At 56.2% G+C, this 119,443-nt stretch overlaps 10 protein-coding genes and 4 long non-coding RNA genes across 31 annotated transcripts; 6 read left to right on the forward strand and 8 right to left on the reverse strand.

Annotated features, from left to right (window-relative positions):
* Positions 1–7,814: 7,814 nt before the first annotated feature.
* Positions 7,815–13,374, reverse strand: TSEN34 (tRNA splicing endonuclease subunit 34). 4 transcript variants are annotated; one of them, XM_006940883.4, is made up of 5 exons: positions 13,221–13,374; positions 12,244–12,490; positions 11,732–11,993; positions 11,324–11,581; positions 7,815–8,311 (listed from the first exon to the last, which is right to left on the reverse strand). In XM_006940883.4, exons 2-5 carry the CDS (start codon positions 12,484–12,486, stop codon positions 8,124–8,126), a joined length of 951 nt encoding a protein of 316 aa, XP_006940945.2. In that variant the 5' UTR covers positions 12,487–12,490; positions 13,221–13,374; the 3' UTR covers positions 7,815–8,123. The 4 variants fall into 4 exon arrangements, with proteins under 4 accessions (XP_006940945.2, XP_044901828.1, XP_003997493.2 ...); XM_045045893.1 differs by having other exon boundaries at positions 13,337–13,358; XM_003997444.6 differs by having other exon boundaries at positions 13,161–13,299.
* A 394-nt stretch (positions 13,375–13,768) lies between these two features.
* Positions 13,769–26,600, forward strand: MBOAT7 (membrane bound O-acyltransferase domain containing 7). 2 transcript variants are annotated; one of them, XM_023245727.2, is made up of 8 exons: positions 13,769–14,126; positions 14,858–14,936; positions 15,039–15,168; positions 15,730–15,856; positions 17,716–17,875; positions 19,896–20,256; positions 21,929–22,105; positions 25,591–26,600. In XM_023245727.2, exons 2-8 carry the CDS (start codon positions 14,861–14,863, stop codon positions 25,976–25,978), a joined length of 1,419 nt encoding a protein of 472 aa, XP_023101495.1. In that variant the 5' UTR covers positions 13,769–14,126; positions 14,858–14,860; the 3' UTR covers positions 25,979–26,600. The 2 variants fall into 2 exon arrangements, with proteins under 2 accessions (XP_023101495.1, XP_011287922.1); XM_011289620.4 differs by lacking the exons at positions 13,769–14,126; positions 14,858–14,936; positions 15,730–15,856 and having other exon boundaries at positions 15,055–15,168.
* On the reverse strand, positions 26,056–27,491 carry LOC123382224. Its single transcript, XR_006590269.1, has 2 exons — positions 26,791–27,491; positions 26,056–26,611 (listed from the first exon to the last, which is right to left on the reverse strand). It is a non-coding gene; the product is annotated as an uncharacterized LOC123382224 (long non-coding RNA).
* Positions 26,805–37,803, forward strand: TMC4 (transmembrane channel like 4). Its single transcript, XM_011289615.4, has 15 exons — positions 26,805–26,926; positions 27,489–27,702; positions 28,917–29,062; positions 29,729–29,961; positions 30,058–30,179; positions 34,007–34,154; positions 34,652–34,819; positions 35,036–35,199; positions 35,467–35,593; positions 35,850–35,947; positions 36,193–36,376; positions 36,664–36,794; positions 36,897–37,052; positions 37,336–37,414; positions 37,511–37,803. The coding sequence occupies exons 1-15, from the start codon at positions 26,848–26,850 to the stop codon at positions 37,577–37,579; spliced, it is 2,118 nt and encodes a 705-aa protein (XP_011287917.3). The 5' UTR covers positions 26,805–26,847; the 3' UTR covers positions 37,580–37,803.
* LOC123382226 lies at positions 32,936–35,038 on the reverse strand. Its single transcript, XR_006590271.1, has 2 exons — positions 34,866–35,038; positions 32,936–34,278 (listed from the first exon to the last, which is right to left on the reverse strand). It is a non-coding gene; the product is annotated as an uncharacterized LOC123382226 (long non-coding RNA).
* Positions 36,244–41,103, forward strand: LENG1 (leukocyte receptor cluster member 1). 4 transcript variants are annotated; one of them, XM_011289618.4, is made up of 6 exons: positions 37,036–37,052; positions 37,336–37,414; positions 38,112–38,290; positions 39,113–39,292; positions 39,965–40,224; positions 40,814–41,103. In XM_011289618.4, exons 3-6 carry the CDS (start codon positions 38,159–38,161, stop codon positions 41,082–41,084), a joined length of 843 nt encoding a protein of 280 aa, XP_011287920.3. In that variant the 5' UTR covers positions 37,036–37,052; positions 37,336–37,414; positions 38,112–38,158; the 3' UTR covers positions 41,085–41,103. The 4 variants fall into 4 exon arrangements, with proteins under 4 accessions (XP_003997587.3, XP_011287918.3, XP_011287920.3 ...); XM_003997538.6 differs by lacking the exons at positions 37,036–37,052; positions 37,336–37,414 and adding an exon at positions 36,244–36,376; XM_011289616.4 differs by lacking the exon at positions 37,336–37,414 and having other exon boundaries at positions 36,915–37,052.
* Positions 41,061–55,360, reverse strand: CNOT3 (CCR4-NOT transcription complex subunit 3). 4 transcript variants are annotated; one of them, XM_019819147.3, is made up of 18 exons: positions 55,202–55,358; positions 51,176–51,250; positions 50,995–51,062; positions 50,688–50,762; positions 50,475–50,564; positions 50,221–50,349; positions 50,026–50,121; positions 48,837–49,059; positions 48,609–48,742; positions 48,243–48,299; positions 46,805–47,171; positions 46,601–46,724; positions 45,743–45,941; positions 44,136–44,235; positions 43,853–44,051; positions 43,457–43,589; positions 42,754–42,879; positions 41,061–41,408 (listed from the first exon to the last, which is right to left on the reverse strand). In XM_019819147.3, exons 2-18 carry the CDS (start codon positions 51,198–51,200, stop codon positions 41,310–41,312), a joined length of 2,244 nt encoding a protein of 747 aa, XP_019674706.1. In that variant the 5' UTR covers positions 51,201–51,250; positions 55,202–55,358; the 3' UTR covers positions 41,061–41,309. The 4 variants fall into 4 exon arrangements, 3 of the variants coding, with proteins under 3 accessions (XP_019674706.1, XP_006940944.1, XP_003997490.1); XM_006940882.5 differs by having other exon boundaries at positions 51,176–51,253; XM_003997441.6 differs by having other exon boundaries at positions 48,837–49,056; positions 51,176–51,253; positions 55,202–55,357.
* A 3,256-nt stretch (positions 55,361–58,616) lies between these two features.
* Positions 58,617–74,361, reverse strand: PRPF31 (pre-mRNA processing factor 31). The gene is made up of 14 exons (XM_003997437.6): positions 74,229–74,361; positions 72,845–73,029; positions 72,682–72,742; positions 69,745–69,828; positions 69,052–69,149; positions 68,036–68,142; positions 66,070–66,239; positions 64,075–64,232; positions 62,494–62,583; positions 61,030–61,157; positions 60,877–60,949; positions 60,285–60,413; positions 60,091–60,189; positions 58,617–59,008 (listed from the first exon to the last, which is right to left on the reverse strand). Exons 2-14 carry the CDS (start codon positions 73,019–73,021, stop codon positions 58,883–58,885), a joined length of 1,500 nt encoding a protein of 499 aa, XP_003997486.1. The 5' UTR covers positions 73,022–73,029; positions 74,229–74,361; the 3' UTR covers positions 58,617–58,882.
* A 22-nt stretch (positions 74,362–74,383) lies between these two features.
* TFPT (TCF3 fusion partner) lies at positions 74,384–81,881 on the forward strand. 3 transcript variants are annotated; one of them, XM_011289614.3, is made up of 6 exons: positions 74,384–74,798; positions 75,205–75,463; positions 77,993–78,063; positions 80,907–80,976; positions 81,056–81,274; positions 81,720–81,881. In XM_011289614.3, the coding sequence occupies exons 1-6, from the start codon at positions 74,776–74,778 to the stop codon at positions 81,837–81,839; spliced, it is 762 nt and encodes a 253-aa protein (XP_011287916.1). In that variant the 5' UTR covers positions 74,384–74,775; the 3' UTR covers positions 81,840–81,881. The 3 variants fall into 3 exon arrangements, with proteins under 3 accessions (XP_011287916.1, XP_019674721.1, XP_044901832.1); XM_019819162.3 differs by lacking the exon at positions 74,384–74,798 and adding an exon at positions 74,851–75,086; XM_045045897.1 differs by lacking the exons at positions 74,384–74,798; positions 75,205–75,463 and adding an exon at positions 77,401–77,634.
* Positions 81,882–81,931: 50 nt separating this feature from the next.
* On the reverse strand, positions 81,932–84,306 carry NDUFA3 (NADH:ubiquinone oxidoreductase subunit A3). 2 transcript variants are annotated; one of them, XM_003997445.3, is made up of 4 exons: positions 84,189–84,306; positions 83,892–83,966; positions 82,529–82,606; positions 81,932–82,083 (listed from the first exon to the last, which is right to left on the reverse strand). In XM_003997445.3, exons 1-4 carry the CDS (start codon positions 84,289–84,291, stop codon positions 81,992–81,994), a joined length of 348 nt encoding a protein of 115 aa, XP_003997494.2. In that variant the 5' UTR covers positions 84,292–84,306; the 3' UTR covers positions 81,932–81,991. The 2 variants fall into 2 exon arrangements, with proteins under 2 accessions (XP_003997494.2, XP_011287915.1); XM_011289613.2 differs by having other exon boundaries at positions 83,892–83,993.
* Positions 84,307–84,907: 601 nt separating this feature from the next.
* OSCAR (osteoclast associated Ig-like receptor) lies at positions 84,908–93,045 on the forward strand. Of its 4 annotated transcripts, none has more exons than XM_023245731.2 (5): positions 84,908–85,314; positions 86,019–86,051; positions 89,895–90,303; positions 91,279–91,560; positions 92,468–93,045. In XM_023245731.2, the coding sequence occupies exons 2-5, from the start codon at positions 86,031–86,033 to the stop codon at positions 92,602–92,604; spliced, it is 849 nt and encodes a 282-aa protein (XP_023101499.2). In that variant the 5' UTR covers positions 84,908–85,314; positions 86,019–86,030; the 3' UTR covers positions 92,605–93,045. The 4 variants fall into 4 exon arrangements, with proteins under 4 accessions (XP_023101499.2, XP_023101502.2, XP_023101500.2 ...); XM_023245734.2 differs by having other exon boundaries at positions 84,915–85,314; positions 90,004–90,303; XM_023245732.2 differs by having other exon boundaries at positions 85,291–85,428.
* Positions 90,067–92,484, reverse strand: LOC123382225. The gene is made up of 2 exons (XR_006590270.1): positions 92,347–92,484; positions 90,067–90,311 (listed from the first exon to the last, which is right to left on the reverse strand). It is a non-coding gene; the product is annotated as an uncharacterized LOC123382225 (long non-coding RNA).
* A 1,926-nt stretch (positions 93,046–94,971) lies between the features above and the next one.
* Positions 94,972–111,306, reverse strand: LOC123382317. 2 transcript variants are annotated; one of them, XR_006590528.1, is made up of 4 exons: positions 110,707–111,306; positions 105,270–105,399; positions 100,199–100,324; positions 94,972–95,641 (listed from the first exon to the last, which is right to left on the reverse strand). It is a non-coding gene; the product is annotated as an uncharacterized LOC123382317 (long non-coding RNA). The 2 variants fall into 2 exon arrangements; XR_006590529.1 differs by lacking the exon at positions 100,199–100,324.
* On the forward strand, positions 100,551–105,370 carry LOC101083635 (T-cell-interacting, activating receptor on myeloid cells protein 1-like). The gene is made up of 3 exons (XM_019818860.3): positions 100,551–100,729; positions 104,213–104,674; positions 104,934–105,370. Exons 1-3 carry the CDS (start codon positions 100,696–100,698, stop codon positions 105,368–105,370), a joined length of 933 nt encoding a protein of 310 aa, XP_019674419.3. The 5' UTR covers positions 100,551–100,695.
* Positions 111,307–119,443: the final 8,137 nt, after the last annotated feature.

Genomic DNA, 119,443 nt, shown 5'->3' on the forward strand with positions numbered 1-119,443 from the left:
TTCTTCCGAAATGGGAGTCCATTCTTTCAAATCCCGCTGCTTTACTAAGTTTGCGTGAGGTTCTAAATCCTTTGTTGTCATTTCTACAGTATTCACAGCGTCTTCTCCAGGAGTCAGTTCCATCTGAGGAAACCGCTTTCTTTGCTCATCCTTCAGGAGTGAGTCCTCATTCATTAAAGTTTTGTCATGAGAGCAGAGCAATGTAATCTCTTCTTCAGGCGCCACTTCTAATTGAGCTTCTCTTGCTGTTTCCACCACATCTGCAGTTATGTCCTCCACCGAAGTCTTGAACCCCTCAATGTCACCCGTGAGGGTCGTAATCAACTTCTTCCAAACTCCTGTTGATGTGGATATGTTGACCTCTTCCCATGAATCACGAATGTCCCTCGTGGCATCTAGCATGCTGAGTCTTTTCCAGAAGGTTTTCAACTGACTTCGCCCAGATCCATCAGACGAATCACTGTCTATGGCAGCTATATGCTTACGAAATGTATGTCTTTATTGCTAAGACTTGAAAGTTGAAATTCCTCCTTGATCCACGGGCGGCAGGATGCGTGCTGTGTCTGCAGGCATGAAAACAGCATTCCTCTCATTGTGCATCCCCATCAGAGCTCTTGGGTGACCGGGTACACTGTCAGGGAACAGTCATATTTTAAAGGATTTTTTTTCCCTGAGTGGTAGGTCTCCACAGTGGGCTTAAAATATTCAGTAACCCCGTGGTAAAGAGATGTGCTGTCATCCAGTCTTTGCTGCTCTGTTTATGGAGCAACATTCTTAAGGGCCCTGGGATTTTCAGAGTGGTCACTGAGCTCTGACTTCCACTTAAAGTCAGCAGCTGCGTTAGCCCCTAACAGGAGTTGGGCTGTCCTCTGAAGCTTTGAAGCCAGGCCTTGACTTGCCCTGTCTGGCGATGAGAGTCCTATGTGGCATCTTCTTCCAGTAGGAGGCTGTTTCGTCTACACTGGAAATCTGTTGTTTGGTGTAACCACCTTCACAAGTGATCTCAGCGAGCTCTGGAGAACCTGTTGCAGCTTCTCCATCAGCACTTGCTGCCTCACCTTGCACCTGATGTTATGGAGATTCCTTCTTTCCTTCAGCCTCCTGAAGCACTTCTGCCAGCTTCAGACTGGTCTTCTGCCGCCTCCCCGCCTCTCTCAGCATTCACAGCATTGAAGGGAGTCAGGGCCTTGCTCTGGAGTAGCACTTCCAACATCCTTCACGAATTTCTCCTTTACATTTACAGCGGGGCTGTCTGGCACCACAGGCCTAGCTTCTGGCCGTCTTGGCCTTCGACCTGCCTTCCCCATTGAGCTTAAGCACTTCTCGTTTCTTCTGATTTAAAGGGAGAGACGTATGACTCTTCCTCTCACTTGAACACTTGGAGCCACTGTAGGGGTATTAAGGGGCCCAATCTCACCACTGTTGTGTCTTTGGGAACAGGGAGGCCCATGGAGAGGGAGAGAGATGGGGACCGGCTGGCCAGTGGAGCAGTTGGAACACACACAACATTTATTAAGTTTTCCCTCTTATGAGGGTGTGGTTCATGGCACCCCAAAACAATGACAATGGGAACATCAAAGATCACTGCTCACCCATCACCATCACAAATATAATAATCATGATAAAGCTTGAAATACTGGGATAATTACCAAAATGTGACCCAGAGACATGAAGTGAGCAAATGCTGTTGGGAAAATGGCACCAGTATATTTGCTTGACGCAGGGTTGCCCAAACCTTCAGTCTGTAGAAAACTCAGAGCGCCATGTGTGGAGCGCCATGAAGGGAGAGTGCCTGTCTTTCCTCCAGCCCCTTCCCGTCTGGAGAAACGCCATTCACGCCAGTGGTGCACTGATCACCATTAGAAGTATGCATGCATTGACGTACTTAGTCTCCACATGCGTTGACGTACTTGGTCCCCACATGCGTTGACGTATTTAGTCCCCACATACATTCACGTACTTAGTCCCCACAAGTGTTCACGTACTTAGTCTCCAGCACTGCTTCAGGAGCTCCTCCAGGAAAGCTGCCCTCCCTCATGACAAGGAGTCACTAATACAGTCATTAGACCTGTTGTGCAGAGGCAGATCTGAGGCACCAAGCTTGCCCAAGATTACACGATGTGGAAACCAGCAAAGACCGGGCAAAGGAGAAGAAACAACGGCCACTGTGGCCAAAACACAAAGGCAGGAGGAGGAGTGGGAAATCTCAAAGTGCAGACCGAGGAAAGCAGGTGCCCCCTGCCCGGAGCCTGTGGGCCCAGGGGAGCTGAGGCAGGCTCACTGCAAGTCGCTGTCTTACCTTAGTGGTTACGGGAGCATATTTGCCTGTCTCTTGTTGGTCCAAAATTAGAGTCAGGGACACAGATTAGGGGAGCTGGTGGTCACTCCTCAGGCCCTGGCCATTTTGGAGCGATTGTTACAGGGTTATCGTCTGGCTTCCTGCATGGCTACTAGAGCTTGCAGGCAGGCCTTCTGGGCAGGTGGCCACAGGCTGTGGGTCAGAATTCTATCTCGTGTATGGTCTGGCCATCCGTTTGCCGTGTAGTCTCTCAACAAAGGAGGTCAGGCCAAGGCTGGAGCTGAGACGGTCCGGCCCTATGCTCCCAGCGGGCAGTGCCCCCTCCTCTGACAGGCGGCTCCACTCTAGCCAGACCCGTGGACAAAAGTCCTGCAACCCCTTGCTCGCTAAAATCCCCTGGACAAGTTTTGCAACCGTTCCCTGCCTCAGCTTCCTCCCCTGTGAAATGGGGGTGTTGGCGGGGCCTACCTCATGGGGTCGCGGTGAGGACTGATGAGACAGTCCACACAGAGTGCTGAGGGCAATGGCCGCGCAAGGAAAGCACTGTCAGCATCATTGTTGTTACCCTCACCATGTATTGCTGTCTTTCAGGCTCCCTTGTTCATTTTTACTTTCTTGTTTAAAGAGTAGGTCCCAGACGAAAAAGCTGTAGGAGGGCAGAGGCCTCATCTTTCCTAGTGATCAGTGTCTTAGGAGAGGCTCAACTATAGTTAATAGTCACTAAATTATTAAATGTATGAATAGCAGGGGTGCCTGGGTGGTTCAGTCGGTCCAGTGTCTGACTCTTGGCTCAGATCATGACCTTGTGGTTCGTGGGATCGGGCCGCACATTGGGCTTCCCACTGGCATTGAGAAGCCGGCTTGGGGTTTGAGATTCTCCCTCTCCCTCTCTCTCTGCCCGTCCCCTACTTGCATGTGCGCTCTCTCTCTCTCTCTCTCAAAATAAATAAAATAAAGTTAAATAAATAATTTTAAAACGTTAACTTAAAAAAAGTTAAATATATGAATAACTCTATGTATGTGTCATCAATGATTGACGTTTCTCACAACCCCCTCCTCCAGTTCATTAATTTGCTAGAGCGGCTCACAGAACTCAGAGGAACATGTTACTTACCCGATCACTGTTTCATTACAGAAGAATGCAATGTAATGGAGACGCGTCGGCCAGGTATGGGGACAGGACGTGGGGCCTCCGTGCACCCTCTAGGTACGCCGCTCTCCCGGAACCTCTCCGATCCCATCCTTTGGCATTTTTATAGTGGCTTCATTACATGGGCACGATTAATTAAATTGCTGGCAATTTGTGAGCAACCCAACTTTCAGCCACTCTCTCTTCCCTGGAGGCCACTTCATCAATATAAACCCAGGTGTGGTTGAAAGGGCTGTGTTAGAAATATCAAGACACCTTTATTGCTCTTAAGAAACTGCAAGGGTTTTAGGGGGACTGTGCCAGGAATGGGGCTGAAGACCAAATGTGTATTTCTCATTATAAATCACACCAGTGATCATGGTGAGGCAAATAAATCAAGAAAGAAGGGGCATACAGGAGGGGTGTTCAATTTTTGGGTCAGGTTACCATGGAAGGCCTGAGAAGGTGATATGGAAGGAAAGGCCAGTGGGCAGTGGGGGACAAGACCATGTGGCTACCAGAGGAAGAGCATCCCCAGTAGAGTCATGGGAGCCCGCGTGGACGGAGCAGCATAAGCAAGGAGCGGGGCACGGATGGGGACGGAAAACGTGCACCGTAGGGCCTTTGCTTTGACTTTGCGATGGAAATTACTGGAGAGTTCTAAAGGGGAGGGACACGTCAGACCCACCTATTGACCCAATTACACCAGCCGCCAGCCATGCTGTTGAAAACCGATGACAGGGGCGCCTGGGCGGCTCATTCGGTTGAGTGTCCGACTTCAGCTCAGGTCACGATCTCGCGGTCCGTGAGTTCGAGCCCCACATCGGGCTCTGGGCTGACGGCTCAGAGCCTGGAGCCTGCTTCCGATTCTGTGTCTCCCTGTCTCTCTGCCCCTCCCCCGTTCATGCTCTGTCTCTCTCTGTCTCAAAAATAAATAAATGTTAAAAAAAAAAAAAAAAGAAAACCCATGACAGAGGGGCAAGGGTGGAGTCCAGGGAGAGGAGTCAGGAAGCCACTACAGTCATCCACGTGCGTAATGTCGTTGCCTTTGCCAACGTGTTGGCCGTGAAGGTGAAGTGGTCAGATCAGGTCTACAGCGTTTGGAAGGTAGCACCTATAGAGGTTTTTCTTAGACCAGTTTTAGGTTCGAAGCAAAGGTACAGAGGAGTGTGCCCCCTGCCCCCACTCATGCACAGCCTGCCTCTCCCATCCTCAACATCCCCTGACAGAGGGTACATTTGTTACCACCGATGAGCCCACACAACACGTCATTAGCACCGAGGCCGTAAACATCAGGGGTCACTCGTGGTGCTGTGCCTTCTGCGGGTTTGGACAGATAATGATATATATCCAACATTTTGGTCTCACAGAGTAGTTTCACGGGCCTAAAACTTCTCTTTGCTTCCCCTGTTCATCCCTCCTCCCCAACCCATCAGCCACTCATCTTTTCAGTCTCCAGTTTTGTCTTCTCCACAAAGTCATACAGTTGGAATCGTATGGCATGCAGCCTTTTCAGGCTGGCTTCTCTTACTTAGGAGTGTGCATTTAAGGGTCCTCCATGGGAGCGCCTTGGGGGGCTCAGTCACTTAAGCCTCCGACTCTTGATTTCAGCTCAGGTTGTGATCTCACAGTTTGTGAGCTCGCTGAGAGCACAGAGCCTGCTTTGGGTCTCTTTCCGTTTCTCTCTCCCTCTCCCAAAATAAATAAACTTAAAAAAAAAAAAAAAGGATCCTCTATGTATTTTTGTGGCTTGACATTTCGGCTCTCTTTAGCACTGAGTAGCATTCCATCATCTGGAGGGACCACAGTGTATTTTTCATTCATCTACAAAGGACCTTGGTTGCGCCCGAGTGTCGGCAATTGTGAATAACGCTGTACTAAAAACATGCACGTGCAGGTTTTGTGGGGTCATAAATGTCGGACTCCTCTAGGTAAATCCAAGGAGCATCACTGCTGGGGACAGTGGCACCCACTGCGGATGGTGAGGGTACACTCAAGTTTTGTGAAAACTCTCCACACCATCCTCCCAAGTGGCTGTGCCACCCTGTTCCCTACCAGCCAGCCGTGAACCAGAGGTCCTGGCGCTCCATGCCTCGTCAGCACTCGGTGGTGTCGCTGTTCTGGATTTCCGCCCTTCACGCAGGCATGTAGCGGTATCTCACTGTTGCTTGACTCTGCACGGCTCTGATGGCACAGGGCGTGGGGCACCTTCTCACGCGCTTGCTTGCCAGCTGCGGGACGCCTTCAGCGAGGTGTCCGTTAGGGCCTCCGATCGATTTGTTTTTTGGGCAGATTGTTTCTCATTGTTGACTTGTAAGAGCTACAAAATATTTTGGACGACAGTCCTTTATCAGCTGTCTTGGACAGGACTTTCTCCGTTTTTCATTGTAATGAAGTCCAGCTTACCAATTCTTTCATCGGGCACACCTTTGGTGTTGTGTCTGGAATATCACTGCCACACCCACGGTCATCTACGTTTTCTCATTACCTCCCACAAGTGGTCTAGCTCTGCATTTTATATTGAGGTCTATGATCTATTTTGAGTTAATGTCTGTAAAGGGTATGAGGTCCATATCTGGATTTTTTGTTTGGTTTTTGCATGTGGATGTCCTTACAAATTTTGTTTAAGCAAGCTCTAGGCCCAACATGGGGCTCAAACTCACGACCCTGAGATCAAGAGTCTACTGAATGGGCCAGCCAGGCATCCACATGTTTTTTAGTGAGGAATTTTTGAGAGAAGACATAGGTACTGAGTACTGAGTCAACTAAGTACTTTGTTGGAGAGAAGAGAGAGCCTGGAGAAGATATTTACAAGCCAGTTACCAAAGAGGCACAAAGAACAAAGCATTAACCAGGCTGGGGTTAGTGTCCTGTTTTAAATTAATCTAAGATTACTGGCAGTTGTGGTTCTAGCAAATGTGTTTACTGTGAAGGGTAGGAGAGAAAGAAGAAACTGGGGGCACAGACTGAGAAACTAGAGAAACAGACTTTCAGCCCCAGAATCATTAACCATGTGACTAGACTTCAGTAACGAAATCTATTTGACAAACCTATACATTTAAAATATACCTAGGGGCACCTGGGGTGGCTCAGTTGGCTGAGTGACCGACTTCGACTCAGGTCATGATCTCACGGTCTGTGAGTTCAAGCCCCATGTCAGGCTCTGTGCTGACAGCTCAGAGCCTGGAGCCTGCTTCAAATTCTGTGCCTCCCTCTCCCTCTGCCCCAACCCACTTACATTCTGTCTCTGTCTCTCTCAAAAATGAAGATTAAAAACAAAATTTTTTTTAATAAAAAAAATAAAAAAGAATTTGGGAGCACCTGGGTGGCTTAGTCAGTTGGGCATCTGACTCTTGAATTTGGCTCAACTCATGGTCCCAGGGTCATGGAGTCAAGCCCCATGTCAGGCTCTGCGCCGAGTGTGGAGCCTGCTTAGGATTCTCTGTCTCTCTCTGCTTCTCCTCCCCCAACAATTGCACACACACTCTCTCTAAAATTAGAAGAAAACAGGCACCTGGGTGGCTCAGTTGGTTAAGTGTCCAGCTTCGACTCAGGTCACGATCTCGCGGTTTGTGAGTTCAAGCCCCATGTCCGGCTCTGTGCTGACAACTCGGAGCCTGCTTCAGATTCTACGTCTCCCCTTCTCTCTGTCCCTCCCATGCTCATGCTCTGTCTCTGTTTCTCAATAATAAATAAACGTTAAAATTAGGGGAAAAAAAGAGGGGGGAGTCCCTGAGTGGCTCAGTGGGTTAAGCATCCGACTTCAGCTCAGACCATGATCTCATGGCTTCTGGGTTTGAACCCCACCTTGGGCTCTGTACTGACAGCTCAGAACCTGGAGCTGTTTCAGATTCTGTGTCTCCCTCTCTCTCTGCCCCTCCCTGGCTCGCGATCTGTTTGTCTCTCTTAAAAATAAGTATTTAAAAATTTTTTTTTTTAAATTAAAAAAAAAAGTATAGGTGTAGGGTAAAAATAATTCTAAAAATAATTCTATACACCTGAATAAACACCACCCAGGTCAAGAAAAAGACCACCTCCAGCATTCCCCAAGCCTCAAGTGCCCTTCTGGACACTCCCCTTCCCTCCCCTAACTCCTGTCATGAAATTGCAAACTCACGTCCTTCTTTTCTGCAGGTGTATAGGCATTATTTCATTTATGCCTTTGTATGCATCTGAAATGTTCCGTGACAATCTTTTCAAAAGGAGGTTCAGTGCGGTGGACAGAGTTCAGACTCTGCAATCAGCAAGACCAAGTTTTAAATGTCAGCCTGCTGGATACCTCCTAGATGTGTGACCTCCTTCAGGCCTTTCCCTCGCCGGCTTAAACAAATGCAAAGGCCCACGCTTCCCAGGATTGCCGTCGGGATTGAAATCACAGACTCCATGTTTATTCAACAAGTTTACTGGGACCTGTTGGGACCTGTGCCCGGTAGAAAACAGACATGAATCAAACCCAGTCTTCACCCTCAAGAAGCTCACAGTTTGGAAACAGGTAACTACAAAAACATTGCAGCCAATAAGTGCTTTGAAACAGGGAGGGAAGTAAGAAGGTGTAGTGTTTATAAATCCGGACTCAAAACTTAACCGCAGAGAGAGGGAGGAGGGTGTTGAGGCCTCCCGCGCAGATGTGAGCATGGGACCATCTAGAAAGGCTCTTTCCACAGATGCAGCCACGTCCCCCTAGGTCTCTGGAGTTCACTGCAGGCTGGCCCACTGCAGGGAGGTGTAGACCACCTTACCGTCAGGCTGAGGAGAACACAGGAGCAGCGTCTTTTTGACGCTGGTTCCCAGGCGGCCGGCAGAAACCAGGTCCTGGAGTGGAATGGGGTCCCCAGGAGCCCAGCACTGAGCAATGTAATGGGCGTGGAAACGAAGTGGGTCACCTGGGCAAGAGAGAGAGACATGTGGCAATTTCCAGGGGCAGAGGGCCGGAAGACGCTGGAATGTCCATAGGTAGGACATGGGAACCATCTTCGTAATCGCTATGAATATTTAAAAATAGCTATTCTTGGACCCAGCAATTCCACTCGTGGAATTTTTTTCTTACAAGGATAGCACCCCTAAAATGCAGAATAAAGCTCTTCACCCTGTTATCATTTACAACCGCTAAGAAACAGAAATAACCAAGCCACAGACTTGTTAAATTCAGGGTCTCTCAGTAACACTGGATAGCATACAGCCTTTAAAATCGAAACGGTGTACCAACTTGGAAAAGCCAATGATACAGTGGGACAGGGGCAGGAAGCTGCCACACACCAACAGCATAATCGTCCTTAAACGACAAACCGAACAAGTAACTGAATATGTCACTGTCGTGACGTAAGAACCAGGATCACAAAGTCAGGGAAAGCCGTGAGGAACACATAGGACATCACGTCAATGTCCAGGAAGAAGTGACTCCAAGAGACTAAAAGAAAAAAAGAATTTACAACGGGACGGAGTAATGAATAGATGGGATAACGGAGTTAATACAGCAAAGGGCCACACAGTAAATATTGTTTTGTGGGTCATGTTACAGGTACACACCTCGCTCCTGTAGCACAGCAGAAGCCACAGACCATACGTAAATAAATGCATCGGCCTGCGTCCCAGTAACTTTCTCTTTAAAAACTGGTGGGCCGCATTTGATGGGGGCTGCAGTGTGCCCCTGGATTAGATAAATGTGATCGAGCAGAGTAGGAACCAGTGGGGCACGACACAGAAGATTAAGTGGTAGGTAATGGAAGTCTCCAAGAGCAAGGCTACGAGACATCCCATCTGACAGGGGAGTGTCATGGCAACAGGAAAACAAGGCCCAGGCTGGCAGCTGGGCCTCCAGCAAGAACCCGGCCAGGAGCCAGGCATCTCTCTGCCTGGTATGATACCTGCTGAGAAGTAAGCATCAAAGACTTGAGAAGTTACCCCAAAACTGTTCTTAGAGGCTTACTGTCTTTAAAGTTCAGGAGGATTTACTGTTAGAAATATTTAAGGGGCGCCTCGGTGGCTCAGTTGGGCAAACGTCCAACTTTGCCTCAGGTCACGATCTCGCGGTTCGTGGGTTTGAGCCCCACGTCAGGCTCTGTGCTCAGAGCCTGGAGCCTGCTTCAGATTCTGTGTGTCTCTCTCTACCCCTCATCTGCTCGCGCTCTGTCTCTCTCAAGATAAATAAATGTTTAAATATATTTAAGGGATCCAGACCTTGACTATTAATCTTCAGGGGACAAGGATTCCACGTATATTTCATATACTGAGTATGTATCGTTTTAGAAATATTGATCCACTAGAGCTAACAGGCCAGTCTTGTGATTCAGTTTCAAATGTGTGATCGAGTTATTGGTGGGGTCAAACTTTTTTTAACCTGAAATTTTGTAAGTGTATTAACAGCATTAGAACATATAAACTTAAAAAGCACCCCATTTGTAGTTTTTTAGATCTGAGTTAGCGGCAAGTTCTATAACCAGGAAAACCATTTTCCTTAAAAAGGAAAATATATTAAAATTTAAAATGCAGCTTATCACATTGAAAATTACTTAACTCCTTTTGCAAGTGGGATCAAACTTAGACCAAGAGTCCCCTTAAAATCTGCTAGACTGAAAAGATTTATAAATTGAACTGGAAGCTTCAAAAAGAACTGGATATTAGCATTCATATGATTAGTAAACTGACTATTCATTTTCAAAACCAAAATAATCTCTTACATACGGGAGTCTCACACACACACACACACACACACACACACACACACAGCAGCAGCAGCAGCAGCAGCAAAGTAATCAAAGTGTGGTTATCTGCAGAGCACAGGGCAGGCACACTGTCCTGGGTTCCTAAGCCAGTCCCTTAGTTACGTGTTCAGTCTCAGAAGAGACGCAGGCCCTCGCCTCACCTCAGACACCCCAGTTGGTCTCCAGTGAACAGCTAAGACCTGACTACTTATCAGGTGCTCCTATCTTTCTACATTCTCAGGAGGAACAAAGAGGTTGATTTTCCTGCAGACTTATTTTTCTTAACCTTTCAGTTACACAATAAAGGCACTCTTACTACAAATTCAAAAATTAACTGATACAGCAAAAGGCTCGTGTTCCTACACCTGATGCAAATTCCCTCCCAGAGGAAACCACTGTACTTGGGCTGGAGTCCGTGTTTTCACACCTTTTTCCACTTGTTTGATAGGATTCTCTTCATCTACTCACACCGTTTTATCTTAAGTTCTGTCCACATTCTTTCACTGGAGCCGTAATTTTTAATGCTACTTAAATAACATGCATAAGACTGCACGGGAACATAAACTATAGAGTATTTGACCATACACGTTTTTGACAAGTGGTTCTTTTTCTCCCCCTTTGGTCATCTTTTCATAAATGTACATGGACCTACGTTACTCTGACGACTAGCACCAGTGTTTAACTGCTAACCCATTCATAATCATTCTGGGGGCACCTGGGTGGCTCAGTCGGTTATGCGTCCAACTTCAGCTCAGGTCATGATCTCGAGGTTCGTGGGTTCCAGCCCCACGTCGAGCTCTGTATTGACAGCTCAGAGCCTGGAGCCTGCTTCAGACTCCGTGTCTCCCTCTCTGCCCCGCCCCCGCTTGTTCACAGTCTCTCAAAAATGAACATTAAAAACAATTTTTTTTAATTCTGCTTGTTTTCTAATATTTCACTACTTTAAAGGATCCTGTGATGATGATTTCTTGTATGTTCTGTGCACATATCTAAGTGTCTCTAAGTGAAATTTGGGGGTCAAAGTAAGTGCTTAATGAAATTTACTAAACTGCCCTCCAAATGAGCTTGGGTTCCCAAGTGTCTCCTGTCCTTCCACAGGTTTCAGACGCTGAGAAAAGGCAAAAAGGAAACATGCGGACTGTGGAGGGGTTGTGAAAAAAGGGGCCACAACTGGAGGTCCCCACCCAAACTCACCAGGATAGACCAGGAAGTCACCCCCAAACTTGCCAGCAGCACTGAGGAAGAAGCCTCGCTCCCACAGGTCTCTGTAGATGCTGTAGCGAAGTTCATGGAGAGGACGGCCAGCATGGGGCCAGTCTTTGGACTGGACGCGCCAATCCAGGGGTCTAGCCTTGATGGGTCGGGGCCTAGCAGTGGCCAACTGGACCAGCAGGGCAGACCTGGGCAAGGGGGCCACTCCATCTGAAGGCCCTGGCTGGGGAGAAGAGGAACCTGGGGGAGGTGAATCCAAGAGAACTGGGTGAATTCAAGGACGACGTCTTTTCATCCTCCAGGGAGTCCCAGGCCGGGATTCCAGCCAGGATTCCCAAAAGACCTCTCCCTCCCTTCCCCTGGTCCCTGGACTCCAAGTCTCAGCCTCACCTGCTTCCTCGTGCTCTCCAGAAGCCTGGCTGGCACTGGCCTCATTCTCCGCGGGAGCCTGGTTCCCACCGGCCTCCTGGCTCCCACCGGCCTCCTGGCTCCCGCTGCTCCCTGATTCCTGTTCCAGCCTCTGCTTCTTCGCAGCCTGGCCCTCCGCAATCTTCTCTAGGAGCTCCTGACGACGAGTCTCACGGGCCTCGGCTGCCAGGGCGCTTTGCTCCTGGAAGTCTTGCTCTTGCTGGCGTTTGAAGGATGCCAGAGCCTGACAAGTAAATCAGCGAGAATCCCAGGATCCAAGTATATCCCGCTTTAGAAAGCCAGGTATCCTGACCCCCTGACCCCTCCCAACCTCAAAGCCCGAACTCGGGGATGCCAATCTCCTGCACCCACATTCTTCCAGAATCGAGGACGCCCTGACCCCTCCCACCTTACGGACCGAACCCGCGGAGTCCAGGTGTCCTGCCTGTACTTCCGCAGGTCCAGGGCGTTCGCGCCCCTGGCCCGCCCCTTACCAGGCTGTGTTGGCGTGGATCCGGGCGCGGGGCGCTGACCAGGGTCACGGCACCGATCTCGGCCAGGAGCCGCGCCTCCTCGGGCATCAGCAGCAGCGGGAGGCCCAGGCGCGAGTTCTGGCGGGGTCCGCGAGGCAGGGCGCCCACTGTGCGGCCCCCCACTCCCAGACGCTCCCGCAGTGCCTGCACCGCTTCGGCCCCCCATACCAGGGAGCGGCCGTTCGCCACCTCCACCACCAGCATCCTCCTGCGGGAGCCAGGGGAACACAAAGGTCACCGACTTAGCGCTCCCACCGCTTAGGGGTGGGGAGTGAGGGGGCGGGGGTTCAGCGGGGCCCCGCCCCTGAGCCCCGGGGGTGGGGCCTCGTCAAGGCAGCCTTTGCCACCTGCTGAATCTCCAGGCCGAGCCCCGCCCCCTCAGCGATCCCGCCAGGCCCCGGGGCCGCCGAGACAAGACCCCGCCCTCCGCCGAGTCGCTGGGGCCCCCAGGACCCCGCGGTCGGCGTCCCGGCCATCTCGCCTTCTGGCTCCGAGACAAGCCTCCGCTAGTGCAGGGCCACGCCCCCTTCGGGTGGCTCGGAACTCGGGCCCGCCCCCTTCCGAAGCCCCGAGGCGCGGCCTCCGGGCCCCCTCGCACTGGGTCGGACGCCCACGACAGAAGGCCCGCCCCCGCCCGGCGCCAGATTTCGGGCATTCGGACCGCCTCGACGCGGCCGAACTCGCAGCCCCGCCCCCTCCCGAACGCAGCGGTCCCGCGATCGGGCATCCTCGGCTCCCGTCAACCCCGCGGCCAGGCCCCGCCCCCTCCGGCCTCAAGCACTCCCAGTTGGGGAGTACCCGCCCCACTGAGCGAACCCCGCGGCCGGAAGCCCCTCCCCCTGGGCACCACGGTCCGTTCTCCGTCCGGGCGGGCTCACCCCCTCGTGAGCGCTCCCCTCAGAATGCGGCACCGTCCTCTGACAGAACCAGTTAGTCACCTCGTAAACACCAACTCGCAGTCCCGGCGGAGCCACCCCCTACGTAGCGCGCCACGCGCTGCTTCCTCCACCCCTCCGCATCCCGACCCCCTGCGTCAATTTCGTCACACCGCCACCTCAGCGAAGCGGGAAGTCTAGGATCCGCCCCCAGCGGCGCCGTAGCCCCGCCTTCCTCGTAGAGTGGAACACCTTGGCCCCGCCCTCGCGAAGGGAACGTCCCCGCCGCTAGGGTTCCGCCACTAGAGAAAGTGTGGCTTATTAACCTGGCCCCGCCCTATGGTGACGTCATCCCCAGGCCCCCGCCCCCTCCGGCCGGGATGCTGTTCGTTCCGCCCCTTGAAATGTTCCAGATCGCTGCCTCCTTCGTGTTGCCTAAGTCTGTGGCCCCGCCTCCTTCTCAAAGAACGAGACTTCGCCTATCTCCTAACCTGGGTCACTGGTACCCAACTATGCTCGAAGGAAACCAACGATATGACCCCGCCCACATCCGGCCGAGGCTCTTGGCCCCGCCTACATCCGAATGGAGACCTCCGAACGGAGGCCGAAGCTTGTGGCCCCGCCTCCAAACTGCCGCCGATTCTGCCCGAAGGAACCCGAAGCGGAGACCCCGGCTTCTCCCGGCTCCGAAGCGTCCGTCCGAGCCCGAAGCTCCGGGCCCCGCCTCTTTACGTGCACTGGGCTCGGCTGCCGAGGCGTAAAGGTGCAGCCACGGGCTGGAGCTGTCGGGTGCCGGTTGCTGGCCGCTTCCCTGCCCGGCCCGCAGCCTGACGGGGCAGCACATCCGGCCCGGGACCACGACAGAGCAGCGCACGCTGGGCCGGGGAGGCGTGGCCACAGCCGGGGCGCCCGTGGGCCCGGACCGCTTGGCCGCCTCCCGCCCGGCGGGCGGCGTGGAGCCAGGCCCAGGTGGGCGGGGGCACGGGCGACCTGGGGTGAGGCGGGGGCTGCGGACCGGCCGGCGGACGGGGGCGGACTCGGCCCCGGGAGCGCGGCGGAGCAGGGGGTGGTGTAACCGCCTGTGGCTCTGCCGGAGCCGGTCTGACCTGTGCTGGGGGAGTGGGGACGTACGGGGTGGGGGGCGCCCTCCAGGCTTTAGGTGGAAGAAACGTCTGCACCTTGGATGGAGGTGGAGGCTGGAGTCTGGGGTCTCAGAGAGGGAGGGCCCGAGTCCCTGGATCCTTCCAGGAGGAAGGGGCTGGGAGCTCTGGAATCCTGGGCTCTGCAAGGGAAAGGCCTGGGACTAGGGTTGTTGCTGGGTTCTCAGCGAGCGATGACTGAATCCGTGGGTCCCCAATGGGGGTTGGGGGATTAGCTTCGATTTCTGCGATCGCAGGGGGAGGGGCCGGATTCCTGAATCCTCGGAGGAGGGGCTGAGAGGTCTGGATTCCTGGGTTCTCAGAGGAGGACTGGAGGCCTGGGTTCTCCAAAAAGCGGGGCTGGGGGTGTATTGCTTTATCCTTGAAGGAGGAAGGTCCTGGAGGTCCAGATTCCTCTGTTCTCAGAGGAGAGGGGCTGAGGGTAGGGCTCCACGATCCTCCACACTGGGGACTAGAGGGGGTGGGTTCCTGAATCCTGTAAGGGTGAGGGGCTGATGGCCCGGATCCCTGGGTTCTCACAAACCCTCTGCCCCTCCCCAGACCATGTCGCCTGAAGAATGGACTTATCTAGTGGTTCTTCTTATCTCCATCCCCATCGGCTTCCTCTTTAAGAAAGCTGGTGAGTCAGGTTCCCTCCCTAGTGGAAAATTGGGGGGTGGGGGGCACCTGGCAGGGGACTCCCTGGAAGGGTCCAGGCTTATGCTGTCCCTTCTCCCCGCAGGACCTGGGCTGAAGAGATGGGGGGCAGCAGCTGTGGGCCTGGGGCTCACCTTGTTCACCTGTGGCCCCCACACTTTGCATTCTCTGATCACCATCCTTGGGACCTGGGCCCTCATTCAGGCGCAGCCCTGGTGAGGATTTGGGGTGGGGGGGGGCGGTGTGGAGGGAGAACAGAGGGGAGGAAGCAACCTGTTTCCTTTTTGGGTCTATCTCCCTTTCTGCCTTTGTCTCTGGGTGTCTCTTTTTATCTCTGGATTCTCCGTGTGGTTTGGTCTGTGTTTCTTCCTGTCCGGCCTTTTTTTCTGGGTCTTGTCCCTGCGTGTTTGTCCTGGTTCTTAATATCCGTATCATGTATTCGGGAGAACGGGGGACCGGTGGGCCGGCCCTGCCACCATTCATATTTGTATTACGTCTCCCTTTCTTTCTCCGTGTTTCTCGCCTCCCTCGGAAAAAAATGGAGGCCTGAAGGGTTTTCACCCTAAAGCTTATCTTAACCCCTCCTCATTCTCTTCTCCGTTGTGGCGCATTTCTGTGGGGCTGAGCCCCCTCTTGCACTGGTTCAGTCTGGCTCCTCCTGTCCTTCCCCCCCTTATCTGTTGGGGGGGGGTGAGGGAGGGCTTGTAGCTAGAATCTGGGGGAGGCGGAGTCGAGGTCCCTGTACCCAGCTCGCGCGTCCTCCTGCTCTGCCCCAGCTCCTGCCACGCCCTGGCCCTCGCCTGGACCTTCTCCTACCTCCTGTTCTTCCGCGCACTCAGCCTGCTGGGCCTGCCCACTCCCACGCCCTTCACCAATGCCGTCCAGCTGCTGCTGACACTGAAGGTCAGACGCCCCTCCACCCCTCTCTTGGTGTCAGGGAACGGCCCATCTTCTCGTCCTCCTCCACACCCACTCTCGGGGGGCAGTAGGGGAGGTGGGATTTTTATCTCCGGAGCACCCCCAGGGGCAGGACTTCACCTCTCAACTGTTCCCCGGGCGGGGAACAAGTAGTCCCTCCTTTCCCGCGCCAAGTAGGGTGACCGCGGCCAAGTAGTGCAGGTGTCATTTGGTCTTTGCCTGTGCCAAAGGTTGAGCTAAGTGCTTTACGGACCAGTTCTCGAGGAGTGCATCTTGGTAGCAAGCCATTTAGCGAAGGAGGGGGAAACAGCTTTGGAGAGAAGGCACTTCTCTGAGGGCACAAAAACAGGACACCCGTGTCTGGCTCGAAACCACCTGGGGAGATGGGTGAAAGCAGGTTCCCAGGCCCCACCCCAGACCGAAAAGTCCTGAGTTCCTGTGTGCTGGGCTCCAGCGACATGTCACACAGGACACAGGACAGTCACGTGAGGTAGCGAACCAGGTCTCCCGAGCATCTTGTGTTCTCGGTGGCCCGGGATGCAAGGGCAGGCCGGAGTTGGTTGGCTGAGAGTTGGAGGAAGAGCCTTTCGGCATGTAGGAACAGAACGTGGAAGGGAGCAGGCTGAGCCTGGTGACTGGGCGCCAGCCACAGCGAGTGTTCATCGAGAGACGGAAGGGGAAGGGGAGTGGGGCCAAGGTGAGGGGTTTAGGCTTCCCAGGGGGCCCAGGATCCACCGGAAGCGGTTTTGGGGTTTGTCGCCAGAAGAGGTAAGGTGACCACATTGACGTGTTTGGAACTGCGCCCTGGATGCCCACAGAGTTGCCACGGGGAGCGCAAGAAGGGATGAGGGCAGCCTCCTTGACCAGAGTCCCGCTGACGAATAGTGGTGGCCTGACCCAGGCCATCGGTAGGCCAGTCAGAGCCCCAGGAGCAAGTGCCGCGTTGGGGATACTTTGAGGAGTCCTTCTTGACAACAGTGTGGGTGGGCGGGGGGCGGAGGAGCCAGAAGGGACAGTGAGGATCCTGGGCCAGCCACGGGAAGCCGGTACCAACCCTGGGGACGAGAGCGGGGCCGGTAGTCGAACAGAAAGGAGAGTGTTGTGTGGAGTCCTCCCTCTGCCTTGAGAGGATGGACCAAGGGACACGGCCCAGCCCTCACACCTGCCTTCCCCCCTCTGGTCCTGGGGCTCCCTTCTGGCAGAACCCAGGGGGAAGCCGGAAGGCCGGCTGAGGCCTGTGGCTGCCGTGTCAGCCTTGGGCCTGCGAAGAAGGTGGAGAACAGGCCTGCAGGGGCAGGCCCGTCACGTTCAGCCTGGGGGCTGGGCAGCAGAACAGAGGCCAAAAGCTACAGACTCAGAGACCTAGGGTAGATTTGGGGAGTAAGGAAGGTTCCCCGCCTGAGCAGTTAATTGCCTGATGGTGGCATTTGCCGAGGGGAGAGCGCCGCCTCTGGGGAACGGTAACGTGTTCCGCTCTTGAGGCCATGAGTTTGAGGAACGCGGTAGGCTTGTATTACTGACAAGAGGCACTTTGAATGGTTTTGGGGATGGAGGGAGGAGCCCAGACAGGGTACAGCTTGGAGATCATGAGAGCGTGTGTGGTATGAAGCCACGGCCCGCGGGAGAACACAGAAGGGGGAACGAAGAGACAGAAAGGCCCAGGCGGCAGTGCTAGGGAGCACCTGTGGCCAGAAGCCGCCACCCTGCGACTCATGACTCTGGATGCCGAGAGCCGCCCATGGACTAGAACCTCAGCTCCCGGTGGCTTCCCTTGGCTGCAGGAAGGCGAGGGTGAGGAAGGCCCGGGGTCTGATCTGTCCCCCACCCGTGCCCCTTCCTCCCAGCTGGTGAGTCTTGCCAGTGAAGTTCAGGACCTGCACTTGGCCCAGAGGAAGGAAATGGCCACGGGCTTCAGCAAGGGGCCCAGCCTGGGGCTTCTGCCTGATGTCCCCTCTCTGATGGAGACGCTCAGCTACAGCTACTGCTACGTGGGAATCATGACAGGTGAGTGTGGCTGCGTACCCAGCCCTGCCTCCCTGCATCTCGTCACCACTGCCTGTCCCCATTCTCCACCCGGACTTTGGTGCCTGTTCTGTGATCCTGCCTCTGTTCCAACATCTGCTCCTTTTTTTTTTTTTTTTTAAATATTTATTTATTTTTGAGAGAGAGAGACTGAGTGCCAGTGGGAGAGGGGCAGAGAGAGAGGGAGGCACAGAATCTGAAGCAGGCTCCGGGCTCCGAGCTGTCAGCACAGAGCTCGAGGTGGGGCTCAAACTCACGAACTGGGAGATCATGACCTGAGCCAAAGTCAGATGCCATGCAGGTGCCCCAGCATGTGCTCCTCTTGAGGGCGAGCATCTCTGCCTGGGTCTACATCAGACTCTCCCGCTGGCCCTCCAGAGCAGAGACAGACTGTTCTTGGCCTCAGTGGTTCCTTGTGGCTTCTTGGGAGCAATCAGGAGACAAAGGAGCAAGGTCTATGCAACCCTGATGTTTCTATCACCCAAGGAACAAATACATTCACATTATGCTCCCATTTTTAGCGTCCGAAAATATTTTCCATTAATGTTGACGTCCTAGGAGGTTTTCTGTCTTTTTTTCCTAAGATTTTTTTTAAGTTTATTTATTTATTTTGAGAGAAAAAGAGCACAAGCAGAGGAAAGGCAGAGAGAGAGAGAGAAAGAATCCCAAGTAGTCAGCGCAGAGCCTGATGCGGGGCTCAAACTCACAAAGTGAGATTGTGACCTGAGCTGAAATGAAGAGTCGGACGCTCAACCGACTGAGCCACCCGGGTGCCCCTAAGAGGTTTTCTTTTTTATGACAGCTTTATGGAACCGTAACTGATATGTTCACCCACTTAAAGCTACATGCAGCTCAGTAGTTGTTAGCATAGTTACTGACTTGTGCGGCCATCACCACCATGTCATTGTAGACATTGCATCGTCCCAGAAGGAAACTCTGGACCCTGTAGCCATCGTCCCTCAAACCGCATCTGCCCCCAATCCCTGGGAACCACTGACTGACTCTCTGTCTCTATAGATATCCCGGTGCTGGTCATTTATGAATGGAATCCTACTCTCTTCTCTCTGTTCTTTGTGACACGTAAGGCTGTCACTTCCGTTAATCCGCACCTGCTCCCTCCCTGGGCCAGGCCGCCAGTTTATCTCCAGCGCTACCACTGTCTCCTGTTTTCCACCGGTGACCCTCTGCAGCCCCCGCCCTGCTCAGGGGCCAGGGTAAATGGCATCCCAGCACCTCTCTGTTGGAAGAGCCTACAGTGGTTTCCTGGCTCTTAGAACAAAACCCTGAGTCCTCCCTGCCTGCAACCCTCTGACCTTTTCTCAAACCACTCTGTTCCTCTCCAGTTGCACTGCCCTACTTCCTCCTTCATGCAGAGGTCACCCCCCCCCCCCCCGCCACCCCTCGGGTCCCGCCTATCTGCCCCTGTGTTTCTTGGGGACTTGTCTCCATACCCCCCACTCTCCAGCTCTTTGTTCCTCGCTACTTAGCGGTCTGTCCTTTATCTTTTTCTCTGAGCCCTTGAACTCCCCCTCTCTGGTTTCTTTCTTTGCTTTCTTTCTTTCTTTTATTTTTAATGTTTATTTATTTTTGAGAAAGAGAGCGCAAGCGGAGGAGGGGCAGAGGGAAAGGGAGACACAGAATCCAAAGCAGGCTCCAGGCTCTGAGCTGTCAGCACAGAGGGGCTTGAACTCACAAACTGTGGGATCGTGACCTGAGCCGAAGTCGAACACTTTAAGGACTGAACCACCCAGGCGCCCCTACTTTATTTTTAAGTAATCTCTACACCCAAAGCCCCACGTGGGGCTTGAACCGCGACCCCCAAGATCAAGAGTCTAAGACTCGCTGGTTTCTTGTCCCTTTCTCTCAGAGTCTCCCTCCTCTTGTTCCCGGTTACCTAGCCCCACCCGCTCCCCCACTCCTCAGCGCCCAGTCTCAGCCCCCACCCCCCACCCCCCCCACCTCCAGACCAGTCTCTGACGGCTGCCCCTCCCTCCCGCCACAGGCCCGTTCTTCCGCTACCGCACGTACCTGGACTGGCTGGAGCAGCCCTTCCCGGGGGCCGTGCCCAGCCTGCGGCCCCTCCTGCGCCGAGCCTGGCCGGCCCCGCTCTTTGGCCTGCTCTTCCTGCTGTCCTCACACCTCTTCCCGCTGGAGGCCGTGCGTGAGGACGCCTTCTACGCCCGCCCGCTGCCTGCCCGCCTCTTCTACATGATCCCCGTCTTCTTCGCCTTCCGCATGCGCTTCTACGTGGCCTGGATTGCCGCCGAGTGCGGCTGCATTGCTGCCGGCTTCGGGGCCTACCCCGTGGCCGCCAAAGCCCGGGCCGGGGGCGGCCCCACCCTCCAATGCCCACCCCCCAGCAGGTCAGGCGGCGGGAGGGAGGCTTCCCAAGACCCGGCAGGCCCCGTCAGCACAGGCTGGCCCTGCCCCTAGCAGGGAGGAGAGCGGGGGAGCAGGGGGTGCAGCTTCGCCCCCTGCTGTCAGTGGAATGTCGCCCCTTGGCCACCACCGCCCACCTACCCCTGCCCTAGGGAGCAGTACTCTTCATACCTGCCACTGCCCCCTGTTGCTAACGCTTGTCACCTCGTGGGATGGTGAATTGCTCTCTGTTGCTAGGAAAAGGTGGTATCTTAGCAACCATGTGCCTCCCCTCTGTTGCCATGGAAGTGTCACCCCGGTAACCCGGTTGTTCCTGGTTACTTGGGATACCATCTTTGGGCTGTGATGGGGCCCACCCTTTGTCGCTAGGGAGATGGTTACCTAGCAACTGGACTGCCCCTCTTTGTTAGGGGGGCGCTTCCCTAGCAACCAGGACCTGCCCCTTCCTGCTGCAAGACTCGCTTTTCATTGCTATGTAAATGGCGCCCCCTAACCTGCCCTTGGTTACTAGACGCCAGCGCACAGGCCCCCCAACCATGTGATGTCCTCACGTAACAGCCTGCACTTTCTGAGGACATGGCGTCCCTGACCATGCTGTCCTCTGGCAGAGAGGACACCGCTCCCAGCAACCGCGGGTGGCTTTCCTACCACTGCTGAGGAAGTACCCCAGTAACTGTGGACTGACCTTGTTCCTAGTGCCACCCCCCCTCTTCGTTCTTGAATTGCTAGCCTGGAACTAGGGGCTATCTTGTTGCTAAGGAAGTGTTGCTCTCAGGTTGCTAGGGAAATGATGCTTCTAACCACTGGGACTGGACTCCACCTCCCCACCCCACCCCCCACTTCCCCCCTCCCCCATCCCCGGTGCCCAGCGACCATCGGTAGACCTCCGGTTACTAGTGAGGGCGTCCGCCAGAAAATGGCAAGCAGGAATTGAAGGCTTTTGTAATAGATGGCTCCCCTCCCATTCTCAGAAGCCACCTACCCTGGGGTGGGTGAAAGATGTTCGCCGCCACTGGGACTGTTGGCACCAGTGATCCAGGAGCCACTGTAGTGCTGGAGATGACACTTAACTGAATAATCATAAAGACCAGGAGGGGCCCTTTCTGGAAGTGTTTCTAAACATCCTAGGCCTTGTTCCTAAGGAATACCCTTTCCCTAGCAACAGAGACCATCAGGTGTCACGTGGGCCTCAAACATCTCCCTAGCAATCATAGACCACCGCGTTGTTAGGGATGCTACTTCCCTAGCAACCACAGTGTCTTGACAACTTAGGACCACACTGGGCGGCTGCTCTGAATACAGTGAGCTTGTTTGCCCTTCCCTAGCATCTGAGACCCCTGAAGGGTCAGGTTGCTGAGGACTCGTAGCTTAGCAACTGTAGCCCCTCAAGGCTTTTCGTTGCTGTTGTAGCCCTGGGACCAAGAGAAGGAGGACCCCTTGTCAGTGAACTGTTGTGCCCCCGCCCCCAGTCTTCGCCCGGGAAAAGGCTCCCTCTGGGCTACCCTCTCCGGTTGCCCTAGCAAATGTGACAGCCAGAGCTCTGGCCTGGCCGCGATCCCCTCCTTAGCATCCGGGGCTGGGACAGTAGCCAGCGTCGGGAGGGGGCCTGGCTGAGCTGCATGTCTGTCCCCCACCCTCATCCTCCACCCCCCCCAGTCCGGAGAAGGCGGCCTCCCTGGAGTACGACTATGAGACCATCCGCAACATCGACTGCTACGGCACTGACTTCTGCGTGCGGGTGCGGGATGGCATGCGGTACTGGAACATGACGGTGCAGTGGTGGCTGGCGCAGTACGTCTACAAGAGCGCACCTGCTCGCTCCTATGTCCTAAGGTGAGCGCGCCTGCCCTGGGAAAACACGGAACTACACCTCCCAGCAGTGCCTGGGGCTGCTTGCGGGCTCCCGGCCGGGCCTCCGCCCCAGAGGGTCATGGGAGTTGTAGTTTCTTGAGCCGGTTCCCAGCCCCTGATTTGCATTGCTCTGGGGTAAATCGTTCCCTTTCTCTGGGCCTCAGTTTCTACTTGTGTAAACTGAACATCTTCGGACAGAAGCAGTGTACTGAATCCTGTGGACTCTGGCCAGACTTTCTGGGATCCTGGCCCAGCCAGACACAGAGAAACCTTAAGTAGCTAGTTGACCTGTGTTTCCTCAACTCTTAAATGGGGGTGATGCTGTTAACTTACTTCAGAGATTGAGGAGAGGTTTAAGCGATGTGAACATACCTCACGTGAGGCCCGCCAGGTGAGTAGTCACCGTATAGTAGCTTTTATTCATTATTCATCCGATACTTCTTGAGTGGAAACTCGAGTGTGCCAGACATTGTTATGTTTACAACCTTAGGACGTAGAGCTTACTACCCTGGTTTCAAAAACAATTTTTTTAATGTTTATTTGTTTTGAGAGAGAGAGTGTGTGAGTAGGGGAGGGGCAGAGAGAGAGGAAGACACAGAATCCGAAGCAGGCTCCGGGCACCGAGCTGTCCGCACAGAGCCCAATGCAGGGCTCGAACTTGTGAGATGATGACCTGAGCCGGAGTCAGACACTTAACCGACTGAGCCACCCAGGCTCCCTGCCCTCATTTTAAAGATGAGGGAACTGAGGCTCAGAGAGGTTAGGTAACCTGCCGAGTGTCACTCCGCCTTCCCAGAGCCACCAGATGAGGTCAGGACGCAGCTGCAGAGCTAGGAGCTAAACCTACCTGGGTGTCCGGACTGGGCACGGCCTGGATGTGGGGATGAGAACGTGAGGAAGTGAAGCGTGATGCCAGGTGATGGCTGTGAATGACTGACATGGGAAGACTGGGCAGGAGGAAGTTTCCGGAGTGGCTCGGGTGAGGGAGTGAAACTTGGGTGGAGTCCCACGGACTCCCAGGTGACTGTCAGGTTTCGGTTGGGGTTACTGGATAGGCGGTCAGTTACGGGACTCTGGCGCAGAAGGAGGAGACGGTGTGAGAAGCGGGCGCTCAGGTGCCTTCAGGTAGCGGTACCTAACACTCGGGCTGAGCAGCAGGTCAAAGCAGCGGGCGCTCCGGTGTTTCGGTTAGAGGTTCTCGGCTGGGGGCAACTGTGCCACACTCCCCGGGGGCATTCGGCAACGCCTAGGAGCCCTTTGTGCCATAACTGGGAGATGCTACTGGCAGCCAGTGGTTACAGGCCCCAGACGCTCTTCAACACCCTGCGCGGCACGGGACGGCCCCCGCTCCAGCACAGAATGATTTGGCCCCAAATGTCAGTAGTGCTGAGATTGAGAAACCCCGGTGTAGACGAGGGACGAGGAGGAGCCGGCCTAGATGGAGCCGATGAGCTAGGAGGACAGTCAGGAAAGCAGAGAGGGATCATTTGTGTCGGGTGATGTCAGGAGCTTCAGTACAACAAAGGCTCGGGCTTGGTTGCGACGGGAGGGTGCGGGGGGAGTCTCCAGCAACCTTGACGGGAGCAGTTTGGAGAGTGGAAGTGAAAGCCAGCGGGAGTGGGTTCCAGGGAGGACGGAAGCGGGGAAAGGCTGAGGGGGAGCACGGACTGTTCTTGGGAGAGTGTGCAGGTGGGGAGAGCAGGTAGGGACCACAGCTCAGAGTTCAGGTGCCTGTGTGGAGTTCAAGGTGCCTGGTGGGCCGTTTATGTGCGTCCCTTCCACCCTGTTTCTCCCTGTCGGAGAACGTCTCTTGAAATGCTCCCGACCCGGGAATTCTGTTTCCACCATTGGCAGAAAAGAAAGAACACGGTTTTGTTATTAAAGAGCTAGCATTGAGCCAGGCTGTGCACCACGTAACCCGCTAACGGGATTACCAAAACGAAAAGAAAGCTCGCCTTGTCGGAGCCACCTGTCACCAGTCCCCTGCACAGCATGCTCCCGAGAGAAACGATAACCTGTCCTCAAGTAAGAGGAGCCATGACTGTTTGCGGTGATGCACGGTCTCCTGTTCTGCCCAAGTTCAGTTGGCAGTGGGGTAGCCACCTGTGCTGATCGTCTCTACCTGAAGGAGGAATGCAACTAGGTGTCCAGCAGGCGGTAGCGTGATGCCAGGTGCCTAGGATGAACCCCCACAGTGGCGGGGAGACAGGGGCTCCAACTCCCATGACATTTATAGTTCAAAGACTGGGTACCACCACCCTCCAGAAAAACATTCGTGGACTGTGTTTTCTTAAGGCTTATTTCCAAGCCTTTCCGAACGTTTCCATCTATATCTGAAGGACGGAGAAAAGTTTCTGAAGCACTATGTTTTTTTCGTGGAAGTGGCTGAAGAAGAGAGAGAGGGGAAAAGGTCTCCCTTTTGGGCAAGAGTGAAAATTCAGCCTTTTTACGGACTCTGTGCCTCCAAGGATGGGGGGCAGCATTATTGTGTCCTTAGGTTCAAGCACCCTGATGTGCCCCAGGGAAAGGCTGATGCCCACAGACAAGGAAGAACCCACATCTCCATTCCAGGCGGAGTCCTCTGTGGTGATTTCTGTGTCTCTGAGGAAGGAGGGACCGGAGCCTGAATTTATAGCATTTTGGGGTCCAGAGAGAGAGGAGACCATGGCTAGAGATGACTGAGTCTTCATGAATCAGGAATTCCACTCTTAGATCCCCAAGACAAAGTGGCTAGGGGCTCAGGTTCATGGGTCTTGAGGGAAGCTGTGATAAGAGGGCATTAACTGGGTTCCTGAAAAGAGAATAGTGATTCCTGAGTCTGAGGGAGGAGGGGGCTGGGGGCCTGGACTCCTGGGTCTGAGGGAGGAGAGTGGAGTTCAGGACTCCTGGGTCTGAGGGAGGAGAGGCTGGGGGGGTCAGGACTCCTGGTCTGAAGGAGGAGGGGCTGGGGTTCTGGGCTCCTTGCTCTGAGGGAGGAGGGCCTGAGGAGTCAGGACTCCCGGGTCTCAGGGGTCTGTGCTCCTGGGTCTGAGGGAGGAAGGAGATGGGGGCCTGGACTCCTGGGTCTCACGGAGGTGGGGCTGGGGGTCTGGGCTTCTGGGTCTGGGGGAGGAGGGACTGGGGGCCTGGACTCCTGGGTATGAGGGAGGAGGGGGCTGGGGAGGAGGGGGCTGGAGGCTGGGACTCCTGGGTCTGAGGGAGGAGGGGCGGGGGGGGGGGGTCAGGACTCCTGGTCTGAGGGAGGAGGGGCTGGGGTTCAGGACTCCTGGGTCTTAGGGAGGAAAGGCTGGGGTCTGGACTCCTGGATCTGAGGGAGGAGGGCCTGGGGAGTCAGGACTCTTGGGTCTCAGGGGTCTGTGGTCCTGGGTCTGAAGGAGGAAGGAGATGGGGGCCTGGACTCCTGGGTCTCACCGAGGCGGGGCTGGGGGTCTGGGCTCCAGGGTCCTGAATCCGAGCCCCTCCCCCAGGAGCGCCTGGACCATGTTGCTGAGCGCCTACTGGCACGGCCTCCACCCTGGCTACTACCTAAGCTTCCTGACCATCCCGCTGTGCCTGGCGGCGGAGGGCCGACTGGAGTCGGCCCTGCGGGGGCGGCTCAGTCCCGGGGGCCAGAAGGCCTGGGATTGGGTGCACTGGTTCCTGAAGATGCGCGCCTACGACTACATGTGTATGGGCTTCGTGCTGCTGTCCCTGGGAGACACCGTCCGGTACTGGGCCTCCGTCTACTTCTGCGTCCACATCCTGGCCTTGGCCGCCCTGCTGCTGGGGCTGGCTTTGGGCGGGGGCGGTCCGGGCCGGAGGAAGACCGCGCCCTCGGCCGCCAGCCTGGCCCCAGAAAAGCTCCGGGAGGAATAGGCTGCCGCGGCACCCTTTGCCAGTCGGCCCGCCCACCAAGCTTCTTGCTTGGGAATCCTGTGACCCCGGCCGCCGTCTCCTTTCCCAGAAAGATTGCTGGAGCGGCCAGGAACCTGGCGAGGATTCCCGTCTCCGCTCCGTACCCTGCGTCCGACGGAGCCGGGCTGCAGCTCTCGCTGCTTCCCCGCCCTCTGCCCTCTGCCCCGAGGGCTCAGGACAACCCTCGACCACCCAGGTGTCCCTGCCCCAGCTTCCGGAGAGAGCCGCACTCCCCGACCCTGCCAGCAGGGGCCGCCAGGCCCACGGCTTCTTGGGCACACGTCCTTTTCCTGGCACAGGGTGTGGGGTAGGAGCTCCGGGGCAGGTTCTGGGAGTGGGGAACGTCCTCCCTGGGGCTTTCGTCCCACTTGTACCAGGATTTCAGACCCGGAAGGGAACATAACCCTCCCGTTTCATAAGGGGGAAACTGAGGCACCGAGGAGCAGGCCTGCGGACATGGTTCTTGCAGCTTCCATCTGAGCCACCTCAGGGTCCCAGCGCACCTGTCACCCTCCTGTCATTCTCTGGCCTGAGACACGGTCAGAATGTGTGAGCCTCCGCCAATAAAGTGTTTCGCAAAGACCGTACGTGTGCCTGTGGGTGATCGACGGGCGTGGGGCTCCTGACGCCGCACTTTCAGGGACCACGCAGGCGTCCGTGGGCTTCTTCCCAGGACGTGTCCCAGCAGCCGCCCTGACACCGAAGTGCTTGCTGTCCTCCCACCACCGCCACCTGGTGGCCAGGTGAGGACCTGCCCGGGGTCCCTTCCTTACCTGGGGCAGTCCCCGCCCAGCCGGCCGCTAGAGACGGAAACAGTCGCACCTGGGGCCATGGAAGCGGGCCCGACGTGGGAAACGGAGGCCTGGGGCTCCTCCGGAGGCTGGCCGGCACCCCGGGGGGCCAGAGCAGGTGGGGGGAGTGGGGGGGGGGCGTCCTGAGGGAGGCAAGGAATGGAGGCCTGGACTCCAGGGTCCAGAGGGCAGAAGGGGGGATGGTTTCGGTTCCTGGCTTTCTGGGTGGGGGAAGGGAACCAGGGCGTGGGACTCCTGCGTCCTGGGGAGGGGTCTGGAGGTCCAGATTCCAGTCTCGGGCGGGGGGGGGGGGGGTGAGGATTGCAAACTCCTGAATAAGAGAAAAGGAAGTTGAAGAATGGGCTCCTCAGCCCTGGGGGCCCACATTTGGGTGCTTGCAGAGGGGCCCTGGGTCCTGCACTCCCAGATCTGAGGGAGGAGAGGCTGGGGGGCCCAGACTCCAAGGCCTGGGGGAGGAGGCCCTGTGGTTCAAGACTCCTGGGTCTGAGGAAGGAGGGGCTGGGGGCCTGGACTCCAGGGTCTGAGGGAGGAGGGCGTGGAGTTCAGGATTCCTGGGTCTGAGGGAGGAGGGCATGGGGTTCAGGGCTCCTGGGTCTGAGGAAGGAGGGGCTGGGGGCTGCGAGTCCTGCACCCTCCCAGCCCCCGCTCCCCTGCCCCAGGCCCCTCGCTCTCCTCTGTGCTGAATGAGCTCCCCAGTGCCGCCACCCTTCGGTACCGAGGACCCGGGGTTCTCCCCTGGGGCGCATCGGGGGAGGAGGAAGAAGATGGAGAGAGCAACATCCAGGCCATGGCCGAAGCCGCCCAAAAGGAGCTGGGAGAACCCATCCCCTCCAGGGAACTCCCCTGGCCCATGCAGGCCCGCCGGACCCACAGGTGAAGCTCACCTCCCGCTTCCTACCCAGCTGTGGGCCGAGTCTAGGCGGTGTCCTCTGTCTCCCCCTGCCTGTGTCCCTGCTTCTCTGACTCCGGGGAGTCCTGCCTCCCCGACCCTGGGACTCCCTTCTCTAGCCTCCGGGCTCACGCTCTCTGTCTCCGCTCTCGCTCTTTCTCTCTGTGTGTTCCTCTCTGCTTGATGTGTGTCTCTGTGTCTGTCTCCTGCCTACTGAGGCGCTGTCCGGAGTACAGCCTTCCCAGGAAACCTTTCCTAAGCCCGCTTGGCGTAAAGCTCAGACCATGTGGCTCTTTCCTCAAAGCAAAGTGGGCGCTGGAACTTTCGGAAGGCGCGAGAGCGTCGTGCATTCCTAGCCCCGAGCTGCACGACGTCAGAAGCAAGTGCCAGGGCCATCTGAGGACGGGCCCCGAGTCCTGAAATTGTTCTCTGAACCCCTTCCTTTCGGGTGTTTATGGAGGTTCCCCTACACGGGCGGGCTTGATTAAATCTTGGGCCAAGGGCCATCGAACCCCGCCTCCAGCCCCGCTGCTCCCCCGGGAGGTCGGGGGTGGGGCTGCAGGTTCCAAGCCCCTCCCCCCTCCACACCTGCGGGTGGTTTCCCTGGCAAGCCCCCCCCCACTCTTACCTGGAGTCCAAAAGTCACCTCGTTTCCGCTGCAGATGACACCAGGATCTCTTCACTTGGTCTCCCAAGGGTTTTTATTGCTCCGCGCCAGGAACAGGGACAAACGCCAAACCAAACCTTCTTTCCTTTTCACTTTTCCTTTATGATACCTGCCTCCAGACAAGTGCAGGAGGCACCCTGCGCAGCCCGGGAGTACTCCCACGGCGAGCGCCCGGGCAGGCTGCACCTGGGGCAGGAGACTCCGCCCTGGGGAGCACCCCCACGTGCCCCTGTCACCCCCCTCTCCCCACACAGGTCCTGTGTGATGATCTCCCAGACCTGTGTGACGATCACTTCCCTGCCTTCCACCCGGGGGCGCATCCCTAAAGAGCACGGTGTGAGCGTGCTTGTTCTGGAACTCCCAGTAGACCCCTGCACCCTCTGATTTCCGCCTGGCTTCTTATGTGTCTGCTCCTATCGCTGGAGAGCATCCCAGCCCGGTCCCACTGGCGGGGTGCTTCGCCGTTTGGGGGTGTCCACTCGGGGCTGCCAGGCCCTTCATTTTCTGTCTCTGAATCTGTTTCTGTACCAGGCAGAGCCATGCCAGGGACAAAGTGGCCCAGGGATCGGGTTCCAGGGTGGCCCAGTGGGCCCTGCGGCTTCGGCGGTCCAAGGAGAAGACCCAGGAACGCCTGCACACCTTGCAACCCTGGGCGTGGACGCTGAAAAGGATCGGGGGTGCGGCAGGGCTGAGGCTGCTGGGGCGGGCCCACTCCTGGGTCTGAGGGAAGAGGGGCTGGGGACCAGACTCCTGGGTCTGAGGGAGGAGGGGGCTGGGGGCTGGACTCCTGGGTCTGAGGGAGGAGGGTGCTGGGGTTCAGGACTCCTGGGTCTGAGGGAGGAGGGGGCTGGGGGTCTGGACTCCTGGGTCTGAGGGAGGAGGGGCCGGGGGTCTGGATTTCTGGGTCTGAGGGGGCATGGGCCGGGGGTCTGGACTCTTGGGTCTGAGGGAGGAGCGGCCGGGAGTCTGGATTTCTGGGTCTGAGGGAGGAGGGGCTGGGGCCTGGACTCCTGGGTCTGAGGGAGGAGGTCTTAGAGGACCATGACTTCTGGGTCTGAGGAAGGAGGGGGCTAAGGGCCTGGACCCCTGGGTGTGGGGCAGGGGCTGGGGGCCAGGACTCCTGGGTCTCAGGGAGGAGGGGCTGGGGGCCAGGACTCCTAGGTCTGAGGAAGGAGGTTCTGGGGGACCATGACTTCTGGGTCTGAGAGAGGAGGGGGCTGGGGGTCAGGACCCCTGGGTCTGAGGGAGGAGGGGCTGGGGAGCAGGACTCCCGGTTCTGAGGGAGGAGGGCCGGGACTCCAGACTCAGAAAGCAGCCCCCCGCCTTTGTGGCGCCCCCTGCAGGCCAGTTTGGCGCCGGCACCGAGTCCTACTTCTCGCTACTCCGCTTCCTGCTGCTTCTCAACGTGCTGGCGTCCGTGCTGAAGGCCTGCATGACACTGCTGCCCACCTGGCTGGAGGGGACGCCCCCGGGTCCCCCTGGCCCTGACACCTCCTCACCCTGCGGCTTCTACAACCCCGACCCCCAAGGCCTGGTCACCTTCCCCACCCACCTCTTCAGCTTGCTCTCAGGAGTGGTGAGTGCCTGGGTCCCTGGGAGAGCCCCCCCCCCCCCCGAGCCTGGGTGCCCCACCCCCCATTGCCTAGCCCCACGGTGACCTTTCCCTCGGCAGGGTTTTCTAGAATGGTCTCCTCTCTTCTATGGGTTCTACCCACCCCGCCGACACCTAGCGGTCGCCTACCTGTGCTCCGTCTTTATCATTGGCCTTCTGCACCTGGTGCTCATCCTCCACCGGTCAGTGACACCTGGGACCCCGGGGAGGGAGTCGTGGTGCTAGCAGACCCCTCCCCAAGAATCCGGAGTCTCCCTCCGTGATCCTTTTCTCTCAGTTGGAGTTGAAATCACACTTAAAAACGTTTCATTCGTGCTAAAGACCAGTGACAAATTGGGAAGCTTCTCCTTCCCATGGCTTCAGAGTCTAGAGCGGGAAGGTAAGATCTTAACCACACAAATTTAACGACATCTTTTCTGGAGGGGAGCATGCTTTGTAGGAAACAAACGGGTGATTCACTCGTTCCGGCAACAGCTGTTTATTAAGCACCTACTACGTGTCGGCCGCTGTGGTTCTAGACACAAACAGAAACCAGACAGAGTCCTGTCCTGGGGGAGCTGACAGTTTACCAGGGGGAGACAGGTGATAAGTAATAAGCCGTAAATGAGTCAACGACACGGTGCATTAGAAGGTGAGGGGGGCTCCGGACACAGATGCAGCAGGTGAGGCGGGCGGTCGGTGAGAATGCACCAGGCTACTGCATTTAGGGGTCCCCCAGGGATGCCTGGATGAGACGAGATGTTTAAATAAAGGCATTGAGGGGGTGAGGGGTCTGGTCAGAGAAATACCCAGGGAATGAGCACTGCAGAGAGCACAGCCAGAGCAAGGCAGGAGCAGGGATGCGTGGCGGAGGGTGCACGGGGGAGGTGGCGAGAGCCACGGGGGATGCGCCCCACTCCGTAAACGATGTGGCTGCTCTCCAAGCGCCAGGGGACTCGTTGCAGGCTCTTGAGCAGATCACCCCGATCTGATTTAGGTTTCAAAAGGCTTCCTCTCTGGCTCTGTGGTGGACGGAGGAGGGAGAAGGGGGGGCAAGAAGGAGAGAAGGGAGGAGAGTCAGGGATGCGCAAGCAGCAGGTGCAACAGTGACGGGGCTGTGGCGATAATCCAGGCAAGAGACCGTGGTGGTTTGCTCCGGGCGGGGGTGGTGGCAGGGGTCAATTTCGGATCTCTTTCTCTCCCTCCCTTCCTCCCTCCCTTCCTTCCATTGAATTTCTAGCCTCCCCCCTCAGCTTTCTTGAGATATCATTGACCTAAATCACACTGCGTAAGTTTAAGGTGTTCAAGGTGCTGATTTGATACATTTATGTGTTGCAACGTGATTCCCACCCTGGCATCAGGTGACGCCTGCACGTCTTTACATTATCATGTCTTTATTTATTTATCTTGAGAGAGAGTGCGCGCGCGCAGGCCGCAGTGGGCCAGAGGCAGAGAGACGGTGGGGGGCGGAGGATCTGAAGGGGGCTCTGAGCTGTCAGCACAGAAAACGTGGGGCTCGAACCCACGGACCGTGAGATCATGACCTGAGCCAAAATCAAGAGTCGGGCGATCAAATGACTGAGCCACCCAGGCACCCCTCTATATTTTTCACTTTAAAAATATCACACATATCCAGAAACATGCAGAAACCAGAGGGTAGGGCTTGGTATGTTCCCATGAATATCAAGAAATGGAACATGGGGTGCCCGGGTGGCTCAGTCGGTTGAGCGTCCGGCTTCGGCTCAGGTCACGATCTCATGGTTCGTGGGTTCGAGCCCCGCGTCGGGTTCGAGCCTGGAGCCTGTTTTGGATTCTGTGTCTCCTTCTCCCTCTGCCCCTCCCCTGCTCACTCTCTCTCTTTCTCTCAAAAATAAACATTAAAAGTTTTTTTAACTTGAAAAAAAAAAAAAGAAATGGAACCTGACCAGCCTCCAGAAGCCCCTCAAGATCTCTTCAAGCTCTCACGTTTCTCCCCCAACCCCCCCCCCACCATGCTTTGTGTCAACACCGTGGACTGCTTTCACCTGTTCAGCATAGAAGAGGGAGGTTCTCCATGCCTGTTGAGCAGGCCCCAGAGGATTCCCAACGACTGGTGGGTTGGGGGGTGGGGGGAGGTGGGAAGTTAGGAATGACTCCAGGTGTTGAGCCTCTGGAAGGGGCAGCGCTGTGGTCGGACGGGGAGAGCTGTGGAAAGGGCAGCACCCGTGGGGGGTGTGGTTTTGGCCGGCTGATTCTGAGATGGCTTTGGACACACGAGGGGAATGATGACTAGGCAGTCACATGTGGGCTCTGGAGTCCGGTCTGCACTGGAGACGCAAACGTGGGACTCGCTGGCATTCAGGCAAGCCTGGGGGTTCTCTCAGTGGAGGAGAAAATAAAGTGGAGTGCCGTCTAAACTCCAGGCACTGTGCCAGGGCCCAGGGATACCAGATGAAGGCCCCCCACCTTTGTGCGGCTCACAGTTCAGGAGGGGAGATAAACTGCGAGATAAATAAAAAGCCAATTTTCTGCTGAAAAGCAAATCAGCTAGGGGCACCTGGGTGGTTCAGTCGGTTAAGCGTCTGACTTTGGCTCAGGTCACGATCTCACGGTTCATGAGTTCAAGCCCCGTGTGTCGGGCTCTGTGCTGACAGCTCAGAGCCTGGAGCCTGCTTCGGCTTCTGTGTCTCCCTCTCTCTCTGCCCCTCTCCTGCTCACACTCTGTCTCTCTCACTTTCAAAAATAAATATTAAAAAATTTTTTAAAAAGCCAATCAGCTATTTCAGTTTGGGAGCCCCATCTAGAAACCAGATGGGATGCTATGATCGAGGTGATAGGACAGGGAGCTGCGATTTTTTCTCGATAAAGGCCAGATAGGAAATATTTTCATCTTTTCCGGCCACACAGTCTCCGTGTGAATTAAACTCCGCTGTTGTCCGGCTAAAGCAGCTGTCGACAGTAAGTAAATGAGTGCACGTGGCCGTGTTCCAATAAAGCTTTATTTACAAAAACTGGCCCCGTAGTTCGCCACCACCCCGTGATAGAGAATGGGCGGGGACCCTCATTAAATGGAGCGGTCAGTTAAGGACTATCTGAGGAGACGACCCGTACAGAGAGCCCAGAAAGATGAGGAGGAACGGGCCAGGTGAGCGGCTAAGACCTGGACATTCCGGGCACTGGAAACTGCAAGGGCAAAGGCCCTGTGGTGAGAAGAGGTTGGGAGTGTTCTGAGACTTGAAAGGCAGGGGTGGGGGGGAGTGGAGGGGGAGGGACAGGATTTGGGCTTCAACAAGTAGGTGGGGGCTGGGTCAGGTGCGCGCTGGCTGGCTGTGCGATGAAGGGGCCTAAACGTCAGAACAAGGAGAGGCTGTGGAATAGGTTTTAAAGGGCAGTAATGTCTCATCTGCATAAAAAGAGGGTTCCACGGGCACAACAACAGAATGGATTCAAAAGGGCACGGGTGGAGGCAGAGGCCAGGTGTCAGTCCTTCCATAGGTGTCCACGGAAGGGGAGCTGGGGGCTCACGCCAGGCCGGTGAATGTGGAGACGGAGCCCCCTGGTCCGCTTTTCTCTGCATGTCTGTCCCCCCTCTGGGTCTTTGCCCCACTTCTCCGAGTCTCTGTCCTCCTTTCTCTGGGTCTTTCTCCCCCAACCCCCTTCTCTGGACATCTGTCCTTCTGAGTCTCTGACTCCTTTCTCTAGATTTCCTCTTCCTTGTTTCACTGTTTGTCCCCCTTCCTCTGAATCTGTCCCCTTTGGGGTCTCATTGTCCCCTCTAAATTTGTCTCTCCCCAGGGTCTTTTTCTGTCTCACTCTGGTTCCTGTCCCCTTCTCTCTGGAGCTCTGTCCCTCTCTACTGGGTTTCTGTCTTTCTCGGTCTCTCCGGTGTCTGTGTTCCCGAGTCTGCCTCTGAATCTCTCTTGGTCTCTGACTCCTTCTCTGCTAGGTAGCAGCTCGCCAGATGCCCGAGGCCCTAGGGTTCGTCTTCCGTTTGTCCCATAGGAGGGGGCTGACCTTCCACATCCTGTCTCCTGGCCCTTCCCTCCCTTAGCTCCGTGTCAGGACTGAAACAGACGTTGTTGGCTGAGTCCGGGGCCCTGACCAGCTACAGCCACCGCGTGTTCAGCGCCTGGGACTTCGGGCTCCGTGGGGATGTCCACGTGCGGCTGCGCCATCGCATCATCCTCTACGAGCTGCAGGTGCGCGTGGGGGTCTACACCCACACAGGGACCGGAGGGGGCGGGGCCTCGCCCAGGGAGGCGGCTCGCAGAGATGCCGGCTGGAGCCTTCTTCTAAGGAGGCGGGCCTTGGGAAAGGAGGGGGCTGGGAAGAGGCCACAATAGAAATGCCTGAGGTCAAAGGGCACAGGGAAAAGCCAGCAGCAGGAAGGCTGCGGGGCCTGCAGCTCCTCGGGGTAAGATCCAGGCCAGCAACCGGGAACTGGGCGCGGGGCGGGGCCTCGGAGGGGCGGGGCGTGGGGGTCTGGGGGCGTGGCCCGTGGTGCTGGGTGGGCCTCTGGAGGGGCGGGGCCGGGAGATCTAAATGGTGACCTAGAGGACCATGGAGGGGCTGGGACAAGGATTACAGCAGTCCTCAGAGGGACGGTGCTGTATCAGTTCAAGTTGAGTAGGGGCTCTGGACCACCGGCCGGGCCTGGGGGGGACTGAGCCCAAATGCCCGTCTTTCTCGGCTTCAGGTGGAGCTGGAGGAGGCCGTGGTACGGCGCCAGGCAGCAGTGCGGACCCTGAGCCAGCAAGCCAAGGTGTGGTCGGTGCGGGTTCTGCTCAATCTGCTGGTGATTGCGCTCCTGGGAGCAGCCTTCTACGGGGTCTACTGGGCTACAGGGGCCACTGTGAAGCTGCAGGTGCGGAGGGTCCTGGGGGAGGGGAGTCCTGCGGGCCTGGGCTCACCTTTCCAAGGTTGCAGGACCTGAAGTCTAGAGTTCCTGCGATCTTGGAGAGGAGGGAGGGGGGTGTATGTTCGGACCTCGGCCTTCGGGGCGCTGAAGGAAGAAGAGGCTGGGGGAGGGCGCTCCTCCAGAACCCCAGAGCCTCTCTGCTTGGTCCACCTTCTCTCGCAGGAGACGCCCCTTGTCCAGCAGATGCCACTGGTGAAGCTTGGGGTGGATTACCTTCCGTCCATCTTCATCTCTGGGGTCAACTTCTTGCTGCCACCTGTGTTCAAGCTCATCGCCCCGCTGGAGGGCTATACCAGGAGCCGCCAGATTGTTTTTATCCTGCTCAGGTTCTAGCCTTTGCAGGGTGGGCGGGGGGATGATGGCAGGGCTGGTCTGAAGGGCGCTGGCTGTAGTTCATAAGGCACGGAAGTCCCCAGGATATGGGGCCCAGTGAGCTCTGTATTCAGATCCTGACTCTTACAGAGCCTCAATTTCTTCATCTGTGAAATGGGGAGAATGGTGAGTGTGTCCCGCACAGGAGGGGCCCAGCACATGGTGAGCACTAGTCAGTGCTGATTCCCCTTCCTCTCCCTTCCCTCCATCGGCTCCGCCAGGACCATGTTTCTCCGCCTGGCCTCCCTGCTGGTGTTGCTCTTCTCTCTTTGGAATCAGATCACTTGCGGGGGCAATGCTGAGGCTGAGGAGTGCAAAACCTGTGGCTACAAGTACAAAGAGCTACCGGTGAGAAGGAAAGAGAGGGGCCCCAAACCCTGGGCCCCCCTGAAGGAGAGGAGGAGCTGGGTGGGTCCAGACTCCAGGTTTAAAGTGCTAGAACACCCCTCCTCTTGAGGACATGGGTAGGGATGTTCGAGAAAACTGAGGATCCCCAGAGAAAGGATTGCAAGGATCTCATAGGCTTGCAATTTGGAGACTTGGATGCTTGGCCCTTAGCTTCCTGGGTCCTGAGGTCTTTCTGACCCGTGACTTCTTTCCTCAGTGCTGGGAGACTCGGCTGGGGCAGGAGATGTACAAACTCCTGATCTTTGATCTGCTGACTGGACTGGCTGTCATGCTGCTCATCCAGTTTCCTCGGAAGTGAGAGCCCCGCCCCTCGCTATAGCTCCGCCCCTTTCACAATCCCGCCCAGACACGCAGACCCCGCCCCCTTGTTACCTAGTTCCTTCTGGCCCCGCCCCTACCCCGCCCTGGGCCCCCCCCCCGCCTCTGGGCACACCCCCTCCGGGACTTTGAAAGCTCCTCCCCTCCTCAGACTTGCTCCCTTCTGATTGGTGGGTGGGGCGGTGGAGGCGCCTCTGACTCGGCCCGGCCCCGCCCCTCAGGCTGCTCTGTGGCCTCTGTCCCGGGCCGCTGGGACGCACGGTGGGAACCCAGGAGTTCCAGGTGCCCGACGAGGTGCTGGGACTCATCTACGCGCAGACGGTGGTCTGGGTAGGGAGTTTTTTCTGCCCTTTACTACCTATGCTCAACACCGTCAAGTTCCTGCTACTTTTCTATTTCAAGAAGGTGAGGAGTGTGATGGACTTCTGAGTCCAGGGGGAGGCGGGTTGCGAGGGTCCCCAACCACTAGATCCTGAGAGAGGAGGGGTCTGGAGGACAGACTTCTGGATGTGGGCGGAGGGGTCTAGGGCGTCTTTTCGGTCCGAGGAAAGAAGGGCGCGGACTTCTGGGTCTGATAGCAGCAAAGGTCTAGGGACTTAAGGGGGCACCAGGGACCCAGACTCCTGGATGGTGAGAAAGGACAGGCTAGGGCTCAGATTCTTGTGTCTCAGATTTCCCCCTTCTCCCCCCAGTTCACCCTTTTCTCCACCTGCTCTCCGGCCTCCCGCACCTTTCGGGCCTCCACAGTGAACTTCTTTTTCCCCTTGGTCCTTCTTCTGGGTCTGACCATCTCTGCTGTTCCCGTCCTTTATAGCATCTTCCTGTAAGTGTGAGAGGCGCCTGCCTCTTCCTCCCTCCATCCCTTCGCTGTCATCCAGGATTCTGAATCTTGGCCATCCTTGAGCACTGTCTCTGACTTCTTCAGGATCCCACCTTCTAAGCTGTGTGGCCCCTTCCGAGGTCAGTCGTCCATCTGGGCCAAGATCCCTGAGTCAATTTCCAGTCTCCCTCGGATCACCCAGAACTTTCTCTTTTTCCTGGGGACCCAGGCTTTTGCTGTGCCTCTTCTGCTAATCTCCAGGTGAGCGGGCCCAGACTCCTAGGTCTGAGTTTGTGTATTCTGGGGCCCCCGCTGCCTGTTTCTAAGAGAGGAAGGGGCTGGGGACCCAAATTCCTGAGTCTCAGGAGGAGAGGATGCGGCGTGGACTGGTGGGTCTGAGGGAGGAGGCGGCGGCTGGGGTCCCGGACTCCTGGGTCTGAGGAAGGAGGAGGCTGGGGGTCCAGGTCTCTGGTTTCTAAGGGGCCGTGCATTGAAGATAGTCTGAGAGCGTTTCGGGTGTGGCTTCCATTGCTGTCTCCTCCAGCATCCTGATGGTGTATACCTTGGTCTTGGCTAACTCATATGGACGTCTCATCTCTGAGCTCAAACGCCAGATAGAGACGGTGAGCCAGATCGGGTTCCTGGGAATGGGTCCTGGATATGGAAAGAAACAGTGGGGAGAGGCGTCTCACCTCTACCTCCCTTCACCCTTTACGTAGGAGGCGCAGAATAAGGTCTTCCTGGCACAGCGCGCTGTGGCACTGAGCTCGGCCAGCGGGGCTCTTTGACCTCCCCTACCCTTGCTCAGGACGATGTCCCACTTTCTGACCCAGACCTGCCCCCCCAGACCCTTTGTAAGCCTCCGGCACGTCATCTGTAAAATGGAGGAAGTGGAGAAAACCCATGCCCTTAACAGCCTTGGGATTCGGGGATTCCCAGGACTCTGAAGCTCCCCCACCCTTGGACTCCAGTGAACGTCTCTCTTTTATCAATAAAGATGGCCCAGCTTGCAGAGAGTGGTTTGTAAATTGCATTCTGCAGCGGGGCGGGGGAGGAGTCGGGCGCAAGTCAATCAAGTGAATTGGCCTCGACAAGGCTTGACAGACGTGCCGGCCAATTAGCGGCCGCGTCCGGTAAGCTTCAGCGCGGGGACACGTGATTGGCTCAGAACCCTGGTAGGAGGCGGTCGCTAGGCTACAGCAACCCAAATTCGGGCATCTCAGTCAGCTCTCCTTACGGACTTGGGGGCGTGGCAATCAGCCCAGGCCCAATCCGTAGCTAAAACAGGAACAACAGGGAGGGGCACTCTCTCGCCAATAGGAAGTGGTTGGAGGCGGGCCTGCCAGTGGGTGACCGGCTACGACGCCATGAATATCTTGCCCAAGAAGAGCTGGCACGTCCGGAACAAAGACAATGTCGCCCGTGTGCGGCGTGACGAGGCTCAGGCCCGGGAGGAGGAGAAAGAGCGTGAGCGGAGAGTGCTGCTCGCTCAGCAGGAGGTAAGCCCCGAGCGCGGCCGGAGGGGAGTCCCGGGCCGATCGCGCAGGCGCTTTGGGATTGGCCGGAAGTGGGGGTGGCGCGCAGGCGTGGTGCATCCCGTGAGGTAGGAGGGGTTGGGCGCCGCTGGAGGCGCGTGTCCACCTGTGCCTGTGTCCGCCGTGCGGGGCCCGCCTAGGCCTCCGCTTTGTCTTGGTGTCCCCCACTTGTGTCTTTCGCGAGGCTGAAGAGTGCCTGGTACAGAGTAGCGGCCTGTGAAAAGTGAACCCCTGAGCAGTTCAAGGAAACTCGGACTAGTTTGCCTGCACAACCTCCCTGTTGAGCGTCTACTGTATGCTCGCCCGGTGCAGAGCATTTGACCTGCAGTCTCTCAAGCTGTGGGGCGAGCCCTCTCCCTGCCCTCCCCGCTCCAGGGGCTTTCCGTGTAACTCCTAACCTCCTGCTTATACGTAGTTTTGTTCTTTAGTGAATCTGATCCTTAAAGCTCACTGCACCTCGAGATGGGCTGGGCTTTTAAAATTAACCTATTGGTAGAGATTGCACGCCGTGGTGGATGGAGCCCTGCCTGTGATCCAGATCGCCTGTTGGCATGCTTTGGGCTGTTTGTCTCCACCCGAGATTGGGAACTCTGCTGGTTGACTGTTGGGGAAGGAGGCAACTTACAAACCAGGTGTCCCGCATTCCCCCACGCCCTCCGCGGGCTGGGACAGGTGCCTCTTCTGGACCCCCAGCACTAAGGACCGCGTTTTCTGTGGTCCAGTGTCACACCTATGTGAATCACATCGAGGTTCTCAATGTTGTGCCTGTGACTGACTCTTCCCCAGGCCCGCACAGAATTCCTACGGAAGAAAGCCAGGCGTCAGAACTCACTACCTGAGCTGGAAGCAGCAGAGGCAGGAGCCCCGACTCCCGGCCCTGTGGACCTATTCCGGGAGCTGCTAGAGGAAGGGAAAGGGGTGACCAGAGGCAACAAAGAGTACGAGGAAGAAAAGCGACAGGAGAAAGTAAGTTGGGCTGCCACCTCATGAGTCATGGGTGGGGCTGGGGGCGTCTGTCCTCCCGTGTGACTAACAGGAGTATGGAGTGAGGGTGGGGATTAAGTGAGCTGATAAAGAGGACCCAGAGGGGTCCCGGAACCTAGCACTCAGAAGTGCTGTTTATTGCCATCCAAGCCTGCAGCCACTTGGGAGTGGCTGCTAGTTGCAGACCCATTGGCCTGGCGTCCAGGCCCTGTTGGGGTTTGGGAAGTGTCCAGGAGCTTTGTCGGCGTAAAGCGCATCCTGTCACTCGCGCCTACTCGGGGATTCCCACCCAACTATGAACTTGCCTCCCTCTGTGCCTTGCTTGCTGCTTTGTCTTCAAATTATATCCTCAAAGATGTCTGCCTTTGAACCCTACAGGAGCACCACCTGTCCTTCCCTTCTGTGCTTTTTGTTACTGAACCTGCACTTGTGCCCAGGGCTGGAGGCTCACCTGTGCTGGTCTTTTGTGTCCCTAGAACATAGCAGAGCTGGCTCGTGACCTCTCTCCAGCACCTGTTGGCTAAGCTGGTTCTGCCTTGCCCGGGAGCCTTGGGCGTCCTGGTATCTCCTGTATCCCCTGGTATCCCCGGCGTGGTGGCCTCCCTGCGGGAGCCATTCTTGACATCCGCACCTCCCTATTTTCTGTCCTTTCAGGAGAGGCAGGAGAAAGCTCTGGGGATCCTCACATACCTGGGCCAGAGTGCTGCGGAAGCCCAGACTCAACCACCTTGGTACCAGCTCCCCCCAGGGCGGGGGGCGCCCCCACCTGGCCCAGGTCCAGATGAAAAGATCAAGCAGCGCCTGGACCCTCTGCGGGAGATGCAGAAGCACTTGAAGAAGAAGAGGCGGCACAGTGGTGATGGTGGTCACAGCAGAAAGGGAAAGGAGGGGCCGGACAAGCAGCGGCCGGAAGCGTAAGGAAGCTGGGCGGGCGGCGTCGGGGGCTGGCTGGGCAGAGAGGTGGCCTGGGCACCGTGTCTGGGGGTCTGCAGAGCAGTGAACTTTCAGTCTTGAGTGTGCAGTGGCTTCCAGACACTGCTGTGGTAAATCGAGGGATGTTGCCTCGTTTTCAAGATTTTGCTCCTTCTATGCTAAATAGTAACAGATAAAACCCACAGGCACACAAAGCTCTCGGGGGTCCTTGAGACCAGTTTGAGAACTACGGGGTCACTAAGAGCAGGTTTGTGTCCCTAGGAGGACAAAGCCGTGAGCAGAACTGGCATACAGTCTCTTGTCTTCTACATAAGGGGAAACTGAGGCCCCAGCTGTGCTCATCGTCACAGCTGATTGCTGCTGGGTGCCCCTCCAGATCGAGAGCGCTGCTCTTAAAGATGGGGGTGGTAGGAGCCCACACAGGGGGAGGCTGAGGTCTTAACGCACTGCATGAAGCCAGCTTCCGGCCCGCAGGCACGGGGTCCAGGTGGCAGCTCCTCCTTGGGGGGGGTGGGGGGGCGGGGCACTCTGGGGCCTATGAGCTTTTTAACCAGACTCCTGTGCCCCCAGACGCCCATCCCTGGACCAGCTTCGAGCTGAACGTCTCCGGCGGGAAGCAACAGAGCGTGCTCGGGCAGAGGCCCTGCTGGCCCGAGTGAGGGGCACGGCCCCCTCGGAGGAACAGCCTGTGGAGATGGACGAACGGCGGGGGCGGTACAACTCCCAGTTCAACCCCCAGTGGGCCCGGCGCCCTGCCAACAAGACCCCAGCGCTTACGGACTCCTGGGGGGATAGGAGAGGCCGCAGCTGCCAGCCGTCATATAAAACTATTTATTCATAAATATTTTCCAAAATGAAAATAGGTTTACCAAAAAATGTCCCTCACTGGGGAGGGGAGGAGGGGGCAGCCCTCGCCCCCGGGCCCCCAGGGTGGGGCTGCTTCCTGGGGATGAGGGCTGCCCCATGGCCTGGGGCCTCCCCCAGTCTCCCAGGGCAAGGCCCTCACCTGGGCAGGGGGATCAGCATGCGGGGGGGAGGGGAGGGTGGAGGGGGGGGGGGGCCGGTGTCACTGGAGGTCCCGGTCCTCCAGGTAGCGGTACTCAAAGGTGAAGCCTTCCTTCTTCCGCTGGCCCCACTTCTCGTAGTCAAAGTAGATGTAGGTGCCCTGGCCAGGGGAGAAGGTGGTCAGTGAGTGGACGCAGAGGTGGCTGGGGACCTGGGCTGGACCGACAGACCTAGGGGACAGATCTCAGGGCCAAGGAGGGGCCAGGCACGGGGCCCAGGGCCCTGCATGCACCAGCTGACTCCCTCCACCCTCACCAACCTCTTCTTGGGCAGGAAAGGTCATCCTGCCCACTTTAGAAGAAATGGAGGCACAGAGAAGACGTGCGCTAGAGGCTCGGCCTCGTTTACAAAGTGAACTAGGACTTCTCACGACGGCTGTAGCTTGAGCACTGAGCTGGTGCTTGGTGCTCGAAGTCTGGCCTAGCCTCTAGTCTTCGCAAAACCCTGCGACCGTTCCCCCGTCCTAGAGAATGGAACAGGCTGAGTCCATATCCAGGCACGCCGTCGGGACAGACGTTTTATTGGTGACAGTGCTGGGGTGGGTATTGCTGAAGGATCGATGCCTTGAAAGGTACTTGGAAGGTTACTTGGGACCAAACCAGGATGGGACAGTAAGTCTGGTCAGTGTCAGAGACGCAGTTGGGGGTGGGGGGGGGGAAGCGGGGGACTGGTTCTGAATGAAGGTCTGAACTGCTCAAAGAACCTGAAAGAACGGGGGGTGGGGGGGGGAGGGAGGGGAACCGAGTTCTGAGGACAAGGACCCTGTCAATACTTGGCATCAGGCAAAGATTTGGAAGAAAGCACTGGAACATGGCCTTTAAGTTATTTGAAACAAAGTACACCAGTGATACTTGCTAGGGAGCAGGCACCATTAGGTACTTACAGGTCATTAACTCATTTAATCCTTGTAACAACTGTGTAACGTGGGTGTGTTAACCCCATTTTTACACGTAAGGAAATGGAGACTGGTTCAAATGACTTGCCCAAAGTCACCTAGCTAGAGCCATGTAGTCTGGCCCCAGTGGTGTGCAAGTGGGGGTTTCCAGTTATCAGAACATAGGAAAGTCGCTAAATAAAATGGTTTCCCCATCCGTGTTTGCTAGTGAGCCCCCGCTCTGCCCCGTGTGGGGGGACAGGAGGGGAAGGAGACCGACCGTCGAGCGCCCTGTGTGAAGCGACCTGTGCTCGGAGGTGGGAGAAGCCACACGTGCCACCGTGCCTGAGCAGGTGCCCGGCAGAGGCATGGACCTTGGGGCTGGGAAAGGCTCCCCTCCGGGCAGACGGTTAGGCTGGGCCCTGAGGGGTGACGAGCCAGTGGCGGGCAGGATGAAGAGGACAGTGGTCCAGGTGGAGGTGAGGGCCCCCGGGACAGAGCTGGCTGCAGGTGAGGGTGTGGGAGGGGGGCCGGCCCGCAGGCAGGGCGGGGCACAGGGAGGGGCCCTCACCTGCTCAAACTCATCAGTGATGGTCTTGGGCTCCTCATGCCTCTGGAACCACATCATGTACTTGGTGTGGAATCGCCAGGACTGCTTCTTCAGGGCCTTGGCTGCCAGGTACTGTGCCTTCGTGCCCTGGGGGAGGAAGGGTGCAGCCGGGGATCAGGGGGCCCCCAAGCCGGTGGGGGCGAGGGGCACAGAGCATCGGGGCTGACCCCGGGCCCCGCCGAAGACCGAAGTTGGGCTGGATGGGGCGGACGGGGATGGGCTGGGGCACGGAACATACCAATGCTGGTCAGGAGGAGGAAATGGCTTTCAGAGAGGCTTTGAGAAGGAAGAGAAACTAATGCGTGAGGAGCTGAGAGGAGGCGGTCTGGAAAGGTCCCCCAGAAGGGATGCAGGGGGGGGTTATGGCAACTCCCTGGGGTCATGCAAAGTGGCCTCCAGGGAGCAGTGTGAGGCCAGGAGACTGAACTGGGGGCCCCCCTGCAGTGGCCCAACCTAGCCCCCCACCCCAAGGCGGACATATCTGTGCTGCAGTGGGAGCGGGGACAGGTTTGCCTCGGGGAGGGACAGGACTGAGGGATGGGGAGGGGGTGCGGTCCCAGGGGCCGCAGAGGGGCACCCACCTCACCCCTCCAGCCCGAGGGGGGACGGCGGCGGTGGCGGCGAAGCCGGGGGGCCCGAGGCTGCCCCGGGGGCCCTGCTGTACCTCCAGATAGTAGAAGATGAAGAAGAGGGTCTCGGTGGACAGGCGCTGGTAGAACTCCACGGTGTCCGAATGTGGGGGTGGCATCTGGTGGTGGTAGGGGGGCGTCGGGCAGGGGTTCCGAGGGAGGTACTGCCTGTGGAGGAGCAGGAAGACTAGTTGCAGTGCCCAGCAGTCCCTGCCGTCTCAGGGGTGGGTGCAAACCCAGACCCCCCCCAACCTCAGGTGAATGGGAGCTTCTTGGGCACCTGGTCACCCCAACAGTGAACTCCTCAGCCCTGCCCCCCACAGTGGACAGCCCCAAGTTGGGTGCCCAGTAGTGAGGAGGACCACCAGCAAGCTTTACTCAACCTCTCAGGACCGGGGAACCTGATCCCCACTATGGCCGCCGCCCCTCACCGGATGCGCTCGGAGTCTGAGGGGTGGGGCATGTGATGCCAGGCGGCCTCCTCCATGGCCTGCTGGTACAGCTGCTCCTTGGTGAGGGGTACGGGCCCCAGTGGACACACCCCCAGTGACAGTGGGATGTTCACTTCCGATAGCTGGAGGGGTGGTTGGGCTGAGGCTGGAGGCGCGGACGTGCTGCTCAAGATGATGTCTGTGGGGAGGGGAGGGCAGGGTGAGGCCGGTGTGGGGCCTGCCCTTCCTCATCACACCCCCCCTACCTCGCCCAGACCCTCACCTCGCTCGGTTAGGTGCAGCGTTGGCACGGGGTCCTCGATGCCGGAGCTGATGGCTGCCCGCTCTGCCATGGACTTGAGAGAGCTCAGAGGCTCGGGAGCCTGGGGAGAGGGGAGAGCTGGTACGCCACTTGCCGACTCTGCAGGAGGCTCGCTCACCGAGCAAAGGCCCCCCGCCGCCCCTAGCCCTGAGGTGGGGATCCACCAACAGAAGTGCCCAGTGAGTGTGGCCTCTGCTGTGCACAGGGACACCCGGCAGCACGCCCTTCTCCAAGTGTGCCCACTCCCAAGTGGCGCTGCTGAGGGGCGGGGTCTGCACCCACCCACCCTGCCTCTGGCCAGTGTAGGACCAGGGTCAGTCTCCTGCCGCCTCTGGAAACTCCACTCCTCACTCGCTGGTTAACAGGCTGGCCCAATGCCACACTGGGGCAGGTTCTGACCCGCAGTCCGCCTGCTCCTCCCCACTGCCCGGTCACCAGGCCTGGGGTGCGGGCCCTGAATGTCCCTGTCCTCTCCCACCCTCTCCCTCCATCCTGTTCTCAGTAGCCCCAGAGGGACCTTCCCAGCCATATCCTTTTTTGTCCCTTCTCTCGTCAGAACCCAGTGTATTTTTTCAACACCCTAAAATCTACTGATCCCTTTTCTCCAAAAAGATGCTCACTCCGTGAATTTCCCAGCCAGAGTACGTCTGAAGCGAGAGTGCTTGCTCTGGGCCAGGGCCACAAGCCATTCCAAGAGCTTCAGTAGGATACCGAGCCTTTCAGAGCCCCCTCGTATTTGGGGGTTTCTCCAGATGAAAGTGCACAAGGCAGTGTGGGACTTGGACTCTTTGTGGAACTGAGATTAATTAAATGCACCAGCCCAGGAAGTCACTTCTGTACCTTGCTCCCATTTCAGACCTAGGGGCTCAGGACCCCACTGCCCTCCCCATGGACACCCTGCCACCACAGCCTTGCAGCCAGCCTCCTTTCCCCACTACTGCGGAGCCTTTGTGCTGATGTCAGCCCCTCCTAGAACTCTGGCACAGGAGAACCCCTCCTTCCTCCATTAACCTTTCCCATTCTGGGTCCCTGGAGATCTGTCCCCTTTAGAGATGTGCCCCCCGAGGCCTTGCTGGGATATCTTCCCCAGATCAAGTCAGAGGCACCTATGTGGGGCCACAGCACCCTCTGCCCCCCCCCCCCCCTTACAGTCACATGAGGCTTCCAGCACAGAAGGTGGGACCTGGGTGCATTCACCCAGCATGAAGCATGGCCCAGAGCGGATGTCAGTAAAGGAGGGTAGTGAGCTAGATGGTGGGGTGTGTGAAGGAGTGAGGACTGGGGACAGAGATGGTGGGGGGGGGGGAACCCAGAGAGCACAAGCGCAAGTACAACCAGGAGCAGAAGAGAGAGTTGGCAGGCCCTGAGGGCAGGATGGTGGAAGAGCCCCGAGAAAAGGGGAAGGTGCAGGGGGCAGGGAAAGACCTGGAGAAAAAGCAAGCAGGCGAAGGGGAAAGAAAGCCAGAGCTACACAGAGTGAGGGACAGGGCAGGGAGACCTGCAGGAAGGGGACAGTGAACACCTACAGGGAAGACAACAGCGTCAGGACACAGAAGCTTGGGGCCCACCTTGATCTCCGGGGCGGTGCTGAACTGTGGGGGTCCATTGAGCAGGGCGCCAGCTGCCTTGGCCTCGCTGAAGCTGGGTGTCGGAGAACTGGGGGGGTTCACAGGAAGCGGCACCAGGAGGCTGGGACCCCCTGTGTTGTTCCCTGAGCCTGGAGCCACACCCCCAGCCCCTGTTGGGGCTGCCGCACTGGGTTCCTTCCTGGGAAGGGGAGAAGGGGAGAGGACTCAGGGGACAGGAGTGACTGATGGTCAGGGGAGGGAGTCAAAAAAAAAAAGGGGGAGGGAGAAAGCCCAGAAGGTGGGGACCCATAAGGGCGTCCAGTCCTGGGGGTCAGTTCCCCTCTAAGAGCCACAGAGCTGGGGAGCCTGGATTCTTGGGGGCCCTAACACAGGCCGTGTGGCTGAGGGTTCACCAGCAAACACACAGTCTTGTGCAGTGGTCCATGGAAGAGGGGGGTGTGGGCAGGGAGCGTTCCACCCACGGAACAGAATGCCCCCCACTTGGGGCTGCCCGTCTAGAGCCTGGCAGTCAAGCAGACCCAGGGAGCAGGTCTTGCCTGTGTCCCTCGAAGATCAGAATCTTTCTGGGGCAATCTTCTGAGACAGGGACCCACAGCAAAGGTTTGGCCTGAGAACTGGAGCCACAGCCCCCTCCGGGGAGTCGGGAAGGCCCGGTGCGGGTCACAGAGAAGGGATTGTGTGGGGACTCCAGGAACAATCCTAAATACCCAAGGCATGCCTGGAACGCTGCATAGGGCACAGCCCGGGGACTGATGTTGGAGGGACGTGGGGACCAGCACCCAAGTAGGTGGAAGAGGTCCCGGCAGGCCAGGGCAAGGATAGAAGCTAGACACTCACGTGGTACTGGGAGGGGGGTTGTGGGGGCCAGACGGGGGGCCCAGGGCCTGGCTGCTGGCACTGTTGCCCCCACTGCTGCCGAGAGCCACCTCGGCCGGGCTGTCTGCCACCACCGAGCTGTAACCTGGGGGAAGGAAGGAAGGAAGGGGGAGTGACAACGGGCCACCCCAGGGCCACCCCACCCCCCACAGCCCCCCTGCTTACTGGTGGCACCGTTCTGCTTGCCGGTGCCTGCCCCTCCGCTGCTGTTGCTGCTGCCTCCGCCGCCCCCTCCCCCACCGGGCTGGACGCTGGGGGGCCGGGGCTGAGTGGTGCTGGACCCACTGGGGGCCGGTGGGGCCACAGCCTGGGCATAGGGGGCGGGGGTGCCTGAATTGTGGCTGGGAGCTGGGCTGGCCTTGGGACCCAGGGCACTTGAGGGCGCTGCTGGCGTGGAGGCCCCGTTGTTGCCAGGGGCGGTGCTCAGGGCGGAGGCGGCGGGCGGGGGGCCAGACGGGTAGCTGGGCGGCACAGCTGGGGACTGAGGGTGCTGGCTGCTGTGGACGGGCTTGGAGCCATTTTTGGCTGGAGACTGTGGGTGGGGGAGAAGAGGATCAGGACCCAGTGGCCCGGCAGGTCCGCCAGGCCTCCCGCACACAGCCCTCCCCCAAGCTGGGCTCCAGGGTCCTCGCTGGGCCCCCAGCTGTCCCCTCCTGTGACCTGACGCTCCAGGCTGCAATCACCACCTTCATGCCGAGAACACTGGCATTCTAGCCCACACCAGCATCCCACACCCCGTGTGGACGCCTCTGCACAACATCCCACAGGGCTGCCACGGCCTGCGCATCAGGGAGACGAACCCGCTGACAGACTAAGTCTGATGACAGGGGAGAAACTAACGAATGCACTCAGTATGAGACCAGCTGGACCCAACTACAAGTCCAAGAGAAGGAGAAAAAACAGCCTAGAACTGGCCAGTAATTCTGAATGTCACCCAAAAGGTCAGAAAAGCAACTTGAGGGGCCACCGCTGACCCCCACCCCAGAAAGTAGAGGAATGAAGTGCCCAGGGCACACCCCGCAGCCAAGCTATTTGCCAGGCAAGTGCTACGGGCCAACCAGCACTCCAGTCCTCAGGTGGGGACCACCCTGGCATCTCGCATGCCACACATCAAGGGGTCTTGAGACCAACTCCCTCCTGGTCCCTCGAGTCCTACACAAGCCTCATCAGTGACAAGCCACCAGGCTCCTGCCTGACCGCCTCCTGATGAGAGCAGTGCTTCCTACAGTGTGTGCTCTGGCCCCGTGCTGGCGGGGTGGGGGGTGGGGGGTGGGGAGGGGCTCACTCGGGGAGGACAGAAATCCCGTCAATAGCACAGCCAAGGCTTGTGACGAGGCCCACGGAAACCTGTTCGATTTCAGACCTATCGCCTCTCCAGCCTGTTGGCTCTACAAGGTGGGGGTCCCTCAGCCTGACCCAGCTGGACCTCCAGCCACCTGCAAGCTTTTGGTGTTGACTCACCCGGGTCACCTGCCCCTTCCTACCCCAGACAAACCTACATCCTCCTCTAACGCACAGGGCGGGTGCCACATGCCATCCCCTCAGTCCACATTCACACTGGCCCTCCTCAGGGCTTGAGAACCAACGACAGAGTCACACCCACCTGGCTGACTTCACTGTCCGTGGAGCGCCCCCTCTTCTTGTCATCCTCAGAGTTTTCCTGAAGGAGGGGAGGCGCCCTTGGAAACCCGTGTCACCTCTAGGCCCCAACCAACCCTCCCCGGGCCGTTCCAGCACCTGTGCCCTTAACCTCACTGGGGAACCCAGGGTCCTAGTCTCCTGGGAGCCTCTTCCAGACCCAGGAGCCCCTCTCCTTAGGGAATCCAGCCCTGGATCCCTGCCCAAGCTGCCCTGCTGCCAGGCCTCCACCGCTGGCCAGGGACCCCACTAACCCTCTATGGCCCTACGGCCTGGATCCAGGACATCTGGACCCCACCCCCTCCCGCACGCCGTGTTCCCGCGTCCTCACTGTGGTGCAGTTGGCCGGGCTGGGTGGGATGGGAGAGCTGGAGGTGGTGGAGGTGGGTGTGCTGCTGGACTGGTTGAAGATCTCATCCTCCATGTGACTGTGGCTGGGGGGGGAGGTGGCGACCAGCGCCTGTGCTGTGGGGGCAGGGGGGGGCGTGCTTAACAAGCTGGGACGCCCCCCCACCCGGCCCTCACTGCCCCGTGCCCACGGGCCGGCCCCGGGCCTCACGAATGTCCTCGAGGTCCAGGTCGTCATAGAGAAACTCGTTCTCCTCGAAGTCGGGGTCCTGGGACGAGTCAACATAGTACTCGACGTCGTCCTTGATCTTGCGGATGGCATCCACGAGGATGGAGTCATTGTCCAGCATGCGCAGGATGGTCTCCAGCATGCGCACGTGGTAGCGATGTTTCTCGATGTGCCGCTTCAGGCCCTCGATCCGGTCCTGCTTCTGCTGGCGAGCCCAGGGCCAGGCTCAGGGGCTGCACGGCTCCTGCCCAGGCCCCTCCTGCCCCCACAGAACCTGTCCTCAGTCCCCGACCCCCGGAGAGACCCAGAGGCTCTGCTCCAGCCCCTCCTGACACAGGCAGTGTGAAGTCCACCCACCCTCTGACGTATGAGAGGCGCAGGGACCCCCAGCTCCCACCCAAACATCCCTGGAAACCTCTAGAAGACCAGGCAGGCCTGTGCTTCCCTACAATGCGGCCCTGACAGCCCAGATCTCTCAAATGCAGCATATCCCACACCCCCCATCTCGCTCTAAGGATAATAACAATGCCCAATTAGGGGGGACTTGCCGAATGCGACCGTGATCACCTTTGTAACGGTCTATTATCACACCTGCCCACCCTATGCATACACCCAAGGGAATCCAGAGTTGGCAGCTCAGTTCCTCCTCAGGCTTCTGGTCTCTATCCTCCAGCACCTCCACAAAGACCTACTGTGTCACCCCTCTAAGCTCCAGCTTCCTAAACAGCTCGGTCTCAGACACCCAAATGTAGTGCACCTCCCACTGCCCCCCACCCCCGGACCCAGCTCTCCGTTCCCTGTACTTCATGTGCCAACAAGTACACATGGTTTGCATCCCCCTGAACCCACACCCCACAATCTGGAGTCTGTGAATATGGGCCCCTAGATCTGGCTTTGTCCTCGACTGCTCTCCTCGGGCCAAAGGAGCGGCTCCCGCGTCCCACCTTGCCTCCGCCTACCATCTCGGCCCTCGGCACCCTGCATGTCCATCCACTCTCTTGCCTGGTCTGCGACCCCAGACCCCAGCGCGTGCTCCCTCAAACCACTCCTCCTTTTCATGGCACCACTGTTTGCGGAGGCGGGACCCCTGAGGCTGCCTCCCCTCCACATGCCACTCTCCCCAATTCGCCAGCCCCTCTCTGCCCTCTGGACGCAGGGTCCCCCCACTCACATCCTTGTCACCCTTCTTTTTGCGTGTCTGCACCGACAGGGACTCCACTTCACTCTCAAACTGGTCCACCTGCATGTTTAGGGTGTCGATGGTATTCTGCATGGGGGGAGGGAGTGGAAAGGCAGGTGGTCAGCCAGAGACCCCACAGTTGCCCGGTGACCAGGGCCCTGCAGCCACTTCTCCACCCGGACTCACCGTGAGCCACTGGCCAACCTCCTCTTTCTCCTTCTGGGCGGGGTCCACCTTCTGTGCCAGGCCCAGGCCCTCCTTGCTGTAGGCTTTGGTCTTGGTCTCTCGCTCCACAACTTTGAACCGTTCCATTTGCTGTGGAGAGCATGGTTGGCAGGGGTTCCAAGAAACCCTCCTCTTCCCAGGACTCCCAGGGACCCAGGAATCCAGCCACCTCCCCCCCCGCCCCCCACCTCAGGTACCCAGCTTTGGGCTCCTACCGTCTCAATGAGTTTGCGGTTGTCTATGAGCTGCCTCTTGTCCTTGATCTCGTTGGACGCTACCCATGTCTTGATCTGGTCCCTCAGCCGCTGCAGGTGGGAAAAATCACGACGGTCACACTGCCTCAGGACGTGGTTACTGAGGCTGCCAGCCCCTCCTCCCTGTTCCCTCTGCCCTTAGGACACAGAAATCCAGGTCCCCAGTCCCCTCACTTGAAGCTTCTTAATCTCCTTCTTTAGGTCAGCCTCATACTTCTCTTTCTGGTTCGCGTTGGCTGCATTGTGGAGCTGAGGAATGAAGAGAACACAGGTGTCAGTGTGGGACTTGCTGTCCTCATGCCCACTCCAGCGGCAAAGCTCCAGTCTCTGAGGGCTGGGGACTGTGGGGACACCCCCTAAGCCATCTCAGAGCTGCTTCTTAGGTCCTCAGCACCTGGACCCACAATCCCTCTCCCTGGCCCATGCCTAGAGATCCAGAACCTTTTCCCGTGCTCTCCTTCCTGGAGACCCAGATTTGTACCTTCTGCCAAATGTCTTCGAACTGCTCCACGCCCTCGGACACCTTCTTGAGGCAGCGATCAATCTCACCTGGCAGGGGAGGAAGGAAGGCTGTTAGCATCCTGCCCGGGCAGCAGGCATCCAAGGAGCTGTGAGGACAGCGAGCACGTGGCCACGCAGGCAGTGGGCAGTCAACCCAGTACCTTGGAGTTTGCGCTTGTCCGCCATCTTCCCTGCCCTACAGACGCACTCTCTTCATACTCTCCTGGAGACGGACGCTGCTGAGAGATAAGGAAGGAACACAGGTATTCTCTGGCTGGTCCATCAGAGAGACACGAAAGACACTGGGAACAGCAGGGCGTGGGGGATGGTAAAGGGAAGACGCGTTTACAGTGTAACGACTGAGACCAGGCCAAGTTCCACTTATGCAGCCTCAACAGCCCAGCATGGGGGGCTGAATGAACGTTCTGGAAGAAACGTTCCACCAGAACACTCTGGAAGTTTGTGGAAACAAGGAAGCAGACATACTTTTTGTGTAACTCTCACCCAGGCAGTGAAAAATTGCTGGAGCACAGAACACCTTCTCCCCAGGTGACACTCCAGAAGATGGTTTAGGGCAGGAAAAAGTCAAGCAGCACATCGCTGAGTGCTGGGGATGAAGGCACGGGGCCTGGAGGCCACCCTCCCACAGCGGGGCAGGGCACACGGGTGACTAGAGTCCTGACACCAGAGAAGCTACCCCTCAGACAGGTCAGAAGAGAGTCTGCAGGAAGAAGAGCCTGATGCCGTCTGTGCATGAACTGTAAGGGATGGAGGGGAAGCACCAGGGGTGGGAAATGCCTGCCATTAGGAAGAACTACTTCCCCCCCCATTAGGAAGAGTTACCCTCCCCACCCCCCCCCCCCCATCGTGACAGGGCTGGGACCAAGCAGAAGAGGGCCTCACGGCACCAAGTTTACTCCAGAGCAGGAGACGATGCTCCTGACCCAACGCCAATGCCGAGACTTAGTCGTATGGGAGCAGAAGACCACAAGAGTGCCCGGAAATGAGTGAGGTCTCACAGAGACAAGGGTGAGGGGCCTCCGCTGTGAGGCAGCGATCTGCGCATGCAAGTACATATTGGATGCGCTGGTAACGCAGACACAGGGAAACACAAACCTCTAGGACGTGTGCCCAGTACCTAGAGATAGGGCTATCTTCACCCTCAAAGTACACGACACGCAGAAGACAGAGCTCCAAGAGGAGTCACCAGGAGCTCTGGCCCAGGGGGAAACCAGAGCTGAGAGCCCAACACCAAGACCAACGGAGATCCAGGGGGTCTCCCGCACTGCCCGAGATCACCCCCTAGAAATGGGGCCTGACTGAAAAGCAAGGCTCCCTGAGATAGGGGGGCTCCCACTCTACAGGCCCAGGGCAGGGGGCCCCAGAGCAGCCTGGACTAAACCCAGGACTGAGCCTCAAACCACGGGGAGGCCATACCAGGAGGGTCCCTGCCCACCGGGAAGGACTGGTCTCAGGAACAGTACTTCCCAGCCAACAGCACTTCCTGCAGTGGATCTGTGCTGCCCATGCCACTGGACACGGAGAACGTGGCTCGTGCACCGAACAAGTGGAATCTTTCATTTGTATTTCAACTGTTTCAATCACACACAGCTGGTAGCTCCCGGTGGGACGGTGTACCAGAGAGCACGCTCTGGAACCAGAGGCCCTGAGCTGGTACCAGCACGGTCCACAGGGGCCCACTGTGGACAGCGGGGGCTGTGACACCTTAGACCTGAGGGAGCACCAGTCTCCTGGAAGGGCCCACCAAGAGAAGAACAACACCCCGGGCCCAGGCCCAGCTACCACACTGAGGTGGGGCCCAGTCCCCACACAGAGAAATGCCAGCTCCAGGGCAAGGCAGCCAGAAAAAGGACGGAGGAGACAGTTGCACAGAGGGGACTCAAAGCCTTTGATCTGGGAGCTCAGGACAGAGCCAGGACTCCCAACACAGAAATGCCTCTTCCCACCTGGGATCAGGGACAGGGACGTTAACACAGGAGTTTGCACCCCTGCCTCCGGTCCAGAGGGAGGGAACCCCTACCTTCTATCCCTACACGAGGCACTCCACACCGAGGGGTTGGGACACCTGGCTCAATGGGGAGGTGATACCCCTAAAAGGGGAACAGCCTGGCAGCAAGAAGTCCTGCAGGAGTCAGAAGCAAGGTGCCAGGGGGACAAGAGCCCCAGCCTGGGGAGGTGAGGTCTCAGATCCTCAAGCGGGGAACAGCTGAGGTCCAGAGAAGACAACACCAGGTCTGGGGGAGGCGCCACGGGCCCAGGGTACCTGCACCCCCTAGACAGGGCGGATACAACGGGGGCAGGAGCCCCTCCCTCTAAAGAGAGACCCCACTTCAAGATACCTTCGGTCCCCCAGCAAAGGACCAGAGAGAAAGAAAGCCTGGGCCCTGAAGCGGAGGTGCCACCATGGAGAAGTTCCATTCTTAAAGGGCTGGGAGCCCCACTGCTCTTGGGGGGACCCAGCAAGACCCCGCAGCAAAAGGTGGCCGAGACAGGGGGCAGCTCAGGTACCGAAGAGCCTGCGTGCTCATGGCGAGGGGTCTTCAACAAGACGGGGGAACCTGGGAACCAGTCTCTGTCCACGAGAGCAGATCCCCTCGAGGAGCAGTGTGCCAGACGCCCAGGGGGGCCAGCAGCCATGTCAATGAGGGACACAACTGATGGAGGAGAGCCCCTGAGACCTGACCTCGGGAAGAGGATGCAGTCACACACAGGCCTGGCAGGGACCACACAGGAGGGGTGGAAGGCCTAGTCCTGGGAGCTGACACCGGGGGATGTGGGGGGGATCCCTAACCCTGGGGGCTGTCATGTGCCCCCAAGCAGAGGCTTCCCACTGAGCCAGGAGCTCGGCCACTGGGAGGTGATGCTGGAGGGCCATCCTCACCGAGCACCTGACACTGTGGAGGAAGGACGTGTTAGGTCCTGGGGTGGAGGTACTTATCTGCCCACTGGGAGGCCCAACACCAAGGATGGGGGGGCCTGGGAACCCCACTGTGGAAAGCTGCCCACAGCGGGGTCTCTCCCCCCACCACACGGAATCACGTCTCAGCCGAGAACAGAAACCTTGGTCCCCCACAGCGAGACCCCATTGACAAGTGCACCAACACCTGAGAGGCAGGAACCTCGACCCTGGGGGGTGGGCGGGGGCAGCGCTGAGAAAGTTTCCTGCCCCTGGAGCCCCTGGAGGACAGAACACAATCCCAGCCAGCACAGCCCACGTGTCACAGCACAGGAACCTCACATCTAGGAAGCTATTCCTCCGAGTGTGGGAGCGGGGAGGGCGAACCCCGGATCCCATCAAGTTCACACACTCGCGGCCAGGGGACCCAACACAAGCACCAAGGGGGGCGGGACCCCAGCCTTCTGGAAGGACTTATGTGAACGGGGGACAGAAGACTCAGACGTAGCAGCAGCAGCAAAGGGACACGCTGGGGGCAGTCCCCAAAGAGCGGGGGCGTCAATGCTGGGGGAGGGGACAGCCCTGTTCGGAGAAGCTGGCACTGCTTAGAATCAGGGGTGCTTGCACTGCCAGGGGCAGGACACCGTCTGCAACCCGGCGAAGGCAGGAGCTTTGGAAGGTGTCACCAAGCCGCGAGGAGGCTAAGTGGGAGTGACACCACAGGCCGGGGGCTCGGGGCCACAGCACCAGCGGCGGACACGCAGCCTGCCCCGAGCAGGTACCGCTCAGGACAGCCCTGACCCCCGTAGACTTCTCGCCGCAGGGGAAACTTTGGGGGCGCGCAGGGGGCCGGGCCCCGGGAACGGAGCCCCCCGCCCCGCCCGCGGGCCTGGCTCGGGGTTGGGGGGCCCGACCCCCAAGTGAGGGCGGCCGCCTCGCCCAGGAGGGGCTGCGGCCGAGGGGGGCGGGCACCCGCGGCCGGGGCGCGCCCGTCCCCGCGGCGAGGGGCCGAGGCCGACGCGGAGGGGGCGGCCCCGCGCACCCGCACCCCCGCGGAGGAGCCCGGCGCCGCCGCGGGGCGCGGAGGGGGCGCGAGCACCGGCGGGCACCGGGGCCGCCCCGGTCGGGAGCCCGCGCCGGGGGCCCGTGGGGGGTCGGCCATGTCGCGACAGGCGGCGGTGGCGCCGGGGCGGGAGGCGGCGGGGAGGGCGGTGGTGGCGCCGGGGGAGGAGGGGAAGGGGTCCGGCCCAGTCGAGCCTGACGCTCTCACCACAGGAGCTGGCGCCGCCGCTGAGGAGCGTATCGCGACAGGCGGGGGAGGCGAGCGCCCGCCGCCTTTTTCTCGCGCCCCGGGCCCGGGCGCTATCGCGATAGCGGCGCGAAGCGGAAGTGGGGTGGGGGGAAGTGGGCCCGGGGTTGTTCTGACGACGGGGTCGGGGCTCAAGGGAGGCCGCGGCGTCTGCCGATGGCTCCGCGGAAGCTGACCGGGCCGGTCCAAGATGGCGGCGGCGGAGGAGGCCTCCCTCCTCTCTTCTCGTCTCTGGCGCCGACCCGCCCCCGAGCCCCGAACGGAGGCCTATGATTGCTCCTGCGGCACGTCGCTCTTGCCCCTCGGACGCGCTCTATTGGCTCTTGGCAGGGATGCAGCCGGCCCCCTCTTGCCGAATGGGCAAGCTCTCCAAGGCGCGGCGTTCGATTGGCCTCCCGCGCAGACTGCTAGGATTGGCTCTGGTTTTCTTCCCCGCTCCTCCTCCTCCCCGCCTCAGGGCACAACACGCCAGCGCGAGGGCCCGTGCGTCAATCAAGAGACCATTGGCGTGCTGATTGGATACACCCGCCCCCCTCTCCTAAACTAATTGGTCGGGGGGAGGAGCTAGGCTGATCAGGGGCGGGAAGTCGTCCGTCAAGTTTAGAGCCATTTTTAATTGGTTCTGAGGGGATATTCGACCCCGCAGCCATTGGTTGGCTCCGGAAGTAGGCGGGGAAAGCGGAGGAAGGCATGGAGCGTGGGCGTTAAAGGCCGAGCACCTAATGAGAGAGAGACAGGTACCTTCAAGCAGGGGCCGAGCTGGAGCCGTCTGCCACTCAAAACAGCCCTGGGGCCACCGGGGAGGAGCTGGGCAAGAGGGCCCACCCCCTTCCCCTCGTTGGCCCTGGCCGTTGCCATTCGCCCCAGCGTATCGTGCAACGCCGAGAGGGGGTTGGTACCCGCCCCTGAGGCGTGTGAAACGGGGCGTAGCAGGCAGCGTCGACTCCTGGACACATCCTTCCGCATCCCTTGTGTCCCAGCTGCGTCGTCTTCCTGCAAGTGTCTGTTGGGCATATCTCTGAGTCTCTGTACGGTGAACGGAGGGAAGGAAGCAGTGGCCAGTGCCCCAAGTCACTGGCACCTCGCATACCCATGGCAGGGGCATGGCGTTTCTGTCCTGCCTCGGCCTAGTTGTGCGGTTACTGTGGGGCACTGTCCTCCGCAGCCCGCTTCCTCGGTGTTGTGGGTACGCTGCAGAAGGGACAGAGGGGGCTACCCCGTCCTCTCCCGCTCTCTGCTCTGCGCTCCAGCGGCGAAGACTTGCCGACCTCGCGTGCAGGATCCACTTTTGCACTTCTACCGTCGTTTCCACGATAATTCCAGTTTGCCCTTCCGGGGTTTGCATTCGCAGAAGTACAGTGACTTGTTTGCTGAATGAATACGAAGGATGAAGTGTGGTTGACGACTCGGTAGGCAGTGGTACCCGAACCACCCACGAGGTATTTGCTCCGGGTCACATAGTCAATACATAAAAAAGATAAACCCAAGGAAGATGCAATTAAGAGCCGCATCTGAATCATCTGACAAGGGGAGATGACTAAAAATGCAGTGGTCTTAGGCCCACACGGACCTGAGGAGTGAAGCCTAGAGATCTGCGCTTTTACACACTTCCCTGGGTGATTCCCATGCTTACTGGGGTTTGAGAGTCATTCATCAAGAGCTTCGCTCTTCAAAGTGTGGCCCTTGGATGGAGCAGGGCCTCTCAGAGGTCTTGGGAACCATTTGAAGACTTGCTAAAATGCAGATTCTGGTTCAGGAGATCCCAGATTCTGGTTTTTGACAAGTTTCCACGTGATGCTGATGGTCCACACTTGGCACTTTTGAGTAGCAAGGATTCAGATCAGTGGTTCTCAAACTCAGCTGCAATTAGAATCACCTGGGTGGCTTGGAAAAAAAAAGCCAGACACTCAGGGCTTACCCTAAATGAATGAAATCTGAATTTTCGAGGATATGAACCAGATAGTAATTTTTAAATCTGCTCAGATGATTCCAACATGCAGCTAATCTAACAGAGAATTTTATGGAGCAGTGGGTTCTCAGTGACGTACCTGGACCAGCAGCATAAACATCACCTGGGAACTTATTAGAAATGCACATTTTTTAGCTCCCCCATAGACCAACTGAATCAGAAACTCTGGGCCCTGAAACCCTGGTTTTAACAAGCCATCCAGGTAATTCTCAAGCATGTTCAGTTTTGGGCATCTCTGTTCTAAGACTATGCAGGACTGCTGCACCAGGTGATGCCGATTCTTTCTTGACTCTGGTCACGGAGGTGGAGGCTCTGAAGAGGGCGGGCAGAGCGCCCTCCCCCGGGCAGACCCATCAGCAGAGATCAGCAAAGGCTGTCACTTCTAAACAAGGCTCATCTAAAGACTCCAGGATAAACGTGGGGACACAGCTAAGCGACCTAGGTAATTTGGCCAGCCACTAGAAGGATCCCCCGGGGTGATGTAGACTCTGATGTGAGAGAGGAGACTCAGAGAGCTGCTAAGGTCCACAGACTGAGCCCTGAACTGAGACACACTTAGAACAAGTGTGATGGGGGGCGGCCCAGAGAGAGGAACAGGAAGGGAGATCTCAGCTAGGACCCAGCCGGCTAGAGCCCCAGGGAGAGAGCGAGAGATGGAGGGGGGAAGGTGGGCACAGGTGCAGGGCGGGCTGTGCACCCACCTCCTGGGTAACTAAGAGGGGCACTGCCCTCACGCGTCAGTGACCAGGCTCTGGCACTCTGTGGAGCCCGGCTCCAGAGCACAGCAAACGGCCCCCGTGTGGGGCTCTTCCTGAATTAGCTCTTGCAGGGTAGCTCCTGGGACTGCTTCTGCTGCCAGCGTTGTCCCCACCTGCCTATAGGCCACGTGCCCCTCAGCCAAAGTGAAGGAGACCTTGGCTGAGCCCCGGTTCCAAGACAGCCTGGGGGCTCCACTTGCTGAGCTGGCAGGAACTCTGACAGCACTGAGTCCCTGCCAGCAGGGAGCCTGTGTGCTCGGTCCCATCGGGGCTTGGCTCACCACACCACACACTGGACCCTGACAGGAAGCCTAACACCGAGCAGGTCCTGGGCGTCCTTCGCGTCCTCACGAGGGACCTGTGGCATGGAGGCCTGCACACCTGAGACCCCACAGCCACCCCGGCTGGCCTGTTTTCAGGGCTGGGGCTTTGGGCAGCCATATCACTTGGGAGCATCAAAACAATGGACGTTCTCCAAGTGGTCTGGAGACGGAGAGGGCTCTGCTCTTCCTGGAATCCAGGACAGGGAAGCAAAGGGCCAGGGTGGGGCCCAGACACCACCTGGATCGGGAGCCCCAGCTTTGTCCCCCAAGCCCCACAGCGGACTCCCCCAGTCGTGCAGGTGTTTGACAAATGATCACTCCCCAGGAACAGAACCTGATAATGTGCTTTTAATTGCACTTTTTCCAAAAGTATCTCCCTTTCTAGGTAAAAAAGATGAAGCGTGATGAAGACTGGCTCTATCCCCCAAGATGGGGAGGCCGTCTTGGCGCTCAGGGGGCCGGCTCCTCCCATGCCTCCTCGGACAGTCCTGGCACGGGGCTGCTGAGGGACACTCCCAGCCCGATCCTGACCCGGGTCCCTTCAGAAGGGCAGGGCCCGTAGCTTCAGGGGCAGCCACCTGGGTACAGTCCCTCAGGTGGACATGATGCCGCTCTTCTCGCCCTTGACCTTGAGGAACTCGGCCATGCTGGAGAAATACTTCTGGTTGGCCTCGGCCACCTTCTTCTCGGCTGCTTGCGGGTTCACAATCTCCAGGCCCTGGGCAGGCGGGGGAGGTGACGATGGGGTGGGGAGCTGGGCTGGCCGCTGACAGGTTCCCCCCCACCCCGCCTCCCGGCCCAGTGAGAGGATCATGAAATGTCAGGGAGCCCTTCTCAACGGTCCTGGGGCTCCAGGTGATGAGGACAGTTTGCCAGTCACCAAACTGCCCCCGCCCCAAAGGAGGACCTGGGCATCTGAATATTTAACAGGTCCTCCAGGTGATTTTAAAAACACAGTTTCAGAACAGCCAACCCGGTTTGGTTCCTGAGTAAGGAAACTGAGTCACAGAGTGAAGCGGCTCCCCTGCCGCCATGGTGCGAATCACACCAACCCCGGTAGGGACAGTGACCCGCGCTGGGGGCCCCACAGTGGCTGGCACTTTTCCCAGCATCCTCCACACGGTAATCCTCACCTTGCGGCTGAGGCCTCCCTGGTGGCCTCCAACTTGACCCCTCGCCCCCTCTTCTCCATGCACTTTCCACTTTCCGACAGGCTGTGTATCTTACCTACCTGACCTGCCACCCCATAAGGTCCACAAAGGCAAGGCTTACTGCCTGGTGTCTGTGGTTTTACCCCCGGCCCTTCCAACGGTGCAGGGGACTTAGGTGCTCAGCAGACCCTTGCTGACAGAGGAAAGCTGTTCTGTTCGATGCCGTGGGACACACCAGCCCTCTTTTGTGGGCGCGTAAGCCAAGGAAGGGACGGACGCAGTGGCTCCATCCTGTGCACTGGCCGGGCTGGGACCTCACCCTCCCAGCCAGCTATGAACCTTCTTAGGAGGGCCTGCGGTTGTCCCAACCACCCAGCACCTCAAGGAGGGGCTGAGCCCGCTCGAGGTCACAGGGTCGCCCACAGCCTGAGTCTAAAGCCAGCCTGGGCTTGCTGGCAGGACCGTGTCCCTTCTGTCCCTGCTAACTTGAGCACCGGGGGGCCATGCCCTCCAGGGGCTTCACTGATGCCCCGTCCACACCAGCCCCGTGAGGAGCTCGATCGTGTGCCTGTCTCACAGGAGAAGAGGCTGAAGCCCAGGGCTGCTGGGAAAGCTGGGAGTGGAGCCGCCTGACTCCGGTGTCCAGTACCTGGAGTGGGGTGAAGGCCACACTGGAGGCTGTCCCTGAGGAACGGTCGCGGATGGTGGACTTCCCTCCGTACACCACACTCTGCTTCTGCAGTGTCCGCTGTGGGGAGGTGGGGGCAGGGGACGTCTGGGCTTGCCCCGGACTTGCCCACCGGTGCCCCCTCACCCCTGGACCCGCCCAGGCCTGGTCTGTACCTGCAGTGTCTTGGAGATCCTGGCTTTGGTGGCCTCGTTCACCTGTGTCTGCCGTACCCGCCCGCTGCCTGATTTGCCCAGATGGCCCAGGCTGAAGCCCAGGTCCTCCTGGTAGGCGTCCTCCTCGATCTGGTGGGAGGAGAAGGCATCCCGGAGTTAGCCATCCCCCGTCAGCTAGACACCCAGGCATTCACCTGATTCAGGTGCCTGCGGGGCCAAGATGACCCCCGAGAGGGGCCGTGTGTGCACGCACACGCGCGTGCACCACGTCAACAACTGAAGCCGGGCTCGCAGACCAAAGGACACTCGAGCTAGTTCTTGCAGGACCAGCAGGGCGATGCTCAGAGAAGAGAGTGGCAGAGGTGAAGCCAGGGGAAGGACATGTACGGAAGGGCGGGGGGCAGGGGGGGGTAGGGCCGGCACAGAGTGCTGTGTAGGGGTGCATGGATGTGGGGGAGAGACTGGAGGTGGGCGTAGTGCCCCAGCAGAGAGGAGAAACGTGGCAGGGGACAGAGGGACAGCACTTGTGACAAAGACGACCCCTGAGGCCCCGCAGTGGGAAAGGGCGAAGTGTCTGGGTCAGGGTTCTGACCTCTCCAAAGCTCATGCGGTTGGCCTGCTTCCGGATCTCGGTCAGCCCCAGCCGCTCCTTCATCTTGCGGTACCTGGGGATGGGCACCAGGGGTCAGCTGGGGGGTGAGCCCCTTCCTTTGCCCTCCCCCTGACCCCAGGCCTCGGGACCCACCTGCGGCCGCCTCGCTTCTTGCGCTGCCCGTCCAGGGGCGCAGGCAGCGGCTTTACCTGCTTCACAGGGGGTGGCTCCTGCCACTTGTCAAACTTCCGCTCGATCTCGTCCTTCAGCTCGTAGCCCACCTGGGGAGGGCGCGAGGGTCCCATCAGGGCCTGGGGGACCCGTCCGCTCTCGGGCCCAGACTCCTCACTGCACTACACACACAACTGTCTCCTCGATGGGGGTGCAGGCAGCCCCTCAAATGCAACACAGCCAACCCCAGGCCCGCGCCTCCTCCCCAGCCTTTGGCCCCAGCCTCTGCAAGTGGGGTCACCTGGGAGCCTCACCTCCGTGCTTTCTCTCCCAGCAAGCTCTTCCTTCAGAGAGACCCCAAATGCCACCCCCCTCCAGCACCTCTGCCGCAGCGAGGTCTCTGCAGGACCCACCCCGCCCCACCGCCAGGCTGGGGCCTGCGCACTGGCCGCTCCCTCCTCTTGGGTCTCTTCCCCCAGGCACTCACGGGAGCTGCTTGCTAGCGTGACCCAGGTGTACGTGCGTTACACCTTCACCTCTTCAGAGAAGCCCCCCGCCCCCGACATCCTGGTTAAACAGCGCCCACCTCCCCCACCAGCCCGGCACCCTTTGACCCCTACTCAGCAGTGACACGGCACCCCTGGACACAACACAGATGTCCCTGGCCCCCTCGCCCTGCCCCCAACCAGAACGTGCATGCGCACACAGGGCTTTGGTCTGAGCGGCTCACTGCGGTACCCCCAGCATCTCGACCAGCGGTTGAGAGGAAGAGAGAAAGGAGGGAGATCACAACCCTGAACGCTGTGCCAGGCTGGGTGTCTGGACGCCAGTGCACAAGACACAAAACACATCCCCTTTCACAGAGCGGGTCTGCTGAGGAACACAGAGGCGAACTGAATGACGGTCTGGATGGTGACAGGTCCCGGTGCAGCAGGCAAAACCGCCCCACCAGGGTGTCCACATCCTTGTCTCCGCTCCGGATGGAACTTTGTGGGTGTGATCACGTGAGAGATGTGAAGACGGGAGACGATCTAGATGGCCAGCGTGGGCCCCACGTCATCACCGCTTCCTTAAAGGAGTCAGAGGAGGACCCGTGGAGACAGGCCTCGAGTCAGGGAGAGACAGAAGACGCCACGCTGCCAGCAGTGTGGACGGAGGAGGGCTGCGAGCCCCGGGCAGCAGGCGCCTCCAGAAGCTGGGAAAGGCAGGGGGCGGATCCTCCCCAAGAGCCTCCAGAGGGAACACTGTGCCAGCACCTGGATCTCAGCACAGCGGGACCCTCGGCGGACTTCTGACCCACAGGGCTGGACGACGACACTAATACACGACACACCCCCCTCCACACACTTAGAACAGTGCTCGTGTGTGCTGGGTCCCCTGATGGTGCCTCCCCACCAGGACACAGGACACACCACAGACCCACACAGACGCCCGCCTGTGCCTCACCTTCCCCTCTGTGCTCTCGTGGAAACTGTCCACGCGGGCTGCCAGCGTGCACTTGGCGGCCACCAGCCGGGCCGCTTTCCGTCGGAGATCCTGGAGCGGCAGGAAGGGGCAGCGTCAGTGAGAGAATTCGTTTGAGAGCCCTGAGCATTTCAGAAACCACAGGCACCAGGGCTCACCCTCTGCCCACCAGCACTTCACCGTCCCTGCCACGCGTTACTGTGAAAACCTGTAATAATGTGTTACCACAACAAACTATCATCATTGCTGGGGCGCCTGGGTGGCGCAGTCGGTTAAGCGTCCGACTTCAGCCAGGTCACGATCTCGCGGTCCGTGAGTTCGAGCCCCGCGTCGGGCTCTGGGCTGATGGCTCGGAGCCTGGAGCCTGTTTCCGATTCTGTGTCTCCCTGTCTCTCTGCCCCTCCCCCGTTCATGCTCTGTCTCTGTCCCAAAAATAAATAAACGTTGAAAAAAAAAAAAAAAAAAAAAAAAACTCTCATCGTTGCTGTTTTCTTTCAGCCCACTTTTCAAAAACTTGAGCCCCTTTGCACAGACATCTATGTTACTGCAGTGGAAGACTGTCACACACTAAAAAGAAAGTGATTGCAATAGAACACATGCATCTGTGCATCAGAAAATTGTGTCCTGTGCCACGAAAGGCAGGTGGCCCACGATCTGAGATGCACCAAGATGGCGCACGTAAGCCCACAGCCACGTCCCGATGAATAACGATAACAACGTTGGCAGTGGCCTAAGAGTTCCGGCCTGGCCCTCAGCTCTGGGAGGTAACCTTTGTGGGCCTGGGACCTTGGACAAGGCAGAGACCAACCATGTGAGACGCTCAGGGGGGTGTCTGGGTTACAGGATCTCAGTCGACCTGGAACCCAGATCAGCCACCTGGGCTACCCAGTCAGGTCTACACAACTCAACCCCAGAGAAGACTCCCAACTTGGAGACTCAGTGGGGCTTCCCTGGTGGCGGTTCCCCCGCACGCTGTCACGTGTGGAGGCCGGGAGCGACGTGGGCAACGGGGAGAGGAGGTCTGGAAGTGCCGTGGCTGCTACTTCTGGCTCCGACCCCACCCACTTCCTCCCTTGGCTGCTGGGAGTCTGTCCTTTCGTGACAAACCACAATTCAAGTGCGTCAGCTCAGTGAGTCTGTACCTCCCTCTAGTGGGTTATTGAAGCTGGGGGTGGTTTGGGGACCCCTGCACCTCACAAGCTAATGCTTATGTTGCTTCTTATGTGCAAGCGTGACCTGAAAGTGTTGCATACATAAGAGTCCTCATCACAACCCTGGGAAGCAGGTTCTATCCCCCCCATTTTACAGACAGGGAGACTGAGACACAGAGCTCACATCTCTTGCCCCGTCGTTAATCCCAAGCCCAGCACATCTGCTCCAGGGCCCTTGTTCTTACGCTCCATGTGACCCTGTCGACCGAGCTCCTGACCACTGTTGTCAGCTGTGACCAGTGGGAACCGGGGAGCAGAGGGGCAAGTTGCTGAGGCTCACACTGCCCCCCGGACAAGGCTGCTTCTGCCACAGCAGAAGATTCCACGGGGACCACGTGTCGGGGCGGCTCACCGGGGGCAGAGACTGCACGATGTCGCTGTGGTAGATGTAGCCAGTGTGGGGCAGCACAGAGGTGGACGAGAAGCCAGACAGCGTCTTGCGCTGGGCCCCAAGCAGCATGATGTTGCAGGCGGGCATCTTGGAGAGGTTGGTCAGGCCCCCAGCCACCCCTGCGGCAGGAGAGAGGGAGGGAGGAGGTCAAAGGAAACACGGCACTTGTTTGGGGGCTCACCGCACACTTAGCGCCTTAACCTGAGCGTCTGGTTGAGTTCCCGAGCTGGCCCTGCTAGGGAGGGCTGATGGGTCCCGCTTCGGAGGGAGGACTCAGAGGAGGCCCAGAGAGGTGAAACCACCTGCCTGAGGGTGCACAGTGCGGAGGCGGCCCAACGGGAGCCCCCAGAGTCTACAGAGCTGCACAGCCCCTGCTCTGTGTTAGAACAGCGGCCACCAGGCTGGGGACGCTCTGATGACGGGGCCTGGTATCAGTCACCCCTGGGCTCCCGTGGGCTTGTCTCCAGGCCCAGCGCAGAGAAGCTGCAGATAAAAACGTTTACCTTTCACGGGGGACTGCTGTGTGCCAGGCTCCGCACTAGGTGTCTTTAAGGATTAGGTAAGCGATCAAGGCATGGTAACTCGCAAGTGAGCAGAGCGCCCCCCGCCCAGAAGCTGACATCAGAGTCCCCAGAACCTTCGTGCTGCCTTATAGGACCGAAGGGACTTTGCAGACACAGTTAAGGACTTTGAGAGGGGCGGGAGGGAGGGGAGGATTCTATGAAGCACAAGGGTCCTTGTAAGCTGAAGGGAGAGGCAGAGAGTCACAGGGATGGGAGACAGGAGACTTTACATGGGGAAAACCCGGAGCCAAGGGTGCAGGCAGCCTCTGGAGGCCAGGAAAGGCCCGGAAGCGGACTCCTTCCACTCCTTCCTCCTAGAACCTCCATAAAGCAATGCAGAAGCCGGCCGACACCTTGATTTCAGCCCGGAAGTCACAGGCAAGTGGCACACCGTCAATCACCACTGGGGAAACTGAGGCACGTGAAGATGGGAGGTCAGTGAGGGGGAGGCAGGATCCACACCTGAGGTGATCTCGCCCCAAAACCACCACAGCCCCGCACACACCTGCCACTCCAGGCTGCGCTAGGAGCTGAACCGTCTCCCCCCAAATTCCTGTGTCGAAGCCCCACGCCCACGACCTCAGAATGTGGCTGTGTTTGGAGACGAGGCCACGAAAGAGGGGATTCAGGGGGAATGACATCACTGGATGGGCCCTGACCCAGCACGACCGGTGTCCCCACAAGAAGAGAGGACAACACAGACGCGCAGAGGAGAGGCCAGTTGGGCAGACGGCCCCCTGCAAGCCGAGAACCCAGCCTGCCAACACGCTGCTCCCGCCTTCTGGCCTCCCAGCCTCCAGGACCCCGTGACAACGAACCTTGGTTTTTAAGGCCCCCACTGCCTGCCGCCCCCGCCTGTGCTACTTTGTTATGGCAGCCGAGCAACCTAGCACACAGCTGCTCCACCCAGGTCCCCAGAGAGCCCCTCAGCTGAAGGGGCTAGGAGCCTGAGGGGGCGCCTGCTCGGAGACCGCAGGGAGTCTGAGGAGGCCCACCCTTCAGTCCCAACCCGTCATCAGGACTGCTGTCCCCATCTCATGGATGAAACCGTGGTCCTGATGGCTCACACCGCCTATGCTGGGCAGCCCAGGGGTCTGTGCGGAGCCGGGAGCTGCCGGGACGTGCTGGCCGAGCAGTGCTGGGGTCCCCAGCAGCCACACCACCTCCTCCGGGCTGGTCAGGCCAGCCCTCCTCAGGGCCACCATTCTTTCTGCGGGTCTGCAGGACAAGCAGGCTGGCCGACCTCTGTGATCTCCAGGAGGGATGACAGGGAGAGAACAGGGCACTGGGGCCCTGGGCCAGATGCCCCGTTTCATACACGAGGGGTGTGGCTTCTCCATGATCACACTGTCCAAGGTCGGCCCTTTGCCCCCACTCTGCCCCAGGACCTCACCCATGATCTTTGCGGCTGTGGACGCCCCGATGATGATGGAGAGGTTGGGCGCGATGAAGGACATCCGAGACTCCACGTACTCGTAGATGCGGTGCTTGGAGGCGTTTAGCTCCAGTGCCATGTCACAGGCCTCCTCGAGCCGCTCCAGCTCCTCCTCCGACAGCTGCTGCCTGTGGTGGTTCGGGACTTAGGGATGTGGCTGGGACGGACCCGGCCCCTCCTGGGTACCCTACCTGACGGGCACGGGAGCCCTGTCCTTCTGGCTGTGTGCTCATGCGCACACGCACGTGTGTGCACACGTGCACATGTACGCATAGCGTATATGCATGCACGCACGTTTGCACCTATACACGTGTAGCCACAGCATATATGCATGCGTGCACATGTGCACATATATACATGCACGCACGCATATATGGGTGCACACGTACATGCGTAGGTATGACATGTATGCATGCACGTACGTGCGCGCGCATACACATGTAGGCACAGCATATACACGCGCACGCACACGTGTGCACATGTACACACAGCATATATGCATGCATGCACATTGTGCACATATACATGTGTAGGTGCAGCATATGTATGTGCACGCACACGTGCACATATACGCACATAGACACAGCACATACACGTGCATGCACGCATGTGTACATATACGTGTGTGGGTATGGCATATGTGCACACACGTGTGTGTGCACATATACATGCGTAGGCACAACATATATGTGTGGATGCATGTGTGCGGCCTCAGGGCTACTGTAAGTGCTATTAGCCTGGAAGCGAGGGCTGCTGGGAATCCTAGGTTTTCAGTCAGCACCGCTTGTCAGCCTGGGCCGGGCCCTTGCCCACGTGCCCCGGCCGGCCCCTCCTCATCCTCCAGGCCTCAGCCTCGCCGAGCACCAAGGTTCCTGCCCTGCTGCTTCCCTCGGGCACCATCACCAGCTGCGATCCACCGAGCCTCCCGTCCACCTCTGGCGCTAGACAGCAGCCCCCCCAAGGGCACCCCACCCCAGATTCTCAGCAGCGTGCCCAGCACACCCTGGCACACGGAAGGTGCTGAGCTAGTATTTGCTGAAGGAAACCACAAAGGTGGGCTGTCATCACTGTCACTTTACAGAGGGGACCCAAGGGCAGGACGGCGAAGGGACCCGGCGGCCACAGAGCTGCGAGCCGGCAACCAAACCGGGCCATACCCCTCCCTCCCTCAGTTGCCCTGTCGCGCTTATGGCGCACAGACAAGGGACCATGGAGCCCGCCCTAGGCCCCTACAATCAAAGCCCAGTGGGCTGAGGGTCAAGGCTGCTCCCCCCAGTGGCGAGCTAAGAGCCCAGCGTTCTCCCACTAGAGACCCTGGCCCCTGCATGAGGCTGAGTCATCACCTCCTCCAGGAAGCCACCTGCCCCAGTCTGGAGAGGTGCCCCTCCTCTTGCGCCCCAGGCCACTCGGCACCTGTCTGCACTCTGACACTCGCCCTCCAGCCTGTGACCTGCATGTACACCTGCCTCTCCCCAGACAGGAGCTGCTTTGCTGAGTTCTCTATCTCTGTCCTCAGAACAGTGCCTGGTGCTCGGTCAGCATTTATTCAGTCAAAAGAAGTGCAGCCCGAGGGAGGTCTCCACGCCACAGGGCTGTTCTGGAGCCAAGGACACGTCCTTCTCTTAGACACGGCACGGATGCCACAGGGGCAGGCGGGCACCAAGGGCCCCAAACCAGGTCCCTGCCTTTACGGACACCTTCATCCCAGCGAGGGGGAACGTGCCCGAGACAAACGCTTGTAACCCAGGCTGGCCCTCTGCCTCACCACTCAGGACCCCCAGGCCCCACACTCACTCCACACGCGTGGGACGGAAATGAGCTGTCCTCCTGAGACAGACACCCGCCCACTGGGACCCTGAGATCCTCCTCGGCCATTAGATGGGCCTGCGGGGGCCCCGGTGACTCCTCGCCTCTGAGCACGCACCCCTGGGTGGTGGAGGCAGTGACGCTGACGACCATGATGGTGGCGTTGGTCAGGATCTGCTGCAGGTTCTCGTTGTTCTTGCACTTGTCCAGGCTGTTGCCCAGCTCCTGGGGGCGAGAGGGCAAGAGAGGGGAGGCCCGGAGACTCAGGGAGGCCCGAGAACCTCTCCTGCTCATGCAGCCACCCGGGTCTCTTCTGGGGACACTGGCAAAGCTGGGCTCTGTACACAGAGGACCTCCTACCAGTTCCAAGAACTTCCCCGCTGAGGGCATCAGCACCACACTGCTGATCCAGAACCGGCCACCCAGGGAGGCCCCGCCACCCACGTCAACTCGGAGCGCAAACACAACCATGCTGCTTCCCTGCACGGACGGCCCCCTACCATCCTCCTCCCCTGGACTCACGAGGGAGCCTCCTCGCCCGTGTCCCTGCCTCCACCTGGGCCTGACCCTCCCAGGGCTTTCCCGTAAGGCCCAAAGCCTTGGAGGTCAGATGGCATCCGGCCTCACCAACTTTGTCTCCCCACCGCCGACCGCCTTGGGGTCTTGGTGCTCATAAGTTCCCCCAAGTCTCTGCATGGCTTCCCCTGCATCAATCTTCAGATCTCCACTCAAATGCCACCTGCTCCAAGCACGGCCAGAGAAGCGCTGGCCGACACGGGGCACACCCCCTCATCTCCCTCCCTGCTTCCTCGGCCTCAACCAGCTCCGGCCCTTCTTGGGAGGCCCACCCAGGGAAGGAGTGGGCCTGGAGGTGGGCAGAGCAGCCTTGAGAACATTCCTTCCAGGCTCCACCCGTTTCTTGCTGGGAAGCCTAGAGCAGCTCCTGGCCTCAAGAGAACGGGGAGGGCAGATGAGCCCTCAGGAGCCGTGGCTCCAGGCCACTCACCTGCTCTCTGTTCCCAGTGGCCGAAGGCTGACTGAGGGGAGCCTTTCCCCTTAGACCCGGGGGTCCAAGGGCAGGGCCCTGCCCCCCATCACTCAGTTCTTCCTGAGTCCCCACTTTGGTGCACTCACCTTGACTGTGCGGATGTAATCCAGTGCGTTGGGGACCAGGGACTCCAGTTCGGGGAATCGCTTTGAGTACTTATCCCGGATGAACTTGTGGATGATGTCTGAAGTGGACAGAGAGGCGAGGTGTCTGATGAGGGGGCAGGCGGACTCCACTGACTGTCCCCAACACCCACTGCCCCTCTTCCCTTAGTGACCGAAGCCCTGAATTTAGCGGGGCTCACGGCCACCCAGCAAAAACGCCGTTTCCCTGCTACACGCAGCCACGTGAGTTAGTTCTGGTTTACGACACGTGATCTGAAGTGACATGCAATTTCCAGGATACCCCTTAAAGAACTGTGCCCTCCTCCTCCTTCCTCTTTTGCTGGTGGGATGTGGAGGTGGGCAGTCACCTTGGACCCTGACACAGGTGGCAGATCAACAAGACAGAAAGGGCCTGACACCAGATGCCGCGACTTTAGGCCTGGGGTCCTCACCCAGACTCTCACATCACAGGAAAACACACTTCCTTCTCAAATAAGCCACTCTGCTACAGCAGCCGAACCTGGCCTTGAACTAAATGAGGAGTCTGGGGGCAGGACCCTGGAGAGGCCAGTGGGGAAGGCGACCAGGATCCTGCCTCTGCCCTCCTTGGGGACTGGAGGGGACCGTGAGGGACGCCAGGCAGGGCCATCTCTGCTCGCCCTTCAGGGCACTCACTCAGTTCGTTCTCGATCTCCACGGTCAGGTTGTTAGCGTCCACGATGACCCGGTATTCAGGGGCCGCCTCGACTGGTCCCATCACTGTGAGGGGGAAAAACAGCCTGGGGGTATGTGTCTAGGCTCCCACAGCTGGGGGGAGACGGGGTGTGGCTGGAGGGGCTGGAGGAGTAAGCCTGGAGGTGGGTGTGCATGTCTGCAAACCTCCCATCTCTCCCCCTCCAGTGCGCCCTCCAGGCGTCACGACCCCATCTTGCCCTGGAACTAACCCTCCGGCGGCTCCCCACACCACGAGGCCACGGGCCTAGCTCCCCAGACTGCCGTCTGAGGCTCCCAAAAGACAGGAAGCCCTGGGAGAACAAGAACTGCATCTGTTTCCCAGGGCTGCCCCCTCCCTGTGCCCAGAACAGCGCCTGGCACATTGGTGCCACTCCGGGGTATCCGCCGGCCTCTGCACTGTCCAGCCCCACCCTCTCATGACGCCCCAAAGGGCTGACTGCAGTGCCTGAGCACCCAGGGCTGCTTTGCTCTCCTCTGGGCCTCTGCATATGCTGTTCCCTCCCCCTGGTACATCCCTTCCTCACATCGGTTTCTGAAACGTTCCTCTCCAGGTTTCAACAACGATCACAACAACGATGGTGAAGGTATCACCATCAGCAGCAGGAGCAGCGGCTGACACACACAGGACTTACCGTGTGTCTCCCACCGTCCCAAGCATCTTGCAGGCATTAACCTCTTACCCACAACCAGCCAGAGGTGTGGGCGTCAAACTAGACCAACGTTGCACAGAAAGAAACGGAGGGACATGGCCTGATGTCACAGAGCCAGCAGATGGCAGAGCTGAGATCCGGCCCCAGAATCCACATTCTTAACCCTGATGGCTCAAGTGTCTCTATGTCCCTAGGACTCGGAAGGCACCCCGGAATCCTCTCTGCTCCCTCGGCACCCCCGCGTATCCATTAGACACAACCGCCACCCAGTGCTGAGATGTCCCGTGCCCGCCTCCCACTCTAGACGCCCGGTGACATCAGGTCTGACTTAACCCTGAGCCTGACCCGACACGTCACTTTCACTGCTCCCCACAGCTCGTCAGATGGAGACGCCCCCTAGCCTGGTGTTCAAAACCCTGCAGGATCTGGCACTTTCTTCTGCCGCCATGAGCACAGCAGATAAGCGAGGCTCTACACACACGGCTCCTTCCCAGGGCTCGCGGCCGCTGTTCTCCATCTGGTGTGTGTATTCACACTTCAAAGTCCGTTTCAGGTACTGGCTCTTCCCTGGCCCCAGAGCTGGGGTCAGCCCGCCCCTCCAGCGGCTCCAGCGTCCGGAGCCCCCTCCGTCCCAGCAGGTGCTGCCCACCAGCAGCTGCCTGGACCTGCCTGTCAGCTCCGCCAGAGCCTGAGCTCAGAGCGGAGAGCTGGGCGGATTCCCCAGGGCACCCGGTGCCTCCAGGGGCCCGCCACTGAGTGCCTCAGGAAAACTTTAAAGGAAAGAAGCAAAGAGCGGGGAGCAGGTCTGACCACACCGCTGCTGTGCCTGACAGCGTCCCGTGGCCGCTTCAGCAGTAAGTTCCATCCCAGAGCTCCCCCTTGGCAAGAAGACCGTGCGGCAACATGAGCAACCTGTCAGAGCTGGGCTGAGCGCTCGAGACACCCCAGCACTCCCGGAAGCTGGTGCTCCGATAACTGCCCGCTGCAGGGTCACTCACTACTTACCGAATGATACCAGTTTTCCACACACAATAGCAGTAATGTTCCTTCTCTTTCTTTTTAAAAAAAATTTTTGTTACATTTATTTATTTTTGAAAGACAGAGAGAGACAGCACAAGTGGGGGAGGGGCAGAGAGAGAGGGAGACACAGAATCCGAGGCGGGCTCCAGGCTCTGAGCTGTCAGTACAAAGCCTGATGCAGGGCTCAAACTCACAGACCGCAAGATCATGACCTGAGCCAAAGTCAGACGCTTAACCGACTGAGCCACCCAGGCACCCCACCTTCTTTTTTTTTTTTTTTTTAATATTTATTTATTTTTGAGACAGAGAGAGACAGAGCATGAATGGGGGAGGGACAGAGAGAGAAGGAGACACAGAATCGGAAGCAGGCTCCAGGCTCCGAGCCACCAGCCCAGAGCCTGACGCGGGGCTCGAACTCACAGACCGCGAGATCGTGACCTGGCTGAAGTTGGACGCTTAACCGACTGCGCCACCCAGGCGCCCCGGCACCCCACCTTCTTAAGTAAACTGAAGGAAAAAAGCACGCTGGTTTAGAGAAAAATGTAAAGTAAATAACGAAACGAGTGGTTTACGGAGGTGGCAAAACCCTTAACCGGACACGTGAATCACTGACACTTGAGAAGCCTTGAGGGGAGTCCTTCTGCAGCAAGTAAGCGCTTGGCAAGAACTTAAGAAGTGTCAGCTTCATGATGCAATGTATTCTCAGGAGAGAAGGGAACCGGGTTGGGATGCAAAAGAAAAAGAAAGGGGCGCCTGGATGGCTTAGTCAGGTAAGCGTCCGGCTCTTGGTTTCGGCTCAGATCACGATCTCCCAGTTTTGTGAGATTGAGCCTCGTGTCAGGCTCTGTGCTGACAGTGTGGAGCCTGCTTGGGATTCTCTCTTTCTCTCTCTCTCTGTCCCTCCCCTGCTTGTGCACTCTCTCTCAAAAGTAAATGAATAAATATTAAAAAAAAAAAAAAAGAAAGAAAGAAAAAGGAAAGGAAAGAAAAGGAAAGGAAAGGAAAGAAAAGAAAAGAAAAAAAAGAAAAGAAAAGAAAAAAAAAGAAAAGAAAAGAAAAGAAAAGAAAAGAAAAGAAAAGAAAAGAAAAGAAAAGAAAAGAGGGCTCTCAAAAAGTCTGAGAAGGAGGCAAGCCGAACTTTCAAAGCTACAAGCAGCAGAGGAACCAAGGGGCGGGGCAGGGGAGGGACGTGGGAGGGGGAAGTTACCTTCTGAAGCTTTGGCTTGCTTGCTGATATACTCCTCGATCTTCATCATGATCTCAGCAAACTGCCCAGGGAAGACAGGAGAGTCGGAACTCGGAACTCTTCAGGAAAAAGAGCTACTGCGCACATCACCCCTGCGGGGAGCCCCTATTTACAGCCCGCTCACCATCTTGCTGTCCCACAGCTTGGCGATGCTCTTGACCGAATCCCCGGAAAGATCCAGCTGTGTCTCCTCCTGCACATCCTCGATCGCCGGCTCCTCTTCTTCCTCCCCATAGCTTCCTCCTTCCTCCTCTTCCGCCGCTTCCTCAAGGTCAGCCAGAAGCTCATCTGCCAGAGACATGCCGAGACCTATGGGAAGGGAGAGCGAGGTCCCCCCTTCATTAACGAGAGGGGGCTTCTCCCCAAGAAGGCCCTGGTACTTATTGGATCGACCCCACAAGCAAGCAAGCTCCATAAGGACAGGTGTTTTCATCTGCTTTGTTCTTCAGCTTCTAACTGTGCCTGGCATATAATAGGTGCTCAATAAATACCCAGTGAATCACTCCATGAACAAACCTCCCAGAACCAGGTGGTCTCCGGTCACAGCTCCCACCACCTACCCTTCTCACACTCACGTCACTGGGCAAGACACAGCACGCCCTTCATGCCACCACCTAAGACTTAAAAAAAAATTCACATCCTCTCTTTGAGATTGGACGTCTCCTAGGATCCTTTTTTCTCCTATAACAGAGACCCCTCCCCAAAACTGTAGGGACCCAAAAGAGTGACAGATATCCTAAAATATTGATCTCCCTAGACATCAGGGCAACCAGGTGGGGCCTAAGGTGTCTAGAGCCCCCAGGCCGGTCCCCTCTGGCCATGAGCAGCCTCCTCACGTACTCCAAGCGCTGGACAAAATTAGTATTTTGAGTCCCAGAGGGTGGGAAAGAATGGGAAACACTACTCATCAAGATACAATACCACTGTTTTTTTTTTTTTTTTTTTTTTTTTTAACGTAAAACACCTCTCCTCCTTCCCGTTCCTCCTTCCTTTCCATAAAACAACCCCCCTTCCTCATTTCCTTCTCTTCTACACTGCCGTCCCTGGAAGGAAGTATAAAAACAGAGGCTGCATGGGTAATGTGTCGAGTGAAGCACGCTGGGGGCTGGGCCCCCGGGAGCAGCGGGACTCGGACACCGAGGGCCTCACCGCCAATGTAAACGCGCAGCCGAGGCGCAGCTGCAGACACGCCTGGCCAAGCGGCCAAACATGTTGTCAGGTGCTCTTTCTTCAACAAAAGAGATTCAGAACTTTGATGCAGAATCTCTGTTTCAAAGTTTCCATGCGATCATTTAAGTGGATAATTTAAAACTATAACCCCCCGAAATCCCCGCAATACAGGCCAAACCCAACGGATCACGGGACAGATTTGGCCCCTGAGGCGGCAGTTGGGGACAAGCCTCAGAAGTCCAGTTGCGCGTATGAGACCCTCCTGCCTCCCTGCGCACGCCTGCCCCTGGCCCCAGGAATCAGGGCTCCCGCCCTCCCCGCGTCCGCAGCGCACACACCTCTTCCCAGCCGGCAAGACGGTTTCTAGGCGAGTCGCTTCCCGACAGCGGTTGACGCTCACCGATGACGTCTCAGCTTCGCGCCATCGTCGCGGCAAAGCTGCGCTCTGATTGGCTCCCGCCCCGGGCTACCTTTGGAACAACAACTTTATTAGCTCCTGCCGCTAGGCGGAGAAGCGGTGAGTCCGAGAGGAGACGGATCTGTCCGGTTTACGGCCTGCCGAGGACTGAGGATGCTAAGCGGAGAATCGCCGTAGCCGGGCGAGAAGGTGCCGAGACAAGAATAAAGACGGGGGTAACTCGGACGACTAGGAGAGGAGTGCAACGAGAAAGCAAGGCCTTTAAGTCGGGACTCGGGGTGGAGGTGGAGGGGGTGGGGAGTGAAGCCGGAAATAGGGAACTACAACCCCCAGAAGGCCTAGCGGCTAAGTCCCGGATGCCTTGGCCGTAAAGCCTGATGGGACAAGTAGTTTTGCGAAAGACTTAACCTGGAGGTTTGCGAGGTTGGAAGTTCTGAGACCCGCGGCGTCCGGAGAGGGAGACAGACATGGAACTGGAACAGAGAGAGGGGTGAGTGGCTTTGCATAAAACTACGACTCCCAAGAGACATTGCGGTTGCAGCACGTGCAGCCGTCTGCGCTTTTAGCTGAGGGTGGATGGGTATTGTAGTTCATGCAACTGCTTTCGCTTAGCGCTCTTAAGGGACCAGGGTCTGTGCTGGGCCATCCGCGGGGAGAAAGCTACGGTCTGGAGTTTTGGATCCTAGGACCAGGGGTCGGGAGCCTGGGCTCCTGGATCCTGGGACGAAGGGCTGGGGGCTTGAACTCCTTCGGATCCTCGGGGAGCAAGAGTCTGGAGGTCTGGATCCTGGGACGAAGGGATGGGGCTCGGACTCCTGTGGGACTCTAGGATCTGAAGGATCCGGAGGGGGCTGGGGACCGGGAGTTCAGGGTCCCTGAGCCCCCTGACCTTGCAGGACCATGGCAGCCGTGGGCTTTGAGGAGTTCTCAGCGCCGCCAGGCTCAGAGTTGGCGCTGCCTCCGCTGTTCGGTGGTCACATCTTGGAGAGCGAGCTGGAGACAGAAGTGGAGTTCGTGTCTGGGGGTCTGGGCGGCTCTGGGCTCCGGGAGCGAGATGAGGAGGAAGAGGCCGCCCGGGGACAGCGGCGGCGCCAGCGAGAACTAAATCGAAGGAAGTACCAGGCGCTAGGTCGGCGCTGCCGGGAGATCGAGCAGGTAGGTGAGTGCCGATTCCCCGGCTTGGGGGCCCCTTGGCCTAAATAACCACCCCTTCCCCGTCTCTGCCCATATGCCAGCTTTCCTTACCTAGCTGAATGAACCTTTCATTCATTTATTCATTCATGGTTCGTTTGCTCTGCGCCTGTTACCTGTCGGGTACATGCAAAGCACCTGGAGAGCGGTGTGCTCACCAGCGACCCTGACCACCCAGATCAGCTCACTGATGTTTCCTACGTGCCTCTGGTGCTCCCGCTGATCAGGCTTTTCAAGTCCCCCTTACCCCTCACATCAGGCTCTCACGTCCTGTTCATCCTGCCTCTTCAATCCCACTTGGATCCTTCTCCTGTCCATCCCCATGGCTCCTGCCCCAGACACAGGTTCTATACGCAGCATCACAGCATCAGCTTCCTTGGTGAGAATGAGGAACGCACCTTTGGCAGGGACCAGATCTAGAAAGGCCAGGAACACCAGGGCACAAAGTTTGGGTTTGGTTTTGTTTTGAAGGGAGGAGGAGCTCCTGAAAGTTTTCAAACGGAGGGAGGAACAGGGTCAGATCTGGGTGTTTGAAAGACTGAGCTGGGTTGTGTTAGTGTCACAGGCCTCCTGTCACCAGGTACTAAGTAACGGAAATGCACCCTCCCGTAGTTATGGAGGCTGGAAGGGCAAGGTCACGGCAGCGGCGGGCTTGCTTGCTGGCAATCATGGTGTTCCCTGACCGGTGGATCTCTGCCTTCATGTGGTGTTCTTCCTGTGTGTGCCTCTCTGTGCCCCAGCTTCTTCCGTTTGGAAGGACACAGTCATGTTGGATTAGGGCCCACTTAGTGACCTTTGACTCCAACACCTCTGTGAAGACCCTATGTGCCAAGGTCATGTTCTGCAGTACTGGGAGAGTTAGGACTCCACCCACACCATCCAACCCCTCACACTGGTGATGGGGAGCGCTGGAAGAGGGGCGGCTGGTGTAGTGGCCTGGGCAGGATGGGACGAGGTCTGAGCTGGAGCGGGGGGTCAGGAGGCGGCAGATGGAGACCGCGGGTGGGCGTTCAAGCCGTCTTAGGATGAGGAGTGCGTCAGGCTGCCTGGAGCAGGACCTCGGTTCACCCAGGGCTGGCTGGATGTGTGCTCTGACAGGAGGTGTTGGAGGACCACAGGGCAAGTGGGAGGGAGCAATCAGCCCCGTGTACTAAAACGTCCCCCCTGAAGCTGCACTAAAGCCCAAGCTGTGTACGCCCAACGGCAGCTAGGATGTGCACAGGACACGAAGAGCCATTTGGTTTTATGTATGTGTGCGCGCGCAGGCGTGCACTAGATGGTTTGTGGACAGATCGGGTGTAACGTACACGAACCAGACAGCATACATCTCGAACTAGACCGCGGTTGCCTCCACGCCATCCTTCAGCTCACCCCGACCTTCCTCCCTCCTCCACCGCTGCTTTCTTACTCTTCCCCCTGGGGACTCCTCTCGGGGATTCCACAACAGCAGTGACAACATTTCATCCCGGGAATCCTGCGTTCACAGGGCTTTTCAGTACCCGGGTGGTGCCATCAGAGCGACCGTGTCACAGGGGAGCACCCACCGTGTGCCAGGCTCGCCCAAGGCTTTCCGCACAGGGCATCTCCGGGCTCCCCGCTGTCTCCACCCACTCCACGCCCCACCCCTGCACTGCCCCAGCTGGCAGTGGGGACCCCAGCCCTGTTTAACACGTCATGCTGGGGTCCACAGGGACTCAATCGTCTGCTTAAATGGAGCTGGCATTTGAGCTTCTGCTCTTAGCCCCACCTCCCCGCCCCACTCCCCATTAGGAATAGGTGGTGGTGTTATTCCTGTTTTTACAAATGCAAACACCTGAGGCTCAGGGAGGTTCTAAGGAACTGGCCCAAGGTCACCCAGCAAAGTGGCAGGCTGGGGTCCGAGCCCACATCTTCTGACCCAGGGGCGGAACCTGCTCATCTGTGTCTCTCTGATGGCGCCGAGGTAGCCAACTCCTGCCGAATCTCCAGCAAGTTGGCCTGTTTGGTGTTGCCCGACACTTGACATGACAGAAAGTCACGCATTTATTAGCAAGTATGCGTGGAGCACCGCCTCTGCCAGGCTCTGCTCAAGGCACGGGGACACAGGCACAAGTCCCTGTCCTTCGGAGCTTATGTCCCGGTGGGGGAGACAGACGGTGAGCAAGAAGAAAAGTGGGTGGGCGAGAAGGCAGTGAGGAGTGTGGGAAGGAAACGAGCCGAGGAGGGGCTGGGCGCCCAGGTTCTGGGGGGCAGGGAGAGGGTGGTGCAGTGTAGTGGGAGGTCTGGGTGGACTCCCTGACTGGGAATGTGTGAGCTCAGACTTGAGGGAGCGGTGCAGGTGTGTGGGGGAGCCCCCAGGACAGAAGGAGGCCCACGGGAGTGGAGGGGATGGAGGGAGAGGGGCAGGAGAGGCGGCGGGGGGTGCTGTGTGGCCGCTCCCGGGTCACGCCACGGCACGTGTGGAGTAAGCGACGGGAGTCCCGGTGACCCGTGCGCTCTGCTGCCTCCCTGCAGGTGAACGAGCGGGTCCTGAACAGGCTCCACCAGGTGCAGAGGATAACCCGGAGGCTTCAGCAGGAGCGGAGGTAACCCCTTGCATGTCAGGCCGGGCCCCCTGCCTCCGCTCCCCGCTGTTGCTTCCGCCACCTCTCGGGCTGCGCTTGCCCCCAGCGCTTGCCGCTGGCCACGGCCAGGAGTGGAGTCGGCCGGGAGTGGAGTCGGCCTGGCGGGGGAGAGGTGGGGCCGGGGGCGAGGAGAGGCGGGGCGAGAACGAAGGGGCGTGGCGTGAAGCCGCGGGCTTGGCTTCGGGCAGTGTTGCTGGGGGACTCTGAGCCTGCTTCCTGTCTCAGTTGAATACCCACAGGTGGCGACTTCACCTGAAACTTCATTAAAGTTGAAATTTAACATCTGTCAGGACACACTTAGTTCCTTGAAACGAAATAGAAAATTCGCAACATCAAAAAGTCCGTTCCTGTGTCACTGTCACCACATGCCAGGTGCTTCCCAACAGCAGCAGGTGGGCAGTGGTGACTACAGTGGATGGTGCAGGTGCGGGAAGTTTCTGGGTGCACTTCTGGAACACTTGTAACACCGTGGCAAGGCCACCTAAGCGCTGCCAACCCTCGATCCTGTCTGCAGCTCTGGACAGTGTCCACCCGCTGGACAGTGACTTCTGGTCACCTCACAGGCATCCAGAACTAACCCTGATCTCACCCCCCCAGTCCCCCCCCCCCGTCTGCTCGCGTCGGAGACTGAACCTTCCCAGCTGCTGCTTTCTGTCCCCCCCTCATCTGCTGCAACCTCAGAACAGACCCAGGATGCCAGCACCCTGGGCCCAGGGACATGGCTCCTTGTCCAATTCCTGCCACCCTCTCCCTGGCCTCTTAACCTCTCCCAGGTCCCCTGTCCCAACACCCTGGGTGAACCACTTTTCCTATCTGCACCAGTAGCCAACATCCTCTTTACAGTGGAACCAAGAGAGCTTACGAAGCCAATGGTGGCCTGCGTGGCTGCAACATCACAAGGTTGGGAAGGTATCTGTAGCTGGTAAACTCTCCTCAACAATTCACATCAGTCAGGATGGTTCACCGTCTGAACCATCTATCTGGAGCTCAGCCCTGTGGTTCTCACAGTGTGGTCCCTGGACCAGCGGCGTGGGAACTTGCTCTTGGCTCAGGTCATGATCCCAGGGTCAGGGGATCAACCCCCTGCATCAGGCTCTGTGCTGACAGTGCAGAGCCTGCTTGGGATTCTCTCTCCCCCTCCCTCTCTGCCCCTCCCCTGTGTGCACTCACTCTCTCAGAAAAAAAAAAAAAAAGTGCCACTATGTAAAAATGGTAAGGCAGTTCCCCCAAATTTAAGAACAGAATTACCATGAGATCTAGCAATTCCGTTTCTAGACGTGTCCCCAGAAGAATCGGAAGCAGGTCACTAGCAGAGGTGTGCACACCCAGGATCCTAACAGTATTGACAAGAGCCTAAATGTGGAAGGCCCCAAGCATCTGGGTATGGGTGAGCAGAGGAACAAAATGTCTGCACGTGAGAGTATGATTCAGTCTTAAAAAGGAAGGAAATCCCACCACAGGCTACACCGTGCACGAGGACATTGTGCTTAGGGAAGCAAGCCTGTCCCAGAAGGACAAGATACCACATATACGAGGCACTCAGTCAAGGTCACAGGGGCAGAAAGGAGAATGGTGGTTGTTTAATGGGGCAGGGTTCCTTTCTGGGAAGAGGAAGAGAGCCCCGGAGTCGGATGGTGGGACGGTTGCACAGCAGTGTGAATGTACTTAATGCCGCGAAGCTGCACGCTTAAAAACGGTTCCGCTGGCAAACCGTATGTTATGAATGTCTTAGCATAATTCTTAAAAAACACTTTTTTTAGAAGTTAAAAAAAGATAAAAAGTAAGACGGACCAAGTCACTTCTCTGCTCAAAACCCTGCAGAGGCTCCCAGCTGAGTCCCCAGCGCACCCCCTGCTCCCGCCTCAGGGCTGCTGTACTCGCTGTGCCTTCAGCCAGAAAGGCTTTCCTGCCATTCCCTCGCCTCCGTGAGGCGGCCCCCACCGTCCACTTGAGGTTCAATCCCTCTTCCAAGTACCCTTGTATTCTCCTCCCTACTTTTCCAGCTTACTCTTTTTTTCTTATTTTAGAGAGAGCACGTGTGCGCTGGCGGGGGGGGGGGGGGTGGAGGGGGCCAGGGGGAGAGGAGAGGAAGAGTGAGAATCCCAGGAAGGCTCTCTACACTGTCAGCACGTAGCCTGACGCAAGGCTTGATCCCATGACTCTGAGATCATGACCGGAGCCGAAATCAAAAGAGACGCTTAGCGGCCTGAGCCGCCCAGGCGCCCCACAGCGTACTCTGCTCTGTTGATTGGCTGATGGTCCCCCTGCAAAACTGAGCTCAGTGTGCACAGGGGTTTCGTTTGGTTCCCCGATGTGTCCCTAGCACTGAGAACACGGGTGCAGAGCTGGTGTGGACACACCATGAGACTGCATGATAAACACTCCTCCGGGCGCCGGCCCACAGGTAGCATTCAGAGCTTAAACAAACAGAAGAACCCCAAAGGCCTGGAAGCCGAGACGGAAGCGGAGAAGGCGGCATCAGCAGGAGTGCCCTGCACCTTTCTCTAGCCCTTTGGTTCCTGGTAAAGAACTCAGCCGACGCCGGAATGTTCTCTGAGCCCGCACACTGAGCACTAGGAGACGCCACTGTCTAGCTGCAGGGTCACCCTCACGGCCACCCGCCCACACAGGGTTGTTGCATCCTGTCGACAGTTAACAGTGAAGAGAGGTCACCTAGTGCGGCCCAGGGTCCCACTGGCTGGGCAGGTATCAGGCACTCAGGTCTCAGATTTAGGAGCTCCGAACCCCTTTCCCGACCCACCGGACGCTGACGCTGTGCCCCTGGGGGCCTCTCTCCGGAGCAGGTTCCTCATGAGAGTGCTGGATGCCTACGGCGATGACTACCGCGCCAGCCAGCTCACCATCGTGCTGGAGGTGAGCGTGGCCTCCTGGCGGGCCGGGCGGGCTGGGCGATGGGATGCAGCCTTCATCTGCTGCCCCTTCCCCCCACCAGGACGAGGGCAGCCAGGGCACAGATGCTCCCACCCCTGGCAACGCGGAGAACGAGCCCCCAGAGAAGGAGGGGCTGTCCCCGCCCCGAAGGACACCCGCACCCCCGGAACCCAGCAGCCCGACCCCTGGTGAGGGGCCCAGCGGGCGCAAGAGGCGGCGAGGGCCCCGGGATGGACGCCGAGCCGGAGCTGTGCTGACTCCAGAACTGGCCCCAGTGCAGGTGGGACCAGGGCTCCTGCTTTGTGACAGTGCTGTGGGAGCCGGGCCCTGCAGCCCATGCAGGCTCAGGGCTGGGGCAGCTGGAGGAAGCAGGTTGGGCTGCAGGGGCTGGGATGGGCAGGGAAGGAGAAAGCTGGAAAAAGCCAGGTGGGGACTTGGGTGGAAAAGGAAGGAGAGAGACCTGGAGAAAGGAGGGGTAGGAGGGGGGCAGGAAGGAGGATGGAGAAGGTTGGGAGAGACCTGGAGGAGGCTGGGTAGGGGGCAGGTCGGAGGACTGGAGCAGGTGGGGACAGAGGAGGAGGATCAGAGAACAGGGGTGGAAGGGAAGGCAGGGCTGTTGGGGTTCTCCCCGAGGTGCCTGAGGTTGTCTGAGGAGGCAGAATGGTGAGGCCAGCGGCCTTTCTCTAGGTCCCAGGCCTGCTCATGCCTGCCCCTCTCTCCCCCAGATTAAGGTGGAGGAAGACTTCGGCTTCGAAGCAGATGAGGCCCTGGACTCCAGCTGGGTTTCTCGGGGGCCAGACAAACTGCTGCCCTACCCCACTCTAGCCAGCCCCGCCTTTGACTGACCCCCCTGCCTCCAATAAACTGACCCACAGACTTGCCTTGGCCACCGTCTACTGTTTCCACCTCTGATCACACACAAGCTCAGATTCTGGGGTCGCTTTTCACATTTTATTGGCCACAGGGGAGGGGGCCTCCTCCATGTCACCGGAGGTGCTCACAGTTTCTTCAGCCACTCCAAGCTTGGACCCTCAGGGTCCTGGGGGTGGCTGGGCACGTCAGGCATGTTCCCATCATCTCGGAGGGGCACTGTGGGGCAGGAAGGTGGCCCACTGAGACCAGCAGATCTCGGGAGGCCCACAGAGAAAGGCTAGACTGGCAGTTTATACCCAGAGAGGGAAACGGGACCGCAGGGGAGAGAGGGGACACAGAGAAGCAGGCGTATAGAGACACAGAGGGATGGGAGAGCAGAGAGGGCAGAGACCCAGAATGACAAAAATCCAGAAAGCAAGAGAGAAGGAAACCCAGAGAGGAATACAAATCTGCAATGACAGAAACTCAGAAGTGTAAACACAGACAGGAAGTAAGTTTTATGGCACGTGGTTTGGATCTCAAAAGAAAAAAAACAAAGTCCAGCCTGCACTGCAGAATCTGTCCCTGCCGAGGAAAGACCCACCCATACTTACTCCTCCCCCAGCACAGGGAAGTCTACCCCCACCCCCACCCCTTCTGGGCAGCCCTCCTTCCAGCTCACCTGGATAGTTGTAGGGCGTGGCCTGGTTGATCATGGTGGCATATTTGGTGAAGGGGCTGATGGTGGGCAGAATTACAGCTGTGGAGAGACAGGAGTGAGGCCCAGGGGACAGTGGCTCTGGGGCGGGGGGTTGGGGGTGGTCAGGGGCAGAAGCTGAATCTTGGCAAAGTAGGAGTCAAATGCATGGGAGGAGGGGAGCAGGGAGGTCCTGGCCCCTCCAGGAGGCCCCTTGGCACTCTGGGATCCCCATTTATCATCAGGAGAGGGGGTGGAGGGAAGAAATAGGGGTGGTCACCGAATGAGTGCAGGACCATAGAGGTGGTCATGAAGCAGCAGGGGTGGTAGAGGAGGGGAGCATTTTGGGAATGTTCCAAAGAAATCATGAACTGTAACAAAATCAGGGAAAGGGGGGTTGTCATTGAGAAAGGATTAGTCTCTGAGAAATTACAGTTCACCTAGGGTGGGAGCCAGGAGTCCCAGAGGGAGTATAAAACAATGCTCTAGGCCAGCACTGTCCAAAACAAATGTAAGGGCCACATCTTTAATTTCCCACCTTCTAACACTCACATTAAAAATAAAGGATGCAAATGAATTAAAAAAATTTTTAACCTGGTACATCCCAAACAACTCAGCATATAGTCAACATGCAAAAAGCTTGAGATATTTTATATACTCGTCCTGTTCCTTGCAATCTGGTGTGTACTTTCCACGAGCGTAAAAGTGCTTCTTCTCAGGTGCTCAGTGGCTAGTGTGGCCGGTGGCGGCCGTATGGGACAGGGGCTCTAGAACCTTGCCCAGTGTGTGGCCCACAGATAAGCCGTGCTGACAAGGCCTGGGACCCTGATATAAACGCTGCATCCCAGACCTATGCAATGACAGCCTGCGAGTGACCCCCAGTGCACGCTGAAGTATGAGTAGCCTTGTTCTAGAACAGAGGTTATCAATCAAGGCAGCACTGAGGATTTGCAAAGGATACAGATTCCCCTGCTCCACCTCCACCCCACTCAACTCCACACTGAATCTGGTTGATAGCGAGTGTGGAAAGTGGATAGGATTCGGACATTTTTACCGCTCCGGTGCTTTTAATGGACACCCAGGGCTGAGAACCAGTCCGTTAGAGGGATCACGGACCTCTTGGGTAGGTGTGTACGGGTGGGAAGGAGTCATAATATTGGCGAGGGGGGTAGGCAAGGGGTCGGCGTGGGGGCGCTGACACACGAGCGGAGCAACAGAACGTTGAGGGCGGCGACGGGGCCTCGGAGCTCCAGGATGGACGCAGGTGGGGAGCGACGGGACCTTTGGCGAGGGCGGGGAATGGGGGTAAAGCTGGGACGCCAGGTGGGGGCGATGCACGCTCACGCACCGAGGCCCGCGATGGTGAAGGACGCGACCAGCACCGGCTCCTTGGCCCAGACATCCTTGAGGAAGGCGGTGAGTCCTGGAGCGGGGGCGAGGAGGGTCACCCCTGCAGGGGATGCCCCTGATGACCTCTAACCATCTCGCGCCACCCCCACCCTGAAAGAGCCCTCTCGTGATCTCCGCGTCCCCCGCTAACCCCGACCCCTCCGCCTCTACCGGGACTCGGCCCTGCTCTACCCCCGACACTGCTCGGGGCTCCCGGAACCACCCGGCCCCGCGCGCCTGCGGCGCCAGCACTTACTCCCGGCCATCTTGGTCGCGTAGGCGGCGGCGGCAAGAGCGCGGAGCACTCTGGGAGTTGTGGTCCCTGCGCCGGAGGCTTCGCTGAGTCTGCGCGTGCGCATTGGCAAAGAGCAGCTGTCCTGGGCCGCGGCGAGGACGCGGAGTACTCCCGAACTTGTGGTCCCCGCGCGCGTCTCCGCAGTCTGAGCCCGCGCGTGCGCACTGCCGCAGAACCACTGTCCGAAGCGGTGGCAAGAAAGGAGGCGGCGCTGCAGATCTAAGTGCAAACCTGTCTCTTTCGCCTAGGAGTCACTCCGGAGCTGTACTCCCAGTCCTCCAGCTGCGACCCATCTAAGGCAGAATGCAATAGTCTTCAGTTTAGAGTTTGCTCAGGAAAGCCCATTTTATAGATGGAGAAGCGGAAGCTGGGAGAGGACAAATGACTGAACTATCATTTGAGGTCGCGGCTCAACATCAGTTCGTCCTGGAAGCTTTAACTCTCATCCCAGAAGGGTTAAGGGCCTTCTGTGGATTCTCTTAGCGCCATATGTGTCCTCCATAGTCGCTCACCTTTTTCTTTTTTCTTTCCTTTCCTTTCCTTTCCTTTCCTTTCCTTTCCTTTCCTTTCCTTTCCTTTCCCTTCCTTTTTCTTTCTTTCTTTCTTTCTTTCTTTCTTTTCTTTCTTTCTTTCTTTCTTTCTTTCTGTCTGTCTGTCTTTCTTTCTTTCTTTCTTTCTTTCTTTCTTTCTTTCTTTCTTTCTTTCAACTCACACGGTCGGCCTCTCTCTTTACATCAGCCTGGGAGCTGCTCTAGGGCAGTAATAGGGTCTGACTCCTCTCTGTGCCCCCAGAATAGTGCAGCACAGGGTCTGGCACATAATAAGTGCTAGTTGTCTTTTTTTTTTTTTTTTTTTTAATTAGTGAACTGCCCATTCTCCCAGCTTTTTCCACAGCACCATGGGGCTGTGACTCTGTCACCCAGAGGCCCCCACTTCCCTCCTCTCTTCCTTAAACAGAGCTCTGACTTTCTGATATTGCATTTCCTGAGACGTTAGAGGGCACGGCTGTGCCCTGGCTCCTACTTCTGCTCCAGCCGAGATCTGCCCACCATGATCCTGGTGCTGATCCTGCTGCTGCTGGCCCTCTGTGAGCTGCTCCCCCCTTCTCCCTGGGTCCCAGGCTGGCTGGGGTGCAGGGAGATAGGCTGTGTGGAGCAGGTGTGGGGCAAGGAAGAGGGCTACTGAGTCTCCCTGAGGGCAGGTACAGGATAGTCAGGCAGCACTAGCTGAGGGTCCCGAATTCTAGGCCAGAATAAGGGGACAGGGCAGGGGGGCCAGATCCTTGGGTCCTAAAGCAGGAGGACACATGGACCCTGAATTCCTGTTCCTGGAAGGGAAGAGGAGGGAGTGGGGACAGGATTCGCTGGGTGTGGAGGCAGGAGGATGCTAGGGTACCTGAACTCCTGGGGATAGCAAGTGTAGAATCCTGGATTCTGATGTGGGAGGGGATGAAGCCAGACCACTCGGGTCTCTGGGGAGAAGGGAGCTGGGGGCCCAGACTCCTGACCCCCAGGGAGGAGACCCTGTGGGCTCAGATTACTGTCTCCTGGAAAAGGGGAAGGGAGTCCAAGGGCCTGAACACTGGGTGTAGAGGCAAGAGGGGGCTGGGGCCAGACTTCGGGCTTCTGAAGTAGGTGAGGACTGAAGTCCACAGTTATGGCTACCGAGAGAGGTAAGATCCTGTTTCCCAGAGGAAGGAGGGCCTGGGGACTTAGGTTCCTGGGTTCACAATGAGATAGGATGGCAGCAGCCTAGGGCTTTGAAAAGACTTAGCCCCTCCACCTTCCGCAGGGCCTCTGTGTAATGCAGACATCACGCCAACTGGTGAGTAATACCCTCCTTCTGTTCACCTGTATGCTGCTGACAGCCCATTTCCAACTACTCAGATTTCCTCTTGGTGCCCAGCTTCACCCCAGATTTCCGTATTTTCCTCCCTCCCTCCCTTCCCTTCTTTCATCTTGTCTCCCCTCTCCTTCCTTTCTTCTAACCTCTTAGGTTACCTCTTAGGTAACCTTCTAACCTAACTTCCTTCTAACCTCACTCCCTTTAGTGACCAGGATAGGTGAGTCAGCTAAAGAGATGTAAGCTTCACCATATTATTCATTGACAACTTTGAACAAATTACCGCTTGCTGTTTCCTTCTCTGTGAAATGGGCTTTCCTGTGGATGTAATAAAATCACCCACGTGTACGGGTCGCCTGTCTGGCTCAGCGGGAAGAGCACGGGGCTCTTGATGTCGGGGTCATGAGTTCGAGCTCCATGTTGGGTGTAAAGATTACTTTAAAAATAAAATAAGGGGCCCCTGGGTGGCTGAGTCGGTGAAGCATCTGACTTCGGCTCAGGTCATGATCTCACGGTTCGTGAGTTCGAGCCCCGCATCAGGCTCTCTGCTGACAGCTCGGAGCCTGGAGCGAGTATTTTAAAAATTAATTAAAAAAACCCTTGGCTCAGAGCTTGGCATAATGCAGGGCAAGAAATAGGATCTCTGGGGGCGCCTGGGTGGCTCAGCCGGTGAAGCATCTGACTTCGGCTCAGGTCATGATCTTACGGTTCGTGAGTTCGAGCCCTGCATCAAGCTCTGTGCTGACAGCTCAGAGCCTGGAGCCTGTGTCAAATTCTGTGTCTCCCTCTCTCTCTGTTCCTCCCCTGCTCGCACTGTGTCTCTCTCTCTCTCTCAAAAATACGTAAAGATTTAAAAAAAAAAAAAAAAGAAAAGAAATAGGATCTCTGGCAATGCCGAGTATTGCCCCATTTGGAACGCTACATCCACGAGAGTAAGATTCTCCACCCTGAGATAGCCTTGGGTTTCTTTACAGGTTTTGTCTTTTCTTTTCTTTTTCATTCCTTTTCTTTTCCTTTCTCTTTCTTTCTTACCTTTTTTTACTTATTTATTTTGAGAGAGAGAGAAAGCACGAGTCAGGAGAGGGGCACAGCGAGAGAGGGAGAGAGGGAGAGGGAGAGAGAGGGAGAGAGAGGGAGGGAGGGAGAGAGAGAGAGAGAGAGAGAGAGAGAGAGTATCCCAAGCAGCTCCACACTGTCAGCTTGAAGCCCAATGCGGGGCTCAAACCCACAAACCGTGAGATCATGACCTGAGCCGAAGTTGGATGTTCAGATGGCTGAGCCACCTAGGCACCCCTCTTTTCAAGTTTTCTGATGGGTGAGGTCTCTTCTTTCTCTGAAACCTCCCCCACCACATGACAACTTCAAACAAGAATCACCTGGAAGACAACTGATACCTTAGCTATCAATTTATTTTAAATTATTATTTTTTAATGATAAATCTAACATATATTCATGATTTAAAAATTATTACCAAAGGACTTAGAAACTCCCTCTTTCACTTCCCCATCTTCCTTAAATAAGCTCTGAATCCTTATTTTAAAAAAATCCCCATGCATTCAGACACATGTATGTATTTATATACTTCTTTGTTTTCTTGCTGAGGCAAAATTGATATTTCATAACCTACAATGTTCTGCCTCTCACATTTTTCACTTTACAATCTGTGTTGCAGATGTTTCCATATTATTATAACTAACTCTGCTTTTTAAAAAAAATACCGTTTAACATTTGCTGATGTATGGTAGGATTTATTTTATTGGTCCTATTGATGTATATTTAGGTTATTTACAGTATCCTCCTCCGGCCCTACCCCAATCAATAATTCAGCGAGTGCTCCAGTATGAGCTTTTTGTGCCCATATAGCTACATTTGTGTAGGGCAGAACAGGAATTATTGGGTTGTTTGTCATTTCCTCTGTGTATTTTGATAGAAATGGACAAATTGCCTTCTCAAAAGGTGCACTTAAGTGGACCTAACTACTCGTTTCACTCTGTCTTCACCCAAACAGGATATAAACCATTGTTTAAATTTTTGACAAGCTGATACGCAAAAAAAAAAAAAAAAAAAAAAAAAAAAAAAAAAAATCTTAACTGTTAATTTTTTTTAATGACTACTACTAACATTAAGCAACTTCCCCTCCCCCCGCCATGTGTTTTAATCGATTGGACTTCCTCTTCTGTGTACTGCCTTATTCATATAATTTGTCCAATTTTCAACTTGGCTGGGGTTTGGGATTTCTTTCTCTACTCCTTTTTAAAAAATGTTTATTTTTTTTTTCAACATTGATTTATTTTTGGGACAGAGAGAGACAGAGCATGAACGGGGGAGGGGCAGAGAGAGAGGGAGACACAGCATCAGAAACAGGCTCCAGGCTCTGAGCCATCAGCCCAGAGCCCGACGCGGGGCTCGAACTCACAGACCGCGAGATCGTGACCTGGCTGAAGTCGGACGCTCAACCGGCTGCGCCACCCAGGCGCCCCAAAAAATGTTTATTTATTTTTGAGAGAGAGAGAGAATGGGAATGCAAGCGGGAGAGGGACAGAGAGAAAGGCACAAAGGATCTGAAGCGGGCTCTGCACTGATAGCAGTGAGCTTGATGTGGGACTTGAACTCACCAACTGCAAGATCGTGACCTGAGCTGAAGTCAGACACTCAGTCAACGGAGCTACCCAGATCCCCCTCTTTCCATACTCTTAATGTCTGTGATTAATGAATAAGTCATTTCTGTCAGGGCTGCTTCTTCTAGCTTATTTCTTCTATTCTCATACACAACTTTAAAAATTTGAAGTCATCAAATTAATTAACCTTGTCTCTCCTGAGTTTTTTGTTTTATGTTTTAAGATAGCTGTCTCTGCCCCCAGGACAAATATATTTTCCTGTATTTTCTTCTCATACTTTAACAGTAAAACAAAACAAAATAAAACAATGCAGGTCTTTAATTAACCTGGAGCTGGTTCTGGGGAATGGTCTCAGGTACAGATACAACTTTTTTTTTTTTTTCTACCCAAATAGATAGCGAGTTCTGGCAACTATTGAAATATGTTGACTATGTTAAAAATAGTCAAGAGCAATTTGAAATTGCAGATTTCTGGGACCCAATCCCTTGACATTATGTTTAAAAACCATGGAGTAAGGGGCGCCTGGGTGGCTCAGTCAGTTAAGCATCTGACTTTGGCTCAGGTCATGATCTCATGGTTCATGAGTTCAAGCCCTGCATCAGGCTCTCTGCTGACAGCTCAGAGCCTGGAGTGAGTATTTTAAAAATTAATTAAAAAACCCTTGGGGCGTCTGGGTGGCTCAGTCGGTTAAGTGTCCGACTTCGGCTCAGGTCATGATCTCGCGGTCCGTGGGTTCGAGCCCCGCATCGGGCTCTGTGCTGACAGCTCGGAGCCTGGAGCCTGCTTCGGATTCTGTGTCTCCCTCTCTCTCTGACCCTCCCCTGTTCGTGCTCTGTCTCTCTCTGCCTCAAAAATAAATAAACGTTAAAAAAAAATTTTAAAAACCCTTGGCTCAGAGCTTGGCATAGTGCAGGGCAAGAAATAGGATCTCTGGGGGCACCTGGGTGGCTCAGTCGGTGAAGCATCTGACTTCAGCTCAGGTCATGATCTCATCACAGATCATGAGTTCGAGCCCCGCATCAGGCTCTGTGCTGACAGCTTGGAGCCTAGAGCCTGTTTCTGATTCTGTCTCTGTCTCTTTCTCTGGGAAATGAACAAACATTCAAACAAACCATGGAGTAAAGCTTAGGAGTTGCCCTGATGCTCTGACTTGTAGCTAGTGTTGACAATCCTTGACTGGAGTCAGTGCGTCCTATTTTACAAGCAGGAAACCGAGGATGAGAAAGAAGCAGTGATTGCCCCAGGTGATTCTCTTCCCACCCCATCTCCTCGGGCTCTCAGGAAGCCCAGGGACCCAGGCAGCCCTGTTTATTCAGTCCCCCCAGCCTCATACCCCAAGCCGTGGCTAGGGGCTCAGCCTGCCGCAATTGTAACCCCTGGGGTCAACGTGACCTTGAGTTGCCGGGCACCTCAACCTGCCTGGAGGTTTGCACTCTTCAAGTCTGGAAGGATCATCCCTGTGCTGTACCGGGGCGTGTCCATGGAGCTGGCAGAGTTCTTCCTGGAGGAGGTGACCCCAGCCCAGGGGGGCAGTTACCACTGCTGCTACCGGAGGCTAGGCTGGAGTCTGGGTGTCTGGTCCCACCCGAGTGATACGCTGGAACTGCTTGTGACAGGTGAGGTCCTGGGGTGGGGAAAAAGAAGGGACATTGGGGCAGGATGAGGGAGGGAAAAGGAGGGACGGACATACAGGGAGAGAGAACTGAAAGAGACATAAAGACAGGCTTCTACAATGACACAGAGGAAAAGAGCTACATGGGGAGAGAAAGAGAACCAGAGAAGCAGGGGTGATTCTTAACAGGGAGGACTGTGCCCCCCAGGTGATCTTTGGCAATATCCGGAGACATTTTTGGTCGCCGTGACTGGGGAGAGGTGTGCTACTGTCATCCAGTGGGTAGAGCGAGACCAGAGATGCTGCAAAGCACGGGGCAGCCCGCACCCTCCTCCCGTAAAACAAAGAATTATCCAGATGTATCCAAAATGTCACTAGTGCTGAGGTTAGGAAACCTTGGGAGAAACCCCGAACCACAAGGAGAAAGTATTGGGGAGAGACTGCCTCTGAGATTCAGGACAGTAAAACACACGGGACGGGGAGGAGGGGGGGAGGGAAAAACACAGAATTTTGGTGAGGCAACAAGCGGAGAGAGAAAAGGGGACATCGAGGGAGATGGAGATGCGGAGAACACAGAAAGGCATACTTGGGGACGAAGACACAGGGGGAACACAGGGACAAGGACGCAAAGGGCACAGAGATCCACGAGGAGGCAGAGAAACTGAGGGAGACACAGGCAGAGATTGAGAGGGACGGACAGACTGAGGGAGGGGAGGGGGGAGGGTGGATGAGGAGGGGAAGGGGAGGGGAGGGGGAGGGACGGAGGGAGGAAGAGGCCGAGGGCGGAGAGGGAAGGGGGAAACGAGGAAGGGGGAAGGGACCAGGGAGAAGAAGAGGGAGCCCAGGAGGGACCGGAGGGAGGGAGGCCGAGGCGGCAGGAGGAGGGGGAGGAGGAAGAGGGGCGAAAGCCGGGGAAGGCGGGGGGGGGGGGGGGGCGCAGGGCCGCGCCAGCGCTCGCCCCCGTCCGTGCCCCTCGCAGACGAGCTGCCGCGCCCGTCGCTGGTGGCGCTGCCCGGCCCGGTGGTGGCGCCCGGGGCCAACGTGAGCCTGCGCTGCGCGGGCCGCCTGGGGGGCATGAGCTTCGCGCTGTACCGCGTGGGCGAGGCGGCGCCGGTGCAGTACCGCCGCTCGGCGCAGCCCTGGGCCGACTTCCCGCTGCGCGGCGCCCGCGCGCCCGGCACCTACAGCTGCTACTACCACACGCCATCCTCCCCGTACGTGCTTTCGCAGCGCAGCGAGCCGCTGGTCATCAGCGCCGACGGTGAGGGCTGCGCGCGGCCCCAGCCCCTGCTCCTGCTCCCGGACCCGCAGCCCCTCCGTGCTTTCCATCCTGGGGGTCCGGGCCCCCAGCCCCTTCTCATGGGACCCGGGGGTCCGGGCCCCTAGCCCCTCCCTGCTCCCCATCCTGGGGGTCCGGGTCCCCAGCCCCTTCTCATCGGACCTGGGGATCTGGGCCCCAGGTTCCTCCCTGCTCCCCAACCCGGGGGTCCGGACGCCTAGCCCCTCCCTGCTCCCCATCCTAGGGGCTCGGGCCCCCAACCCCTCCTGCTACCACCTGGGGGTCCGGGTCCTCAGCCCCTTCTCATCCGACCAGGGGGTCTGGGCCCCTAGCCCCTCCCTGCTCCCCAGCCCAGGGGTCAGGTCTCCCAGCTCCTCCCTGCTCTTCAACCCAAGGGTCCCGCCCCCCAGCCCCTCCCTGCTCCCCTGCATCCTGGGAGTCCGGGCCCCCAGCCCCTCCTGCTACTCACCTGGGGGTCTGCGCCCCCAGCCCCTTCTCATCTGACCCCACGGTTGGGCCCCTGGTTCCTCCCTGCTCCCCATCCTGGGGGTCCTGACCCCGGGTTCCTCCCTGCTCTCCAGCCCAAGGGTCCAGGCCCCTAGCCCATCCCTGCTTCCCAACCAGGGAGTCTGGGCCTCCAGCCCCTCCCTGCTCCCCACCTGGGGGTCTAGGGCCCTGGCTCCTCCCTGCTCCCCAACCTGGGGGTTCAGGCCCTATCCCCTCCTCCCCAAACCCAAGGGTTCAGGACCCCTGCTCGCACTGACCCACCTCAACTTTGAGACTGGGAATTGTGTCTGCAGTCTCACCCTGGAGGTTAGAGACCAGGAGGGCAGGGCAGGCCGAAACTGGGTTCGGAAGCTGAAGACCCCTCTTCCTCGCTGCCCTGCAGGCTCAGGCTCCTTGGACTACACACAGGGCAACCTCGTCCGCCTGGGGCTAGCCGGCCTGGTGCTCCTCTCCCTGGGCACGCTGGTCTTTTTGGACTGGAGCAGCCGGAGTCGCATCCCATGTAGCGTTCGGCCCTGAGTCCTGGAGGACTGGATATAGACGCCCTGAAGCGTGAGAAGACTTTCCAGAGGTGGCGAGAAGAAGCAGGGATTCCCGGGGTTGGACCGGCCCTTGCAAGAGCCCCACAGTTGGGCTGAGCCCAGCTGCTGAATAAGAATCTGCTTCATACTGTGTGTTCTCCCTCCCTTCTGGGCCAGTACCTCCTAGATCCGTGGAAGGCGCTATCCGTGGTTAAGGCTTCCCAGTCACAAGGCCTGGGTTCGATTCCCAGTGCTGCTGCCTCCTCGCTGGGATACTAGGAAGATGACCTTTGCCAAGTCTCAGTTGCCTGGACTGTAAAATGGGCTCACTGATAATACTCACTTCCTAGGATTATTGTAGGATTAAGTGGGCAATACGCACAAAGCCCTTAAAAGCGACTGGCCCATAGCAAACGCTCAATAAATGTTAGCTATCGGATGAGTGTGGTTTCTACTCAAGGCTCAGGGCTGGAATGAAGTCACAGTCTTTTTTTCCATGGTGCCACCTCCAGCTCACCTTGTAAGCAATTCGCTGCCACTTCCTTCGTGACATCATTCCCGGTCGCCAAGCAAACCTCTTTCAAACCCCCTGCTCAGACCTTCCCCAAAGGTGGGCCAAGGTCAGATCAAGTGGAACTTCTCTGATTACAGCTTCATTTGCATGCACTGCAGACTGGTTTCTTGAGCCGTCATTAGGATTAAGAGGCATCCACTGCCAAGGCAACAGCAAGGCCGGTGTGCACAGTAGACCTTTGACGTGGACATTAACACATTGCACCTGGCCTGTTTCCCCGCTGGCTCTTGGCTGCCTTCGAGGTTGTCCAAATAACATAAACCGTTCCTCACGCAGGCCGCTTGCTCTCCCCTCTTACCTCTCTGGAAGGCCTGACTACATTCAAGTTTCTCCTGTAAAATGGAATGGAAAATGGTGGAATAGAGGGGTGGCCTGAAGCTCCCCCCTAGTCATACGGGAAGTCAGTGGCGCATCAGGGAGGCTCCCCCTGACTTTGTGCTTCCACTCATTTCTGGTTCCTTTGCTTTTCAACCATTTCTCGTCATCCATCCACCTGCTCATTGATTCTCATCCTTCTTTCCTTCCATCCCTCCGTCCCCTTTGCACTTGCTCTCATTGGATTTTCTATCCTTTCTTTTGCCCTTACCCATCATTCATTCATTCTTACACCCATTCCTCCCTTTATTAATCAGTTAATCAGCTTATTAATCCAGTCACCTATTTACTATACTCATTCAGTATCTATCAACCAACCGATGCATTTAATTCCTTTTTAAAGATTTTGGGGGGCACCTGGGTGGCTCAGTCGGTTAAGCCTCTGACTTCGGCTCAAGTCATGATATCAGGGTTCACTGGTTCGAGCCCTGCATCAGGCTCTGTGCTGACAGCTCAGAACCTAGAGCCTGCTTCAGATTCTGTGTCTCCCTCTCTCTCTGCCCCTGCCCAGCTCACACTCTGTTTCTGCCTCTAAAAAATGAATAAAAAAAACATTTAAAAAATTAAAAAAAGATTTTGGGGCACCTGGGGGGCGCAGTTGGTTAAGTGTCCGACTTTGGCTCAGGTCATGATCTCAAGGTTTGTGGGCTGGCACCCCGCATAGGACTCTGCGCTGACAGTTCAGAGCCTGGAGTCCCTCTCTCTCTCTGCCCCTACCCCCTTCGTGCTCTCTCTCTCTCTCAAAAAGAAATAAACATTAAAAAAATTTAATTCTTGGGGCGCCTGGGTGGCTCAGTCTTGGTTAAGCCTCTGACTTCGGCTCAGGTCATGATCTCATGGTTTACGGGTTTGAGCCCCACGTCGGGCTCTGTGCTGACAGCTCAGAGCCTGGAGCCTGCTTCTGATTCTGTGTCTCCCTCTCTCTCTGCCCCTTCCCCACTCGCACTCTGTCTCTCCCTCCTTCAAAAATAAATAAACATCAAAAAAATTTTTTTTAATTTAATTCTTCTGGGGCGCCTGGGTGGCTCAGTTGGTTGGGTGTCTGACTCTTGGTTTCAGCTCAGGTTATCATCTTACAGTTCGTGGGTTCAGTCCCTGCATCAGGCTCTGTGCTGGCAATGCAGAGCCTGCTTGGGATTCTCTCTCTCCCTCTCTCTCTCTATCCTTCCCCTGCTCGCCCTCTCTGTCTCTCTCAAAATAAATGAATGAAGTTAAAAAATGTTTTTAAAAATAATTCTTCTTTAAAGATTTTATTTTTTGGGGTGCTTGGGTGGCTCAGTCAGTTAAGTGTCCGACTTCGGCTCGGGTCATGATCTCACGATCAGTGAGTTCAAGCCCCGTGTCGGGCTCTGTGCTGACGGCTCGGAGCCTGGAGCTGCTTTGGATTCTGTGTCTCCCTCTCCCTCTCTGCCCCTCTCCCACTCATGCTCTGTCTCTCTCAAAAATAAATAAACATTAAAAAAAAAGATTTTATTTTTTAAGTAACCTCTACACCCAACGTGCCGCCCAAACTCACTCCACCGACTGAGCCAGCCCAGTGCCCCAACTTATGCATTTACTTATCCAACAGGCCTGAAGAGTCCTTCTTCCTAAAGTGGGGAGAGGGGGAGGGGAAGGTGGAAAATGTAATAACAACAGAGAGGGATGTGTGCCTCACTGAAATCAGGCATAAAGCAGGAAAGGCACATATGAGTGCTGAGTGGTGAGAAGGGCTTGGAGACGGAAAGTGTGCGTGGGAGGACGAGAAAGGCATCCAGGGGAGCCAGGTGAAAATAGAAGATTATTGATGGCTAACGTTATTCATAGAATATTACTGAGTGAGCAGTCGTGAGAGTACTAACTGCATTCTCTACCAGTGACGGTGCCTCTGCACCGGTCGGTCCGCCGGGCAACCCCCATCATCACCACCAGCCCCCTACGGCCTGTGTGTGTGTCTGGTCTGGGACTTCAGAGGGCCCTTGCCGTCAGGCTGTGGGGTTTGTTCCCCGTGGTTGTGCCGCAGGACCAGGACAGCAACAGTGACGACAGCCATCCCTTCCAGTCTGTGGAGTCAAGTCTTCTTTGGTCTCCTGGGTCACTTCCACTTCTGAATGAGGAAGAGGAAGGGGAACGTGATCACATTTAACAACTGCAAAGCAATTTACCGTCCCTGAGGCGGTGGTTCCTGGTATTCGTCACCCACAATTGCTCAGCACTTACAAGGTGTTCCTAAGGAGGCCGTGACAGATCTGCTCCCCTCCTTCCTCCCTAGTTCCTCTGGCCGGGTCCACCACTCTCAGCCTTCTGGCCTCAGAGTAGATGCCATTTCAACTGCCAACTTTTGCCCGGCCCACGTGTGTTCCGTAGTGCCCTGTCGTCCCTGAATTGAGTACTTGGACCGTGTTCTGATTCTCTCTCTCCCAGACTAGACCACAAGATCCTCCCAGGAGTGGCCGGCCAGGTCGTTTCATCACTATGTCTCCAGCGCCTGGGAGGGGTCTTAGGAAGCACGCACGGTGTGGCTGGGTGAGCTCAGCACGCTGAAGATTATCTAAGCGGGCTCTGTACTTTTGCCCTTGGGCAGTGAGCAGAATGACGGGCCCCCCAGCACATGATGTCCAAATTCCTGTAGCCTGTGAAAATGTTACACATGGCGAAAGGGACTTCCCGGGTGTGATTACGTTAAGGGTCACGAGGGGAGGTTATCCTGGACTATTCAGGTGGGTTCCATGCAGTCACGGGGGTCCTTATTAAAAGAGGGAGATAGAGGGGTGCCTGGGTGGTTAAGCGGCTGACTTCGGCTCAGGTCATGATCTCACAGCTCGTGGGTTCGAGCCCCGCGTCGGGCTCTGTGCTGAGAGTTCAGAGCCTGGAATCTGTTTTGGATTCTGGGTCTCCCTCTCTCTCTGCCCCTCCCTCACTCATGCTCTCTCTCTCTCCTTCAAAAATAAATAAACATTAAAAAAATTTTTTTTAATTTAATTATTTGGGGCGCCTGGGTGGCTCAGTCAGTTAAGCATCTGACTTCGGCTCAGGTCATGATCTCATGATCAGTGAGTTCGAGTGCCGTGTCGGGCTCTGTGCTGACAGCTCAGAGCCTGGAGCTGCTTCAGATTCTGTGTCTCCCTCTCTCTCTCTGCCCCTTCCCTGCTCACGCTCTGTCTCTCTCTCTCAAAAATAAATAAACATCAAAAAAAATTTTTTTTAATTTAATTCTTCTGGGGCACTTGGGTGGCTCACTTGGTTGGATGTCCAACTCTTGGTTTCAGCTGAGGTCATCATCTTGGAGTTCGTGGGTTCAGGTCCTGCATCAGGCTCTGTGCTGGCAGTACAGAGCCTGCTTGAGATTCTCTCTCTCCCTCTCTCTCTACCCCTCCCCTGCTTGCTCTTTCTGTCTCTCTCAAAATAAATGAATAAATGAATAGTTAAAAAAATAAAAATAAAGAAAGAATTCTTCCTTAAAGATTTTATTTTTGGGGGCGCTTGGGTGGCCCAGTTGGTTAAGCGGCTGACTTCAGCTCAGGTCATGATCTCATGGTTCGTGAGTTCAAGCCCTGTGTCAGGATCTGGGCTGACAGCTCGGAGCCTGGAGCTGCTTTGGATTCTGTGTCTCCCTCTCTGCCTGTCCCCTGCTCGTGCTCTCTCTCTCTCAAAAAATAAACATTAAAAAAAATTTTCTTGGGGCGCCTGGGTGGCTCAGTCGGTTAAGCGTCCAACTTCAGCTCAGGTCATGATCTCACGGTCCGTGAGTTCAAGCCCCGCATCGGGCTCTGTGCTGACCGCTCAGAGCCTGGAGCCTGTTTAGGATTCTGTGTCTCCCTCTCTCTCTGACCCTCCCCTGTTCATGCTCTGTCTCTCTCTGTCTCAAAAATAAATAAATGTTAAAAAGAAATTAAAAAAAATTTCTTTCAAAAAGAAGAGAGAGGCAGCAAGGTCAGAGTCAGAGAAGGGAACCTAGAGACAGAAGCAGAGGTCAGCATGAGGCAGGGTCATGAGGCCAGGAATGCAGGCTCCTCTAGAAGCTGGAAAAGCAGGGACCTGGGTCTCCCCACAGCCTCCAGAAGGAAGGCAGCCTCTCCACCCATTTTGGACCTCTGACTTCCAGAACAGAAAGATAAAAATTTTATGTCATTTCAGGCCACGAGTTGGTGACAATCTGTTACAATAGCAAAAGCAAAGCTAATACTATTAGCTTCAGCGGAAACCTCTTTTCCTTTTCTCGCAAACCTGGGCCTGTTCATCCTTAGGACGTGCATTTTCGGCCCCGAGCCCTGCTTCCCCCCCCCCCTCCAGTTCCCATTCACCCACTTGGGACACATCTGTCCAATGTCCACCTCGCGTGGGGCACTGTGCTGGTGCTTGGGGACACAGCACACACACCCTGCTGCCATGAAGCTCACCCAGGAAAGCACGGGCCAAATTGGTACTCGCCGTACTGATCAGGGAGCACTTTCAGCTGCTGTAACCAAGAGACCCCCCCCCACCCCCCGCCAAAGAAAAAGAAAACCATGTAATTTGATTTCTCCCTCACTTAACAATATATAGAAGAAACAGTCTAGGGCTGTTTATCAACAGCTTTGTTTCTGTCAGTATGTAGCTTTCCTAGGTGGTTCTGAGCCAGCACGAAAGGAGGACCAAAGAGAGACAAAGAGAGACAGAGAGGGAGGGAGGGAGGTATCGCACACAATCATTTTTTAAAAATGGGAGGGGGTTTCTATTACTTAAAGGAAGACAGGAAAAGTGGATGCCGGGAAACCATTTGCCTCTCCATCAGTACAACCAGAGCAAAAACCAAGAGGGAGTTTTGAAAGCCTCTAATAGGATTTGATCCAATCAATGGAGATCTCTGATGGCTTTGCTGAAGAAGTGAGGTGAGATCTGAAAGTTGGGCAGACCTTAACTAGACAAAGAGGGGCTGGAAGGGTGTTCTAAGCAGAGGGAACAGCCTGTGCAAAGGCTCCCTGCGGAGGAAGCTAGGGGGTTGCGGCTGGGAGACCGAAAGTCGTGTGCTGTTGCCACCTTGTGGTCACATCATGTGCCTTGATGGGTAAGGAAATCCCTGAACTCACCGGTGGCGTGGCACAGGACAATTCTGGCTGGACGAGTGTCACTTCCAAGCTGGAGCATTTAACTGTAAGAACTCCCTCCTCCCCACTGTGAGTTCCCTCTTGTCTCAGACACAGTGACCAGCAGCGTTTGAGATGGTGGCTGGTCCACTGGCCTGGCTGCCTGAGTGCCAAGGATGAGCCGGGCCACCCTGCAGGCTTTTTCTACACCTGTCTCCTGCCTCAGCTGGCTCCCAGGCCCTCCTCCTGGGAGCCCATCCGTGTGACCATCTTCTCGCACACCTGTCTCGGTCTACTCAGGCTCTTGTCAAATGCCACACGCTGGGTGGTTTGAACAACAGAAACTTATTTCTAGCAATCCTGGAGGCTGGGAAGTCCAAGATCAGAGTGCCAGCATGGTTCCGGTGAAAGCCCTCTTCCTGGCTTACGGGTGCCCTCTTGTATCCTCACATGGCAGGGGGAGAGGGAGAGAGGGAAGGAGACAAGGAGAGCAGGGGGGAGGGAGAGAGGGAAGGAGAGAAGGAGAGCAGGGGGGAGGGAGAGAGGGAAGGAGAGAAGGAGAGCAGGGGGGAGGGAGAGAGGGAAGGAGAGAAGGAGAGCAGGGGGGAGGGAGAGAGGGAAGGAGAGAGGAAGAGCAGGGGGGAGGGAGAGAGGGAAGGAGAGAGGGAGAGCAGGGGGAGAGGGAGAGAGGGAGAGCAGGGGGAGAGGGAGAGAGGAGAGAAGGAGAGACCTGATGTTTTCTCATGTCTCCTTTTCTTTTAATGATTTTTAAACAATTTTTTAAATGTTTTTATTTTTATTTTTGAGAGAGAGAGAGAGAGAGAGAGAGAGAGAGAGAGACAGAGCATAAGCGGGGCAGGGGCAGGAGTGAGGGAGACAAAAGCAGGTTCCAGGCTCTGAGCTGTCAGCACAGAGCCCGACGCAGGGCTGGAACCCACAAACAGTGAGATCATGACCTGAGCTGAAGTCGATGCTCAACCAACGGAGCCACGTGGGTGCCCCTAATGTCTTTCTTTTTAAGTTTATTTTTGAGAGAGACAGACTGTACTCTTTGTACAGAGACAGAGTACAAGCGGGGGAGGGGGAGGTAGAGAGGGAGACACAGAATCTGAAGCTGGCTCCAGGTTCCAAGCTGTCAGCACAGAGCCCAACGCGGGGCTCGAACTCACAGACTGTGATATCATGACCTGAGCCAAAGTCGGACGCTTAACCGACTGAGCCACCCAGGCACCCCAATTCCAGCCAATTTAGAACATGCATAGAAGCAAAAGGAAAAAAAAAATATTGAGCACAATTCCACCACTTGGAGGATTTACCCTTCTAGATTTCTCCATGCACACGTCAGCTCCTGCCCATTGCCTGGGTCCACTGCCTGGGTTGTCTCTCTGTCTGCACCTCAGCCAGGGTCCCCGAGCTCTTCTTAAGAGCCCCTTCCCACTCAAGATCTAATGAGTAGAAGATTTCACAAGAGATTTCACCGAGGAGGGAGTTCAATCATGTCCCCACAGCAAACAGTTTTCAAACCCACCACAGAACTTTCTCTTCTTCAAATTCCTTGTTCGCCATGCTGCCTGCCAGTGAGGGTTCTTTTCTCTTACCTCCTCTCTGTAGGGCCTGTTGTCTCGTTCTCCCAGATCCTCATCCATCCCTGATGCCTTGTGACTTCTTCCCTCTCAGGGAAGTTGTGCACATCTCTTCTGCTTACATCCTATGACCAGAAGGACCTACGGTTCCCCAATGGAGAGAAATGGGTCTCTTATTCTGGACTGCTGGGGGCCCAGCTCTTTTCAGCCACTTGGCAAAAGGGGACAAAGGCTAGCAATTTCTCCCATGCTTTGCATATTCATGGACGTGCCTTAGCAGTGGATGATTGCTGTGCTGGGCATGAAGCCTGTGGGAAGTGGCTTGAGAGTGTGTTGCAATAGTCCTTTCCTAACAGAGACCAGAAGACACAACGTGTGGGTAGGTAGAACAGAGGTTTGAAAAACTGGGAGCAAAGCTGTTCCTGCCTGTCCTGGAGTCAAGAGAACGTTTTGGCTCACCACCAACAGCAAAACTCAAGGAATATCCTTGGAGGAGGCTTGGGGGCGCCGCCATGATGCCCCAGCTCCCGACCTGGCTCCGCACCGGTAAGCCCTGCGGGGGCAGATGGGCTGTGGCGGCAGCTGGAGTTGGTGGGACCTTCGGGGGCAGTAGTGGGGCGGGGGTGAATAAGCACAGACTAGAACCTTCCATTCCCTGAATACATGTTAGGTACAAGGACGCTTTACACACATTTTCCTGTTTCCCCAAACTCAGTCATCCCTGAACTGCCCAATGAATGACATTGTGCCCTATGTCTGTGACAGGTCCCGGGTTTTCACGTTAGTATTTTTATGCTCAACTCTATTTTATTATTTAAAAAAGTTTAAAAAATATTTTATATATTTTTGAGAGAGAGAGAGAGAGACAGAATTCGAGTGGGAGAGGGTCAGAGAGACAGGGAGACACAGGATCTGAAACAGGCTCCAGGCTCTGAGCTGTTAGCACAGAGCCCGATGTGGGGCTCGAACCCATGAACTGTGAGATCATGACCTGAGTTGAAGTCGGACACTTAACCAACTAAGCCCCCAGGCACCCCTATTTTATTATTTATTTATTTATTTATTTAAAAATTTTTTTTCAACGTTTTTATTTATTTTTGGGACAGAGAGAGACAGAGCGTGAACGGGGGAGGGGCAGAGAGAGAGGGAGACACAGAATCAGAAACAGGCTCCAGGCTCTGAGCCATCAGCCCAGAGCCTGATGTGGGGCTCGAACTCACGGACCGCGAGATCGTGACCTGGCTGAAGTCGGACGCTTAACCGACTGCGCCACCCAGGCGCCCCCCTATTTTATTATTTAAAAAAATTTTAAGTTTATTTGAGAGAGCAAGTGGGGGAGGGGCAGAGAGAGAGAGAGAGAGAGAGAGAGAGAGAGAGAGAGAGTCCAAGTGTCCAAGCAGGCTCTGCACTGTCAGCTCAGAGCCTGGCGCACGGCTCAAACTCATGAACCCTGAGATCACGACCTGAGCCTGAACCAACAGTTGGACGCTTAACCGACTGAGCCCCCCTGGCTCAACTGTACTCAACTCCATTTTAAAAGATCTGTAAAACTCATGTATTAGTGGGAAAATCCGTGCCCCTCATCAAAAGCAGACCCGAACCGGCCCCAGTTTTCCCCGGTCTTGTTTCTGAGAGGTAGCAGCGAAGCCGGAAGCTACGTTCAGCCGAGCACCCGGCTGTGGTATCTTCCAGGGGCTTGGTGGAGAACGAGCCAGGAACCGAGAAGAGAGAGACTTTCTCACACAGGCTCAGTGATACCCTCCTGTCATCATACGACCGGGAGTCACCTTCCATCTCTTAGAGAGCTTCTCCAAAATAGTCCTCTTCCCCATACTGCATTCGAGGAATCGGAAAATCAGCCCTGAAGTCCATGCCAAGGCCACTCAGCTACTAAGCGGAAAAGCTGAGCTCCAATTCTGGTCTGCGCAGGGCCAAAGACCGTAATTCTCCATGGAGCCACACGAGGGAACTGAAAGGGTCCGGCGTGGGGGGGGGGGGCGGGGGGGCTCTGGGGTGGAAACATCTGGAGGCTGAACAAAGGGAATCATGGTCAGCACGACCACAAGAAGGTAAGTGAACAGTGAATCCCTCTTAGGAAACGTCCGGCAACCTTTTCAGAAGGGCTCTGTGGCCACAGGGTGTTGGTCCCACTCAACCGTTCAGAATGGCTCTCATCTTGCGACAAGTGTTGACGAGGATGTGGTGCAAAGGGAGCCCACGTGCTCTGTTGGCAGGAATGCACACTGGTGCAGCCACTGTGCGGAAAACAGTTTGGGGGCTGGTTCCTCAGAAAGTTAAAAACAGAACCACCCGGCGATCATTCACCCCACTTCGGGGCTGTGTGTCAGAAGGAAATGAAAACAGGACATTGAAGGGCTATCGGTGCCCCCACGTTCATTGCAGCGTTATTCACAAGGCATGGAAGTGACCTAAGTGTCCATCCACCGACAAACAATGGAATAAGATGCAGCATGTTACATACAAGGGGATGTTATTCGGCCGTGAGAAAGAAAGAAATCCCACCATCTGAGACAACACGGAGGGGCCGTGAGGGCATCGTGCTCAGTGAAACCAGTCAGAGGGAGAAAGACACTGGACTACTTGTATGACCTCACTTGTATGTGGCACCTAAACATGTTGACTTGTTGAAACACGATGGTGGGATGGTGCTTGCCAGGAGCTGGGGGTGGTGGGGAGAGGGAGATATGGATCCAATGGTCCATGCTTGCAGTTCAAGGACGAGTGAGTTCTGAGGCTCTAACGTACAGCATTGTGACCACAGATGGCAATACGGTATTACGTGCTTAAAAAAAAGTCTCAAGATAGTGCCCAACGTCCCTGGTGTGTGTGTGTGTGGGGGGGTGCAGAACCACTGTTATACACTAATCAAACTAGAACACCTATAAGAATGTGCAGGAACATATTTCTTGGGGTCAGTTTGGTCTAGATCTGAAAGTAAGGCCCCCAGAGGGGAAAGGTGGGGGATATACACTTCATCTTTCCAAGTAATACCAATCTTAGATTTCTGAGATTTACTCTGGGGCACCAAGGAAATGACTCATGGCCAACCGTAATGTCCGAGATGCATTTCGGTCATACCTTGAGGGCAGACAGAAGTATCTCAGCACAAAGGACTGTGCTCTCAGTGTCTAGATGTCCCCTATCATAGGGCAGGGATCTCCCCACCTCACTCCATGTCCTGACTCCCGGGAGCTGTGGATACCTTCCTTTACATGGCAGAGGAGATACACACAGGGTGGCAGGTGGAATTAAACTTATCAGTTGACCTTGAAGTAGGGAGCTTCTTCTGGATTACCTGGGTGGCCACAGTGTAACTGCAGGGTCCTTAAAATAGCAAAGCAGGCAGAAGAGGGTGCCAGTGCACCAACCATTGATAGTTTTAAAGTCAGAGGGAGGGGCGCCTGGGTGGCTCAGTTGGTTAAGCGTCCGACTTCAGCTCAGGTCACAATCTCGCGGTCCGCGAGTTCGAGCCCCGCGTCGGGCTCTGGGCTGATGGCTCAGAGCCTGGATCCTGCTTCCGATTCTGTGTTTCCCTCTCTCTCTGCCCCTCCCCCATTCATGCTGTGTCTCTCTCTGTTTCAAAAATAAATAAATGTTAAAAAAAATTAAAAAAAAAAAGTCAGAGGGAGACGCTGCCATGATGAGATGCAGGCATCTCTAGAAGTTGGAAAAGGCCAGGGAATGGATTCTTGTCTCGAGCCCCAGAGGGAACGCAGCCCCAAAGAGACCCTGGGTTTAGCAGTGAGACTGTTTTGGGGCTTTTCTACCCCACAGAACAGCAAGATAATAAATCTGTGTTGTCACAAGCCAAGTTTCTGACAATTTGTTAATGGCAGCCATAGGAAATTAACACAAGGTGCAAACCAATGCCCACGCCAGATGGGTTCCTGGGCAGCATGCTGGGACTGGCCGTGAGCGGGACCTCCAGGGTCTGGTCTCAGGGGCAGCCCCCCGGGAGGTCCCCTCAGGATGGGGCTCAGGTTCCACGGACAGACGGTTCTCTTGCAGGGCTGTGCGCTGGCCAAGGAAGCAGGGGGACTGACGGTGAGTGTTCCTTCAGTTCTTCAGTTCCTCCCTCCCCTTTGCTCCAAATTCCCCACATCCCTTCTCTTTCCTTCAAGGGGTTTCCTGACAGCAGGCAAGGGCACCAAATCCTGTCCCCAGTCTGCTTCCTTCCAGAGCCCCTTCCCAAGCCCACCCTCAGGGCCTGGCCCAGCTGGGTGGTACCTCCCAGAAGCAATGTAAGGCTGCAATGCCGAACTCCGACCAAGAATGTCAACTTTGCTCTCAGAAAGGGAAATATTCTTTTGGATTTTTCACGATCACCGGCTTCCAAGAAGGGCCTGGCTGAATTTCACTTCACTGGCCTAAGAACCAGCCATGCTGGAGACTACACCTGTGAGTGCTACAGACCAGGGGCCCCGGACATAAGATCACCGCCCAGTGAGGTCATCCTGCTGCTGGTGACAGGTGAGGAGCAGGACGGGCCTGGGGGAGGGACCAGAGGAGGGGACAGAGAAGGTGGAGACACACAGCAACAGAATGACTTGGTCGGCCTCATCCAGGGCTCGTGGGGGGGGGGGGGGAATCTCCTTCCCACAGAGTCGAAAGAGGGTGACACCAGGGGTCTGTGTCCCACACTCAGCAGGAACCCCCCCGCGGGAGAACAAGGGTGAGTGGGGGACTCCAGGCTTCTCCCCGTGACCTCAGAGCCCCCCTTCTCTTCCAGGAGGTCTCCCTAAACCTTCCCTGCAAGCCCACCAAAGGGGTGTGGTGACCGCAGGAGACGACGTGACCCTGCAGTGCCAGAGGCCAGACAATATTTTCGGGCCCATGAGGTTCGCCCTGCTGAAGGCGGGAGTGGCAGAGCCCATCAGGCTCCGGACCCCAGCCGGCAAGGAGGCGGACTTCTCCCTGCAGACTGTGACAGTCGGTGACGCCGGGAACTACAGCTGTGTCTACTTCCAGACCGGGACTCCTTTCTGGGCCTCACAGCCTAGCGATCGTCTTGAGATCTGGGTGAGAGGTGAGGTTTTTACCATTGGGAGGACCCCAGCTGGATTACCTGCCCGCTCAGGTGCTGCCACAGTCTGCCTCCACAAGATTCTGCAGCTTGGAGCAGTCATTTGGGAAGGACCGAGGGAGGGCCAGGATTCCGTGGAATAGAGCAGAGGATCTTCGCAGAGGATCTTCTGCTGAGAGAGAGGGAGCACCAATGGTGGAGATCACATAACTGGAGGCTGGGAGGGGGGCTTCCCACTGTAGGTGACCAACTGTGTTGTGAGGGGGCCAGGCCTGGAGGAGGAGGGATCTGTAATAATTGACCCCTGCCCTCACCAGGAAAATAAGATGTAGACACAAAGTCATTGCTGTTCTCCTGGGAAGGGCACAATTCATTTAGACTCAAGTGTGGATGACACCTCCTGGGGTTATACAGGAGGAGAGTCTAGCAAGAAGGCAGAGGAGGAGGGAGAGAATAACAAAGGGTCCAGGAACATCTTTCCGAGAAAGATTCAGACTCCAGGAAGATCTCAGTTTCATTTTAACCGGGACTCTAGCACTCTTGCCTTTAGCTCAACTGAATCGAGTTTTTCTCTTCCTGCTGAGACTTTTCCTTCTTTTTGAAAGGAATGATTTTTACAAATTATGGCAAAACTGCATAAGGTAAATTTTGCCATCTTAAGTATTAAAAAATTTTTTTTTAACGTTTATTTAAAATTTTTTTTTCAACGTTTTAATTTATTTTTGGGACAGAGAGACAGAGCATGAACGGGGGAGGGGCAGAGAGAGAGGGAGACACAGAATCGGAAACAGGCTCCAGGCTCCGAGCCATCAGCCCAGAGCCATCAGCCCAGAGCCTGACGCGGGGCTCGAACTCACGGACCGCGAGATCGTGACCTGGCTGAAGTCGGACGCTTAACCGACTGCGCCACCCAGGCGCCCCTTAATGTTTATTTTAGAGAGAGAGACAGAATCCAAAGCAGGCTCCAGGCTCTGAGCTGTCGGCACAGAATGCGACTCATGAGCTACAAGATCATGACCTGAGCTGAAGTCGGATGCTTAACCAACTGATCTGCCCAGGCGCCCCTTAAGTATCTGCCTCCAGAATGCTCTGCATCTTGTAACACTGAAACTCTGTCCCCATCAAACAGCCTCTCCTCACCCCTCCTCCCCAGCCCCTGGCACCCACCGTCCTACACATCGTCTTAGTCAATCTGACGAATCCAACGACCCCACATCATTGGAATCATTGAGTATGTGTCTTCTTATGTCTGGCTCATTTTGCTCAGAATAATGTCCTCAAGGCTCAGCCACACTGTAGCACATAACTGGGCTTCTTCCTTATTAAGGCTGATAACGTCCCATTTTATGGATAGACCGCATTTTGTCTCTTCATCAGCTGATGGACGTTTGGGTCGTTTCCACCTATTTGGCTGTCGGCCGGTCACCTACTGGCCATCGCTTCTTCCGGATGTATACTCAGAAAGGGGATGGGGCGCCTGGGTGGCACAGTCGGTTAAGCGTCCGACTTCAGCCAGGTCACGATCTCGCGGTCCGTGGGTTCAAGCCCCGCGTTGGGCTCTGGGCTGATGGCTCAGAGCCTGGAGCCTGTTTCTGATTCTGTGTCTTCCTCTCTCTCTGCCCCTCCCCCGTTCATGCTCTGTCTCTCTCTGTCCCAAAAATAAATAAACGTTGAAAAAAAATTAAAAAAAAAAAAAGAAAAAAGAAAGGGGGTTGCCGGATCATATACTACTTCTGCTTTTAATTTTTTGAGGACCCACCACCCTGCTGGTCTCCATAGTGGCCACACCATTCTACATTTCCACACCCAGTGCACACAGATTTCTGTTGGTGTGTTTCTGAAACAGATGTTTTTTGACCCTTGTGTAGTAGGGCCAGTTTTGAGGACTGAGTTTGTCCAGGACAAGAGGAGGGAGAGAGGCCAGCAGGAAGCAGGCATCCTCCCGGACGGGGGTACTGAATCCCCCAGGGTTGATATGGGGCCAGTCATAACTGCACAGGGCACTGACCAATGAACCCAGATTCTCCCAAACCACACACGGGGTAGGCATTCAGGGCCTCTGAGAAAAACCACACGGGGTACGAGATTCTGAAGTCAGTGGACCCGCAACTCACTTCTCTCGTCTGTCAAGTGGGGGGGGGGGGCAGTGATGCATACATCTGACCATGAACTTCTGTGAGAAGGAGACATAATAGTAATCAATTATAAAGGAGAGTTGGATGATTGTATTAGTCATGGCACTTGGTTCCAAGTGAAAAAAACACCGATCTCGAAGTGACCTAGAAAAGGTGAGGTCCTTGGAATTAAACGGGTCATTCAGGGCTGCCCAACCCGGCACTACTAACATTTGGAGTTGGATAATTATTCTGCGGGGCAGGTGAGGAAGAAAAGTGCCTCCTGTGTAACATAGGATGTTTGCAGCATCTCGGATGTCTACCTACTCCACGTTCCCTTTCCCAGCTGTGACAACCATGGTGTCTCCAGACACTCCAGATGTCCCGCAGGGGGCCAGACTGTGCCCGGCCAGACACAGCTGGGATCCAGAGCTAGTGAATCTTGGGAAGCATGAGGATACCACCTGGCTTCACAAACTAGAATGAGGGACTGGAGTCTTGCCCAGATTCTCTTCCTTTCTGACACTTGTGTCTTTATCGTACCTGTTTCATTCTCTTTTAAACTTTTTAAAATGTTTTTATTTTTGAGAGACACAGAGCGTGAGTGGGAGAGGGGCACAGAGAGAGAGAGGGAGACACAGAAGCTGAAGCAGGTGCCAGGCTCTGAGCTGTCAGCGCAGAGCCCGAAGTGGGGCTTGAACTCACGAACCGTGAGATCATGACCTGAGCCAAAGTCAGATGCTTAACTGCTTTACGGACTGAGCCACTCGGGCACCCCTGTTTCATTCTCTTTTAGTGGGGACCAGTTCCCTCTTTGGGGCAGAGAGCTTGGCTTTTAAAGCTGAGTTTCGTAGCTCATAAATTCTACTCCTGGAGAAGCATCCGGCTCTCCTTCCGAGACCAGTTCAAAACAGACAGATAGATAGACAGACTGGGGAGGGCTGTGAATAGTCCTGGTTAGCTCAGCCTCTAGATCGATCCTAGGAAATGCTCATGGAAGGATGCCATTCAAGAAAACCCAGCCCCATCCAGGGAGACTGGAATGTAGGAGGGTAATGAACAGTTCCTAAAAGAATGAGAGTTGCTACCCTTTGATCCGATCCTATGGGCTGAAGGTCTGTGTCAACCCCCCCCCCCCCAATTTCATGTTGAAATCCTGACCCCTAACGTGACAGCATTAGGAGGTGGGAGCCTTTGGGAGGAGCTTAGGTCATAAGGGCGGAGCCCTCATGAGATCAGTGCCCTTCTAAAAGAGACCCCAGAAACTCCCTTGTCCCCTTCCTCCACGTGGGGCTCTAGAAGTCTGCCGCCCAGAAGAGGGCCCTCCCTGGACCATGCTGCCCCCCTGGTCTCGAACTTCCCGTCTCCAGACCTGTGAGAAAAAGGCATCTGCTGTTCATCGTCCCCCTAGCCTGTGGCATTTTGTTAGAGCAGCCCCAACGGACTAAGCCGACGAGGGAGAGGTACGCCCAGCAAGTGTGTTTGCTTCAGAGTCACAGACCCCCGAACAGAGCAAGAAAATCCCAAAGTCTGGATGTTGATCTGGAACCCATCGGCCACACGGGGTAGAGGAGAATGTTTGTCTCTGCCCCCTGCTGGGGCCATGGAGCCCAGGAGTGAGGCAGGGAATTCTCACATCTAGGATTCACCTGCTTCATGCTGTTTTCTAGGTCAGCGTGAAGGACATTCCATGTCCCCTCCAGGGAGAAGTAAGGCAACTGGGGGAAAGGGGAGAACAACCACACAACCAGGGATGGGCACCCGTCACTTGGGTACATGGCCCCACCGTCTCCAAGTGTGTGTACGGACTCTTGAGTTGCAGATAATTATAACCGCTTGGATTTGGGCTGGGGCCAGTACCTAACAAGCTACCTGCCTACACATTCCTTAGCTTCCCTCTGTCTCAGCTTCTGTATCTGTCAGGGGTTGATAGTAGTACCTACATAAGGGACTCGTGCTTGGGATTTTGAGGAGTTATTTTACCTAAATCCCTCCTAAACTGTGTCCGGTGGACAGCAAAATATTATCTAAGGATCTGCCATTATTATCATTATGAAACACCCAAAACTTCCTCCTCTGACTACTGAAGCAGCTTTATCAAGAACTCCATTCCTCAGGGGAGACTTTCCAGGAAACAGAGAGCCTGCATATCCCTCGGAAGGTACCGGTAAATATCCTTATCGTTATAATGAATGATAAATATTAGTGGAAAATTCCACGACCTGTTAAGGGCTTCCTGGTTCTAAAAAAGCCCATGGGTGCGTGTCTGTGTCTTTAACTCACTTCAACTGTACGTGACACGGTTAAGCACCGATGAGATGGTCTTTCCAAAACAGGATGATAAAACAGAACGGAAAGAAAAATACCACGAGCTAGATTGGCTCTCTGTAGGAGGGGGAAATTTTACATAATTTTGGGTTCTTCCACAGCTAGTGAATCATTTTTTTTTCCCACTTCTTTATTTATCCTTGGCATATGAGGACACTTCTGAGTTTCTTCCTCGATGGTCATAAATATTGCTGCTTCTGACATGAATACATCAGTGACAGGACACTTCACCAAGAAGGACCCGGGAAGCTGTTGTCAAGTTCAGTGTCGACCTTTCCTGTCTTCCTTCAGCCACGGTTCCAACCCTGGCAACTGTCGCCAAGGGCAAGACTGAGGAAGAGAGGAGGACATCATGGCGGGGAGGGCGTGTTTGGCAGGCAGACGACTGGGTACAGGTGCATTGGCAGATTATTGAAAATGGAGCCCGAGGGTTTCCCTTTGGGATCCCCCAGAGCCTTTTACAAACCCTCACAGTTTTACGTGGCTCTTGCAGGGGCCAGAACCGTGAAGCTGCAGCTACCCCCCCCCCCCCCCCCCGTGTTTGACTTGTGGGGACGTGAGCGTCACCTGACTGGCCAAGGGCAGGAGGCGGGGAGAAGGTGGGCGGCAGGAATCCTGACAAAGGACAAGGAAAGAGAAGTCCCTCGCTTTCGGGTCACCTCTTATTTTCCTCAGGCCACTGGTTGTCCCCTGGGGGCGATTTTCCACTCGGCAGCATATGGCAATGTCTGAGACAGTTTTGGCGGTCACCGCTGGGGGCGGGGGATGCTTCTGGCATCTAGGAGGTAGAGACCACGGATGCCTCAAAACACCCTACGACGCAAGGACCCCTCCCCGCGAAGAATCATCTAGCCCCAAATATCAGTGGCGCCCAAGAGGAGAAATCCTGCTGTAGACCCGCCGTCTAGTTTCCAGTTAGACACCAGAGTTCTTGCAGGGATCTCACAGGTGGAGACCATACTCCCCTCCAATTCCTGAAGCCTCGAATTACTTCAACTACGTGCCCCAGACCAGTAGCTGTTTCAGAAAATACTTACCAGTGATACCGGCATCACCTGTCTTCCTTGAAGGCCGCTTGTGATGTTTGGGGCTTTTTCTTTTTTTTTTTTCTCCCTTTATTCCGGTTTGATTTGTCTCCAGGCTCCCAGAGATTTCTTCGGAGCCAGACCCCAGGGTTTCGTGGGGTTTCCTCGTCATTTCCGAAGTTGGAACAAGACGAGTGCAGTCTCCGGTTCGGAGGAGAGCAGAATGCAGCTGGCGGTGGGGGAGGCTGAGTCGGCAGGAGGAGGCTGGGACAAACGGTGTCCCACCTCCTGACGGTGTGGCTGTGCAGGGCAGAGGTGAAGAACCATAGGCGGTACCACAGGGAACAGAGGAGACAGTGGTCGGGAGTCAGCAGGCTTCCCAGGCTTGCCTTCTCTGAAGTGTAAGGCTGAGGGTAGGGGTCGGCTTCAGGCTCGAGGAGGCGGGGCCAACACAGCTGTGGATGATAAAGGCAATGAAGAGTCATGTGGTGTCACATCAGTAGAGCTTTGTGAAGCTCGGCTCTGCTACTCACTGGCTGTGTGACCCCGGGCAACTCTGGAGCCAACAAGCTAGAGACCCCGGGAAGAGGTGATGTCGAATCTGAAGGCAGCCGGAAGCCGAATTCCTTCATCCTCAAAGGAGATCAGTCTTGTCTCCTTGGACCTTTGACCTTTGATTAGAGGAGGCCCACCCACATGATAGAGCTTAATCTGCTCCGCTCAAACTCTACCGCCTTAGATGTTAAACACATCTTCTTTTTAATGAATTGACTTAAGATTGCATTTGCTTTATTTCACTGTAATTCCAGTGTAGTCAACGTAGAGCGTTATATTAGTTTCTTGTGCCAGCTTCCTGGCCACCATTCTAGGCTCGTATTAGACCCAAACAACTGGGTACCGCGGCCTAGTCGTGTTGACACATAAAATTAACCATCACACCCGCCCACATAAGAGTCTTGGGATCCTTGAATGGGGTCTGGACATTTCTGGAATACACTCACCTTCCCTTTCTGCATTCCATCTTACTTGTTTCCTAGCTAAACCTAAAACTCACAAAAATTTCCCTCCAGAAACCAGCAAGACAACGGATGAGGATTAGCTTTCTTTTGGGGCACCTGGGTGGCCCAGTCAGTTAAGCGTCCGACTCTTGATTTCAACTCAGGTCACAGTCTCACAGTTTGTGGGCTCGAGCCCCGCATCGGGCTCTGCACACTGTCCGTGGCACTGTCCGTGCGGAGCCTGATTGAAATTCTTTCTCTCTCCCTCTCTCTCTGCCCCTCCATCACTCTCTCTCTCTCAGAATTAAAAAAAAAAAAAAAAAAAAACCTAAAAAGAAAAGAAAGAATTTCCTTTCTTTTGAGAAATCTGAAAAAGTACTATCTAGTAGAAATAACAAATAGCAGATACTCACGTATCCACCACTCATAATTATACTTGTTCACATTTTGTTGTATTTGCCCCAAAGCTGTTTTCTTTCCACAAGATAAAAAAAAAAGAAGTCCTTTTTCTCTCTCAACATTACTTCTGTTATTTTTCCCCTTTCCAGAACTTTCCGCCCTGAAGTTGGTGTTATTTCTGTGCAGGTCTTTACACTTTTACCACATAGACATGCCTTTGTAAACACAGCATAGAGTTTTACATTCTATTTACAATTATTTAAGTTTAAAATTTAACTATAGGGGGCGCCTGGGTGGCTCAGTCGGTTGGGCAGCCGATTTTGGCTCAGGTCACGATCAGGTCTGTGAGTCTGAGCCCCACGTGCTGACAGCTCAGAGCCTGGAGCCCGCTTCAGATTCTGTATCTCCCTCTGTCTCTGCTCCTCCCCCTCTCACACTCTGTCTCTCTCTGTCTCTCTCTCTCAAAAATAAATATTTAAAAAAAATAAATAAATAAAATTTAACTCTAGAATTCTCTCTTCTAGATAAAACTGAAAGGAAATCACCCAAGGGAGCAGAAACAGGACTCGGTAGGAGCACAGATCTTACATACACTCATCCATGCGTGGGATGAGATATCCTTGTGACCCTGTGAACTGTCCACACCTGGGAAAGTTCTCAAGGATGTCTGTCTGTCTTGTGGTGACGCCTGAAGGCTGTGGCTCAGTGTGAGGTCTTTCGAGGTGGGTAGGATTAGGGGCGCAGCCCTGCCTAGTTACCTGGGCCACTTTGGAAAGGGAACTTCAAATCTCTGATGCCCAGCTTCTGCATCTGTGGAATAGGCATCACTCACTCTGTCGCTCTCCCGGGATACTTGTGTGAAGAGAATGTCGTGAGAGCTCCAGCAAGTGGTAGGAATGTGATCGACGGGGGACACAGTGAGGTGCCTCAGTGCACACTCAGGGAACCACTGACCCTCTCACCTACTATCCTCTCCCCAGGGACCACGGGGATTCCCCCTCGCTGTGGTCTTTGCCCTTCTCTTCCTGCTTGGAGCCTTCCTCATCTACAAATACACCCGGTGGGGCGAGTTCAGGAAAACAAGGGCTAAATACCTGGGAGGAAATGGGAGAAACAGAACGGGAAAGTAACATCACGGGGTCAACACTGTCTCTGTCTCTTTCATCCCCAGGGGCGGCTCCCGACAACATGACCAAACGGTAGAGCTACTCAGCGAATCCCCTCAGCCCATACCGAACCCTTCCCCCACTATTGCCTTGACCACTCAAGACCCCCTTTCTTACCTGAACCTTTCATGTGCCCCCGACCAGCCCCGACGATCATCCCCAAGTGTCTCTCCACGTCCTCTCTTCTCATGACCACCTTCCACTTCTCGCTCAAGGTTCTTCCCTTGGATCCTCTCCTCGTGGACCACACTGTCCCCAACCACTTCTCCTCCTCAGCTCTCAAGACTTTGCTGAGCACCTGAATGACGTGGGGACCCTCGTGTGGGGTGTATGAGCGTGGAGGAGGTGGGGGGGGACTTTGGTTTACACATGATCTTGCTGGGCGCCTCACCTCCGCCTCCCCGCAAGGATCCTGACATCTCGCTCCAATTCCCTTTGTCTCCGGTGCCTCACTGTTTCTCTCTTTCAGCTCCTGCTCTTCTGAGAAAAAGTGGAGACAAGTAATCAGCCCGGGAAAGAGAGCGATGGTGGGTACACGTGTGTGTGTGTGTATTTGGATGCGTGTGGTGTTCTCAAATAAGCATGTATATTTGAGTGTGTGTCTGTGAGTCTGCACGTGTAGGTGTGCAGGGATATATGTACGCGTGTGAACACGCATATGCACGTAGAGGTACGTGAATGTGTGCATGTGTATAGACGTGCATGTTTGTGTGTTGTGCGTGCACACGGGTGTGGTTTGCACGTCTGTTGCACGTGAATGTGGCGTATGTGTGTGTCACGTGCATGCCTTATTTGTGTGTGCACACACGTGCGTGCATGTGTGTGAGAGGGTGTGTAATGTGAATGTGCATGTGAGTGGGATTGTGTGTCCAGAGTTAACCCCTGGGGCCTGGGGGGGAAGCAACAGCAGGACCTTTTCCCTCCCAGATACAGCCACAGCCACGATGAGCTGTCCTCCTGCATCAGTGAGCGTCCCCTGTGGACATTTCCCATCCCCTCCTTGTCCCAGGCTCTCCGTTCTTCCTGCCAGTTTTGTCAATGGTCTGGGCTCCCGCGTCCATCCACCGCCACCCTCACTCTACACTCCAGGAGAATCTGGTCTGAACCCTTCTGTGCCTTCTCTGGCCAGGGGACCTTCATCCCATGTCCTTTCTGAGGACATTATCCCAGGTGACTTGTGATGAACATCACCTTTTTGTTTTTGTTTTTGTTTTACGTTTCTTTATTTTTGAGAGACAGAGAGCAAGCAGGGGAGGGGCAGAGAGAGGGGGAGACACAATCCAAAGCAGGCTCCAGGCTCCGAGCTGTCAGCACAGAGCCTGACATGGGGCTCCAACTCGTGGACCGTGAGATCATGACCTGAGCTGAAGTCGGACGCTTCAGGCACCCCCACATCACCTTCTCCCTGGGATTAACAGGGTGGTTTAATGAGCTCAGAGACACAGAGGGGTCAGTGAGATCTCAGGCACACCGTAAGCATTCAGTACCCTGAAGCTACTGCTATTATAAACCATTGGTCATAATCGCGGGTAAGTGACTCTCCCACCCTGAGCCTCAGGGTCTCCATGCGCACAATGGGGGTAATATGCCCCACCTGTTGGTGCAATTTAGGAAAACACGGTAAGAGCTCTCTGTAAAGCACGTACCGTGAAGTACCCACACAGCACACTTATTAATAGTAACGTTTATTTTATCCTTTACAGTTCAGTTTCTTTTACAAAATTGTGGCGAAATGCACATAAGCCTAAAATCCACCATTTTAACCCGGGATATTCACAACTTTCGGAATATTCACAACGTTGTCCAATAATACCCCACGAATCCAGTTCGAGAACATTTTCATCGCCTCGAAGGAAACCCCACACCCTGTAAGCAGTCTTTCTGCACACCCACACCGCCACCCCAAGCCCCTGACAACCACTAGCTTCCTGTCCCTAAGGATTTGCCTACTCTGGACATCTCACATTCACACTAACATGATGGCTGTCTATTTGAGTTATCTGAAGTTTCATAACAAATCATCCCCAAATGCAGTTGGTTAAGGCAACACTTAGGATCTCAGTGTCTGCAGGGAGGGAGTCTGGGTGTGGCTCAGCGACGTGGTCTCTCGTTGGGTCTCACAAGGCTGGGACGAAGGCATTGGCTGCTGGTTCAGGCTTGAGTAAGAGAGGATTTGCTTCCACACTCACTCAGGTGGCGGTTGGTGGGACTCAGGTCCTTGCTGGCTGTTGGCCAGAGACCACGTTGGCCATATGGACCTTTCCATACGGCAGCTCCCAACACAGCAGCTGGCTTGATCAGCACGAGTGAGGGAAACAGGTGTGAACAAGATGGAAGTCATAACTTAGTCTTTCATAACCTAGTCTTGGACACGACACATGACAGCCCATCCTTCTTGCTTATTCCGATTGACAGATGCAGGTCACTAGGTCCCGCCAACCTTCGAGAGGGGAAGGGACTGCACGAAGACTCGAAGGGCAGGAGGCTCTTCCTAACACAGCTGTCTACCACACTGTCATCACAAACGCTAAATCTCCACAATCTAACACTCTTTCCCGGGGGGACTTGATCCTTCTCTCCCTGCTTACCTTCAGGATGAAGCATCCCAGGTCTCAAGAGCTGAGGAACCCCACGGAGTGACATATGCTGAGCTGGACATCAGAGCCCTAAGTGAGGGTCCTTCCAGCCAGATGGAACAGCCCCTGGAAACCTGTGTGTACTTGACCCTCAAGACATAGCTGGGAGAGTGCCTGGAGCCCAGCAAACAAGATCTTCCGATGGATGATGGAGAGCCCTTGGGGTGCCAGGCAAATGGGGATCCCTTTCCTCAAATCTGCAATGAAGACTCATTGCTTCTAAAAATTTATTTTTTACATGAGAGGTATCAGGGCGCTGGGGTGGCTCAGTCGGTTGAGCGTCTGACTTCGGCCCAGGTCACGATCATGATCTCATAGTTCATGAGTTTGAGCCCCACGTCATGCTCTGTGCTGACAGCTTGGAGCCTGGAGCCTGCTTTAGAGTCTGTGACTCCCTCTCTCTGTCTGTCCCTCCCCTGCGTGCTCTCTCTCTCAAAAATAAATAAACATTAAAAAATTTTTAATAAATAAATAAATAAATAAATAAATGAGAGGTATCATTTGCAGAGTGAAATGCACAAATCTTGCACAGCTAAGTGACTACAGATAGATGACTGACAGATATAGATATATAGATATCCCAGTAATCTATCTCTACCTATCCCCTTTGGTATAACCACCGTCCAAATAAACACAGTATTTCCAGAACTCCAGAAGGTTTCCCTGTGACACCCTCCAGTCAACCACCACGGCCCCAGAGACCCTTCCTTTTTCTGCCTTTTCACCACCTTTTCATCACTTTTCAAGCCTGTTCTTCATATGCCCTCACATACACGTGGCCACGCTATGTGTTCTCTTCTGTGTCTGGCTTCTTTCACCCAAATACATCGTTCCTGAGGTTTATCCCCGACGTTACATGTAGTTGTGTTTTCTTCCCTATCTACCGCTGAGCATCACTCCAATGCACATTCATGCCACGGTCACGGAGAACGGTCTCCAGGGGATGGACAATTGGGTTGTTTGCAGGCTGCGGCTTCTGTGGGCCAGCTTGCACGAACACTCTTAGCTATGTCTTTGCAGACATGGGCACATGTGCACACATTCCCCCTGGAATATAAATAGTGGGATGGCTGGGTCAAAGAACAGGTGTATGCTTAATTTCATTTGCTACTTCTGAACAGTTTTATAAGGGGGTTGTACTACTTCCTGCTTCCTTCCTGACAAGCGCTCAGTGTTTTTCTTGATAGCTGCTCTTCTGTTCACACTCCCTTCTCGCCACAAAGCTGCTCCATCACCTTACACAAGTTTGTGGCTGCGAGCAAAGCCTTCACTGTGACCTGTGACCTCCAACTATTCTCACTCCTGGTATTTGTGTCCCTGGGCCATCCCTCCCCTGGTTTTGTCAACTTGCTTCTAACCTACAGAATATGGCAAAGGAGATAGGATGTCACTTCAGCGGTCATGCTACTGAAGAATACAACTGCCATCTTGACAGTGGGCTTTTTCTACCTTCCTTGTGCATTTGGATGATGATGTGGAATCCCTGTTTTGGGAAAAGCCCACTTGGCAAGGAACCGAGGGCCGTCTCCAGCCAGCAAGGAACTGGCTTCTTCCAACAAGCATGTGGGCTTGTGTTGTATAATAAAGAATTTGGCTGGTCGTTGTCCCTGGCTCCCGGGAGCTAATCTCTAAGCGCTTGGAATCTCTCACCCTTTTTTGAAGTTTATTTATTTATTTTGAAGAGACAGAGGCAGTGCAAGTAGGGAGGCGCAGAGAGAGAGGGAGAGAGAGAATCCCAAGCAGGTTTTGTGTTGTCAGCACAGAGCCCGATGTGGGGCTCAAACTCACAAACTGTGAGATGGTGGCCTGAGCTGAAATCAAGAGTCAGACACTCAACTGACTGAGTCCCCCAGGGAACCCCTTGGATCTCTTGGGTAACAGCAGCATCTTTATTATTCACAGCAGGCACCTTGGAACACACCTGAGTTTATGGCAGTGAGATGACTCAGGATGGGGGCTGGTGGTGCCAGAAAGACCATGTGATTACAAGGTTACAGCCTTGACCTCTGGGGATGAGAAGAGGCTGCAGATAGAGTCAATCATGTGGGCAATGCTGCAATCAATCATGCCTATGTGATGATATCCCCAAGAAAACTGTGCACACTGAGGCTCAGGGAGTTTTCTGGCTGGTGACACATCCTGAGACCATAGGAAGCTTTGCTTTTGGGGCCCTCCCAGGCTTCACCCGATGTGTCTCTAAATCTAGATGGTCTTGATTTATATCCTTTATAATAGAAATTGTAATCATAAATATAGTGCTTTCTTGAATTCTTTGAGTGGTTCTAGCAAGTTATTCAACCTCACGGAGTAGTGGGAACCTACAAAAATTTAGGTCATCTGTTCATGGGTGCAGGTGGCTCAGGAACAGCTGAGCACACAGCTGGTGTCTGCAGTGAGGACAGTCCTGTGGGCCCCTCACCCTTAGCCTGTGAAGTCTGTGCTCACTCTGGGTGACGCGTGTCAGAAGTGCAGCACGGAAGTGGATCCTTCCCCAGCTGAGCTTCCGGATTAGACCCCAGCCCCGGCTGACTCGACGACTGCAGGTCACAGACAACCCTGCTCAGCGATGCTTCGGCTCTTGGCCCCCAAAACAATGAAATACTGAAGGTGTGCTGCTTAAGCTGCTACCTTCAGGGTAATGCTGTTACAGAGCAATAGATAACTGAAACACTCACACCATTGTGGGCATCATTCCACAGAATGGACCCAAGACACAGAGACACCTTCACCACTGGGGGCTGGGGGTGGGGAGCGTCATGTGATTTTCTGGAAAGGAAATGGGCTTTGGAGACAAAGCTGGGTTCCAACTCCTGCACCTGCCTCTCCTACCTCTGTGTCTTTGTGCAAGGGGACCTGCCTCACTGCCTCTCAGGTTACATATTCCCAGTTAATTTGCCCCCACCCGCCACATTTTACCAAGTACAATTTGGAATTTCGTCAAATACAATTTGGTAAAAAATAATGGTTCAGGGGCGCCTGGGTGGCTCAGTCGGTTGAGCGTCCGACTTCAGCCCGGGTCACGATCTCGCGGTCTGTGAGTTCGAGCCCCGCGTCAGGCTCTGGGCTGATGGCTCAGAGCCTGGAGCCTGCTTCCGATTCTGTGTCTCCCTCTCTCTGACCCTCCCCCGTTCATGCTCTGTCTCTCTCTGTCTCAAGAATAAACAAACAAAAAAAAATAATAATAATGGTTCACCTATACCATGAAGTCAGCAAGTTGGTCAAAGTGTGGGTAAACTGGGATTTACATTAAAAAAAAATTTTTTTTTTAATTAGGGGTGTGTGGGTGGCTCAGTCAAACATTGGACTTTGGTTGAGGTCGTGATCTCATGGTTCGTGGGTTCGAGCCCTGCAATCTCACGTTTGTGGCTTTGAACCCCTCGTTGGGGTCTGCACTGACAGTGTGGAGCCTGCCTGGGATTCCTCTCTCTGCCCCTCCCCACTCACACTTTCCCGCTCCCACTCAAAACAAATAAATAAACTTAAAAAATTTGTTTTAAGCCCCACCCAACTGGGCCAACCTCACTCTTTAGGAACACCATGCGTCTCTCTG

Source organism: Felis catus, chromosome E2 (assembly GCF_018350175.1).
Source record: "Felis catus isolate Fca126 chromosome E2, F.catus_Fca126_mat1.0, whole genome shotgun sequence".
In the NCBI taxonomy this organism is placed as follows: Eukaryota; Metazoa; Chordata; class Mammalia; order Carnivora; family Felidae; genus Felis; species Felis catus.

What these genes read in the sequence shown, in the direction of transcription:
- MBOAT7 (XM_023245727.2), top strand. Translation starts at nt 14,861, where the DNA reads ATGTCGCCTGAAGAATGGACTTATCTAGTGGTTCTTCTTATCTCCATC. An exon ending in CTACGTGGGAATCATGACAG is followed by an intron (nt 17,876 to 19,895) that starts GTGAGTGTGGCT and finishes CTCCCGCCACAG; the next exon opens with GCCCGTTCTTCCGCTACCGC. An exon ending in GCTCGCTCCTATGTCCTAAG is followed by an intron (nt 22,106 to 25,590) that starts GTGAGCGCGCCT and finishes CCCCTCCCCCAG; the next exon opens with GAGCGCCTGGACCATGTTGC.
- NDUFA3 (XM_011289613.2), bottom strand. Translation starts at nt 84,291, where the DNA reads ATGCGCACGCGCAGACTCAGCGAAGCCTCCGGCGCAGGGACCACAACT. An exon ending in CGCGACCAAGATGGCCGGGA is followed by an intron (nt 83,994 to 84,188) that starts GTAAGTGCTGGC and finishes CATCCCCTGCAG; the next exon opens with GGGTGACCCTCCTCGCCCCC. An exon ending in CTTCACCATCGCGGGCCTCG is followed by an intron (nt 82,607 to 83,891) that starts GTGCGTGAGCGT and finishes GTCTCTCCACAG; the next exon opens with CTGTAATTCTGCCCACCATC.
- OSCAR (XM_023245731.2), top strand. Translation starts at nt 86,031, where the DNA reads ATGCAGACATCACGCCAACTG. An exon ending in GCTGGAACTGCTTGTGACAG is followed by an intron (nt 90,304 to 91,278) that starts GTGAGGTCCTGG and finishes TGCCCCTCGCAG; the next exon opens with ACGAGCTGCCGCGCCCGTCG. An exon ending in GCTGGTCATCAGCGCCGACG is followed by an intron (nt 91,561 to 92,467) that starts GTGAGGGCTGCG and finishes GCTGCCCTGCAG; the next exon opens with GCTCAGGCTCCTTGGACTAC.
- LENG1 (XM_045045895.1), top strand. Translation starts at nt 37,789, where the DNA reads ATGGCCCAGCTTGCAGAGAGTG. An exon ending in GGCCCAGCTTGCAGAGAGTG is followed by an intron (nt 37,811 to 38,111) that starts GTTTGTAAATTG and finishes TCTCGCCAATAG; the next exon opens with GAAGTGGTTGGAGGCGGGCC. An exon ending in AAGAAAAGCGACAGGAGAAA is followed by an intron (nt 39,293 to 39,964) that starts GTAAGTTGGGCT and finishes CTGTCCTTTCAG; the next exon opens with GAGAGGCAGGAGAAAGCTCT.
- TSEN34 (XM_006940883.4), bottom strand. Translation starts at nt 12,486, where the DNA reads ATGCTGGTGGTGGAGGTGGCGAACGGCCGCTCCCTGGTATGGGGGGCC. An exon ending in TGGAGAGCACGAGGAAGCAG is followed by an intron (nt 11,582 to 11,731) that starts GTGAGGCTGAGA and finishes CACCTCCCCCAG; the next exon opens with GTTCCTCTTCTCCCCAGCCA. An exon ending in TGACTTCCTGGTCTATCCTG is followed by an intron (nt 8,312 to 11,323) that starts GTGAGTTTGGGT and finishes TCTCTTGCCCAG; the next exon opens with GTGACCCACTTCGTTTCCAC.
- LOC101083635 (XM_019818860.3), top strand. Translation starts at nt 100,696, where the DNA reads ATGATGCCCCAGCTCCCGACCTGGCTCCGCACCG. An exon ending in CCCGACCTGGCTCCGCACCG is followed by an intron (nt 100,730 to 104,212) that starts GTAAGCCCTGCG and finishes GTTCTCTTGCAG; the next exon opens with GGCTGTGCGCTGGCCAAGGA. An exon ending in CATCCTGCTGCTGGTGACAG is followed by an intron (nt 104,675 to 104,933) that starts GTGAGGAGCAGG and finishes CTTCTCTTCCAG; the next exon opens with GAGGTCTCCCTAAACCTTCC.
- TMC4 (XM_011289615.4), top strand. Translation starts at nt 26,848, where the DNA reads ATGGAAGCGGGCCCGACGTGGGAAACGGAGGCCTGGGGCTCCTCCGGA. An exon ending in ACAAGTACAAAGAGCTACCG is followed by an intron (nt 35,594 to 35,849) that starts GTGAGAAGGAAA and finishes TTCTTTCCTCAG; the next exon opens with TGCTGGGAGACTCGGCTGGG. An exon ending in CCTCTTCTGCTAATCTCCAG is followed by an intron (nt 37,053 to 37,335) that starts GTGAGCGGGCCC and finishes TGTCTCCTCCAG; the next exon opens with CATCCTGATGGTGTATACCT.
- TFPT (XM_011289614.3), top strand. Translation starts at nt 74,776, where the DNA reads ATGGAACTGGAACAGAGAGAGGG. An exon ending in GAACTGGAACAGAGAGAGGG is followed by an intron (nt 74,799 to 75,204) that starts GTGAGTGGCTTT and finishes CTGACCTTGCAG; the next exon opens with GACCATGGCAGCCGTGGGCT. An exon ending in CAGAACTGGCCCCAGTGCAG is followed by an intron (nt 81,275 to 81,719) that starts GTGGGACCAGGG and finishes TCTCTCCCCCAG; the next exon opens with ATTAAGGTGGAGGAAGACTT.
- PRPF31 (XM_003997437.6), bottom strand. Translation starts at nt 73,021, where the DNA reads ATGTCTCTGGCAGATGAGCTTCTGGCTGACCTTGAGGAAGCGGCGGAA. An exon ending in ACTGCCTCCACCACCCAGGG is followed by an intron (nt 66,240 to 68,035) that starts GTGCGTGCTCAG and finishes GAACCACCACAG; the next exon opens with GCAGCAGCTGTCGGAGGAGG. An exon ending in GGATCTCCAAGACACTGCAG is followed by an intron (nt 60,190 to 60,284) that starts GTACAGACCAGG and finishes ACCTCCCCACAG; the next exon opens with CGGACACTGCAGAAGCAGAG.
- CNOT3 (XM_019819147.3), bottom strand. Translation starts at nt 51,200, where the DNA reads ATGGCGGACAAGCGCAAACTCCAAG. An exon ending in ACCGCAAACTCATTGAGACG is followed by an intron (nt 50,350 to 50,474) that starts GTAGGAGCCCAA and finishes TGCTCTCCACAG; the next exon opens with CAAATGGAACGGTTCAAAGT. An exon ending in AAAAGAAGGGTGACAAGGAT is followed by an intron (nt 49,060 to 50,025) that starts GTGAGTGGGGGG and finishes TGGGCTCGCCAG; the next exon opens with CAGAAGCAGGACCGGATCGA.